General features: G+C 33.3%; 1 protein-coding gene across 6 annotated transcripts; it reads left to right on the top strand.

Moving 5' to 3' along the window:
* Positions 1–20,071: 20,071 nt before the first annotated feature.
* LOC129944400 (uncharacterized) lies at positions 20,072–124,484 on the top strand. Of its 6 annotated transcripts, none has more exons than XM_056053801.1 (9): positions 20,072–23,810; positions 80,527–81,022; positions 98,537–98,587; positions 101,991–102,337; positions 117,679–118,073; positions 118,150–118,501; positions 118,669–119,214; positions 119,276–119,791; positions 119,865–124,484. In XM_056053801.1, exons 1-9 carry the CDS (start codon positions 20,178–20,180, stop codon positions 120,294–120,296), a joined length of 6,768 nt encoding a protein of 2,255 aa, XP_055909776.1. In that variant the 5' UTR covers positions 20,072–20,177; the 3' UTR covers positions 120,297–124,484. The 6 variants fall into 6 exon arrangements, with proteins under 6 accessions (XP_055909776.1, XP_055909774.1, XP_055909773.1 ...); XM_056053799.1 differs by having other exon boundaries at positions 101,919–102,337; XM_056053798.1 differs by having other exon boundaries at positions 98,417–98,587.
* The last annotated feature ends 7,813 nt before the right edge of the window (positions 124,485–132,297 follow it).

Here is a 132,297-nt window from a genome sequence, read left to right as displayed (position 1 = left end):
TCATCTCCAGCATCCCCACACCATCACACCTTCAGTTTTGATATACACAAAATATTGGCTTTATGTTCCGAGCTGATTTTTTACATTTTTTTTTTCACAAAATCACTTCGGTTCGTATTGGACTATTGTCACCAGCCAAATGCAGCACTTATTTATAATAACATCAAATTTTATACAGTGTTTAAATGACATGTTGCTTCCTAGTGCAAAGAAAACCTTTGCGTTCCTAAATTCCAAGAACTGATCTCGAAAAGGGTAATAAAATGTTTGACCAATATTTTTTGAATAGAACTGTATTTTCTTCAGTCCCTCAAAAATGTAATGCAAAGTGTGCTCACATGGTTTTTTCTTTCAAACAGTCACTAAAGACAAACCATCATGGCCAGTTACAGCGTCGAGCACTAATAAAACTTTATTATCAAAATGGGTTTTGTGTGATTCATGAGTAGTTAAAAATTGATTCCAATTTTGGTCGAAAAATCATCCACGCAAGATGCACATAGTACCAAGTGACGTGATATAAAGCCAAGTGAAATAAGGCCATATTCCAAGAATTGGTCTTACTTCCTTTTTGCAAAGTGTAATAAAGCCAACGGTTGGTCTTGTTACATTTAAACATAGTAAAAGAAAGCTAGATCGATTTTATTGCACTTTCAGCGGTGTGGTTTGTCATTAATACAAAGAAACTTTGCGTACACTCCACCTCGCACCTACTCCAAATCCTATAGTGTGCTTAAGCTGGGGGTTGCAGTGAAGGCAGCATGCCCCCATTAAGGCCAAGGTATCAATTCTTGCAAATAAAGTTTCTGTTTGAACTGGAAGCTTTATCGGTCCGTACTTCCCCGAAAATCATTTTGGACAAATGATTACCAACTTTTTTTGGACTGAATTGGATGATGCGAAAACTAAAGTTATATGATTTCAATAAGATGGCGCTACTTTCCACATGAGGCTCCAATATCAACGATTTTCTTTATTTATATTTTGCCTGTACGGTGAAGGTGGGGTTTTCTTAAACAAAAATAAGTTTGATTAGAAAAGACAACAATACTAACAAGAACAAATTTACTTTTTTGAAAGTTGTCAGTTGAGTTTTTTTTAAAAAAAATTACTAAAAATTATCAACAATATTTTGCATATGTTGAAATGTGTATTTTAGTCGAAAATCAATTTTTACCAATTTTATTAGCATTTCGTGAAAGTTTTTATTTCATATATTAAACTACAGATTAATTAAATTAAGAAAATGTAGCCAATACCAATTTTGTGTACATATTATTTTTTTGTAGATATTAACTTTTTCTAATCTTTAATTTTAAAAAAGGATATTTAAGTCGAAAATCAATTTTTACCAAGTTTTAGTAATGTATGTTTTATTTTTTGTAAAAAACACTGTAAATTCGATTTTTCTCAAAATTTTACGAACGTACATTTACACGCACACACAGACATCTTTCTAAAAATCATTTATTTAAATGCTAAGGACCTTTAAACGTCGAGAAATTTAAAAAGTTTTCAATTTGAAGAATCGAACCGATTACAATAATTTCCTATGAGAAGTTTAATAGAGACTCAAAGCTACCCAAACTGCTGACTTATAAGTTTGCAACTTATGTTATTTAAAGTGTTAATTAAGTTAATTTTTAATTGTATATGCTTAGAAATACTAGACATAATTATTCTCAGTAATATAATTTGTGTAGATTAATTTTGTGAAAATTTTGTCAATGGATTGTTTGTTTAATTTAACAGATGTTAATAAAACTGAAAATAACACTATCGAACTAAGAATTAGTTTTGCTAACCCATTGCGGTTTTTTCCTGATAAAAAGCAATTGAGTCGAAAAACCTCGATCAACCCGCCCTGCATACACCATAACAAACCAAATAGAAGCCCGTTGAGTTGGTTTAAGGGAAAAGTTCCTTGAATTATCTACGGTCCCGTATGAATAGACAGAGAGTGTAGAGAAGATAGAACGGGGCGGCCGCGGCCGGCGTGTAAAAAGGCTGTACAACAACCTAACCTGTCTAGAAGGATACTAATCCACTTAACAGCTTAGTGTTTTGGAAGGCCACGGTTCAGGAAACGCATACAAGTAGAAAGTGACTGTAAGTAGAAAGTGACTGTAAGTAGACAGTGACCACCAACTCGGAGTGCACAACTAGCTAGTAAGGTCGCTAAATGGAAAAGTTTATGGGTGAGGCCTTCGCTACGAATGTATACTTTATCGTTGTAAGGTGTTTTTAAAGTTATAGCAAATAAAATGAAATTATTAATTGAATTATTATTTCTTGTAGATTCTTGCAGTTTTATATTTTCTTATCGAAACAAAATTTTACATCATTGGTCAAAAAACAACTGTTGGTGTATGACCGGAAACTAAGCCAGCCTTATTTGAAGCAAAGTGTTGCCATAAAATTTCAAAATTACAGTTACACAGAGAAAAAGTTGTCTTAATTGTCAATTTTATCTAATTCTACATTTGAAATCATCTGTATTTTTCCAGCTCTTCGTACCGTTATGTAAAACACCCTTAAACATAAGATATTTGAATAGACTAGTTTGAATTTCTTTTAATACAACATATTGAATATATATATAACTAGCGGCCCGTCCCGGTTTCGCACGGGTAGACATAAATAGGTACAGATATTAAAGTTATAAGCTTGCTAATTAAAACGACCATGAATCACTAAATTAGAAAACAATTTTATGCTTATTTTAAGCTTCCCTGTGAACTACGTTGGCTGTGGTATTTTTAGCTAGCAAAAAACGTATTGATTTTCAGGAGATCCTACTCGGCAAGGTGCCACATATAATGCGCCGTGGGAAAATCACTCTTTCCTTAAGTCTTACTATGGAAAAAGTTTGTCCCTGGGATTTATTTGTTGTTAGGGCAAAGGATATTTTTAAAGGGAACTGCAACCTTTTAAAAGATACGGGCAAAACAGTTGGTATGATCGGGATCCGCGAAACATATGCTACCTGGCCGCGGGAACCCTAGTGATAGTTGCTGCAATCATATTGCAATCATATTTGATCAATAGTCTTGTACCATTACACATATTGGGAGGGCTTAAATTTCTTAAAAGCATAACAGGCGTACCTATTTTTAATTTTAGTTCATGAGGTGGCAAGCCAATAGGATTGATAGAATTTAAAAATTCCTGTGGGTAGTGCACTGTATCTTCGATATTGCACACGGTGTCAACAGATTTGTAACATTTAAATCACCAAGTACTTTTTCAATAATAATTTTGTTTATCTCATTTACTGAGAAGTTTCTGGGTGACAATGTGGCTCTCAAACAGAGCCAATGGACATTTCTTACTGTAAGATTGTTGATGTCGGGATAGATTGTGCCCATACGAATTTCTAGACTGTGAACAGTTTGAGTCAATATCCAACAGTACTTGGGAGCGGCTTGCAATTGGAGTAGTACATTTTCCGTCTCCTAATTTAAGTATATTTTCTGAGAAATTACCACCGCGGTTATTGCATAAATGTGCTCTCATATTCATGCGCAAATTGAGAGTTTTAATTGACAACCACAAAGGTGAAAATTTGAGTCACGCTTTAATAAAGTCGGCACGTATAACTTTTGTTACAACTGGTAGAGTTTGGTGAAAGTCTCCAGCGAAAACAAAAGTTACGCCACCCATCATATTGCATGAGTTTTTTTATATCTTTTAATGGCTCATGGTGCACTCATCCCAAATAATCAGCAACATGTCCTATAAGAGTTTTCCCAGGGGACCATTTTACGGGTTGAACATACACCCTGTTGATCTAAAGAAAGGCCGACGGTAATTTAAACGTAGAGTGAGACGTTTTCCCATCATTTAATAGGGTTGCAGCAATTCCTGACGATGCCACTGCCAGTGCTAGTGACTTAACTACAATCGTTAGACATATGGTCTCGCGAAGTTTTTTGTAGATATTGATATATTCTATGATATTGGCGAACATTTTTTGTCCTATCATTAACATTTTTCGCAGCGTATGCGATGAAAGACATTTTATGGCTAACTTTTGTACACCTTCGGTTGGTTTTAATAATAATTTCTAAAGATTTCTACAGTTATCTAGTACTAAATATAGCCTAAGCCATACGAATTTCTAGACTGTGAACAGTTTGAGTCAATATCCAACAGTACTTGGGAGCGGCTTGCAATTGGAGTAGTACATTTTCCGTCTCCTAATTTAAGTATATTTTCTGAGAAATTACCACCGCGGTTATTGCATAAATGTGCTCTCATATTCATGCGCAAATTGAGAGTTTTAATTGACAACCACAAAGGTGAAAATTTGAGTCACGCTTTAATAAAGTCGGCACGTATAACTTTTGTTACAACTGGTAGAGTTTGGTGAAAGTCTCCAGCGAAAACAAAAGTTACGCCACCCATCATATTGCATGAGTTTTTTTATATCTTTTAATGGCTCATGGTGCACTCATCCCAAATAATCAGCAACATGTCCTATAAGAGTTTTCCCAGGGGACCATTTTACGGGTTGAACATACACCCTGTTGATCTAAAGAAAGGCCGACGGTAATTTAAACGTAGAGTGAGACGTTTTCCCATCATTTAATAGGGTTGCAGCAATTCCTGACGATGCCACTGCCAGTGCTAGTGACTTAACTACAATCGTTAGACATATGGTCTCGCGAAGTTTTTTGTAGATATTGATATATTCTATGATATTGGCGAACATTTTTTGTCCTATCATTAACATTTTTCGCAGCGTATGCGATGAAAGACATTTTATGGCTAACTTTTGTACACCTTCGGTTGGTTTTAATAATAATTTCTAAAGATTTCTACAGTTATCTAGTACTAAATATAGCCTAAGCTACTCAGTGATAATGTAGCTTTATAATGAAAAAAGAATCATTAAAATCGGTCCAGTACTTTTTGAGTTTATTCGTTACATACAAAAATACAAATCTTTCCTCTTTATAATATTAGTGTAGATATAAACTAAACATCATGTTGAATGGTTTCTCGGTGGTATTTTAAAGTGTTAAACTATCTAAAAAATAATATGCAAAAAGATTTAAGTTTTCTTAATATAATACAATATTTGTCCACCGTTTTGATTTTCATTTCATTAATACAAATTTCTTGAATTAAATATCAAAAGTCGAAGTATTTAACAAATATTAATGATCTAAATGTTATGAATAGCTTCAAAGCCATTTCAACACAATTTTGAAAACGTTTAATTAAGGAAGAAATGTGTTTCGTCCTTAGTGGTTTCCACTTTGTACGTATCACATTTTCTTGAGCACTTCAAACTTATCGTTTCACACTTCAAATTTCCCACTTTAGCAAACCGCTATTTTAATACTTGGCATCTTAAAAATATATCTATTCTGATCGGTGCAGTGTCAAAATTACATAATGGACTTTGGATACATTGGGGATAGGTGTGAGGTTGGTTGAATGCAGAGTTCCGAAGTTCGGAACAAGATGTTTCAATTATTATTAAGCAATTTAAAATATTTTTTGTTTGTATTTATTGATTTTTTTTTGTCAGTAAAATAAATTATTAGTTTAACTAAAATATAAACTTTTGACACAATTTTTTCTCGACTTTTGAAACGCATTGGTATGTTTTAGGTTCATAATTTAAGACTTAGTAAAAAGTCTATTAGCTTAAAGTCCATTATCAACTTTTAACCTATGGACTTCTGATCCTGTCTCTATCTATTCATTTTGGAAAAATCATTAATTTGATTAATTTACTTTCTGATCAATGCAAAAATATGATTAAAATGTGCATCCGAATTTGTAAAGATATATTACAAGCTTAAAATTAATTTCAAGATTGACATAAATAAAGTCGAATTAAATTATTCTTCCGACATTTGCTGATTCATAACAAAGTAAGTACAAAAAGTCCTAGGTTTCCCTGCAACAGTAAAATTCAATGTCTTTAGGAATATTTGATAAATCCTATTTCTGGTTTATTCCTCAGAGAAAAGACTTTCAGTATATCTAAATTGTGTTGTATCTTTGCTTCCTATGTCTTCATGCAAGCACAAGTGAGTTCATTCATCCAATTGGCTATCCATTGTGTGCTAAATAGACAAACTAACAAATTTTCCCATCATATGTTTTGCTATCGTCCAACGTCATCATCATCACCATCATCGTCATCCAACATAATTACTTCTCATAGTATTATTATAGCCGTGGGTATTTTCTGAGATTTAAATCCACCTAATAGTGGTATCTCTTGTCTTTTCTGCCAGACTTACGCAATTGCACTCCTCACCATCACCCACCATCTTCCAGTATAGGTAACTTAAGAATTCTCAAAAAAAAGACTTGTGATACTCCGATTATCTTTAATAATAATACTTGATACTTTATAAAATCACAGTAGTTTACGGATATATGACAAAAGCAATATCACACTAAAATTACACAACTTTGGTAGAATTTGTACGAAGGAAGATCGTACCTAAATTGCGTAATTTGTGATTTTGATGATTAACAAATAAATTCGTACTTAACAATCCTTTAAAAAGAAACTATGGTTAACTAAAAATTTGACAGTTAGCAGCTGGGAATAGTATTTGGCTATAAGTGATTACTAACTTGTAATAAAAGAATGTATTAGACTATTTAAAAAATTAAAATTATATCTTTAGGATTTCATAAAATATGTTAAAATGTCTTAAGTTTTTCATAAAATATTTATCCGATTAAAAGTTCACAAGTTAGTCACTTTGCTCATAGAGTTATTTTTAATTCACGATTATACTGGCTCCCTGAAATTACGCCAAAAAAATAAAATGGAAAAATGCCAAAAATTCTCCATGCAATTTTTTGGATTTTTTTCCTAGGAAAAAGAACCCAAAGAGTTTGGTGTTAATTACGGCTATTTTTTCCGAAAATTTCTTGGCGTTTTTTCCTTTTAAAATAATGAAAAAATGCCAAACAATTTTTGCTTGGAAAAAACGCCAAAAATTTGCTTTTTGGACTTTTTTTCCAAACAAAAAAGGAAAAAACGACCAAAAATAAACTTTTTATGTTTTTTCCAAATCTTAAAGCAAAAAACGCCACAAAACAAACTTTTTGATTTTTCCTCATTTGATTAGGAAAAAAAGCCAGAAAATTAACCGTTCGTTCTTCCAAATCAAAAACAAAAAAGTACATGTTTGTCGAATGTATACATATGGTATACAAAATTATATAACGGCAAATAACAGTATTTTACATGTTTTTCACGAATTTTGAAGAGCATATTTTGTTAAATTTTTTAACGTGATCAATAGTGATTGATAGTTTGTTGTTTCCCTACCGTTAGTAGAAGAGCATTTTGATAAAGCGATGGACAAAATGGAAAGTTTTGATTATGAAATTATAAGTGGTAAACAAAAAAATAGCAAACTTTTGTACGTAACACAACAAAAACAAATACACAAAAAATGTGTGTATAAAAAAGATGTTCTTTACATTTGTTATATTAACAATTGTGGTGCTAAAATGAAAGTAAAAAGTGATGGATTGTGTGTAAAAGCAAAGAACTTCGTTGACCAATGTCCGTGTTGTCGGGAAAATATGGCAGATGTCCTTCAAGTTTACATTTAATACCTATACAAAAATTTACACATTGAAATAAACAAAGTTATAAGAAAATGTGTTCTACAAAACAAATGCACAAGTACCTATGATATAATCAACGGCGGGGGAGGCAGCGCGTACGCGTCGCGTTCGCCGTTGCGTTTAGTATTTTGGCTCTTTTTCCAAAAGTTTGGCGCAATTTCCACACTTTGTGGCGTATTTTCCTTTTTGTTTTTGGGCGCTTTTTCCTATTTTTTTACGCCAAAATTGTTTGGGCTTTTTTTCCAAAACAGTTTTTTGGCGTAATTTCCTATGGCGTAATTTCAGGGAGCCGATTATACTATTATCTCTGATGATCTCATGGTCCATCTCAACGAACAGTATGAAACAAATCTTTACATTCTCTTCAAGAAAGTTATATAATTTTGTATGAAGTAAAAAACATATTCTCTCATAATTAGCCTTCAAAATCTTTAAATTTCCTTCCGATAGTTGACAAGATTTGTCTAATCTGGTCCATTCAATATTAGAATTGTCTCTTGTAGAGTGAGAGAGAATTTTTTTAAATATGAGAATCTCTTGTATTTGAAAATTGGAGATACGCTTATAAAATTAAAAGAAATATATTTGTAGCTTAAAGATTCATTGAAATAGTTATTGTTACTTAAATTAAATTGTAACTGGCTATATAATATTGGACTTTCTGATGTTTTTATAAATTGATTGCGAACCGATTCTTCATTAAGCTGGATAATTTTAAACATTTTTTCCTAAACATTAAGAATGTTACTTGTGTCAATATCTTCACCAAATGAAGTGTCAATTCGTTGCCATTTGTCATACCACCAGTATTTTTTCTTTATTTCGTAAAGCAGCATCATTTTGCTCAGTCGCTCATCTGGAAAACCTAAGACTTTAATAATATAATCCGCTTGTAGTTTCAAAGTGCTAGTAAATAACTTTGGTAAGCCAGTTTCTAAGTTGATCGGAATTAAAAATTTAGTATTTGGTAGCCAAATATACAACGTTGTTCGACAAAATCTTACTCCATGTTAAGTTTTTTAGACTTTGTGATGCTTTGGCTTTAATGTCAAGGTGCTTACTAAAATTCAGTCGTAGGTTGAGGTTCACTCCAAGGTATCTATATTCGTTTGTCACTTCCAAACTTCTTCCGTTGTACTTACAATTACTTACATATAGCTTCAGTCCGATTGGATCGCGAGAGATCATTATTTTTGATTTATCAGTATTGATTTCTAGTACCCATTTATCGCAGTATGCAGACAGTCGGTTTATCATCAATTGAAGATTTTCTTTCGATTCCGATAGTATGACCATTTCGTCAGTTAAAATATTTATCCAGATTATAGATATTCTTGATGACATGTAAAAATCTGGTTGAAACACCCATCTGCGAAGGTTTGTATATTAAAGCATTGCGATTTACCAAATGAAACGCTGCTTTGAAGTCGACAAACATCGAGTAAACCTTTTTATTTCTTGCCTTAAACGCTTTGACTATTGATGACAGAGTAAAGATTTTGTCAACAATTGAATCATTTTTCCTAAATCCAGCCTGAAAGTCTGATAATATCTTATTCTCTTTTACCCACTTTACCAAACTGTCAACAAGAACTCCGCAAAATACCTAAGCTATGGTATTCATTAAAGATAAACCTGTATAGTTTGAGACGTCATTTAAGGAATCTTTTTTATGTATTGGGAAGATAACTGATTTTTTGTGAGAGTAAGGAACTTCCGCTTTCGTAAGAACTTCGTTAAAAAGCACAACAACTTGCAGCTTAAAACTTTGAGATGAATTCTTAAAAAATTCATACGCGTTCCCTTAGATGAATCCCTCCTTCGTAAGTAGTATTGGATGGGTTTAAGTTTCTAAACTACAAAACAGATGTTGGTGTGCCCCAATGATCCGTTCTGTCCCCAAACCTCTTCCTAATGTTTATAAATTATCTTTGCATAACTTCTAGTTCAATTAATTGTTTCGCAGACTAAAGTACTCTCAGGATGATTTTGTTTAATATTGTTCAACTTGCCGGAAAATGCGAATTTCAACAACTCCGGAGTTGGGTTTTAGTCGAAATTTTATCGGAAAGTTGAAAATTGTGAGAATCGTATCAAAGTACAGTTTAATTATATTGGGTCCGCAAAATAACTTTTTTTATTGAAAATGCTATGAGAACATCAAGTGTATCTTCGGCTGTGTGACACGTAGCGCCGTCCTGTTGAAACTAAATGTTTTCCAATATCTTCCTCTTCAATTTTTGTGAACAAACAGGCCCAATAACGAATCGCTGTAAGAAAAAATCTTAGGAGAAGAGCACAAAAACATTGCACTTTTCAATTCTCCTGTCTCCTTAAATTGCAGGTAAAGTAAAAAAAAAAAAAAATAGAGAAATGAAGCGTTTTATTTTTCCAGAGACTCCAAAAAGCCATTACTACAAATCAATAGTCGCAAAATAGCTTATTTTTTTATAAATTATATTTTATATTTTTAACAACTCTTGAATCCCACCTCCAATCGTACTGTGAAGTACAGATATTCGTTCTTTCGCCGTACAACGCGAATTTGGAATACCTTACCTTGTTTTCCCTATGATTGTCATGTTCAAGAGCTCAAAACCAATGCACATCTAACGTTTAAACTATGTCTCTGGTATTCAAAACCCAAGATTAAGAAGACAATGAATGGACGCAAGTTTAACTAATCCGCTGATTTTAGGTGATTAGTTTAAATGAACTAAAGGCAATGAAAATAAAAGAAGAGGTTTACATAACTCTTGACAAACTGACTCAAATTACACTAGCTATCAAGTCATGTTACATAATTTACATTTTACTTACTTTGTATACTTACACTTCCATCTTCCTTCCTCAATTTCCAAAGACTTTTACATATCTGGTTCCTACTGTAGATTCTTCCCAACCGGCGGCGGTCGGTGGCGGCTTGGCCCATTGGTAGCTGGCTTAGAGGAAATTACTTAAGACAACACCAGAAGAGACAAACAAAAACCTTATTAAAAAGTGTAATTTTGAAAAATAAATTGCACCTATGAGTGAGTAAAAGGTACTAGGAGGTGGATAGGTAGTAGGAGTATTTTTCCCTTAAAACACTGATGGATGGATTGTTGTTGCTGTAGTTGTCTTGACGGAAGGGGAAACGTCATTGTCGGTCGCATCGGTCTTAAACGAAGACAGACGACAGCTTACGTACTTCTCTCGTTGCGTCCGTAGTCGCGTCGCTCGTACAACCAGCAGTTAAATTTGAATTAAATTGATATGATGGCGAAAAAAACGGTTCCCCTACCAATTTGTATTTTTAGTTTACTTCCGAATCCCTTCGAGGACAGACAGACAACCACACCACCGACAACAAAGCGACCATTGATCGAGGTCTAAAGAAGAATTGTTTTTCGACGCGCGCATAGGTCAACCGTGACGATAGATCGTTTCTTTTATTTTCCTTTCTTTTTTCTATTTCTTTAATGATTAAAAGAAAACCTTTGTTTATTTATACCTTCTGCCTATAACTCAGGTTCAACAATATTATTAGTTTAATAAATATTTCCTTGGGCACGCAAAGAACCCTCACTAGCAACATTGTATCGCATTGAAAATACCTATGTCGTAGCTAAAGTGTTTGAATAACAATTGGAATTTCTCGTATCGGAATTGGAAACACCTGTTTTACGTGCTCGGCCGATGCCAAGGATCGTGTGTGTTTAGTTTCGAAAGAAAATATTCCGCGGGAAAAAAAAATAAATTTAAATAAAATAATGAAAATAGTTCGAAAAGAAGAAGTGAGTTAAGTTACTTATGTACAACATAACGCAAATAAAAATAATTCAAAAAATTCTGAAGTGTTAATAATAATTCTTTTTTGTTTTTATACAAAATCTTGATGTTGAGTGAATTCGAAAATAATACTAATTAAAGTTGTGTAAATTTTTGTTCTTTCGTCCATTCTTTAGAGTTTAGAAATGTAAATAGAAAGTTATTTTCAACATTAATAATATGTTCGTTTCTGCTAAATGTCGGTATGTATTGTTTTCTTAAAGTTCGTCGTTGTTTTGAGTTTCCAAAAATAAAATACAAATGTTTTTAAGATTCGTGTTTTTCGATAAGTTGTATTGAACATTTATTGTTTTATATTTTATTTTTTAGTCGACAAACTTTATTCTATTAGTCGACAAACTTTTGTTCTTGGTTGGCTTCCGTGCTCCTTGGTTGGATCACAAAACATCCACGGTCGTAAAAGGTAATAACAGAAAATAATGTTCAATTTATACTTACTAAATTTCTTATTAACAAAATATTTATGATGTTTTTATTTTGAATCTTTTATTTGGAATGAATTTATTAAATAATTTTATTCGTCAAAACAAAAATAATTCTTCAGTTTGTTATTTCTAAAAGAAAACACATTTTGGTGATAGTAGTAGATGCTTTTACGAAACTTACAAAATTATTATTGGCTAAGATTTCTGAACCTGTTCAACACTCCGACTGGTCTAAACTTTTAATCAAAGTAGAGTATGCCACTAATAACTCTATTCATTCCACAACAGCTGTGTCTCCATGTCAATTACTATATGGTTTTAATCAACGTGGACGAGAGGTAGATATTCTTTCAGAACATCTAAATAGTAAACGATTTATAAAACCAGACTTAACCATATTACGAAAAACAGCATCCGATAATATAGAACTAAGCTAGCAGAAAAATTCTGAGCATTATTTGAATACACACAAATTACACAAAAAGTTTTCGGTAGGAAAATTTGTCATGAACAGAAATATTGATACAAGTATTAGAACTAATAAAAAAATCATTCCTAAATTTCGTGGTCCGTATAAAATTCATAAAGTATTACCTAATTGTCAGTATGAAATAAGAGATATTGAAAATTGTCAGTTAAGTCAAAATCCGTATGACGGTTTTTGACTTAACTGACAATTGTAATTGTAATAATTAATCTTTGTATTATTGTATTATATAAACTGTTTCATGTTTTGATTAAATTATATAATATTGTTATTGATCGGGTCGATCGAAATGGAAAAGATGAGTTTTAGGAGTACTTTAAACTTATCATAATATAAAAATCCAGTTTTTAATTATTTTTGTTTAGACGAATAAAATTATTTAATAAATTCATTCGAAATAAAAGATTCAAAATAAAAACATCATAAATATTTTGTTAATAAGAAACTTGGTTTTTAATTAAAGAGCCTATAAATTTAAAAGGATTCATATGTTTATAAACATTATGGTTACTTTGAAGTGAAGATGGATTTAATATCTACTCTGTTTCCTTGAATTATTACATTTTTTCAAAAATACATTATTTCATATGGCCATATTTTTATTTATAAATTTGGATCAAATGCTCATTATATCTGTATTTGAAAATTAATACATACATTTTCGTTACAGAAATATTGGACAGTTAAAAACTGTTCTTGTTAGTGTACATATTTGGCATGGAAAACTTTTTAATTTAAAAAGGCATAACGTGCATGGACAAATGTTTAGTGCAGATTTTGTCATTTTATCTTGATTTTAAAAGCTTTAAGCCATTTGCTATTAAATACGCAGCCTAAATGATACCAACATATTTTCTATTATTTTTGTTGTTCTCTAAATCCTATAAACCACAATTCTTTAAGCATAAATTGATTTGGGAGAGGATCGAAATGTTGTATTTCAAACTACTGTAAGTTTAAAATACTATATCTCAAAATACTGTATCGCAAAATTCTCATCTCAAGATGCTGTATGAAAATGAAAAAATAAGAAGAAGATGCCAATTATTTTGTATTTATTTATTCAAAGTTGAAAAATACTTTGTTCGAAACAACTTTATATGATCACTTTCAAAATGATTGTGCGAACATTGAATAATATTTGTATGAAATGTTGTTCAGAATTAGTATAAATAAATGAATCTGTGCTCCCGAAGTTCATTAAAATTTGGACTGTGAAAGGAGTAAGACCGAAGGTTGACACAAAATCGATTGGTCGGAACTTATAATAAATATGTTATTGTTCAAGGGAAGTGTATTAAAATATTGTTTTAATTAAAAATTATTATGATATATTCTGGCGGAACTTTTGGCGATAAAAGAAGTCTTTTCCTGGGGTGGAGTTGGCTAAGGTGATTGTTGATAAATGACAATCAAAATGATCGAATTTGTTCTACATAAGGTTGACTATCACCTATTGATACCTTAAAAGCTATCACAAAAAAATGTGATAGTCGTTTTCAAAAAAAATTTGTTTATTCCGAATAGAGCTACCAGACGCTTACACAAACGACTGGACAATTTTCTTAGTTCACTTTGTTTCTTTTAAAAAACACATTCCTGTGACTGACAAAGCTTACGACACTCGAAAAAAAGCAAGAAAAGTAAGAATTTTATTCAAAGTCAGCCAATTTGAAACTTTTATTTAGATATTTTATAAGAATCAATTTAAAATTTCACCAAGGCAACAACGAATTTTGACAATTTGAATCTGAAATTGTTCAATCAAATTGAATTGAGTTGAATCATCTTACACAGACGGAATGAAAATGATAGTCAATTTGACTATCAAAAAATTGATATTCAACAATCACCTTAGCCGATTCCACCCCTGGCTTAAAGAAAACGTGATATCAACATCTGATATCCGTATTTTCTCAGATAGTCAGGCTGCTATCAAATCTCTGGACTCTGTCTCTACAAACTCTATAACAGTCAATAACTGTCGATCATCTCTAATGGAGATGACACAACAGTTTAATATTCACCTTTGCTGGATGTGCCAGACCATAGAGACATTCCAGGTAACTGTAAGACAGATGAACTCGCCAGGAACGGTACAGTACTGCCCATACTACCACTTTTGGCTAATGCTGACATACCAATCGCTTCTTGTACTCTTGCTAATGGAAGACGCTATGAAGAAGGCAAACACAAGGTGGAACAACAGCACCACGTACATATATAAGCTCGATAATAGGGGACATCACCGGATACTGTCTACTAGGAAAGTACGCCACGCGGCTAGGCGCATTCTCAAATGACTTGCAAAAGCTGTATGGACGAGGAAGAGAAGGAAACAGTTCTTCTCTGTACATTGTCGCTCTAGCTCAAAAACGCAACAATTATCTAGAAGAATCCTTCTTTAACGATCTAAATCATATCAGCATAATTAGCCTCTCACGTTTCGTAAGGGACTCAAACTAGTTCCATTATGAGCTCAGGAGTAAGCCTTAAGATTCATGTGGTATGACAATGGGCCATTAAACTGGCCTAAGTGTGTCCAATTCTATCATGGACAGTCCCTTCAACATAACTTTCAAAAATGATTCTTTTTTCAAAATTTTGTTTTCAAAATGCTGTTAATTAAGTGTGCACATTTTTATATTATCAAAATGATTTTTATTTTTGAAATACTAAATTTTGAGTAACAGTATTTTGATCATACAGTATTTTGTTTTTTTGAGATACATAATTTTCAATAAAGTTGTATTGATTTAAGATATCCAGATTTGGGTACAACGGTCAAACATAAGTTGAATTTTGTATTTTTATTAAAATGTACATAATTCGTCTGTATTATACAAATTTGTGGAGCACACTAATCGTATTTTTGAACAAAGTGAGGGAGTCGAAATGCTGTATTCCAAATACTGTATGGCCAAAATTCTTTATGATACGCTACGATACTGTGAATTATCATAGGTACTTATGTTATTGTTCAAGGAAAGTATATTAAAACATTATTCTAATGAAAAATTATCATGATTTTTTCTTAAAGAAAAGTATTCTGTTTTCAAAATTCTGTATTGCAGAATGATTATTTACAGCATTTTGAAATACAGAATTTTGATGTACAGAATTTCGAAATACAGAATTTTGAGGTGCAGCATTTTGATCATACAGCATTTTGAAATAAATTATTTTGAGATACAGTATTTTAAATACAGTATAAGGACCCTTGAACAAATTCTTGCGGGTTGCGATCAAAATATTGTATGGATCAAAATACTGTATTTAAAATACTGTATCTCAAAATACAGTATTTCAAAATACTGTATGTACAAAATACATATAGTATTTTGCAAAATACTTGATCAAAATACTGTATCTCAAAATTCTGTATTTCAACACTCTGTATATCAAAATTCTGTATTTCAAAATGCTGTAAAAAAAGGCTCAGAAAATAAAAGTTGTTTTGAGCTTTATTTACAGAATTTTGAAATACAGAATTTTGAAAACAAAATACTTTTTTTAAGAAAACACCATTATAACTTTTCATAAGCATAATGTTCTAATATACTCCCTTTTACAATAACATATTTACCTTTGATAATGAATAAGTGTCTGAAATAATAAAAGTCCACAAAATAATATAAATGGTGCCTTCTTTCTTTTCTATTTCTTATTTTATTTGTACATTGTTTCTTTCAAATTCAACTATTTCATAAACAATTGCATAAAACTAATTGATCTGTAAAAACTTCCAGTATTATACAGTATTATGAGATACAGTATTTTGATAATACAGTATTTCGAGACACTGTATTTTAAATGTACAGTATTTTGAAATACAGAATATTAACCATACAGAATTTTGGCCCTACAATATTTTCAAATACAGCATTTCGAACCGCTCCTAATTCTTGCACATCTTCTTTAAGACGTTAGTTTCCATTTTCACATGAAAATTTGTATCAAAACAATTTTTTTTGCATCTATGGTGAATTTCGAAAAGCTAATTTCTTCATAGGTGCCGTTTTACAAAAGTCGTCCATTTAAATAATAAAAGAGTTTAAAACAATTTTTTTTTCAAAAACTATGCATAGTTTTGACTTGATTTAAAAACAAGCTAATAGACACAAGTGTTGGCTTTAAGAAAAATGTATAATACTTAATTGTTAGTAAAGGGTGTCCTTAAATTAACGCAAGATTTGAATTAAATAGAAAACGCCGTTTTTAGTCTTTTGATAGTTATATTTTTATTGACTCGTAAAGTACATAGGATAGGGTTATGTATGGAATAACACATCGGACAAATGGCCTCCACGGCTTTGCATCCACATGCGCACTCTTTTGTTGAAATTTTCCATGACCATTCTGCATAAATGTGGCTGAATTTCGTTGATGCAGCGTTGAATCTCCTCCTTTAATGCACGGGTGGTTGTGATTTCAAATAACCCCATAAAAAGAAGTCTAATGGTGTTAAATCATACGATCTAGGAGGCCAATTTTGATCACCGAAACGAGAGAGTACACGACCTGGAAATGTCTCATGCAGTAATTGAATTGTTTCACGGGCTGTATGACATGTGGCACCGTCTTGTTGAAACCACATATTGGACACATCAATATCATCCAATTTTGGCAGAAAGAACAGTGTAATCATGTCGCGATATCGAGCACCAGTAACAGTCACTGCTTGACCAGCATCATTTTCAAAAAAATATGGCCCAATTATGCCTCCAGCCCAAAATCCACGCCATACAGTCACGGGTTGTGGATGCATTTGTTTTTCGACAATCCCATGTGGGTTCTCCAAACCCCAAAAGCGGCAATTTTGGCGATTGACAAAGCCATCAAGATGAAAATGTGCTTCATCGCTTAGGATGATTTTGCTCGAAAAATCAGGGTCCATTTGTTGATGTTCAATAATCCATTCAACGAACTCTCTTCTCTATAAATGGTCATTAGGCTTCAATTGTTATGTTAATTGAATTTTGTAAGCAAGGAGACACACATCTTTGGTGAGTATACGCTGTAGAGAGGTTCTTGAAATTAGCAATTCTTGTCCACGACGTCGAATTGATGTTCCTGGATTGTCAGCAACACTCTAACGCACTGCTTCGACATTCAAATTTGAACGGCTTGTTTTTTGGACGACCAGTGTGTTTGGCGTCTCCAACGGATCCAGTCTCCATGAATTTTTCAATTAATCTCTTCACAGTTGACGAAGTTAAAACACTATTCCGACCATATTTTGTATGAAATTTTCGAACTGCAGCCGCCAAGCTTTCACTATTTTTGAAATATTCTATAATAATGAAGACACGTTGTTCTATCGTGTAACGCTCCATTTTTAATAACCCTATACTGTTAGCTGTCAAATTGCTTTTTTTCAGGGTTGCCAACACTTCACTGCACAAATGGCGGCAAACTCAAATCTTGCGTTAATTTTGGGACACCCTTTATTACCGTTACTTTTGTAACTATTTGTTCTATTTTAAGTAATAATCTTTTTAACTGCCTCTCCCTAAACGGGGGGAGATAGACCCCCCTCTCATAGTCACAAATGCTTGTTCTTAACTGTTCTTAAAAAATCCTGAGTTATCGTACTCTTGCCGTTTTTTTGAAATAATAATGTGACTTGAATTAAATTTTATGTTTTTCATTATGTCGTTATTGGTATGAAGTTAACCAAAATGAAGTAATAATGTTTTTTTTTAATCAATGAAAGCTGAACAAAATATGTGTCTGCAGAGCATTTTCCAAATAAAGAATTATATGACTTTCAAAAAATGTTATTCTACCATAAATGAAATTTTTGACTTTTGTTTAAAAAAAATAAACTCAACATTTTTTTCGACTTGAATATTTAAATAGAAAAAGAAAACTGGGATGCGTCTCACACTGATAACTTTCCATTCAATTCCGTTTGTCAATTTTAATAACGCTTTAACAAAATATGAATAACAATATTTTGTGTGAGATAACAAAGATTGAATTCAATGTCTTCATTTTTGATCTTATAATAAGTTGGAACCCTTTTCTTATCAATTTTTTATAGTTTCTCGTGTTTTTATAAAAAAAGTTGTCAATTAAATTATTTCTACAAAATTTAACTTAAAGTAAGCAAAAATATTTTGCATATAATAAAATGAAATTGATTTTAATAAAGTGTTTTTATTTCCGAGATTTTAAGTCGAAACCGATTTATTTAAATGGCAGCATTTTGTTTAAGTTTTTTTTTTCTTAGAAAAGTAAATTCCAATTTATAACGTTAACAACAATGTTGCAAAATGAATTAATTTTAAAGTCAATACCTTCATCTTTTCTCGAAATAAATCATTTTTGCGTAATATTTTTTGTAAATTCCTTATTTTTAAAAAAATTGATTGTTGGATTTTTCTAAAATTTAGAATTCCTGTTAAAGATAATATCTTTAATTTTGCCAACATTTTCGAGTCAGTCTTTTTATTAGGCAATCTATTTAAAAAAAAATACCTTCTTTCCTTCTTTTCAGATGTTAAAAACGATTTACCAGATTCGATTTTACGCCATTCTTTTACTTTCCTAGAAAAACTCGAGCAGACAATAGCTTTTTTACAGTTTTTTTTTTTTATAAATTATATCAACAATGGGAAGTTAAAAATATTTGTCAACCCATTTAAAATAACTACCTTTTTTTAAAACTGCACGTAAGTTTTTGATGAAATAGATATTTGTTGGTTCTAATACTTATGATTGAAAGACAAAAATTGTTGGTCTCTTTGGTTTTTCAAAAAATCAATAACGCCCGTGTGCCAAATTGTAATTGTATTAGTTATAATTTTGAAACTTAAACTTTGTCAAATCTCAGCAAGTGCCATCTTCAAGTGCGATTCGTATTAGATTTTTTGTTGAAAATGTAAGTCATATTTAAAGAGCTTAATATTAATATGATCGAGACCACGTGTACATAGTGTACAACACTTTTTGATTTGCTTCGGAAACATTTCTTTCAAGATTAACAAAACAAAGGAAAGCAATAATACCAGAAAAACAGATGGTTCAATATTAAGGTTTAAAAACAAATTGTATACATTTTTTTTCTTGAATATTTGAAAACTGTACATTTTTGAGCTATTCAACTGCTATTGGTTCAGCAATCACTTATAGAAGCAGTTTTTTTAGCTAACTCAAATCAGTTTCTTAAAAATCTACAAAAAGGAAAAGCTGATTTAATTAAGTTTTTTTCTATATTATCCGAATGCTATGTTTGTAATATTCCTCAATTTGCTACTTTCTTGGGTTTAAAAAATATGTATCTATTTAATTTTCAAGAATGTACGCCTTTGTTCGAATCATTGCTCGATCTTGAAATAAAAATACCCTTTTGTTAAACAAATGGTTAAAGTTGTCAGAAGTTGTACAAGGATAAAAGATATCTTAAAACAGTTTAATTTAAGCTGGTTTGACTGTAATGCTTGTTAATATACAAATCATACAACAATTATTTTGCTTGCAAATTTCCTCGTCATGATATGAATGAACTTACTAAAACTACTACTATCAAAGGACTTTAAGTTTTCATAAAAACAGTCCTCTTAGTTTTATGTATAAACGTTACCGTATTTTCAAGTACTCTTAATAAACAAATTTCCGTTTTTTAACCGGAAATGCTTATCTCGATTCCATTTTAAATTTACAAACCAAGTAATTGACTTCTTTTTTGTGTTTTTTTTTTATTTACAGCATTTAATGAAAAGTCGAACAAAAGAATCATCACACCACTAACTAAATAAACAAATAATGAAAACAAAATTAAATTGTATCCGTTGTCGAATAAAAACAAAGAAATGTCTTCTTCACTCCAGTTGAACCGCATTAACATTCTTCAACTTAACCAATGTGACAGTGAAAAACTACGTTTCCTCTCTCCATCACCGTCGTCACCACCATCGCTAGTGGCAGTTACTTCGGCAGCACCCAAACCGCCTACAACAACTCCATCAGCCTCAGTAGAGGACATAGACAATGCAAATCACATTGGGAGCATACAAAATGATAACAAAACGTGGAACAACCACCACCAGCACCATCGTCGTAGTCGTTGTAATGATTGTCACCACACTCGTGGTGAGATTCCATGCAACTTTGAGTGGAGTTGCGATGTAACCGCCACAAAGGGTTCTATTTACACTCCACTGCCACCACCGCCGCCACCGTCGCCTCCCGTTTCAGCCCCCAATAAAAATGGACAACATAACGACAAAGTGGGCATTTGTGAGGGTACGGATGTGTTTGATGGCGAGGGTGTGGGGAATGCAGGAGGCAACAACGGCATCAGTATCAACAGCACTTGCAAAGGTATTTGTTGTGCTGTTGTCGAGTCGGTTCAGTGCGCATCCGCACTTGTGGACGACTCTCACCATTATGATGGCAATGGGACATTGACAACTACAGTGGACTCGAATTTCAAATGTGTATCGACATCAGTGAGCGGTAATGGTCGGGTAACATGCGCAGTTCTGCCTCAACCACGTCCGTTGGAATGCGTTCATAGGCGCTATCGTCGCAACGAACGTCTAGCAACGGAAACAGCTCCAACAGCATCATCGATCCAGGAGCCATCACAAGCAGAAGCAGACAAGCACATTGGTAAACACTTGAGCCAGGCCAGCACCAGTACCAGCACTAGCACCAGCAATAGCAATAGCAGAACTTTAGCCCCCAACACCTATACCACCACCACCAGTGCTGCTGCCGCCACCACCACCACTACCAGTTGGGCATCGACGTCGTCGGTTAGTAGTCCACCATCAGTGCAGGATTTTGCAAAATGTCTAACAGCTGAAGAAAAAGCATCATCTCCTCCAACAAGGACTGAAAATTCCCTGGCTAAAGGTCCACTTTCTGCCAATTCGTGTGATTTTGTGTTAAGTGAACTTTATTTCAGTCCGTTTGGTGATATTTTTTGCTATAATTTAAATCCGTGTCTAGTTTTTGGTGCAGAAACAGAAAAAAATAAAACAGAAGCTCTGCAGGCCCTCCTAATCGATTCTTTGGGCCATTTTTGTCATCCGAAAAGAATTTTTCTTGTCGCCAGCCAGAGCTCACACTCCCAGTGGTTTTCGTATTCTTCGTCGTCGTCGGTGGTGACTGATCCGAATTCGAATTCGAGTGTACCTACTAATCGAGTTAGTGTTGCTCCATCAACGGGGCAAAAGTTTAACTATCTTATTCTAAGTGCTTCTAATCTAAATAATACTCTTTGGTTTATTAACAACGAATTGGTTAATAATTTAAACGAAAATCTCTACTTTCTTCCAATACCACCATCTTCTCCAATACCATCAACACCAACACAAACGCCATCATCATCACCATCACAATCGTCGTCATCGTCATCGAAATCATTACCAGGAGAATCCGAAGCAGGAGCAAGTAATACATGTTGCAAAAGCTTAAGGCTTCCACAATTTCCAGTTAAAGAGGAGCAGCCATCAGAATATCAGAGCGAGAGCAAAGAAAAAGGATACAAATACGGCGACGGCTATAAAAACCGAAAAGCTGGCGACGGATCCCGTCGTCGACAACCATCGCTTATTGCTCTTCCGACAAACAACGACAACAACCAATATTACGACCAAAAAGTCATCACATCTCCTGCGAGGTGTAATGCTTATACACAACAAAAAGCTCCTCATTCATTGTTAAAGGTTAGTGATGTAAAAAGGGAATTATTATTATTCAACAAAGGCAGCTACAATAATGATAACGGCAACAATAATGACAATAAACAACAATGTTATGGTAGTAGTAGTAACTGCACTACAACAACAACTACAACAACAACAACAGTTCCAACAACAACAAAAATAACAATAAGACCTGTCAACTGTGCCAAAAACGTCAGCACCAGCTTTAACAGTATCAGCAGCAGCCATTTTGTTGAAAATGATGATGATGATGCATTCCAAGCAAGTCAACGCTTAAAACGTCTAGAAGAAAACTTCAAAGATTTGACAGTTGTGCGAAAGTCTAATTCGCGGCAGCCATCATCTCTGTTTGCGAAAAACTCAAATAACGGTATTGTTTCATTCGAAAATCGATCGGCCACAAATACATCTACAGACAGAGAATTAACGAGGTCATTAATTGATGAATTGCAGTCATTCTCAATCAAAGACGACCAACATAAAGAAGATACAGAAAACGTCAAGAACTCAACAAAACCATCATCATCTAATTATTCTTCATCGTCGTTGTCGTTGTCGTTGTCGTGTGGTGATTGTGACAGCAACATAAATCTTTCTCTTTCTTTAGAGGATGACAAAAAAGGAAAAAGCTTATCCATCGCCAATACTAACACAACATTGAATAATGATGTAATTATAAATATTGAAAGCAATTCTCCAATAATATCACCATCTTCGTCAATAGTTATAAATAACTATTTAAGTGATAACAATAACAATTTAAATTTAAAACAAAAAAGTGACAGTTGCTGTCATTTCTCCAACAACAACAATAATACCAGCAACAACCATAATAACGAATATCATATAAGTTATAATTCATTTGTAAATAATAAAAAGAACACCAACAACAATAATAATAATAATACTAATTGTCATTTAAAACCTAAAAAGAGTGCTTTAAGATCGTCGTTGTTGGGAAAAAATAAAGATATTTTTTACATAAGTCGACCCGTGCCATCGATATCCGAATTCGATGTTCGAAATTTGAATAATAATAATCGCAATAAAATAAATCATTTCTCGGACGAATCAGTGACATTTGAGTGCTACGACGAATTATTTGACGAAGAAGTCGACGAAGAAGAAGAAGAAATTCGATCGCGTTCATCTCCATTAGTAACTTCTGTCTTAGTCGATGACAGTTGTAATTGTTTGACAAGTGATAATGATGAATGTCATGATGAAAACAACGAAAACGCGTGTGAATGTAATTTCTGTCAAAAGTGTCGTTTGATAAATAATTCCGAAACTTCGGAAACTTCGAACGAAATCAGAATCAAACACGAAAAAGAAAACAAAAATAACAATTCTATTCTCCATAGAAATAATAATAATAATTATTACAACTACTGCTATCCCCCACTTTCCCAGCTGAGTGATTGTTCAATTGAAGTTCGAACATCATCGAGCATAGCAGCAAATCCAGATCGATCGACGTCGACGAATAATAAAAATTTCGATATCGAAATGCGTGAAATAAACGGTCAGTTGCGTGGTTTGCTTAAAAAACCAAATCGACCGCCACCGACTCGTAAAAATCGTGTCGTGTTCGATGAGACGCGTAATGAATTTTTTGAAGCCGATTATATTATTTTGATTCGTGAGGATTGCGCCTACGATGAGGAGGACGAGGAGCCATGCACTTGCGGCGAACATGAATTGGTGCGGCTATGTTGTGAAGAGGGCTGTCAGTGCAATTATACAAACGAGGACACTCGGACACCTCAGGTAAGTTGATTGACCATAAAATTATAAAAGTAGATTTTGGAGTTGTCACGTCATTTATAGAATGTGGAACGTAGGGCACGATTCTTGTAAATTTTATCGTGATTAGACATTTTTTTTAAATAAATAACTACTTTATGGCATGTTGACAGTTTTCAGTTTGATTACTGTTATTTGTGAAGGACTTCGAATCATTATTTTATTATTATTCTCTAATTTTTTCCTATTTCCTTTGATTAATGATGTAACATGCACATTTGTTGAATCAATATACTTGGCATATATTTGGCAAGAGTGAAGTTAACAAAATTGGTGCAATTAAGAGAAATTACGAACGATTGACGGATTATGCAAATTTGGACTATTCGAAGTGAATTAAATTTGGATTGTTTTTAAAATGTTGTTTTTTTTCTGAAAAGGAATCTTTTTTCAACCATTAAAATTTTTATAAAGCACAAACAAAAGGGGTTGTGATTAGCCTGAAAACGTTTAAAGTTTAAACTTAATGCGAACGCTAAGAAAATATCAAGGGAGTTTGTTTTTAACTTATACTAATCAAAATATTCATGAGGGTAAAAACTGTTATTATTGTCTGCAGAAAATTGAGACTTGTTCTAAAATCTTGGTTTTTATAGCTAGATTTCGTGAGGATATTGTCATGATTAAAGCTTTTTCTGTTGCTGTATAGTTGTGTTTCTTCAGTTACACTGTAGTTAGCAGTAATCAAGAAAATAACAAAACAAGATTTTCTCGAGCCCATATTTTTCTAGCCTTAGAGTACTAGTCTTACAGAAAACCTAAGTTTAAAGAATTTTGAGATTTAGTTTTCCAAAATTTTATTATGACGTCGATTAAATCTATGTTAGTCATACTATTTTGATTGAAAAAAAACTGAAACTAATTGGTTTTTACTCAACTATGTTGAAATGGTTGGAGTCCTATCTAAGGGGTCTTGTACAATTCGTTTGTATTGATCAAGTGTTCTTAAGTCCTTTGAGTCTCTAGTTACCTCGGGTGTCCCGCAAGGAAGCGATCTTGGTCCCCTTCTTTTTTAAAATTTACAACGACTCTTCTTAAATTCTAGTGGACTTATATTTGCAGAGTTAAAGTTTTTCAAATGCATACATTCATTAAACGATTGTTTTCCTTTTTAAAATGATCTCCAAAAGTTAACAGAATGGTGTTCAACTAACCAATTTGTCTTGATTGCTAATAAATGTTATTTTTTTTCCTTTTGTCGAAATTTCTCGCAAATTTCCTTTGATTTCAAAGTTAATAACTATGTTCTTGAAAGAGTTTTGGAGAAAAAGGACCTTGGTGTATTGTTTGATTTAAAGCTAAACCTTTGCAAGTTATTCAATGCTAGTATTTAATAAATGTAATTCAAAAGACTTCAAGGACCCGTTTGCCCTTAAATCTATACTTAACATCTATGGTGGATCAAACTTAGAATACTTTTTTTGTGATTTGGAATCCCTGCTACATTATTTATTCAAATAGAATTGAAATGATCCAAAAAATGTACAAGGTTTACAATTCAGAAATTAGGTTGGAACATCGAAATCTCGTCGTACTTGACTAGATGTAAAGCTCCTGGAACTCTTGAACACTTGAAAATAGAAGAAAAAGTTTTCAGTAATGTTTATAAGAGATATTTTGTCGCATCATATCAAATGCCCTTTCCTTTTATCGTTGATAGATTTGTATGCTCCCTCGCGTCAAATAAGAGAACGTTGTTTATTCCGAGAAAAGGAGCTTAGGTAAACTATGCTCGTAATGAACCTTTAACTCGCTGTGTCAGAGAAACTAATCTCAATTCAAATCATATTGATTCTAATTTTCATATAAACAGATACACTTTGAAACAAAATAATATACCAATAGTCGGAAAAAGTATTTTGACAATACTATTTGTAATGCTAGACCACTTGATATGGTAAACTGAGAAATGTAACGAAAATCCTTTGTTCCTCAAAACCAAAAACAAAGTACATAGACAACAGTAAAATCCAGAAATAGTTTATTTTTCTCATACATTCTTTTTGGGACCCTTTTAATGAATACACTGAGCCATAACTAACTGGAAAAAGTATTTTGACATAATAATCTTTGCAGTTTCTTTCGTGTCGAGTGCTATCAGAGTTGATATTTCCTATTTATATTGTTTTAATAAAATTTATTGACTTCGACGACATTTACAAACAATTAGTTGATAATAATGGCTAAAACGTCGGAAGTTAGTCAAGATTTAAGAATTGAGATGGTGACCAAATATTATGCGGGTATTTCGGTGGAAAAGTTAAGCAAACTATATAAAGTTCCAGCAATTGAAATAAAAAAAGAGTATGAAATTGAAATTTCAGAAAAAACGGTAAGAAATCGTTTGAAGGAGGCTGACTTTGCTACTTACATAGCCAGAACAATACCCCAAATATCCCAAAAAATAAGCTTAAACGCCTGCAGTGTGCCAAAGAATTTTTACACAAGTCTTCATCATTTTGGGAAAAAGTATTGTGGACTAATGAAAGCTGTTTTGAATACCACGGATCAAAAAAGAAAACTTTTTGCAGAATCCCTAAGAAAATGCGAAGCAAAATAGCACCTGTGTGTGGCACCATCATGTTTTGGGGATGTGTTTGCTTTAATGGCACCGGAGACTTGGTACCAATCGATGGAATGATGAACAAACAACAATATTTGGATATTTTAAATAACCACGCTTTTAGTTCTGGCGATAAATTGATTGGACAGTCGTTCATTTTGCAGAAAGACAACGCGCCTTGTCACAAAGCCAAGATGATAACTAATTTTCTAAAGGAAGTGGGTCTAGATTGGCCACCTCAAAGCCCCGACTTAAATATAATAAAAAATGTGTGGGCCTATATAAAGCGAAAAAGGAGTCCATGCTTGACAAGAACGCGCGAAGAGACAATCGCTGAGGTCGAAAGCCTTTGGAAGGAAATTTCTCCGCAAACGCTTCAAAATTTGGTAAAATCTATACCAGGCCGATTGCAGAAAGTCATTAATAGCAACGGAAATTTCATTTTCTATTAAATTATGTATTAATTTTTGTTTAATTTTCTTTTCAAACTCATTTTTTCCTCAAAATATATTTTGTCAAAATACTTTTTCCACCACATATTTCTGAAAAATAATTTTCAGTTGCACAACTATAACATTGAATTAAATTAAATAAAGTTATTTTGAAAGCTCATGGCCTTAACATTATTAAGCATTTTTTTTTTTAATTTTTTTCAACTGATCAAATAAGATATTTGAATAAAAATGAACGATACTTTGTTTGTCAAAATACTTTTTCCGACCATTATATTGTAGTGCCTATTTATTTTTTGTTTATAAATGATTATTTTTTCGTCGTTCTTTGAAAACTCCCTAAGTCGCAAAAATGAAATAAATACACCAAGTTCATGCAAATAACAAAATTTATATTTTCATAAAACTCCCTAAGTTCTCCGATGCACCATTTTTAAATTATAAAGAAATAAAGCTCCCAAAATCTATTCATTTGTTATTAATTTCAAATTTTAAATGTAAATATCTCAAAACACAAAAAAATGGACTTAGGGAGTTTTTAATATTTCGGTGACGATTTATTTCTCGACCTTTTGTTGTCTAATTTTTGATGTTAAGATCTGTGATTTGATGTGAACAAATAAATAAATAGTATTTTAATAATAATTCTATTGACATTTTTTTGAAGAAAGTTAATAATATGCGCGTGATATAATTTACTTCTTAAATGCTTAACAGGGCTATTTTTATATTGTTTATTTAAGAGGTTGTTTTAAGTGTATCTATAATAATTGTTTTGTGGCATATACTCACGTTATATGAATTTAATTTCACGTTTAACTGATTTATATGCCAATTGTTCTACTTTTAGTGAAAACAAAAGAGTGGACGTATCATCTGCAAAACGTGTAGCCAAGCAAAGAAATCTTTATATTTATATGTAAATGCAGGATGTATCTGTTTCTTTTATTTTGAAAACTGTGACACCCTTCGAAAAGTTTATCATATGCATAGTTTATTTAAGAATTCCATTATATTAGTGTAGTTTTCAACACAAATTTAATTAGTAATTAGTTTCCAAATAACGAGGCGCTGTTGTGTAAAGACCTTTATTCAAAGAAAAATACTATCAAGACATGAAGGTTTAGGAAATTTTGAGCTCTACAATTTATGACCAAATTTTTGAGTACAGCATTTCATAGTTTGCATGAAAACAGTTTCGCTATAATGTTTTTTTTGTTTTTTACTCAGATTGGTGTTAGAGTTTGATTGACTATTCCGAGTAATATTTTTAAGAATGTTTACTGTTCCTGATTTCTAAAAAGTATATTAAAACTAATGTCTTACACAATTCTTTGATTTTCTGATTTCTCCTTTAAATGTGTCCGATTTTTTTTTTATCCCAGTATCGAAATGATTGTTAAAAATAAATCATCCAAATCTTGAGTTTTGAAAAAATTAACACTTTTTTCTATTTATTACAAAATTCCCAAAAGAAAACCTTTTTTATTTTAATACTAGCGGCTCGTTACGTGCTTCGCTACGTATAAGGCATAGTAATAAAAAAAAGATTATTAAGCTAATCTATTCAAACAAAAAAATATTTTAAATTGCTAGCTATTTAAAAGTAAAATAAAATATAATTTATATTATATTTATCAGCAAAGAGTTAAAACTAAAAAATAAAAAAGATTTGGGTACTCTTACTATGCTGGGTCTATATGGGTTAGTCTTAAACAGTTGGACAAACAATATTTTTAGTTTTTGCATTTAGAGCATGAATGAATAAACAGTTGGGTGTACCGACTCTGGGACAGGCAACATAAAGCCATGTGCAGAACATGATTCCTCCAAATTGACACCACAAACGTGAAGTGTTTGCCCTTGGGCCTTATTTATGAACATCGAAAAAAAATAAACGAACAGGATATTGTCATCTTTTGAATTCAAATGGCATATCAGTTGGAATCATAAGGATAGGTACTCTGTATTAAACACACTTCTCCTTTTGATTTGCTAGTTAAAATTGTTGCTTCAATCAAATTTGGCAATAACTTTTTCACTGCCAATCTAATGCCATTACATAGTTTTGGTGAATTAATGTTTCGCAATAATGTAATCAAAGAACCAATTTTCAGATTCAAGCAATGCATTGGTATATCAGCCGGTTCCCAATAAATTTAAAAATTCAATTGGATAGTTCTTGCTTCATCTTGATTCATAACATTGTCAATTGTCAATTTATGTGTCGTGACTACACCTGATGGCAGTTTCGCTTGAATTCAAAAATTAATGGCATTGATATAAATGTTTTTCGGTGCTAACATGGTGCGTTTTCTCAACCAATCATGATTTCTCTAATTCTGAAGAATATTCCCAAAAACACATTCAATCATCTCATCTATAGATTGCGCAATTGTAAAAAAAATGTTCGGTGAAGTGATCAATCCGTTGGTACTGTCGATTGGTATTTTGCCATCACCAATTCTTAAAAATTGTTTTGATAACTCATTAATGTTCATTGTCAATTTTCGTACATATCTCCAAACTACTGATAACTTCAAATATGCGTTTATTTCATCAGTAGCAGTTGATCGAGGAATGACAGACAATGTTTGACGAAAGTCCCCTGACAGCAATATCAGAGGACCATTAAAACAGCTGTTAACTACCGCGTTAATCTTGAATTGTTCGATTAAATGCTTCTATTGATTTTTTATTCGCCAATTATTTTATGGGATGAGTGCACAATCACTCATCCCATAAAATAATTGACGTTAGCCGCAGAACTTTTTCCATAGCAGAAATGCCCTAAATATTGCAAGTTGGATTTTTAATCACCCGTACATTCAATGCAATTTTAATGCAGAGTGTGCGGCCCGACCACATTCTAATAATGTAGCAGCAATTCCAGAAGATGCAAGTGCCAATGCAATTTTCTGTTCCGATCGAACCGTCGCTAAAATCAATCCTGCTCACGTTGCAATTTACGATCAAAAAATCATGTATCTCACGATTTCAATTATTCGATATTCAATTATTATTATGGCTTCGTTGTACATTTCCAAGGTTATCAACAAATCCGTATTTCGTTGAGTATTAGTACAAATTGTTTGTATAGGGGAGTATAGAAAGATGTTGATTTTACACCTTTTCCAGATTTTGTTTTCTTTATAGTTTATTTACGTACAAACCTTCTCTGGACTTCCACGAATAATTCAAGATCAAAATTAGCCAAATCGGTAAAGGCATTGTTGAGTTATAAGATTACAACGAAAAGTGGCATTGATTTTTATATATATAGATTTGTTCTCAAATGAGTATACTGTAATTAGCTTATCAAATCTCAAAAACAAATGTAATGTTAACCTGCGTTATCCTGAAGCAAAAACAAGCTTATACATTTGTCCTGAAAACAGTGTTCGTTGAGTAGTTGTGCATTTGGAATCATGTGTTTTCCATTGGCGAAAAAAAAACCAATCTGTTACTCTTGATATTATTTAGTTTCGCTAATGAAAATGGACTAACTGGGCTTATTTTGCAAGAATAGAAAAGAAAATTAAGTTTTGCTATGTTTTTACTAAAGGTTTATCTCAGTTTAGATTAAATAAATCTTTTTAGTGCTTCCACCGCACAAGAAGATTTAAAAATGATTAAGTTTGACAGCTATTTCTAAAATGCAAATGGTGTTTCGATCTTTCTTATGAAGTGCAAGTGATTCGTATTAAAAAGTGAAGAACGGAATAGTTCAGTAACATATGACAATACGCTAGGTACTCCATGTGCAATTTTTTTTATTTGATTAAAACAAAACTATATTTTTTGTACACAAACATGCAAATAACAAGGCAATATTGATAAGCGTCTTAAGAGCCTCGAGTTGTTTCCGGTTCTAATATCCAGAATGGGGAACTTATAGTTTACACGAATTTAAAATTGTTTCGTCTGTCAAAGTTCGATCCATTAACTTCAACCTATTGAATTTTTCAATACCTTAATTTAAATGTTAATCTGAAGCAAACTTGAGATATGTTTGCTTTAAAATCGGAATTACTACTGAATTTGTGAAAACAGTTTTCAATACACTTTTTTGGCCTTACGGAATAAAAATTCGTAAATTCCACTACATCCCAAAAACGTATCGTCGATGGAAAAATAAAGAACCCAAATGTTTCTCAATCCAATCCTGATTGCCTGAAAATGTATTATCATAATTCCAGTGAATTTCGTACAAAAATCCCTGCGCTTTACCTTGCTACCAGTAATGATGTTATCATTATTGTTGAATCTTGGCTTTGGAGTGGTATTTCTGATTCTGAAATTTTTGACGTTAACTCTTATATGGTCTTCCGGAGAGATCGCTGTGTTACTGCTGGAGATCGTAGAGGTGGGCTACTTGTTGCCGTTCGCTCAACTGTGTCAGGTGAATCTATTATTCCCTAAGTGAAAATATGCTCTTTAAAAAAAATTCTGAATTAATTTTTACTGTTCATTTATTTGCTTTAAACTTACATAAAATTAATGGTATTGCGTTAATAATTTAGATAAAATTCTTGATTTAGTTTTTACATCATAAGATGAATTGAAAGTGGGAACTGTAGACTAGAATACTGAATTTTTAAACCTTAACTTGAAGAATATGCTTTACCGTTTCACGTCTATCTTAAAAAAGCTTTTAACTTATTTGTACCTTATAAGACTGAAAAGAATATCTCAAAACCTCCGTGGTATAACAAAATGCTGGCTCATTTAAAACTTTAAAAAATAAATCATTTGCTAAGTATAAAATGTCAAACGCGTTGGATGACAAGCATTCATTTTGTAAACTTCATCAAGAATTCATGGTTCTCTGCAAATTCTTGCACAGGAATTATATTTCTAATATGGAGCTTAATTTGAAAAGTGATCCGAAACGATTTTGGAGTTTTATTAATTTTATTAATTCTAAAAGGAAATCAATTGGCATTCCAACTACGATGAATTTAAGAGGGGATAATTCTACTGACATTAATAAAACTCTTGATCTTTTTGCTCAAATTTTTGAATTAGTTTACTCAACTTCACAAGGAAACTTGAATTTTCTTTCAGATATTAACCCTAAAGTAGATATTGACTCAATACATTTAGAATTATCTGAAGTATTAAATGGTTTTCAGAATCTTAAACCCAATCACAACCTGGTGCCGATGGCATTCCTGTCTTGTCTTAAAAAAATGTTCTAGTTCTGTATGCTTTCCATTGCAAATTATATTCAACTTATCTTTATCGTCCGGAATATTTTTAGATGAATGAAAATCTTCTTTTCTGATCCCAATTTATAAGTCTAGTTCGAAACTTAAAGAGGCATTTGTAAGCTTTCCACAATTCCTAAATTGCTCGAAAGTTTAGTAAAGGCCAAACTGGATTTTGTCGTAAAAGAACATGTACTCGTAAGTAATGCCCAGCATGGGTTTATATCGGGTAGATCAACTGTCACTAATCTCGGATGTTTTTCCTCTTCCGTTATTAATTGTATAGAAGGTCAAAATCACTGATTTTAGTAAGGCATTTGATTCTGTATGCCACAACATACTGCTTTGTAAGCTTCATAACTTTGGGATTCACTCTAATCTCCTTCAACGGATTTCATCTTTTTTAACTGATAGGGTACAAAAAGTAAAACTTGACAATCAAACCTCGAGATCTATTAAATGTACCTCAAGAGTTCCCCAGGGCAGTCATCTTGGTCCACTTTTATTTATAATCTTTATCGATGAGATTTGCAAAAACATAAAGTTCAGCCAATGTCTCATAAATGCTAATGATCTTAAATTATTTTTTGAAGTGAATTCCATTTATGATTGCTTTAATTTCCAAAAAGACCTCGATCAATTATTAAACTGGTGTTTGGTTAACTGTCTTAAACTTAATGTCAATTGCTTCGCTATCTCTGTGTCTAGAAAACTTTCAACTTATGAGTTTGCGTATTCTCTTGATCGTATTCCTCTTCAGAGAACTGCTACAGTAAAGAATTTGGGTGTCTCTTTTGATTCCAAGTTTACGTTCCGCACATCGATGCTATTGTCGCTAAAGCCAACTCTATGATTGGTTTCATGAAAAGAAACTCAACTGACTTTTCGGATCCCTATACGCTTACATCTTTATATATCTCACTAGTTAGATCCTTACTTGAGTATTCTGATATCATATGGAATCCTTTCAAAATCGTTTCATAAAATATGTGTTTTGTAAAATGCGCTGGAATTTTTGTCCAGATTCTCAAGCTCGACGTAGTCTTCTGGGTCTGACATCAGTTACATAAATCTCGAAGAACTATTCATGATATAATATTTGTGCGAGATATTTTATGTTACCATAAAAAATGTCCTAACCTTCTATCGTTATTTTGTATTTATGCCCCGCTTAGACCATTGAGAGAGAGATACCTTCTTTTTCAACCTTAGCATAGGACAAATTTTGGAATGAATGAACCAGTTTCAAGGTCAATTAGGGAGTTCAACAAAGTTATTAGTCATATTGACATAGCCTAGAAACAAATTCAAAATTGATTTATATTATATATTTTTTTGAAATTAATCATGAATTGTTAATTATTTATTTATATACGTATGTATTTATTCTTTTTTGCATCGTTGAGCATGTAGCTCGTAGATTAAACAAATAAATAAATAAACAGAGCAAAATGCATTAACTTTAAAACCAACTCAAGCTCGCTTTAATACCACATGTTAATGTAGTAGTCTACGAACAAACCCCCTTCGTGAAGTTTTTATTTTCTTTCAATGCTGCAATTGTTAAATGAACTATTTTTATAGAATCTCAATTTCCAGATGTTTTCTTATCATTTCTTCTTGAAAATAGTCCATTTTATTAGTTTTAGTTAGTTTTTTTCCTGAAGTTAATTTTAACTTTTCATTTTCACAAAACTTGCTTCTATTTGTTTTTTTTTATTATTATTCTGACAGATCTTCTTTCAGTTGTACTAATTTTTAAATACAAAAAAATCTGGCTACTGCCGATGCGTTTTATTGGGAATTTTCTACTATACTGTTTTTAGAATGCCAAAAAGGACACGGGTACTGTTGCCTATAATTTCGTCTGTCAAAAAAATGTTGATTGCCACGTGCAAATTTCTGATTCAACTCAAAAACTAAAAAAAAAAGACACAAATTTTTATAGATTAATTACAAGTTTTGACACACAATCACACAAAATTATTCGACAATTCTATGTTACTAACCTCATGAACTCTGTTTTTGTTTTGATCTAAACTTTTGTTCAGAGTTATTCAAAGTTTGTTAACTCAAATTGAATATAATCTTACTAAAGATAAATAGTGACTTTTAAAATTTAACGTGTCCAAAAAAACCATACATATAAGAATTAAAAAATTCTGAACATATTCTGCAATTTTTACATTGCGATTAGTTTGCAATAAGAGTTTAAAAAAAAGAAAATAGACATTAAACGTCTGCTATTTACGATCAAAGACTGACTATTGTAGAACAGTCTACACTCTTTTGTATTGTTTCCATATAAAATATATGCGGTACAGAATTTTAAATAATTCAGAAATCTGAACACGTCTAATCTATTACATACCTAACTTGAACGTTTAAGGTAATGACATTTAACGAGCGGCTGATTTAAATACCCAGCATTTATTCAAAAAACTAAAAAGGTCAGTGGTCCCATGCAAACTTTTGCATCAACTTTACTAACTTTTTAAAGACCTTTATTAAGAATTCAACCCCGACTAAAAGAGCAATGTACATACGTGCCAAAAAGTCATGAATGTAATTGGATTTTTTTTTGGCTAAATTCGTTAATTCTCAAACATCTTGCCGATTTTAATAAAAAAATTTCAAACATTTTATACATAGGTAGGGAATAATCGTAGAAACAAAACTTTCACCATCTACTTTCGCTCTTTTTGGGTTCCCACCCTACTACGGGTCGATATGATTTTATTATTGGCTAAATGTGAACTTTAGCATGTCCCGAAGGAGACGTAAATTATCCTTGTCTCGTGGGATAACTTTTTTTGTGTATATGTATATACCTATGACTAACGCTCTTCGTTTCTGCCAACTAATTTATTATATTTTACCGATTCATAACAGGAGTGGATTCACTAAGTTATACAAACCTAAAGTTAAATTTGCCACTAATAATTCAGTCGTCTAAAAACATATTTTTCGCTATAAATCGTTAGCCCAAATTTTAGCGGATTGTCGTGTGCATTTAATTCCTGGGTTAGAACTCGTAAGCCAAAATTCCGAAATCCTTATGCAGATTTCTCCTCAGGCTGCTTTGTGAAATTTTGAGCTATTGAGTCTCAATCTTTTGACTAGTGTCACATTAAAGTTTGTGCGCACTATTCGACAACGGAGACCAAAAGTGTTACTCAATAATCTCGATAGTTCTCACGATCTTTTTACACAAATGAGGCCAAAACTTTAAGCTGCTTAGCATTAACATTAAAAAATATTTCCATGAAGTATGTAACTGATTTTCTGTCAAAATCTCGAGCGTATGGCCCATCGTGTATATGAACTTCCTTGGCTATCCGCAACTGTAAAATCACACAATTTTTGGAAAAAAGTTATCGAAAAGTTGACCAGATATTCCACTGAAAATATATATGTATGTATATTTTAATTATCCTGCCAATTAAATGTGCACATTTCAATAAGTTTGGCAAAACTTTTACTTTTCACTTTTCATTCTTTAATTAAAATACATAGACCCTTGTGTGTGAGTTGTAATGCTGTAATGCCAATGCCAATTTTAATCATAAATTGAACCTACAACAAATTTCTAGGTTGTTTTGTTGTCTCTATTTTTATAGTCAGAGTCTATATACAAACAAAAGTTTTTAATTCCCTTTTCAATTATTCAGTTAGTGGCGGCATAAAATACCTACATATACCTTTATATATAGACCTATGACCAAGCGAGGTAGAATCCAATTAAGGCTTATAAAATTCAAGGACGTAGGTAAATATGTATATCGTTAAGGCTTGTGACTGATTTTGAAGTTTATGATTGTTTGGATTTATACTGCGCGACAAGACTGCCCACATTTGCTGTTGTTGTTGTTTTTCTTGTAGTTAAAATTTTCAATTACTTATTCATAAGGATACACTCATACTGTGTGTGTGTATTTTAAAACTTGAATTGGTCACTTGTTTGCACCACACTTCTGTATTTCTAAATCAAAGGACTAAAATTAAAATTCATTGCTGTTTTTACAAAATATATGTATTTAAATAGAAACAACTAAAAAAAAAACGTGTCAATATAAAATAACAGTAAATAAACTTCAAAAAATAAATATTTATCCATAAATTGTCTAAGTTTTCCCACATCACAGATCCCATCAGGGACCAACAAAAAAAAGCTCCCAAATCCGCAAGCAACACACAAAGTTTGTTCAGTCAATTATGCTTGCGTTTGCCTTCCCTTATAAATACTTATATTTCTTTGTTGAGTCATGAATATTCATTCCGGGGCTTATTAAAGTTCCTCTTTCTTTACCTCCTATATATCTAGATACCTTCGAGTGAGAGACTACATACATATATAAGGCATAAAACTCAAAACTACTGTATTGGCCTTGAATGCCGCCACATTTCTCATTTTCCTGAACATGTTTTTAGATACTTTAGACTTTGGTCGTTTGTTCCTGATATCTATATGCATGTATGGTACGTACATATTTATAAGTATGTGTGTGGATATACCTTTTTATATCAATTTACTTCTTCCATGATGGTAACAAAAAAAAACTTATATTTTATTTTGTTCTGGGAGCAAGGCCATTTGGTGCTTGTACTAGAAACATCGTCTTACATCCCTGTGGGGCATGTAGGTAAGTTACCTACATTATAACCTTCGTCTAAAGTGATTTTTCAACAATGATAGTAAGGCAAAATTTACCGTACGTACATAGATCCTTTTTTTGGCAGAAAATTAATCTTTTTTTTGAACATCGCATCAGATATCGGTGGTGCCTTCATATGTATTTTTTGTTAAATTTGTCGGGCTTAAACACGAAAACTATTGACCTTAGATTTGGTTTTGTAATGTTATTTTAGAATGTATGTTGGCGAATCAGCGATGAGCTTAAAGTTAACACTTATTTTATATAATTTCTCTTACAGTAGCGGGTGAAAATATTTGAAGGCTGGGTTAAAAGTATTGAAGGTTGTCTTATTTACAAAAAAAAACACTTTTAGTGTACACGCTTGGGGTGAAACTTTAACTTTAAAACTGAAAACCAGAAAGAATCTTGAGTGAAGCTAGTCTGTTATTTTTTTTTTTTAATCTCAGAACTCTTACAGTCCAAGGCAGCTATGTATTTATAGTTTATACATATGTTGTAAATAAACATTTTAAAAAGTGAACAAGGCAATCGTTTTTTTTTTTTTTCATCAACAAAATATGTGAAGAATATACTGGTCTTGACTTTTCATTCACAATTTTACTAAGACGCAATATACGTACGTTTTAGGTATTCCAGTTATTCTAAGCTTAGAATTAAACCAAATTCCAGAAAGTCCAAAACCTAAACTACCAAAATGTCAAATTCCTAAAAGTCCAGAAATAGAGCAAAATTGTCTTGAAATTAATGAAATTTAAAAGTTAAGTAATTTAAGTATTTATTGGTTTTTTATTTCTATGGACGATTTCTAGATTTTAATTTAAATTGGGAAGCTTTGTATTATTAGTAAAATAACGGAACAAGTACAATTCCTTAACGAAAATATTAAAATATTGTACGATGCTCATGTTCCTTTAAAAACAGTAAGAACTGACGTTTATAGGCCTCCTTGGTTCACTTCCAAAATACGATTGCTTATACAGAAACGTGATGAAGCTTATAAATGGTGGAAACGATATAGACTACAGGAACTAAGACAAGTTTACTGCTCCCTAAGGAATAAAGTAGTACAAGAGATAAAAGCTGCTAAGGCCATGGTTTTTTTCTGCACGTTTATGTTTATCTTTGAACAAGCGTCAGTTGTGGAAGAATTTAAGAGAATTAGGCATTGGTAAACTTAAAGGTGACGCGGTTTACAATATCGATGGCAACGTCTTAAATCGTAAAATTGTTTCGTTACCATCCATACCCGTTTCCATCAAGAGCGAGAGGGCCATAACCTTAACATTAAGTTTTGGTTTCACCACCATAAACGACACAAATAAACGGTGAGAAAAAAAAACGCATAAAATTTGCAAAATCTCATCGATTCTTTATTTGAAACGTTAGATTGGTCCATGACATTTACTTTTTGAAGATAATTTCATTTAAATGTTGACCGCGGCTGCGTCTTAGGTGGTCCATTCGGAAAGTCCAATTTTGGGTAACTTTTTCGAGCATTTCGGCCGGAATAGCCCGAATTTCTTCGGAAATGTTGTCTTCCAAAGCTGGAATAGTTGCTGGCTTATTTGTGTAGACTTTAGACTTGACGTAGCCCCACAAAAAATAGTCTAAAGGCGTCAAATCGCATGATCTTGGTGGCCAACTTACCGGTCCATTCCTTGAGATGAATTGTTCTCCGAAGTTTTCCCTCAAAATGGCCATAGAATTGCGAGCTGTGTGGCATGTAGTGCCATCTTGTTGAAACCACATGTCAACCAAGTTCAGTTCCTCCATTTTTGGCAACAAAAAGTTTGTTAGCATTGAACGATAGCGATCGCCATTCACCGTAACGTTGCGTCCAACAGCATCTTTGAAAAAATACGGTCCAATGATTCCACCAGCGTACAAACCACACCAAGCAGTGCATTTGTCGGGATGCATGGGCAGTTCTTGAACGGCTTCTGGTTGCTCTTCACTCCAAATGCGGCAATTTTGCTTATTTACGTAGCCATTCAACCAGAAATGAGCCTCATCGCTGAACAAAATTTGTCGATAAAAAAGCGGATTTTCTGCCAACTTTTCTAGGGCCCATTCACTCAAAATTCGACGTTGTGGCAGATCGTTCGGCTTCAGTTCTTGCACGAGCTGTATTTTATACGGTTTTACACCAAGATCTTTGCGTAAAATCTTCCATGTGGTCGAATAACACAAACCCAATTGCTGCGAACGGCGACGAATCGACATTTCACGGTCTTCAGCAACACTCTCAGAAACAGACGCAATATTCTCTTCTGTACGCACTGTACGCATTCGTGTGGTTGGTTTAATGTCCAATAAAGTAAACTGAGTGCGAAACTTGGTCACAATCGCATTAATTGTTTGCTCACTTGGTCGATTATGTAGACCATAAATCGGACGTAAAGCGCGAAACACATTTCGAACCGAACACTGATTTTGGTAATAAAATTCAATGATTTGCAAGCGTTGCTCGTTAGTAAGTCTATTCATGATGAAATGTCAAAGCATACTGAGCATCTTTCTCTTTGACACCATGTCTGAAATCCCGCGTGATCTGTCAAATACTAATGCATGAAAATCCTAACCTCAAAAAAATCACCCTTTAGTAGAGAGCCTTTTATCTTTAAAATCTAATGCTTCTGGCGTTGATGAGATTCATCCCATATTTTTAAAAGTTATTTTGCCGATTCTCTTACCATACATAACTCATATTTTTAATTACATTCTTACAACAAGTGAATGTCCTCCTCAATGGAAACTTGAAAAAGTCATCCCTATCCCAAAAAATTCAAAAATGGATGATTTTAGGCCCATAGCCATTTTGCCTTACATCTTAAAAGTTTTTGAATGATTGGTACAAAGACAAATGAATGTGTATTTAAGTCGTACGAATCTATTAACGCCAAACCAATCTGGGTTCCGTAAGAGGCAAAGCTGTATTACCTCGCTTATAAATGTGACAGAAGATTTGCGACAATCGCTGGATGAAGACAAAATCTCGTTTCTAGTTTTACTAGACTTTTCCAAGGCATTCGATTCCGTAGACTTCTCTGTTCTGTGCAACAAACTTCATAATGAGTAAAGTTTCTCATCCAATGCTGTAGATATAATCAAATCTTACTTGAGTGGAAGAAAACAGCAGTTGACTACTTGGGGAGTTCCACAAGGGTCAATTTTGGGTCCACTCTTGTTTTCATTGTATATTAACGCATTTCCTAGTATTGTAAACTACTGTAAAATCTGTATGTTCGCTGACGATGTGCAGTTGTACCTAAGTTGCAGAGTCGGTCTCATTGAACATCATGTAGCTTGTAAAAACGAAGATTTGGAGAGCATTTCACGTTGGTCTCAATCTCATGGACTCTTATTAAACCCTTTGAAATCAAACTGTCTCGTTATTTCCCGGAAACCATTAGACTTATCCTACTTGCCATTGGTATTCCTTAACAATACTCCAATTATGTACTCTGAGACAGCTAGAAATCTGGATATTCTTTTTAATCGCAGCTTGACGTGGGATAATCATATAAATGCAGTCATAGGAAAAACGTATGGTGCTTTACCTTCCCTTAAAGCCTCTCAATCTTTTACCCCTATCAAAACTCGAATTATGCTGGTGAAAGCATTAATAGTACCAATTCTTATTTAGGGGTGTGAAATATATAGTTCGTGCAGTTTTGAAAGCAAGCGTAAATTAAATGTAGCTTTCAACAGCGCAGTTCGTTATATCTATGATTTACGAATCTATGAGCATGTTTCAGCGTTTTCAGATAAGTTTTTCAACATGACATTTAACAGTTTCCTGGAGCTTCGTACTCTACTTTTGTTTTCTGACATTTTACTAACGCATGTACCCCGCTATTTGTTCGAAAGAATACGAACGCCTACTTCGAGTAGATCCGGACAACTCATTCATCCGCGGTACTCATCCTTAACATCGGATCGCCAATTTTGTATAAATAGTATTCGTCTCTGGAATAGTCTCCCACGCGATATTAGGAGAGTTGAAGATCCGCGAAGGATGAAGATAGAAATTAGAAATCATCTATCGTCTTTAAATATTTGAACATTAATTATGATTAGAATTAATTTAATTAGTTTTCTTCTGATTTTTTTTTGTTTTTCTCTGATATAGAATAAATTGTAAAGTAGTTACCTTACAGTGTTAAGCAAACGATATTTAATTGTTAATTTAGGGATTTTGTCGAATGTCTCAATATTTGTCCTTTTTTAATCTTAACGTCGCTGCTTCATGATGTAGATGCAAGCTTTTTCATTCATGTTATTATTTGCTTCCAACAATATCTTCAGTCTTCTAACTGTGACTGGACACTTGTTTTTTATCTATCCAGCATTCGACTTATTATGTCTTACTTCGTGATGGTTAATCTTGTTTTTGTTGCGTGAGGTAAAAAGGCTTGGTCCACCGCAGATTTAATACAATGGAAAATTTAAAAATGGATTAGTTGGATAATCCATGTTCTTTCACTTTCATCAATTGTGTTCAGCGATAGTGTTGACATTAGAATTTTGAAAAATAAAAAAAAAATAAGCTATAGCTTAAGTACATAACCCCAAAAAAGCAACTACCCTTCAACCTATCTAACTTAAAGTAACTCAACACAACCAATAACGAACCAAAGAAATTAAATGTTTTTATGTCTTTATGCAGTGTTATCCCAGGCGAGTTCTTGAACTTGAAAGAAAATCATTTTTTTTTTCAATTTGATCTAAGAATTTACCAAATCAGAGCTCGTTAAAAGAACCAGAACGTATTGAATATTTAATTAAAATAAATAGTATTAAACTTTGTTCTTGTTGATTCTCAGTAATTCGTGTCACCATCATTTAAAACTAATAAAACTAATAATATTAGGATGATATAATGTTTTTAAAAAATGCACTTTAAAACTTAACTAAATACCTAAGGAGAGCCCCTTCTGTGCTCGCGAATTCTTATCAATGTCATAGCAAAATACTTGGCTCTCATTTTGCATAAGAAATGAAGTTGGAAATCTAATATTCAAGAGAGAATAAACAAGGCCACAGTAGCCCTGTTCTCCTGTAAAAAGGCCATTGGTAATAAATGGGGCCTACAGCACCGCATTACACACTGGCTATATATCTCGGTCATAAGGCCGATCCTTACTTATGAAGTAACAGTATGGTGGACGGAGCTAGATATAGTGTCTAATCGCGATAAACACAGCAAATTCCAACAAAAAAAAGCCTGCCTCACATGATGTTCTGTTCCTTCTAATACTGCTGGACATTTTCAGCAAGCAAACGGCCGCTTATACAGCCATACGGCTTCAAGCCTCCTCTCTGTGGATCAATAATAGAATTGGCCACACCACTATTTTGAACTCGTTCAGAACTATAAACAGTAATATTGACTACACCATAACCCATCCTCAGTTTAATAACTATAGCTTCAAAGTGATTATACCTTCCAGGCGGAACAACTTTACCTCTGCTGGCTCACAATGCTAGCATAGGTATCCTCTTAGCTACATGTAAACTCATGCTATGTGGAATAACACCACCACAGGAGGAGACAATCTCTCATCTTCTGTGCACATGCCCTGCCTTATCACAAAGACGTAGAATCCACCTTGGAGACTACTACTTCAACGATAACAGCGATCTAAAAAACTCTAACATTATTTGTCTCCTACGCTTTATTCGGAGTTCCAATTGGTTCGACGAGTTGAGCTGATCAACTGATCCAAGTGGTATCACAACGGACCATACTTTGGTTTAAGTGCGTTGGACTTCCCAACCAACAGCCGCTTTCACCTAACCTAACCATAGCTCGTTTCTCCAAATCGTACAAAATAAACATAATTATCTTTGACCTTATAATAAACACCACTAGCTGGTGATTTGGGTGATGTGGGACTTTGTATACCCATCCCGTCAATAGGTGATAATATCTCTTGTTGGAAAATTAGCCAAAAATATATTTTTTTAACACGTCTTTGCTTAACATTATCCAACCTAATATTGAAACTATGACACCATACATTGAAACTCAAACTATAAATGTTTTCAAGCTCTGGAGGATACGTATAAAAGCATATAGACGAATTCAAAAAAAAAAAATTAAAAAATATGTATGTATTTCTCACATTCCTTAGATGACCTTGTTTCAAAAGTTGAAGTTTAAGGCATACAAAATATAATAGTTCTTTACCATGTCGAAAATTCTTATTAAATTCCTTACACTGAGTGGGGTTTTAAAGATTTTAAGTTGTCTCTCCATCAAACTTCAATACACTTGTTGTCCCTGAATTAACAACTAAATGCTTAGCTAATATAGCACCTATTTATGTACATACATATAGAAATATATGATTACCCTGGAAAAGTTAGAAACAAAGTTTCTTAAATGTTTTTCTTACATAGAAAAATACTTTAAGTGAAAGGGTTGTTTTGAAACAACCCCCGCATTTCTTTGTAAATTCTTAATTAATCTTCATACTCGTACATTCACACCTACATACATATATGTATGTATAAGAAATCTCAAATGTCAAATGAAATATAATATACAAACATTTTCCACAAACCAAAAATAGAAATAAAAAGTTTGTATGTACCTATAGCATATCCAGAGGCTATATAGAGAAAAGCTCACACAAGAACCCACGCATAAAATGTTTTATTTATACTCGTAGGTATATGTTATTATTTTCTGCTTTTCAAAATGGTTTAAGTTGGACAAACTACCAGACACCAGACCTAGACTCAAAAGTAAATTTATGAGAGTGCGTTTTACCTACGCTTATTTTTGTAACACTCGTGTATGAATTGAAACAAAAATTCAATCTAGGCCACCTTGAGGTAGTACGGGTTGGGTTGTAGTTAAGGGGACTAAAAGTCAAGTGTTTGTGCGGTGTTTATCAATTATTCCACTTCTGACTTATTGTAGCTTTGTCCCTTATTGTATTTTATTATTTAGAAGATACAGATATATAGGTATTCGTATATATATTCAAAATAGTTATAATGCGATATAACGAGTATTATTCCATATACCACATCCATATATATGTACATATGTTTGGGTGTGTGTTGAAATTTTGACCTGGTTGTATTCGTATAAATATGTATCATAAACATATAAGTAAAGTGTTTTATTTTTTTTTTGCACCCAGTGTGCTACGAATCGACCGACTTGACGCGACGACGATATGGGGGTTAGAGTTGTTGATGGGTAAGCTTTGAGAGATATAGAGGGCGTGATATAATGTCCTCACATTTTCAATTCATAAAAATGTGTCTTTGGAGCGACATTTGTTTCAAAACTCAGTTCAAATAAGTATTAGATATGCATAGATATTGTTATTTGTATAATGGTTGTGTTTGTGTATTTGTGTATTGTAAATGGTCTACTTGGCGGCATCAAAATCGACGTCGTCGACATCGACATCAGTTTAATGCTGGAATCATAGTCATTCAAAAACCGTTTAAGCTTTATACGAAATGCTTTAAACGTGGCCATTATTTTTTTTTATTTTTTTTTTTTGTCTTAAGAAAGAAAATTATTTTTTAAAACTTTTGTTATGAGTTGTAATATTATAAATTTATCACTATTTTAAGCGTCAATTTACTTTAATGTGGTGTCAAAGTTTGAACTGTAAATATTTAGGGCGGTATTGAATGCTTATTTTTTCTTTCTTTTTTTAAAACCGCGATAAAATCAAATACGCATACGTATTAAGAACATTTAAGTGGGTACAAATTATAATCATGATTATTTTTGAAAGTATTGTCAAACTTCCTTATTCAAAGTCCATAAGACTGCATTTTAGACTTTTCAAAGACGAAAGTTGAAAACGGTCTTATGTATTCAAAACGAAATTAGTATACAACAATTTTAAAGCTCCAAAAGAAGCTGTTTATGCCTTAAAAAACCATGTTTAAAAGGTTTTTAAGTGGGGTGGATATGTTTCGATCTTCGACAAGATATTTTGTTTTCAATCTTAGCCCAGAAATTAAAAGAATAAACTTCGTAGATACCTATAGGTCCTTGCATAGTCACACTGTATCCAGACTTGCAGCTGTAGACTTGTGACCAAGAGCACGTGTCGTGTTTAAAACTTCGATATTAAGTGTTTAATATTGGTCTACAATAATTGTCAAGGCTAATTTTTAGTTTTAGTTTTTGACTTTATTGTAAATAATTTCTGTAAATTTTTAACTGCAATTTGGTCATATTTTCAGAAATAAGTCTCAAAGCAGTTCATGCACTTTTACCTATATCTTTTTATGTGTTAAAACGACTTTAGATAAAGGGTTATCAGTTTTGCGGATTCAAAATTAAACTTAAATAAAACACATACAATATTTTTTTCATGACATTTCTTTTTAATTATAAAATTTGAACATTGACCTTATGTTTAAAACACTTTTTCACACATATTAAGAAGCTCAGCCATTACTTGACGATTGTAAGGTTTTAAGTGCTCAAGAGTTAAAGGTTTATTTGCATAAACACTGTGGTTCGCATATCCCCACAAAAAAAGTCCAGCGATGTCAAATCGCATGATCTTGGTGGCCTGTTGATTTCGAAACGACGAGAAATTACGCAGATAAGTAATGTTTCTTGCAATAAAGCCATATTAACTAGAGTTCTGTGGCATGTGGCACCGTCTTGTTGAAACCACATATTATCCAAGTCGTATTCTTCAATAGCAGGCAAAAAAAAGTCGGTTATCATGTAACCATAACGCTCCGAATTGACGTTGACAGTCTTTCAATAGTCGTTTTCGAAGAAGTAAAGACAAAAGAGCTCACCAACTGAATTTTTGTGGATGTAATGGCCTCTCTTCAATTAATGAACAAGTGAAAAATGTGCTTCGTCGCCGAAGAAAATAATGTCCGAAAAAACGCCATACACCGCTGTTTTCGAAAGTTTGACTTTTTAGATGATTTAGATGGTTATACGTAGATTTATGCACCGAGGATTTATGTAGCTTCATTAATAGCGTCGGCTCTCTGTTTTTCATCTAAATTTGCAATGAGATTCCGGAGGTCGTCATCGCAGTAATTACCATTTTCATCAACTATTGAAAAGTCTGTTCTACAGTAAGCAGCATACCTGTGCTGCATACATCATAATAGATGCTGCCACTGCAACAAAGACCTTATAAAGGGTGATTTTTTTGAGGTTAGGATTTTCATGCATTAGTATTTGACAGATCACTCGAGATTTCAGACATGGTGTCAAAGAGAAAGATGCTCAGTATGCTTTGACATTTCATCATGAATAGACTTACTAACGAGCAACGCTTGCAAATCATTGAATTTTATTACCAAAATCAGTGTTCGGTTCGAAATGGGTTTCGCGCTTTACGTCCGATTTATGGTCTACATAATCGACCAAGTGAGCAAACAATTAATGCGATTGTGACCAAGTTTCGCACTCAGTTTACTTTATTGGACATTAAACCAACCACACGAATGCGTACAGTGCGTACAGAAGAGAATATTGCGTCTGTTTCTGAGAGTGTTGCTGAAGACCGTGAAATGTCGATTCGTCGCCGTTCGCAGCAATTGGGTTTGTGTTATTCGACCACAAGGAAGATTTTACGCAAAGATCTTGGTGTAAAACCGTATAAAATACAGCTCGTGCAAGAACTGAAGCCGAACGATCTGCCACAACGTCAAATTTTCAGTGAATGGGCCCTAGAAAAGTTGGCAGAAAATCCGCTTTTTTATCGACAAATTTTGTTCAGCGATGAGGCTCATTTCTGGTTGAATGGCTACGTAAATTAGCAAAATTGCCGCATTTGGAGTGAAGAGCAACCGGAAGCCGTTCAAGAACTGCCCATGCATCCCGAAAAATGCACTGTTTGGTGTGGTTTGTACGCTGGTGGAATTATTGGACCGTATTTTTTCAAAGATGCTGTTGGACGCAACGTTACGGTGAATGGCGATCGCTATCGTTCAATGCTAACAAATGCCAAAAATGGAAGAACTGAACTTGGTTGACATGTGGTTTCAACAAGATGGCGCTACATGCCACACAGCTCGCGATTCTATGGCCATTTTGAGGGAAAACTTCGGAGAACAATTCATCTCAAGGAATGGACCGGTAAGTTGGCCACCAAGATCATGCGATTTGACCCCTTTAGACTATTTTTTGTGGGGCTACGTCAAGTCTAAAGTCTACACAAATAAGCCAGCAACTATTCCAGCTTTGGAAGACAACATTTCTGAAGAAATTCGGGCTTTTCCGGCCGAAATGCTCGAAAAAGTTACCCAAAATTGAACTTTCCGAATGGACCACCTAAGACGCAACCGCGGTCAACATTTAAATGAAATTATCTTCAAAAAGTAAATGTCATGGACCAATCTAACGTTTCAAATAAAGAATCGATGAGATTTTGCAAATTGTATGCGTTTTTTTTTTTTTTAAAGTTCTCAAGCTCTTAAAAAATCACCGTTTATTTAACACTATATGACATTGACTGGTTTGAGAAGCGTTTCTTCCATGTTGCAGAAATTGCACTTTAAGATGTGTTTCCATATTAAGATTGCTGGTTATGGTAAATCCTAGATATTTGTATAGGCTTTAACAATATCGATTGGTTCTCTGTCAGGAAGAAAATCAATCAGGTCCTTTATGAAAAAGGCAAAAAGATTTGGGCTTAAATTGCAACCTTGCTTGCCTTCCATCTTTGATTCGAAACACTCCGACTTTTCGGTCCCATCCAATACCGCTGCCTTATATTCGTCATAGATGCTTTTTAGTACCCGCTCAAATTTGTCTGACATCCCATGATTGTAAAGCTTGAAGAATAGTGATCGGCGTTCAACGGTATCAAAAGCAGCCTTGAACTCGACAAAAAATAAGTAGAGCTTTTTTTTGTTCAATAGAGGTTGCTTTGCAGTACAAAAATATTGTCGATAGTCGAGTAGCCACTTCTAAAACCTTAAATTCTCAAAGCAACTTATTATCATGAATTCAACGGGTCAATGGGTTATTAAATAATGTTGCGAATATCTTGTAGGCGGCGTTGAGAAAGGATATCCCACGGTAGTTGGATGGATAACCAATGTTGTCTTTCTTGTGTATGTGAAAAACTAAGGATTTTTTTAACAGTTCTGGAATACTTCCAGCATCCAAAATTGTATTGAAAGCCGATGTTAAATTTATAGTTAGCCTTTCTGTTCCATATTTAAAGAATTCCAGTATTATACCATTAGGTCCTAAAGCTTTTCCGTCCTTCAATTTCACTAATACGGTTTTAACTTCATCATGAGTTATGACACTATCCAAAATATCATTCGAGTACGTAGGTTTAGCGTATTGGAAGGGAAGCGTAAGACTCTCTGGGATCAAAAGTAACATAAAGTGATTATGCAATACATCGATATTTAGTTTCAAACTGATTTTTGGCTCTGCTTCTGTGTTTACAATAAGCTCAAAACTTATCAATTATACCAAACGTTTCAGGGATAATGAGGAGAGCAGAAAACGTTTGCCGTTAACTAGTACTCATTAACAACTGATTGCATATATGAAATTTTCATAGGATATTTGAAATCAATAAAAAGTATTTTTTTTTTTCAAAGCAGAAACTTTGTCGAAGTCAAGGTATTTAATTTAAAAAAATCCATCAGATAAAGTATGTTATTCAAACATTTGGTTATGAACAAAAACCTGGCATTAAATATTGTAATCTCTTCAAAACCAAATTCTCTTTTAGATAAAAAGAAACTGCACTCTTTCTGTATAATATCATTGAAAAATAATAAATCCCCATGCATTCTTATATAAAAGGTTACATTTATATTGTATCTAAAAGTAAGCAAGTCTGTTGCCAAAATCCACCTCTTTATTGGAACAGCAACCATAACATTGCTTCAAAATCATCAGTGTCTCCAATATTTTGGATGGTGCAAGAGACAAGAATAAAATAAAAACAAAACAACGTCAAAAAAAGGAAAACATAGCGAAACGGAAATTTATAAAGAATCGGCATCCAAAAATACATTTTTTTAATAATCCTTAAGGATTCCTATGATGGTATCACAAATACATACACATCACACACATAAATACTTACATATAAAAACGGTACCTACACAACATGTTCAATATACCATGTTACATATAAAATAGATAAATACCATAAATATGTATATCTAAACAGAGTTATTATGTATACTTCGACTTGTATGGATTCTCAGTAATTCTCGTTATCTTCTATAAAGGAGTTAAAGGATATTTTATACATATGTACTCGTATATTCCGGATTGAATGTACGAGTATATAACATCGCTGGCAAAGCAAAAGCAGTTATTTTACTTTCAAGTGTCACTATAGGGGTTATAGTAGGAAGAATACCGGCACGATATAGTCGTGTGGTGGTTGATGTTTAATATATATACTATATATATATACTATATATATTAAACATCAACCACCACACGACTATATCGTGCCGGTATTCTTCCTACTATAACCCCTATAGTGACACTTGAAAGTAAAATAACTGCTTTTGCTTTGCCAGCGATGTTATATACTCGTACATTCAATCCGGAATATACGAGTACGAGTACCTATAGTTTATTCACATTGTTATTTTGCTTTTGTCATGCTAGATTTACTATGTGCCCTTGTGTATTGAATTTGAATAATCTTCTTAGAAATAAGGAATAACAAGTTAAAATAATCATTTATGATAATTTGGGATTGGATTTTGGGAGTACACATTCGTTAAAAAACACGTCAATCGGAATGGTACTGATGGCTTTTTAGGTTGAGATTTAAGGGATGTATGTTTTCCATAGGTAAATGAAAGTTTCATAGAAAAATGTTTGTGTTTTTTTTTGTAATTATTGTTCTTTTTTGATTAAAACTACCTGCAGATATTGTTTTTTTTTTTACTAGAAATGTCCGATTAATAGAGTATAGCATTTAACTACATTAAAGTTCGTGTAAGATAAAATGGCTAAAAATAATGGGCACTTTTTTTTAGAGATCTGAACTTTGAGTTGTCAGCACTATTTTAACTGGCGGCCATTTTGTCTAGTGATTTAGGCGCCAGTTATAGCCATCATTGGTTTTTGAAAACAAACATTGGAATTTTGTTAGATTGATTGAAATCCACCGAAAAGTTTTTGCTGACGGAAGTCTGTCATTGGAATTGTGTGAAATGGGAACAAAAATCAGTGGGACGATTCGTTTCAAGTATCAGCTGTTCAGGAAAATGAATTCCCGTCCGGAAAATGAAAAAATACATTTTTGGAGAAAAATAAATACGGAATTAAACTTTTTCTTTCTCTTGCGTGGTTTTCGATCGATCAGTATATAATTTTAATTTCTAATCAAAGGGAAACACCGTCAAATATCGATTCAAAAATTTTTCCGGATCGATTTCAATGATAGCTATAACTGGCCCCTTATTGTTAGTTGGATTTGACATTTCAGTATTTCAACTAAAATATTCTTTCTCCATTTCTATTGTCTCTCTGGGTGAGTTGCAACATTATTAGTGTATGTTCTGCCAATGAAGCAAATTTGATGCTACACAACCTGTATCGGTTTCTTTTCATGCCGCAACAAGTTGCAATCTACACCTCCTGGACTCACTTCTCCTAAAGCTTTATTTAAATATAATTTCGATCAGTTGGTTCATGTATATGATATTGCTCATACTTTACGAATCACAGACACCAACCATAATTTTGAAGTACACTTATAACGAAATTTTCTTCTACGAATATTATTTTATTTTCTGACTAAAACATCAAAATGTCTGAATGTGGAAAATGTTTAAAAATATGCGACTTTATGATTGATTCGATCATGTGCTATGGTAACTGTCATAGAACCTTCCATGTGGAGTGTATTAATGCTAACTATAGCTCTATAAAAACGTTGAGCAAGAACAAAGGCTTTTATTACTTTTGTAATGAATGTGATCCCTTTGTTCAGAAAAATATTACACGGGACCTTCTCTTTATAACGACAATGATTGAAAATCTTCAAAAACAATATAATCAGCTAAATATTAAAGTAGATGAAATATCGAATCATTCACATATTCAGCGAAAACAAACCAGGAGCGTAACAGCGATCTCAAAGTCTAACAATACCGCATCTAATAACCAGACAAATAAACGAAAATGCGATGAATTAGACACAACTTTACCTCAACCTCCAAATAAGAAATCATCTGAGGTGCCGAACTCATCGATCTCAAATGATACAAATAAATTTCATATTACCCCATCGATAATACCAGTTACCACTGTTGCAATGGCCTCATTATCAACTCCTGCAATAATTTCATCACCATCAGCATCAACATCTTTAGCATCGCCATCATCATCATCATCATCATCGTCATCATCATCATCATCGTCATCGTCATCATCATCATCATCATCATCATCATCATCGTTATCATCATCATCACCAACCTTTTCGATACCACTTCAAACGGACTTTGTAAACAACAACAACAAAAACAACAACAACAACAACAACAACAACAACAACAACAACAACAATAACATCAACAACAACAACAACAACAACATCAACAACAACAACGAAATCATATCGCCAATTATATCCGGGCTTAAGGTTGTAGAGGGGCAAAAAGTGTTGTTTCTTTCTAAACTATCACCGTCAACTAATGCCCTTGATATCAAAAATTATCTTAAAGAAAAAGTGGGATCATTGTTCTTTAATGTTGAAAAAATTATTCACAGAAACTACACTAAATATTCGTCTTTTAAAATACGTGTTCCGGATTCAGTTTTCCATGTACTAAACTCGCCTTCGTTCTGGCCAATTGGTGTAATAATACACGAATTTGTTCATAAACAGAATAATCAAGGAATACCCCAGAACCCTTTTCGTCAAATTCGGACAAAGTTGAATCAACATCTGAGCAGCTTAAACAAATATTAGTCTACTACCAAAATGTAAATGGACTTCGGACAAAAACTAATATGGTCTATAAAAATGTAAACAACCTTCCCCACGATGTCATTATACTAACAGAAACTTGGCTGAACTTTTCTATTCTTGACTCGGAGCTTTTTGATGCATCTTATCAAATTTTCAGACGTGATCGACATGATGAAGAAGACTCTAATGTTGTCGGAGGAGGAATTCTTTTTGCGATCAAGACCTCACTTACGTGTTACCTGATAGATGACTTTCGAGCCACAGGTGTCGAAGCTCTATGTATCAAAATCAAGTTGAAATCTGGCCATTTATTTATTATCTCTGTGTATATTCCTCCAAGTTCAAACAATGAGGCTTATGAAAAGATTAATGACTGCATAGAAAATATTTATGTACTTATGGAACCCGAAGATGAAATTTTGATCGTAGGTGACTTTAATCTACCAAACCTTAACTGGACAAAAATTGATGACGACAACTTCCATGTTCCAATAAATGCGTCCAGCCTTAATGAACTAACATGTATAGATGGTATGTCATCGTGTGGTTTAAGTCAATTCAATGGAATGAGAAATCGTTTTGGAAAAATTCTTGACTTAGTGTTTTTCGTCGATACAATTAACAACGAAATTGCTGTTTTACCTGCTACTGTAAAACTAATAGACGAAGATCGACATCATCCTGCATTAGATATTTCACTAGGTTTAAACATGTCTTCTCCTTACAATAACAATAATAACAACAAACTTGAATTTGACTTTTCTAAATGTAATTTTGTAGATCTTTTTGATATGTTAATAACTGTAAATTGGAATCAATTATTTTGTAATTGTAATATTGAGGATATGTGTAATAATTTTTATAGAACTCTTTTTAACTGCTTTTACGAAACTATTCCTTTAAAAAGATCACGTTTTGCTTCAAATGCACCACCATGGTTTGATACGCGTATTAAAAACTTAAAAAATAAAAGGAACAAAGCTTGGGTAAAATATAACATAACTAGAACTGACGATGATTACAGAACTTTCTTAATTCTAAAACAACTCTTTTCTGATTATTCTAACATTCTATATGACGATTACATTTGTAAAATAGAACATGGTATTAAATCTAATCCAGATAGTTTCTGGAATTTCGTTAATAATAAAAGGAAAACATGTGGCTATCCGAATTCGATGTCAAATAATTCGTCAACTAGTCATGATCCAAAGATTATTGCAAACATGTTTGCTAATCAATTCAAAGTAGCATTTGAAGAATCAGACTTTAATAATTCCTCTTCTTTTTCTTCTTCTTCTGACAGCTTTACTCATTTAAACGCAATTAATTTTGAAATAAGTGAAGACACAGTTGCTCAACATATTTTAAAACTCGATGAGTGCTTTACTCCAGGCCCCGATGGTGTTCCATCTTATATATTAAAAAAATGTGCTTCTTATTTGTCATATCCGTTATGTGTTCTCTTCAATGCATCCTTAAAAAGTTCAATTTTTCCTGTTATCTGGAAAAGTTCATTTATTATTCCCATACACAAAAAAGGCCCAAAGAATGAAATAATGAACTATAGGCCCATTGCGAAACTATCTGTGATACCTAAACTGTTTGAGTCAATTGTGAGTAATGTTCTTTCTTTTCATTGTAGTTCTCTTATTTGTGATAGCCAGCATGGCTTTGTCAAAAAGAGATCCACTGTAACTAATTTATTTAACTTCGTGTCCTTTTGTCTAGATGTATTTGAAAAACGCGGGCAAGTTGATTGCGTATTTACTGACTTTAGTAAAGCCTTTGACAAGTTATGTCACAATACACTAATTCAAAAATTATACCATCTAGGATTTAACAACAATTTTATAAATTGGATTTCTTCATACTTAAAAAATCGTCGTTATTCTGTTTTGTTCCGTAATGAAAGTTCAATTCAATTTGTTGTCAATTCTGGCGTCCCTCAGGGCAGCCACCTAGGTCCTATTTTATTTGTTTTATTTATTAACGACTTGGTTTCAAACTTAAAAAACTCGTCTGTCCTTATTTATGCTGATGACATTAAGCTTTTCAAAAGTATAAAATCCTCCTCTGACTGTTTATTATTACAAGAAGACTTAACAATATTTAGGGAATGGTGCAATAAAAACCGACTTGTTTTAAATGTTGACAAATGTAAAACTATGAGTTTTACACGTAAAAAAATTCCGTTTTTGTACGACTATATGTTTGATTCTTGTCCGGTATGTAAAGTTTCTATGTTTTCTGACTTAGGTATTATTCTAGATCCCAAATTATCATTTAATGATCATTTAAGTTATATAATTAAGAAAGCCAATAGGGTTCTTGGATTCATTAAAAGATTCGGTCGTGATTTTCGGGATCCTTATGTTCTTAAACTTCTATTTATTTCGTTTGTTAGACCAATTTTAGAATACGGATGTGTGGTATGGTCACCTTATTACTCAATACATGTTTCAAGAATTGAAGCGATCCAAAAAAGGTTTCTGCGTTTCTGTCTTCGGTCTCTTCCATGGGCAAGGGAAAATCTATTTCCTCCTTATTCTCAAAGACTAGCTTTGATCAGCCTCCCTTCTTTGACTAACCACAGAAAGTATTTACAATTTTGTTTTATTGTTGGGATTATTAATGGTTCGATATCATTACCATCAGTTCTAAGTAAATTAAATTTCAGTTTCAGTCGTGCAAGTTTAAGGCGACAGCAACCTATTATTCAAATATTTAGCAGATCAAACTATGGTGTATGTAGCCCTCTCAATCAGTTAATAACAATTTATAACGAATTTCATTTTTGTTTAGAATCTGTAAATGATAATATAAAATGTAAACAATTTAAACTTATGTTTTTCAACAATATTGTATAATAAATATAAATTATGATATTAGATATTATTAGATTATAAGAATTTTTTTAAATATTGTTAACGTTAGATTTTAACGAATTAAATAAATAAATAAATAAATAAACTAACATGAATGGTCTGAGCAAATTGACCACGTTTATTTTGTTAATCATGGTTCTGTTCGAAAAACGCACAGCACACTATTGACTTTTTTAGGGAAGAAGTTTACGTTTAGTTGAATGGATACGTCAATAAAAATATTTGCCGTATTTGGAATGATGATTGTCCTCTAGTGTATGTTAACACATTACAACATCCACAAAAACTGACTGTTTGGTGTACTTTATAGGTTGTTGAAATAATTGGTCTGTAAACCTCTTTCAAAACGATGCTGGCCAGAACGTTACAATCAATAAGGACCAGTATGATTACTGATTTTATCATTCATCAATTGAACAATCATGATGCGCAGGAGCTGTGGTTTCAGCAAGATGGGACAACATGTCACAAAGCTCGTGCCACAGTTGATTTATTGAAGAAAAAGTGGGTTTCACGTTACAAACCCGTGAATTGTCTTTCAAGGTCTTTTAATTAAACGACACCTTTTGACAATTTTCTGTGTTGATATATACATATATGTATTAAGTCAAATTTGCCAATATACGGCCACAAATAGACCTCCAGATTATAGTACGTCCGAGCCAGCCGTGGCGGTCATATACCAAATTCCATATTTAGATTCCAATGTCAGAATATTATCTTTCAAATAAAGGAAATTGTATGTCAATTAAAAAAAGTAATGTTTGTTTTATTCCTTTTCAAAGTTCTGTGTATAAAAATCTTGAAAAAATCACCTATTTAAATGAACATTTTGTGTTTCTTAAAGGTTTTTTAAAATCGATTTTTTGTTTGGATATTAAAGAAACAGTATTTTTTAAGAGAAAATTTTTGTTTTTTTAAATACAAATCGGTTAAAAAAGATTTTATCGATTGTGAAGCTTTGGCCTATATTTTATCTTTTACTTGACAAAAAAAAAAGACTCACAAGCACAACTGTGAAATCCTTTAAGAAAATTTGTCTTTAAAACTGCGAACTGTAACTGAATAATTTTTACCATTTTTGTAGTAAATTTATCAATATTTTTGTAATGCGTTGTTGAATTGGGTATCCTTTCGAAATGTCAAACAAACTACAGCTGCACAAATTTAATGCTATTTATAATGACACCTTATATTAGAAAACTCATTCATTTCGAAATTCCGCTTTGATAAGTGAGGCAAGGTACACATAAGTTTCATATTTAATCAAGGCAATTAAATGTATACGAAGTATGATTATTTAAATCAAAATAATCGTACCTGAGTCCCAAAATGGAAGCACAACGTCTGTAGAATTAGCTTATCTATTATAATATTATAAAACAGAAGTGTTTGCTTGTTTGTTTGTTTGAATGCGTTAATCTCAGAAACTGCTTGCCCGATCTAAAAAAATCTTACAGTATTATACTAACTGTAACATAAGCGCTAAGACTTATACGAGCAGATCGAATATGTTTACCCCTTTTGAGAGCTTTTACTGTGTGCGCTGAAGAAACGGTTAAGGTTTGGTTAAAATATAATGTGACAGAATTGTTCCCTTCTAAAAGTTCTTAAAAAAAAGTCCAAGGTAGCAGACTATAAACATTTTTATGCAGACAAAAATTGTTCTAAAATAAAGCATACGAGCACGCTACGAGGTGCAGCTAGTTCGAAATAAAATACACATAAATAGATCTAGACACAAATCAACTTAATTCTGAACATAAGCAGTTATTCATGAAATCGAAGCATGGATTGCATAGATTGACACATGCCGATTGAAGTTAAGAAAATCAGGGAACATAATAATCTAAGTAATAATAATAAGTCTTGTTTGAAATTTTATATTTTTTAAACTAAAATTAGTTCCATATTTGTAGCAAAATTTGTTTCATTTAACTTAATTTGTTACTTGATTTATGTATTAGAACGTTCTTTTTCAATGTGATGAAATATAAATTATCATGTCAACACTGTACTAATTAATCAGTGATGCAACTATTTTGTTCTTACAAATTAAACGGAATGTACTCCATGGTGTATGTGAAACCTTTTATTATTACGAATATAATATAATAATACATTCATTTAATTTATGTATAAGCATAGCTTCTGAGTTATTTAGAGTTAATTATAAATTGTATTTTTTCGTTCGTAAATTGAAGTTTTATTTATTTTAAAACCCTTATTGACCAAGATTAACATATTAACGTGTCTTAAGTTGCCATATTTATCATCATGGGACACCCTGTATATCTCTTTTCTTTTTATTTATAACTTTAAAATTAAGTTAACTAAATTTACTTCGAGTATAAAATTTAAAACCACAATTATACTTTTGAACGTTGCGAGTATTAGAAACTTTAAAAATCTATTTTTTTTAAACTCTATGAAATTGTTTTATTTATCGTAGGCCTTTAAAAACTAAACTAACAAAAAAAAGATTGATGTCCTTACAACACTCAATTAAACAAATTTACTAGATTAACTTACGAATGTTTATTTCCTACTACTTGAAAGAATCTATTTAGAATGTTATAGATTTTAAACTTTGAGTTTTATAAAAATGCCTAAAATCTGCGGCATTTAATTAAGTCTATAAAAAAATTATAATTCCAAAAATTAAGCAGCTTTTTTAGATTTTTGAAAAGAGAATGAGGGTTTTTCAACAATGCGCAGTTGAAAATAATCATACGAAATTTTTCCTAAATTCAACCAAAATAAAAATGTGCTTCTGAAGAAGAGTCTCCAAGTTGTTTCGTTGTTTTATAGAAATTGCCTTTCACGATTTTTCGCCCACGCCACGGCTCAAAGGTCACCCACAGGTTATCTATGGGACTTAGGTCGGGAAACTGAAGCCATTCAATGTTCAATGAAATGTTTGCTTTGCATTTCTATTCGTTGTGTCTTGGTTCATAATCTAGTTGGAAAATCCATATTGAAGTGGCATTTCGACTTCCATGTTTTGTAGTAGGCCAACGCCATAGAAACTAAATTCGGATTAAGATACTGTATGCGCCTAAGAGAAGTCGAAAACTTGAAATGTAGTTGTAGGCAGATTTTTCTAAGATCATAAATAACAGCAGTTCCCACACAAGTTAGTTCTTCAAAAATCAGAATCAAACAGAATTAAAAAACGGCAGTTAACTTTTTATACATTTTTCTCTGGAATTATTTTCTTGGCTTTCAATTTATAAATAAATGTTAGTATTTTTTTACTTCCTCAGGAACTTATTAACCGGGTTAAATACTTTTTTCTAAACAAACTCATGTATTGTAAAAGTAATATTTGATGATCAAATATGGGTTTTAAAAATTATTAATTTTTTCACTATGCGGTATCTCAATAGCGGGTCTATATTTTAGAAAATCAAATGTAAAATGCATGCCAAAAATATTTCTAAACGAAATTCAAAATTTGTATATATAAAATTAATTTAAAAAATAGCTCTAAATGTTTTTTTTTTTTAATTTCATAATTAGGAGAAATAAAATGATATACACATTTGTGAAGATAATAGTAATATACGTAATGTCTTTTGTATGAAATGACATTTCTTTTACAAACAAGTTAAATGCTTTAGAAATTCTCTTTGAAATAATGATATTTAAAATTAGCTGATGTGAAAGGCAGCTTTTTTTGTAAAGGTTGGAAAGGTTTCATTTTGAATAGACCGCTATTTCGGCAGCTGTCACTTTTGCAACTGCCTTTTTTTGACATTTGACAAGTAGAAAAATTTCTAAAATTAAATCGATAAATCGTGATAAAAAACACATCGTTTTTGGTAATACTTAATAAAAACATAGTAAAAGAGTAAAAGCAGACGAAGTTCAGACAAAGACGAAGGTTTTTGGACTATGTTGCTTCTCGAAGATCTAACAATTTCTACCCCACAATCCATTCAAAATTTTTAGGAATTTGTCTGGTTTTCACCAGTATGGTGGCACCCTTATTTTTCAACAACAGCTTCCACTAATCACCCCATCGAATTCATCAATTTGGAGCATGTCTCCACGGGTACATGGAGAACCATTCCCTTTGAATTTTTGGATTTACAATCTCCGATCCTTCGCTTTAGAATACCCCATAAGTGCTCAATTGGGTTAAGGTCAGGGTATTGTGATGGCTATTCCATAACATTGGTTTTGTTTTGTTGTAAGTATTTTTTAGCCAATTTGGAGGAGTTTCGAGTCATTATTCTGCCACTTAATTGCCATCTCCTTTTCAGTTAATGGTAGCATGACTGAATTTAAAATATGGACATGATCCATAGCGCACAATATTGGACATGTGATCCAGAATATTGGACCTGAAAAGTAGCCTCAAATAATTATATTTCCATTACCGTGTTTCACTGTCGTCTTTGTGTATTTTGAGTTCAATTCCTTGGTCTTTCGGCTTCTCACACACCCTTTTCTATCGGAATTAAACAAATTGATCTTCGTTCCATCCGATCACAAAACGCATTCCGGTTCAAGTATTTGTTTGCAAAGTCAAGTCTTTGTATAATGTTTTTCTTGCTCAAAAACTGCACTTTTCGTAGACGACTTTTCAACAAGGAAGACTTGGGGTGTATTCATAAACGTATTCAATCGCATTTTGTTTTCTAATACATTTGTGAACGCGCTCTTAATGTAGAATGTCTGCAGTAAACAAAAAGGTCTGACTTATAGTCAGATTTGTATGTAAACAGAGTTCATAAACCTCAGAGAAAATTGGCTGCCAAACAAATTTTGTTGAACTTGATTTTTGATTTACTTACTAAAAAAGAAAAGAAAATTATAATTGGCACAAATATCTTCAAAAGTAAAAATAGAAAGAAAATATAACGAAACATTTTTTAAGCTTCCATTTCTATGCTTATTCACTTTGTAATTACAATTATAATGTGGTTAGTTGTCCACACAGTACCTACAGTACTTTCATCATCCTTTTTAATACAATATTATTTTTTTTTTCAAAAAATTAACCAAATACTTACCATTACTTACATTCTTTACGAATCAGTGCAGCTTCGTCCTTCTTGTTGTTGTAAGAATTATTTTAATGATTCCCGCTCTTGCTGCAGGCAAACAAATTCAACTGCACAATCTGCCCGAAGCTTACGACAGTCTGACGTTTATGAACGGTAGGTACTGTAGTTCGATTAGGTTAGTTCGATCGAAAATCTGACTTTATGAATGCAGATAACGCAGTAAGGCTAACGTTTATGAATACACCCTTGCTTCTATCAATCGGTTTCTTATTGTTCTATGCTGTCAATAGTCCTTTTAATTCATTTTTAAGAAAGAAATTGTCTTTTTGTACATATTTCAAACGCGAAGAATCTTTTTCTTCATCTTGATTTTTCTTTTGGACTTGAATGTAGAACTTCAAATACTTTTTTCTTCGAATAGTTTAAGTTTGTTTTTGCAATTTCAACCATCGTTTTTGTGTATTGAAAATGTAGAAAACACTTGTTTTTATTATTTTGTCCAACACTATATCTTGTATACCAAATCCTTTTATTGAAAAATGTTGTATTATCAAACTTTAATCTAATTATTATTTAAAAAATTAAATTGATCCATTTTGTTTAACTTGCTTTTACTTACTCCCAAAAGTTTTCCTGTTTATAGGTTATTGCTTCCATTGAATTTGATTGATTTAAAATCTGTGAACGACATTTGTTTTTACTTTCAAAACAATTTATTTAATATCATGTCATGTACTATAAAAATACTTTTTCAAATATATTACAAAAGCAAGAGCAAAATATTTTCAATTGTGTTACGCCCATATCTATTTCATTTCGATCTCGATTTCGCCTGGCTCTTAAAACATTCTCAACATAAAAACAAGGACCAACCCAATGCTCGAAGAACAAGGAGTTAAATCTTCTATATAAACTGTAAATTAGTTATCATATTAAAGACATTATGTATTCACATCAATTTTAATCGATGTGGGCTACAACAAAAAAAAGTAGTCTAAAGCCGCAAAGAGGGTTAGATAAATTAATTTCAAACCTTTTTTCGCTTTATGCCTCTTACCTATCTAAAAATCATAAATATTATAGCCCCAAGGCAACAGCAGGATACGTGGGTAATTTTTGTTGTATACACGTCAGACTTCGTAAGGAGTTCAAGGTAAAGACAGCTATTGTCGTACATTTTCTTAACTATGTAGGTATATCGATAAAAATCCTCTTGTTTGTATTTTTCTTTCTTATTTTACATAAAATCATCTTTTTCTTTTAGCGCTTGAAATTTAAGAATTTAATGATATGAAAAAATCAGAAAAAATAAACAAAAAAAAAGTAAAAGAGGACGAGTGAGTATAGGTTGATTGGATGTGGCCCGAAAGCACCCCCGCAGGTTTTAGCTGTACACTTAAGATATACACACTTATTTAGGTATACCTTCCAATGTCTGTGTTCATGTATAGGTTAATATAAATAAACTTGAAGTTTTTCTCGCCCTTTGTTGGCTTTTTCCATTTGAAATGGTAGGCTGGGAAGGATGGTGACGGGGGTTGATGGGTGGGTAGAAAATTGTGGTGTGTACATATATTGGCGCTGATGTGTACCTAGGTCCTTCAGAACATATGTTAGTCTGGAGGACGATGGGGAGTCTGAAATACAAAATCAAAAAAAAGAATTGAGCTTTTCTGCCGTTTCGAGCAACGACGCATAGAAACGCGTAAGAACGCATATCTCAATTCTTTTGTGTTAGACATGCCATCAAAAAAAAGAGCGAGCTTTATAAAACATGACACGCATACACTAACATCAACACACAAACACATACACATTATTGACTGAATATACATGTCTTATACAAACGTAGGCGGAAAGTGTTGAATCAAGCCCAATCGATTTTTTATTTGCCAACACTCCACAACAAAAACAGCCCTTTGTCTTGATTTCTTTATTGGTATACCTTACCTTTGGTTATACACATACGACTAGATATAGATACCTGGCTAGAAAAGAAGGAAAAAACTTGACAAATTATGTGCGATATAGGAGGCTTGTTTGGACGGTCGTTGTGGTTTAATGTTTTTGTAATCAAAATAATGTGCTCATCATCAATTAAAGCAAACTGGGCTACCTGATCCTGATATCAGATAATCGTCATCAATTGTTAAGGACTATGTTCTCCCTATCTTTCTCTCTCTCTCTATTTTCTATGAAAAACGACAAAGGACAACAATTTGGCCAACAGTTTTTTCTATATATGTATGTTCATTGATAACCTTGCCGACGGCCTTTAGACACATGTAACATTTTTTTGAACTTTTTTCTGACCTCTTTCTGTCAGATTGAATGCAGATAAAAGGGTTGTATGTAGGTAAAGCGAATATACTGTCGGGTTTCTAAGATTATTGAAGTCCGATTGTTTTCTTTAACACTTTTTTTTATAAATGGTTTGAAAATGTCCAAACAGCCCTCAAAGTGTTTTAGATCGTAATAAATACTAAACAAAATAAAATGAAGTTGTTTCGAAAATAAAGTGGTACATTTAGGTGTTTCTTTTTGTCTGGTGGTCTTTTTTTCCACAAACACTACTTGTCAAAAGAGTTTAACTTTGTTGTCGGTTTGACCTTAATTGTAGAACTTAAGAGTTAGCCTAAATATATATTTGCACATTAACGTTATTATTGGGTTGGTCTTTATTTAATCTATGTATAGAGTACTATTTACAAAGATATAGCCGAGGTAAACAAAACTTTTTTGTGATTTAAACTACTTTGGATTCGTAGAGACTTTTCAGCAACAAATGGAAATTTATTTGTATCAGAGGGTCTTAAAGTTTGTCATGAACGCCAAGTTTTGTTTGGTTAATTGTTAAAGGGTGCATTTAAGTGAACTACTTGACGGAACAAATAATGTAAACAATAGCTTGGCCTGTATTCCAATACTTCTTGCATATTTTTTTGCAAATTAAACAAATTGTCGAATTAAAAATTTTGACATTTCTCGACGTTGCAAGATTCCTACAGTCTAAACAAAAGATTTTTGAAGACATCTGTGGGTGCGTGAGTAGGTACGTTCGGGAAGCTTTATTTCTACTTTAAAAATATTTTGTAATACAGATAATGAAAGGACTGTCAAAAAAATTGAGTGGGTGGATTTTTTTACCCTATGAATTAAAAAAGTGAACATTTTAAACAACCCAAAATATCTCACGAGCCAGTAACGAAAGCGACTTGAATTATATACTGTGACCAAACTAATAAAATTTTGAAAAAAAATGTTATTTTTGTATTCATACAAAATAAATATCACCACGAATATTTTACGAACAAAAAACGATTTTATCTCCAAAATCATTGTATGCAACGTTTTTTACAATTGATAAAAAACAAACTTTACTAACAGTTAGTAGAAATTGATTTTCGACTTTAGACGTATTATGAAGACAAAGAATTTTGAGTTCAAATTATTTATTTCACACAAAATATTGTTATGAAGGTTAAAGTTTTGAGCAAGCCATATCTACAAATGGGATGCGAAGTTATCAGTGGGGGTCGCATTCAGACCCTTCTTTGGAATAACAATTTGAGCTTGGTTTTAATTGGCTTTAAGCTGGTAAATATTGCAAAATAAGAATGCATTTTTGAGTTCAATTACTCTCAAGTGTTATTTACAAAAATCTGGTAAAAAAAACTATAGGGCTGTCTACTTACAGTCCGTCACATTTGAATAGTCTTATAGTTAAACTTTGATACAATCTACTATTTTTGATATCATGTGCAAGGGCTTTCTAATCGCTTTGTAGCTCAAAAATTAACTATAACCAGGGCCGGATTTAGTGGTCCAGAGGCTTCGGGGTACTAAAGGAGTGGAGCCCCCCTGGGTTAACGAACGGAACCTTTCGAGCTTTTTTCACCGGCAAATCGTTGATGGTTTCGTTGAAATCCAGTTTTCGGAGTAAATCGCTTTCAATGCTCAGGAGAGAGTGCTTCGATAGACGCATTTACATTTTTGAAAATGAGCGCACTCCAGTGCAATTTGTTACCATCAAAACCAAATACATTCTCAATGCAATTTCGAGGTTTGGGAATGTAGCTCCGAAATTTTTATTTTCGTGAATTTGTTAGTAAAAAGTTCCGGCGATTCGTCTGTTCCATATTCATTTTCCTTTTTGTATGAGTCAATCAAAGACACAAATGGAACCAACTCAATACCAACACTAGGCTCTAAATCATCCGGATACACTTTCACAGATTTGCGTCTTGTGCTTTCCCGTAATCGAGCGGATTCAACCTTAAATTTCTCGTTCTGGTGCGGGTGCGTGATTGTACATATTCATCAGTATGGGATATTTTTTTGGCTGCTTCCTCGTATTTGTCAAAATCATTTCGTTTAGATTCCACAAATGATTTAAATGATTGTAGTGCACGCATTGCCGATTCAGGAATCATTTTCGGGTCGGTCTTGAAATACCTGGTTTGTAGCTTTGAATCGCTCCAGGATATCGTTCCAAAATGTTGTAAACAAACTGGTTCTAAGACCACTCATCTTCTGTAGAAGCTGCGTTGCTTCATTCCTCACAATGTCTTTTTGCTCTTTATTGGAAGATATGCTGGTTAGAGCTTCTTTGATTTCGGAATCCGTTGACTAAGGCTTTTGTGCTTCAGCTTGACAAGACCAACGAGTGTCGTTGAGCTTTTTCAAGAGTAAAAACTGGCCGCTTTTCTCCTCCGATAATTTCTCAATCAGAATTCGGTGCTGCTCTGTGGTTGCTGTGAAAAACTTGTAAGAATTTTGCATGAAATCAAAGAATTGAACAGCCGATGGACAAGAGTCAGTAGCTGACTTTCCCACTAGATTTAGAGAATGACCCCAACAAGGTACGAACGCCGATAAATGATTTTTCTCCAAAATAAGAGCCTGCATCCCCTTATATTTGGCACTCATGTTTGCAGCATTTTCATGTGATTTTGATATTCACTGATTGCCTGATTGGAGTGAACAAATATAGATGAATGATTTCTGTTATTTAAGATTAATATAAATGTAGGCTGGTAAAGATAAAAGACAAAAAAATATATATCAAAGGAAAAGATGTTTACTAGTTGAATTTTGAAACAACAATTTTCCGAAGTCTCTATTGTGGGCTTCCGCCCGGTTGCCCTCCTCTCAATCCGGCCCTGGCTATAACAATGGTTGGCTGCAAGGCCAAAATATACAGTAGTTAAAGTGGCAACCATACTTAACCAAATTGAATATCATCAAATATGTATAGGGTTGGCTGACATGCAAGGTTTATGAAATTTAAAACAGTACAGAAGTAAGGAGGAGCTAATTTCCAAAGATCGGCGCTCCTATTTCCTTAGATCTATTATTTTTTTTAACGATTCCCTAAAGAGTATCATTTTGAAGGCTGTGTAAAGTATTAAAATAATTGGATTAAGTTTTTGTAAAAAACAAAACTGTCAATTTAATTTTTCTCAAAATTTTATCTGAAATTTCTTTGAAGATTAAATAATTTTTCGTTAAATGTTTGTAAAATATTCGAGGTACAATTATTTTTTTCCAGTTTTTTGATTTACAAAAAAACTGTTAAAAATTGTATTAGTTTGGTATCACGTCATAATATATAATATAAAATTTAATTCAAGTCGCTAGCGCTATCGGTTCGTCAGATATTTTGGGTTAACCAAAAACCCACCCACTCAATTTTCTTGAGAGTCCTTTCAGTATCTTTTTTTCATTATTATCTGTATACTGGTTCTTGAGATATGACAGACGTACAAATGAACATATAAACGCACACACAGGCATCTCTTTAAATATCTTTTATTTAGATTCTAGGGACCTTGACACGTCGAGAAATATGAACATTTTCAAGGCTATTTTAATGTAACGAATTGTAGGGTCTGTCATTTAACTTATTTTTTCAAATAGTGTTTATTTCGTGAATGGTAATACTTAGCTCCTGTCTGATTCGACAGATAACTAGTTTTATGCTTCCGCTAAAAAGCCGATACACCCAAAACGAGTCACAGTTTGTTACGGGTTGTGGTCCACAGGCATAATTGGGCCATTTTTATTCGAAAATGAGCAAGGAGGGGATGTTACAGTCAATGGCGATCTTTATCCTTTTGTTCAAAAAAGGAGGAGGAGGATGTTGGAAACATTTGGTTTCAACAAGACGGCTCTACGTGCCACACAGCCAAAGCTACCCTCCATGTTTTTAAATCATTTTCAAAAACAAAAAAGTTATTTGGCGGATCCTATATATCCTGGTTTATTGGAATGTTGCCGGGCTTAAGGAAGTGGATCTGCGGAGTAAATATACCCTTATAAGTTATTTGATTAATTTTGGCTAAAAACAATAAAGGGTTGCATAACCAAAACTTAACATAACCCATGGTTGTCTGCATTTAAAATGTATAGTTTTTGGTAAGTGTAGAAAATTGATCCCTTATGTTATTAAGTCGGTTTATGATTTTAATTAAAGCTTATTAAATTATTATTCTCACGGCATAGGGTTGGCTTAACAAAATGTTCTGTGAACAACCCAATCCAAAATAAGTCGTGCTCAAATACCTAAACAAAATACTAACAAACTTGTGTTTACCAAGTCAGCAAAAAATCAGGAATGCTAGATTTGACACAAAACTTAAATATATGTTTTGAAACAAACACAAACTTCGATTCAGAATACAAAACTTAAATTTTAATTTGAACATTTTCTCTTCACATGTGTCTGCTCTGAAATTGAGTATAAAATTGCAAATAGAATGTGCACATTTTTCATTCCAGTAACAAAATGAAAAGAGCAATTTTCATTTGTTGAAAATGGAAAATTCCTTAAAAATTCTATTTTTCGTGAATGACTGCACACTTCTATTATTAAACAGTTTTAAAAATAAAAAAATGACAACTCATTCGGTCAGAACAGTGAATACGAATACGAGTAGGTATATAAATTCTAAAATTAAAACAAAGACAATATATCACATTTACTTGGATACCTAACCTATACACGAAGTGATGATGTGCAATTTATACATAAGTAATTTGCATTTCCATTTGAAGAATATACCAAACCTATACAACTACGAGAATAGAGTACAGAATCGTTTCAAACATACAATAGGTCTATATTTTTGTACGCCTTAAAATAACCCTCGAAGCGAAACCGAATTAAATTTCGAATGTATGCCACTGAACAATGTGTATAAATATTTTTAATTTACGACTAAGTGCATCCCCATAGATGGATGTATACGATTTTGCAAGTTTAAACTTTTAGCCCCCATTTGTCTCAAAACGGAAATTAATATTTTTTTTTATTTTGAATACATATTTCCATCAATGATTTACTCTTGTTCAAATAATATTATTGTGTGTTGATATCGATACGCAGATGATTTACATCGAATCACATGTGGCACGTTGAGAGACTCGATAAATCTATAGAAGCATATCGATGAAAAACAATTCCTCTTTGTTTTCGTAATCAATAACTTCAACTTGGTGTACTATGTAAGTATGTTTGTAGGTACAAGGGGATGGGTATCAATTTATTTAAAACCTATGCTATGTGACCTTGAACTAGTTGAGCAAACAAGGGTAGTTTTTTTTGGGGGTTATTTTTATATCTTTAAAGTGAATTGGATAATACCTATGAGCTATGCTATTTCGTTCTGCTGCAAGGACTTCGAAGAAGGATTTCACCTTCAATTGGATTTTTATGGAATTTGTGCTGTCATAACAATGTGGTGTTTTATTTTGTAATTGTTTTTGTTTTTTTTTTTTTTTTTTTTTTTTTTTGAAGTTAGCAGCTGTATTATGATTGATTTTTTTAATTTTAAAAATGTAAAAGAATATAGTCATGGAAATCAAATAGTCTCCATAGTGTTTGAATTTTATTATTGACATCAACTTACTGATAATTCAAAAAAATTAAGTACATTATGTACATATGTATTTACTTCGGGGAAACTCCGAAAAAGTTTAGGGGAAGGCTTCATTTACCTACATGTCCTTAAAAGTACATATTTTAAATTTGTAGTTTGTATCGAATTTTTCTTAAGGGAGTGATGAGTTTTATATAAACTATGAAATTTGTTGGTTTAAACAGGGTTTTCCAATACGACTTTTGATTTTGACTTTTAAAACTCCTATTTTTTAAATGAGTTAAAAAAAAGTTTCTTAACCTACCATTGTAATCAGTTCGATCACAAAACTAAATATTTGTCACCTCAAATATTGTACTGAAAAAAATGATATTACCTCGAAAATAATAAATGCAACGAATAATAACATTTTTGATATCTGGTAAAATTTTGATCTTTTTTTTAATATTTTGGACTCGAATATCTTTTTTATTTGAATCTTTCCAGAATATATGATTTCACTGTATGCAAATTTTTGTGGCCAACGCAAGATAATTTAATTGATATTTTTTTCGAAGAATTAAAAACTTTAAAAAATGCTGTTCAAATTAATTAAAATTGGTTTTCAACTAAAAATGTAGGAAACAAAACAAAAAAAACCTATAGAAACAACAAAAAACTGAATGTGAATAGTTTTTGAAACAAGTTTTATGAGAACAAATACAAATATTGATTAATATTTAGCTCAAGTCATAGAAAAATCGACAGACGGATGAGAAGTTATCAGTATGCGTCGGATTCCACCGTAGAACTTATCTTTCACGAGACTTTAGAAAAAAAAGTCTCAAGAAACTAAACCACAAGGTCTTGATGGAAAATTGCGATCACTTCTTTTAAAAAACAACACCGTCAGCAAACTTGAAAGATTGCTGTCATTTCGTTGTGCAACGCCGTTTTGTTGAAAAAAGGCGTTTACATGCTTTGTAAAAGCAGGCTATTCACAAATCTAACGGGAAATCCATAGTTCTTGATTTCTTCACTCTTACTAAACTTTTGTTGCAGTTCAGTGATTTTTAAGAATTGATCAATATTTTCTTGTAGTACCATGCGTCTGGATGCGGAGGGTTTCAGAGTGATAGCCTATGCGGACGACGTTGCTATAGCAGTTTCAGGAAAGCATCTTAATATCCTAAAAGAACTCTTACAAAATGCCTTGGACAGACTAATGCTTTGGGCTGATCGGTGTGGACTGGGTGTTAACCAACACAAAACCGATCTGGTCTTATTTTCGAGGAGATACAAAATTCCATTTGTCAACCCTCCCTATATTAAAGGAATCCAATTAAAATTCTCAGACGAGGTTAAATACCTGGGCCTTTCCTTAGATAAAAAACTAAATTGAAAACGCAACGTACAGGAAAGAGTAAAAAAAGCTACTGTAGCTCTCATTTCTTGCAAAAAAGCTTTTGGTAATAAATGGGGTTTACAACCCAGAATCACGCATTGGCTATAGACATCGGTAATCAGACCGATATTAACGTACAGTATGGTGGACTGCTTTAGGGAAAGGTATAAACAGGGATAAGTTAAATAAAGTCCAACGTTCAGCCTGCCTATGTATAAGCGGATCGCTTCGCACGACCCCGTCTGCCATATTTAGCAAACAAATAGCTGCAAGCTCGGCTATTCGCCTCAATGCTTCGTCGCAGTGGACTAACAACAACATTGGCCACTCCGTAATTCTAAGGTTCTTAGAATCAATTCCAAAGCACACAGACTACACCATCCTCCTACTACAATTCGACAGGAATTTCCAGATTTCTATACCTCCCAGATCTTTTTGGAAGGATAGGACATTCTTAGAGGATGAGTCAATCCACTTTTACACAGATGGCTCAAAAACCAAAGAAGGGATTGGTGGAGGTGTGTACTCTGAACGACTGAAATTAAGTCTCTCATTCCGCCTTCCCAATCATTGTAGCGTGTTGTAGGCGGAACTTTTGGCGATTAAGGAAGTCTTGTCTTGGCTCAAAGAAAACGTGATATCAACATCTGATATCCGTATTTTCTCCGACAGCCAGGCCGCTATCAAATCTCTCGACACTGTCTCTACAAACACTATAACAGGCCATAACTGTCGATCATCTCTAATGGAGATGGAGCAACAGTTTAATAATAACCTTTGCTGGGTGCCGGGCCATAGAGACATTCCAGGTAACTGTAAGGTAGATGAACTCGCCAGGAACGGTACAGTACAGCCCATTCTACCACGTTTGGCAAGTACTGGCATACCAATCGCTACTTGTAAGCTGCTACTAATGCAAGACGCTGCGAGGAGGGCAGGCACCAGGTGGACCAACATCACCACGTGTCAAGCCACAAAAAACATCTGGCCAACATTGTATTTAAAACGTTCAAGGTACTTGCTCTCTCTAAGCAGATCGCATATAAGCTCGCAAGAATTACCTAGGAGAATTCTTCTTTAACAATCTAAACGATCTAAATCATATTGGTATAATCAGCCTCTCACGTTTCGTAAGGGACTCAAGCTGGTTCCATTGAGCTTAGGAGGAAGCCTCAAGATTCATGTGGTATCACAGTGGGCCATTAAACTGGCCTAAGTGTGTCCGTTTCCATTTTTGACAGCCACTATAACCTAACCTAACCTAACCCATGCGTAGGCTTGCCCTCTAGACGATTTGTGTTCAATCCCTGTCTTTGTCACCTAAAGTTATTTTCACGGGTGCTGCCTCTTGCGAGGAATTGACAAATCCTGCAAGAGTAATTCTTGTCAGGATATACTGTTTTCTCAAATTGCAGTTCGGAATCGGCAAATGTAAATGGTGTAGGTCCCATCCATTCCTGAATTGTCTCACAGGAATGGTTGAGAATTGTAAGTCAGTAGGCCTAAGGACTGTTTGCTACCTAATTGATTTATTTTATCTGATGTTCAAAAACTCATTTAAAAGGTTATTTGAGATAAATAAATAAAATCAATAAAAACAACCTTACTCGGCATAAAATAAAAGGAAACAAAGACTTCAATTCCGGGTTTTGTTGACAAATTGTTATAGCCTAAGAATAAATCGACTAAATGGAATTTAAAAAAAAACTACTTTTTAAAATTGACATGAAATTCTTTTTAAAATATGATTTCTTACATATAACCCCTACGGTTGCATAGGACGTAATCTTATCTAGAGGTTGAATTTTCCATGAGTTTTTCGACCATATTGGTAATTACTTGGTGAATGTTGTCCAACAAGTGTTTAATCGTTTCGGGCTTATCGGCGTAGGTAAGCGACTTCACATATCCTTATAGAAAAAGTCTAGTGGAGTTAATTCGCACAACCTGGCAGACCAAACCACGGTTCCGTAAAGTGAAATTATGCGGTTATTAAACGTTTATTTCAATAAATCAATCAATTGAAGCCAAAACTTCTGCGCATTATGGTTGTCTAATTGATAAATGAAAAAACTAGCAACCATGGCTCTAGAACAATCACCATTTACTTTAGCGTTTAGACATCATAGTTTTTAAAGAAATACGGACCGATTCCGTATAGCCTTCTATGGGTTAAAATCTGATATTTGTTTCTTTTTTGTTAATGTCTTTGAAAAGGAGAACGGGTTGAAAACATTACCAACATTTGAAAAATGGGAAAATATGCAGCTCTGTCCCTCGTACTTGATTTCGTAAAAAAGCTCAACAAAATAAATTGCATACATTTTTGTTTTTTTTTAGGGAAAAAAATATGTTTTTTTTCAAATGATTTTTTTAGTATTTCTTTAGACATATTATATAAAATCCAAAACCATAGAGTAATTAATTAATTAATTCTTTTAGTTGAAAAACAATAACACTGAAGTTTATAACTATTACACTTAATACAAAAAGTTACATTTATTTAACGGTTCACCAACCATTAACCCACAAAAACTCCATCATCGACTTACGAAATTGAATAGTTTATTGTTTCCAAAATGCATAACTCATCTATCGTATCGTCTAGATTCATCACAAAATACTGCTTCCGCTTTAATATATCTGGCATCAGTATAAAGTATAAATGCTATAAACCGTTCTATAAATGTAGCTTTGGTATATACTCGTTTGTGTATTTGCATTTTGTTCCTGTTTCCTTACACAAAATGAAAATCAAACTTAATAAATGGGTGGCGATTGTTTCCGAGTAACTTTACTGCACACATATCGTTTATAAAATATGGAGCTACCTGATCTGGGTATCATAAATTTCAATATCTACATAGAGAAAGATTGAAACGCTTACTTCAAAACCGTATAATAAATTATATGACATGATATCATTTTAACTATATATTACGAGCTATGCATAAGCTTTAAAGCTACGTTGGGAGTTTTCAAAAGAAGATGAACAAATTTAACATAAAATATATTTCTCTGGCAAAATCTTAATTTTGTAAGATACATTTTAAATATTTTTTAAAGGGGTAATTTAAAGGGTTTTTCTAATTAGAAAGGATATGTTGGTTGAAAGAGAGTTTAAAACAATGTATTTGTATTTATTTATTAAATTTACTAATTGCAACAAGATAATGAATCTTTTAGATGCATGAAAATTTACAGTTACCAGGTGTACATGTTTCACGAATACTTAAAATGTAAATTGTACACAAAAATTTAATTTTAATACATACTTACATAAAGTTAGAGTAAAACTAATATATAGAATTAATTTCAAAAAGCTTGGTAAAACAAAGATATCCTTTCCCTGAACAAAATTGATGAGATTATTCTCTGCAATTCGATTGGTAGAATATTCCACAAACGAACTACAGACACGAAGAATGATCTTTCCGCAATATTATGTGAGAAGCGCGGTAATATTATTCGAAAGCCTCTCTATGGGTGGGCAAACCGAAGTAGCTCTTCCAAGTAGCTCGGACATTTTGTATGTATTATGTTGTGAAGTAGTTTCACATTTTTCTGTTTAAGATAGTTTTACAAGAGAATTTTGAAAATGAGAAACACTGACAAATCGTGGTATGTCAAAGGTGAATGCAATCATTGAAAGCAAAATTTAATTTTCGCTTTCATTCTGAATCTAAATCTTGATAAACAGACGAGTTATAAGTAAAGAATGGCAGTATTAAACTCATAACAAGATGTTTTTTATATCTGAATCAAGGAAGTGAGATGATGGTCTCAAGGATCTAAGTGTACCATATATTTTTTGTATGGCATAAGAGATTTCATCACAACATTTTAAATAATTACGTATTTGATAAACTTTACTTTAGTCACATACTCAACACTTTGTCCATTTAAAATTGTCATAGGAAGGTTTTCATTATTAATTTGTCTCCGAGAAAAATGCATGCTTACTAATTTTGAAAGATTAGGAAGCAATTTATTTGAAACCTCTCATTTCTGAATAATAACTAAGTCCATTATTTATTTGGTTAACACAGCAACCCAAGTTACTCTGATCACAAAATTTGTAGATAATAACATCATCTACTTACATATCTTCATTCTTCCTTCTTAAAACCTTGGAAAGATTGATTGAAATTTATATCAGACATAATTTAAAACCATGTCTCATTTCCACAGCTCAACATGCTTACTCTAGGGGAAAATCAGTAGAATCAGCACTTCACTCGCTGGTACGTACTATTGAACATTCCCTCGAATACAAAGAATATAACCTGGTAGCGTTCCTAGATATTGAAGGAGCTTTCAACAACGTCAGTTACCAGGCGATCACAACAGCAATGGATAAGCTGAAATTAGAGAAGTCACTCATAGATCTTATAAGTCTCATGCTCAAAAGCAGGACAATAATTTCTAACATGAGAAGTTTTACTACCACCAGATCGGTGAATCGAGGCACTCCCCAAGGTGGAGTCCTTTCGCCTCTTTTATGGAACATGGTAGTAAACGACCTACTTACAGCATTGGAAGCAGAGGGTTTTAAGGTGATTGCCTATGCTGACGACGTTGCGATATCCGTATCTGGGAAGCACCCCCAAGTTCTCTCGGAACTCCTACAAAATGCCCTAAACAGGCTAACTAAGTGGGCTAAGCAATGTGGATTGGACGTCAACCCACACAAACCAGCATTAATACTCTTTTCGAGAAGATATAAAGTTCCTCAGATTAGCCCACCCAAGATTAGAATAATACCATTAAGCTTTTCCGATCAAGCTAAATATTTGGGCCTCATTTTAGCCAAAAACTAAATTGGAAGGCAAATATTGATGAAAGAGTCAAAAAGGCTGCTTTAGCGCTTTTTACTTGTAAAAAAGCCATCATAGGATCAAAATGAGGCTTCTCCCCAAAAATAACCCACTGGCTATACACTTCGGTAATCAGGCCGATACTCATTTATGGAGCCGTCGTATGGTGGACCGCACTGGACAAGATGGTAAATCTAAATAAGCTCATTAAAGTCCAGCGGTCAGCAGGTATGTGCATCACAGGAGCACTTCGCACAACACCAACCGCAGCACTGGAAGTTGGAAGTGGTATCTTTTCAGAACAACTGAATCTCAGTCTATCCTATAGACTTCCCAATCAATGTAGTGTATTCCAGACAGAAGTAATGGCGATTAAAGAAGCACTATCCTGGCTCAAAGAAAACGTTATATCTTGTAAGGATATACGAATCTTCTCAGACAGCCAAGCCGCTCTTAAATCTCTCGCGTCTGTCTCCACACACCGTCCACGATTGTCAATCATATCTGAATGAGATGACGGAACAGTTTAACATTCACCTCATTTGGGTGCCGGGCCACAGAGACATTCCGGGAAATTGCAAAGCCGATGAGCTCGCCAAAAAAAGGAACACTTCTGCCTTATGTTAGACAAAAACATAAAATAGGAACACCACTTGCTATTGCTACATGCAAATATCTTCTCAAGCAATATGCTCTAGAAACAACAAATGCTAGATGGTCACAAAGTACCACCTGCCTAGCAACCAAGCAAATATGGCCAAGTATTGACTTAAAACGGTCAAAAAGCTTGATATCACTGAGCAGACAAAGTATAAGCTCTACAATTGGAGTAATAACGGGACACTGCCTCATAGGAAGACATGCTCTGAGGCTAGGGGTTTACACAAATGACTTCTGTAGAAGCTGCATGGACGAGGAGGAAGAGGAAACAGTCCAACACCTTCTATGTACATGTCCAGCACTCTCCATTAGAAGGAATTACTTTCTCGGTAATCCCTTCTTCGATAACACCAGTGAACTGGCAACGATTGACACAAAACGTCTCTCTAACTTTATTAAAAGTACAAAATGGTTTGTTTAAATTCATTACTCTCCCATGAGTAACCTCATTAGTGGTATCACAATGGACCCTTGAGGTCTACGTGGTTCAATGACATCTGGACAGCCACTCCAACCTAACCTACATATCTACAAAAGAATGTTGAACAACACTATAAGTAAGTTATTGATGAATATAGAGAACAACAGAGTTCTAAGAACTGAACCCTGAGGAACTCTGCTGTTCATATTATAGGGACTCGATTTTCTGAGTTCAATTTTTATTGTTTGACTTCTAATTAATAAATATCTCTGAAAAAATTTAATGGCCGTCCTTGAAAAATTGAGTTTATTGCTTAACTTGGACAAAAGGATATAGTGGTCTTTGCTGTCAAACGCCTTTGAAAAGTCAAGCAAAGGCCCTATACCGATTTGTCCACGATCCAGAATTTCACTAAAATCTGTTGTGACCTTCAAAACAGCAGATTCACAGCCTGATTGCCATTTAGTTAAGGGGTTATGAAGTTACAAAAAAGTTATTATTTGGTCAGCCAAAAAAATTTCTGCAACTTTGCTGAAAAATAGAAGTAAACTTATTGGCCTAAAGTCAGATGGTTCAATTGCATTCCTCTTTTTTGGAATAGGTAGAACTATTGCACTTTTCCATTGCTCCGGATCTCAGTATTGATGAATTAATTATGTGTAGTAGTGGTGACGGGTTAAATTAATTTAATAAACTTTGGAGGGATGTAATCCGAACCTGCAGCATTAGAGTGAATCGACTAGATAGCAGTAATTAATTCATAAAACTAAACACAATTAAATTCGAAAGCATTATCAGTTTCACTAACATGCAAATTACGTGTGGAGCTAGGCATAGGTTGAACAAATACCGACTTCAGCACTTGTGAGTCTAAGGAGCATTTAGATGAGTTTTTGTCCCTAGCTACACCAATTTCCTTTAGGTTTCTCCAAAGTTTAAAGAGAGATTGAGCTTTAAAAGCTGTAAAACTGAACCCTTTAAGAATAAGCATTTTAAGTTATACCAAGGGCAATTTTTACATTTAATAATTTTTTGTACTAGTGGAATATATTCGAAACTTAAGTTGAAACATCTGTTATATAAAGTACCTATATTATTCCATTATTATGAACATTATTTTGTATAACAGTCAGGTTTACTGATCTATCTGACCGATAACTAAAGGTTCGAGGCTTTCTCGAGTGTTTAACATCAAATTTAAATGAACAAAATAAAAAGTCAGGAATAAAGTCAGAAGTAGGCCTTATTTGTTAAAATCAAATAACTTTATCATTTGAGGATGTTAAGAACATATCAATAAACGACGGATTATTTTGAGATTGAAAACAAGTTGGCCAAACATTATTGATGACTGAAAGACCAAATTTATCACAAAAATAACCAAATAATCGAGACATGGCACTGTTTTTGAGTTGATTAACATTAATATCACCACCAATCAGGGTATGGTTGTATCTGTTACTTAAATTTAAAAGCGTTTATTCTAATTCAAATAAAAATTGTTTTTATTTGAATTAATAAAAACCATTCTAGCTTGCTCGGCAACCAGTTTCTTTAAAACATTTTTTTTAAATAAAAATGTATAAAAAACGACCATTAACAAAAAAGAATCACAGAATCAAATCAAAAAGCAATCCTTAATATGGATAACCATGGAAAATCATGTGTGTCCTGCTTTGAAAATGCTTGGCGTAAAGTTCGTCCTTAGAACTGAGATGCTAATAAAAGTTATGAGATAAGTTGATAAGTTGGTTTTTATTGACGACATTATGACAAACTTATAAAAGGAATTTTAAAAGAGACCATACAAAAACGTGTCATAAAGCTAAATCATTCGCGATCGTTCAAATCCAGTACAATAATGATACCGAAATACCGGGCCAAGACATATAAATATGGTTAACATCACACACTGAATTCACGAACAAATTGGTATAATCTATGCTAAATAATAATACGCAGAAAAAATTGTTGAACTAGAAAACGCGCTTAATAGGATGCACTGGGGTATAATCGGTTTATCAGAAGTAAGACGACAAGGCGAAAGCATACAAGAACTCAACAACGGAAATATATTTGCTTACTTCGGAACTAAACAAGGTCTTTATGGCGTCGGTTTCCTTATAAACAAAGAGTTAAAAAAGAATATTCAAGAAATTAGAGGATTTAACAATAGGATAATAGGAATGAAAGTTAAAGTAGAGAATTGTAACTATCCATCATACTGAGAAAGCAACTGATGAGGAGATGAATCACTTTTACAAGACACTGAAAAAAGCGACAGCGCACTTTAAAACAGAGATTTTACTGATAATCGGTGATTTCAATGCTAAATTAGGTTTCATGAAAAATGGCGAAGAAACCATTATGGGAGAATATGGCTACGGTATTCGAAATGAAAGAGGTAGTCGTCTTATTCAATATATTTGGCAACAAAAACTTATGTTTGGAAACTCGTTATTTAAAAAGAAACCGCAAAATCAATGGATCTGGAATTCACCAGGCCAAAAATACAAAAACCAAATAGATTTTATTCTTTGCAATAAAAGATCAATCCTTAAAGATGTGTCCGTACTTAATAACTTTCAATTCGAATCAGACCATCGGATAGTACGCGCGGAGTTGTTAATCAACCATAAAACTAGACAACTTCATAAAACTACAGGAAAAAACTATAAAAGAATATGCAGACAGGTATATTCTTACTGCTATATCTCAAAAACCGCAAAAACTATCGAGTGAAACTCTAAATATGATAGCATTTCGTGATAGTATTCCAAAAAAGACCAATCTGAATGCCCAAGAAAAACAGGATCTGAAAAATATAAGGAAGAACATCAAGAAACGTTGTCAAGAAGACATCCAAAAATTCAATGACAACCTCTTAAAGACAGTAATCGAAGAAACGAGATCAATAAAAAAGGAAAAGAATGCAATCCAAGATTAAAAAGAGTGGATAACAGCAATGGCGGATAATGGTAAGAATTCACGAAAGGAAGAATATTAACCAAAAAGCTACAAACTTCTACATTGATCTATACAAAACACGCAAAGTAGACACTGATGATATATTTCTAGAGCGACAAAATCAGGAAGAAGATTTTCCGCCATTTCTCAAAAGTGAAATAGAACGGGCAATAAATAGTTTAAAGAATGAAAAAAGCAAAGGAAACAATGGGATATTAGCTAAATACCTAAAGTTCGGTTGACTACTATTTTCAATCAGGTTTTGGTCACCGAGGAAGTCCCAGACCAATGGACGAAATCGGAAATAATTCTCATACATAAAAAAGGGAACAGGGACGATATCAACAATTATAGCCCGATAAGCATAATATCATCGATATACAAGGTTTTTGCGAAGTGTTTATTTGAGAGAATGAAAACCACTCTTAATTTAAGTCAACCTTTTGAACAAGCCGGTTTTAGAGCAAGTTTTTCAACAATAGATCATCTGCAAACCGTTAATCAAATAATAGAAAAATGCAAAGAGTATAACATCACAATATACTTTGCCTTCATCGATTTTGCAAAAGCGTTTGACACAGTAGAGCAGAGATTTATTTGGAAGGCGCTTCTCAATCAAGGTGTAGACGAAAAAATAGTTCGAATCCTAAAGAAAATGTATGACAGGAGCACATCCCACATAAAAACGGAATGCATCGGATCAGATTTTAAAATATCGCGAAGTGTTAGGCAAGGAGATCCAATTTTACCAGCACTCTTTTCCGCAGCCTTAGAAGGAGTATTTAGAAAGCTAGACTGGGAAGACAAAGGATTGAAGATAAATGGTAAATGTCTCTCAAACCTCCGATTTTCCGATGGCATTATAATTATCGCAAACAGCAGTGAAGAACTTCAAACGATGCTGAACGAACTGTGCTCGGAATGCGGAAACAGAAAACTAAAATTATGACATTTAGATCAGTGCTTCTGATCCAGTTAGTGTTAATAACAATATATTAGAATACGTTGAAGACTACACATACCTTGGTCAGATTATCTCATTCAAAGACAAAGACAAAAAAAAGGATAAAGAGCAGTGAATGACGAACGCTTGGAGGCAGTTCTGGAACGTTAAGCATCTTCTTACATTGAATATTTCGAATAAAACAAGGAAATATGTGTTTGACTCAACAGTTCTTCCAGTCCTCACCTATTGGTGCCAAACTTGGAAAGTCACGAAAAACACTGAAATGACCATCAGAATATAAGTAGTCAAACTAATTTTGAAGACGTTAGACACAGGCTTAAGAAACTCAAATGGGAATGGGCAGGACATGTAATACGTACACCTGATAATCGATAGACAAAATTAGTAACCGAATGGATACTTTTAGAAAGCAAAAGAAGCCTAGGTGGACAACATAAACGCTGGAAGGATGACATCCGAAAAATATGCCCACTTTAATGGAAAGAAGCACTAGATAGAAGAAGATGGAGAAGTCTGGGGGAGGCTTATTCTCAGATAACCTAAAATTATACCTCTCTTTTCAAATAATGTATATATTTAAATTAGTTTTAAACCTTGATTGAATTATTTGTTTCTTGTAATTTAATTAATTTTACGTACACAAACATGTTTAAATGTAATGTAAATATATTCAATCAAATGGTAATTATAAAATTATTGTAAATTTTAAAGTATCAATGAGTGAATAAAGCTTGGAATAATAATAATAATGCCAAATAAATTATCCCCTGTTGTTAAACAGAAGAGCATGCCTAAGATTATAATTTGGCGATCGTTTTTAACTTAAATAAAAATGTGCCAATAATTTTGTTAGAAAATATTAGTACTTTTTTGTTAATTAAATTTTTAACTTGAATCCATTACTAAAAACATGCAAGCACACCTGAACAAAAAGTAAACAACAAAACATGTTTTTAGAGGCTTAAAAAAGACTTTATGTTTAGAAATGCTTGTGTGTCAATAATTAAATACTTTAAAAGATACGTACGTTTGGGATACCATTTTAGGGACGTTGGCTTCAACGACATTTTATTTTATTATATGCAAAATATTGTTGTTAACTTTTAAGTTGATTTTTGTATATAATCCAATTGACCTAATAAATAAAACCTACAAACACAACTAAAAAAGGAAATATATTGAGTTCCAACTTTGTTTATCTTATCAGTTAGGTAAGCATCCCAGCATCTTTTTTAATTGCTAAATTGAAAATTAACTAATGCGAAAAGATAGACTGAACTGCTGTTCAAGGCTTACAGCTTGACTACATATTTTTCTACCAATAGAAAATATTACCAATTAGCATAAAACAACGATGCGCTTAGGTACTAAATTCTTCCCAAAAATAAGTATCTAATTAATTCTAATTTATGTATGTACTTCATAGATCCTGCAATTCTGACGTACGTATATATAGTTTGTTTTTTCTTTTTTTAAATATGTATGTATGTATATTTATACAGTAAAACCAATCAATATCAAGCTTTGCCAATATAGTTTATCCACTTTCTCTTGGTAAACGAGTATCGATATCCAATTATCCATTAATGTTCCTGATTTAATCGTAATTTATTATAAAGTATCAGCGCCACGCATACAAGGCAGAAACGCGCTGTGTGCATTGCATATCAGGGTTAAGCAAGTAATGCTTTATACGCTATTCATATCATTTAATTACAATCGAATTATTTAATTCTGTTTGCGCCAAAATTACTACCAACAAAACCAACTATGGTGACGGATGAATTACCGCATTAAAGACATTAAAGTGTGTGCGTTTGTTTCATTGAAATTTATTTTTTATTTTTTTGTATCTTTTGCAGAGTCCGAAATTTGCACCGCCAATTGATTTTGTGGACGAAGCCGCACTAAGCCCACCCGACGGCTACAAAGACAATGGGCTGAAAAACTCACTTGGCGGTGCCCTTAGTGGGCACATTTTCGGTGCACAGCATATTCAGCAATTGCAAGTTATTCAACGCTTACAACAGCAACGTGCCGCAATGCTGGCGGCTAGAAATAGCAATCCAACACAATCGCAGTCACCACTCCCACCCTTGGCACCAACAGCAGCGGCACCAGGACAAGTAGCCGTCACTGCCGCAGCCGCCGGCCAACAACAACCCTCAGGACCAGTAGTTGCTCATGCTACTGCACAGCCACTACCACCCCATGCACCATCAGGAGTTGCCATACAGCCCCAACAGTCACCGCAGCCAAACCAACTACAGCCACATTCACCAGATGACGATTCACAGCCCGTATGCACCGAATGTGCCGAATGTGTAGAATGTGCAGCTAAACAATTGCAGGACTCAGGTAATTGACGCATGCATTATATCTATTGTAGGTGAACCATGAAACCATAATTATTTCTGTCCCTATATTTTCTTGTCTCGCACCAAAACAACATTCCTATACCTCACAATAAAAACAACAACTGTTGAATTTGTACGCTCCCACATAAAGACACTCGAGAATAATACTCTCCTATAATAGTCATGTTTTGTCAAGCTTCATTAATCCTGACATCACCCGGTCCAAGTATAGGTTTACCTTCCTATTCCGTTCAAGCGGAGCGAACTTCAAATAGCTCACCCCTCCCAGAAACCCACCATGCATACATCCGTAAACGATTTTCCATCAAGCACAAACTCTCCGAATCAGTCGCACCTTCTAAATCCCAGTTTCAGTTCCAGTTCCAGTCCCATCAAACCCCTGTCCCAGAGGAGCCATCGGGTTAACTTTGTTTAAATTATTGTATCTTTCTCTAAGCATTTCTCTATCTTAAACCCACCTACCGAAATGAAGAACCCTTTCAATCAAAATAATTTTAGGGAACGATGATCCCGATTCCGCTCCTGCAACCGCTTCCCCCCACACTCACAATTCTTGGTATAAGAACTTCCATCGAATTCATTCATATTATATTCTTCATATCGAGGTGGATTCAAAATGGGACTTCACTTCGATATGGTCTACTGCATTGCTTAAATCGATGCAGATATAGGTATAGTGTAGATAGGTAGGTAGGTACAGATAGAGAGGTATAGAGGTGAGCAAACGAGGGTTGTGCACCCTCCGCTCCGGTGCGGTTTCATCATATATAATCTATTAAATATGCAAATGGGATTTTATTCGGTAACTCTGACTCCATCGCCACAAATTTCGTTCCCAGGAAAATCTTTCAAGTGAAACATTGTCGCCATTGTTGCACAGTGGGATGATTTGTATACGAAAATTGGAAAATTTTCCATAAAACACATTCCTTGAGAATTTTAAGGATATTAGATACATCCTCCTTTCGTAATGGAACGAATATTTAAACCACTTTGAATTTATTAACATGTTTTGTTCCAAGAAAATAAAGTTGCCGACAAAATAACGAAATTCCTGATATGCATTTTCATAATACTACTGAATAACTTTAACGCTTTGCTTAATAGTTTATCTTTTTCCATGGTTCCAATTGTATTACTCTGAAATTGAGAAAAGTCAAATGAAATACAGAAAAAAAAACTTGACGTTTAGGTGTGCTCCACATTTAACATCAGCCCTTAAAATGTAACCACCCACTATAAAAATATTGAACTATGATGTCCAAGATCTACAAAATAATTAGATTAATTTTCATAAAATTGAGCGATTTGCAATTATGTGCAAAATTGTGAGTAAAATAGGCGTGGCAGTAACCACAAGAATGCTAGGACAAATTATTGTAAATATTATGACAAAGCAAAGGGTTGGTGTTTAAAAGTTTATTTCATACTACGTTATTAGCTTGTGGTATAAGTTGTCGTTTTAAAAAGACTTCGGTCTTCTGTTTTTTCCAATTTGGTTGTTACGTTGTCCCACTGTGAATTCAGCCGTGAAATAGGACAAATACATTTATGTAGATGGGAAATAAAATTGCAAAGATACACGTGTATGTACATTGTACATATACTCACTTCTGTTTACCTTTAAGACCTATTTTTTTACGTTTTAATACATGCAAATTGTGTGCGTGTGTTTTTTTTTTCTTAACTAGATTTTGTTGTTGTATTTTTGAATTAACAGTCCGCGACAGGGTTTTAAGGGTAGGTACATGGACCGTATAGCAGCTCAGCGATTACCAAATATATCGGATATTGTGGTCAATGAACAAATTCAAATTACTTTTATGTAAATATTGTTTAGAATCATGTAAAACGCAATCTAATTGTTTCTTTGTATATATAAATAAATTAGAATTTAAATTAGATTAGGTAATCTATAATTTCATAGCCATTAAATGAGCAATAAATTGGATATGAGATGAAGAAGTCGATCATTAAAATCGCTTAGGGTCTCAGTTATTGTTATTGCTATTATCGAATTTTATCATAATTAAAATAATATTGATTTTGATACGAGCAACTGGTCATAGCCAAAGAAACATCAGTATTTCTGGCCATTAACGAAATTAGGCCTTGAGGTATTGTATGTCAAAGAAATCCTCTGTCTGTAAATCATAAGATGACATCCAAACGTCCAACTACTTTCAAAAGTGTCAACTCAACCATTCAATTTTCATACAATTCAACAACTTTTTAAACTTCGATTACATTTAAGCGTTGAATAGTTGAAAAATTAAAAAAAATGTTGGTTAAAGTTTGCATTTTGCTTTAAAGAAATGGTTGGTCAAATACCAATGAGTATCACTTCAAACATTCAAGGTTTCATATTCTTAACCATGTTTGAAAATCGAACTGTTAAAAGTTTAAGAAGTTGAAAGTTTAAAATGTTCTAAGGTTGAATACTTGAAAGTTTGGGTAATTGAGAGTAGAAAGTTTGAATAGTTGAGTTTTTTCGATGGTTTGAACAATCAAAGGTTTTGTCACATCGATTTTTTTTGAAAAATTAGATATTTTGGCAAATTATTCAAAGTTTCAGTCATTAACCTTTTAGGAGTTGTAAGATTGAATAAATACAAATAGTTGAGAGAGAGATTTCAATGGTTTCAATAATTCAAGGGTTTGCCAATTCGACTCTTGAGAGAATTTAAACGATTCTATCAACTATTTCAACCAAACCTGCTTTCAACTTTTGAATGTAGACGAATTTTCAAAAGTTGATCGGTTAAGAAGTTAAACGGCCTAAAGTTCATTTTTTTTTTATTTTGACTTTATTTTAGATGAAGACTTAAAGCTAACAATATTTACAGTTTGTAGGCAATAATAAAATAAGAAAAAATTAAATAAACAATGGTTAAATAAGCAAAAATTAAATAAACAATAGCATTATACTTCAAATAAAATAGTTAGGAACATCCTGTTGCCAGAGGCAAGATTCGGATGTACCCTTAAGTTACAAAATATATGTTAAAAACAATTGATGGGGATCATTTATAATCATTTATAATTAAAGAAAATAAATAAAATTTAAAAAATTAGTGAAAAATTCAAGCAAGCAACTCAAAAAAATGAAAAAATTCAAGCAAGGAGACTAAAGTATATACATTTTTTTTTTCTCAAATAATTACATGCAATAATGTATCTATTTCACTCCAGTTCAGAGAAAATTGAAAAAGCTTAATATTTTTTTAAAAATGGTGGTTCGACTCTTTCGCATCTAATATTATCAGGCAGCTTATTAAATAAACGAGGTGCAGTAACTAAATAAAAGTGACAAAAGTGTGCTTTTTTAATGTAAGGTACAGTTACCAAATTCATGCCGTTGACACGCAAACTATGAGATCCATACAATCTAGCAGCCGTATATCTAGAATTTTCGAAAAATATTTTTAATACTTTATAACAATAGTGGCTTTAGTGGTAGAATATTAAGATTCTATCAATCAATATAAATCAAAACTTGGGGTTCTACGATTTACCCTAGCAATAATTCTGATAGCATGTTTTTGCTTAATAAGTAAAGGCTCAATTTTGTTGAAATGCTTACCGCCCCGACAAGAAAGTTCATATTGGAGTTTAGATTTAAATAAACCATTGTAGACCAATTTTAGAATAGGTAGACTACAATATAGACTAAGATGGTAGATTTGCCTAACAACTTTAAGATACATTTTTAAGTTAGAAGTGTGGTTTTTCCAACTCATCTGTAAATCTATCAGAATACCTATGTATTTGAAACTTTCAACTCTCTCAATTATAAAACAACCGTCCGAGCATAGCAGATTTTCATTATAGGAAGTAGTGGAATCATGCAGGCAATCATTATTTAGCCGATATCGAAGACAGAAAGGTGAATGATAACTTATTGAAAATCTTCACAAATATTACCCCTTATGTTAAAAATCATAAATTTTGTTTTGTCACTTATAATAAGTCGATAAATATAGAACCATTTACGCAGAATCTCGAGGTCAAAATTTACATCAATAAATAATTGGAAATAATTCTTCGAAAAATATGACAAAGCAGTATCATCAGCAAAAGCTGTGATACTGCCTTTAAAAGGTTGAACAAAAATCGAATTCTTACTTACTTACTTACTTAAGGTGGCGCTACAGTCCGGGGCGGACCTGGGCCTCAACCAACAAGCGTCTCCAGCCAGCTCGGTCCCTAGCTAGCTGTCTCCAGTTTCGCACGGCAAGTTGGTTGAGGTCCTCTCCCACCTGGGTGCGCCACCTGAGTCGCGGTCTTCCTCTACTGCGCCGTCCCTCGGGATTGGATTCGAAGACCTTCCGGGCTGGAGCGTTGATGTCCATCCGCTCTACATGACCTAGACATCTAAGCCGTTGGACTTTGATTCTGCTAACTAGGTCAGTGTCGCTGTACAGCCCGTACAGCTCGTCGTTATATCTTCTCCTCCATTCTCCATCTATGCGTACGGGACCAAAAATCGCCCGAAGAATTTTTCTCTCGAAGCATCCTAAGACGCTCTCATCTTTCTTTGACAGGGTCCAGGCCTCAGCGCCATAAATGAGAACCGGGATGATGAGTTTCTTATAGATGGTGATTTTACATGCTCGAGAGAGGACTTTACTTCTCAATTGCCTTCTAAGTCCAAAGAAGCAGCGATTTGCAAGAGTTATTCTTCGTTTGATTTCAGCGCTGGTGTCGTTGTCTGCATTAATAGCGGTGCCTAGGTAGACAAAGTCCTTAACTACCTCAAAGTTATAGCTCTCCATGGTGACGTTTTGTCCAAGACGTCGTCGTTCAGTGTCCTTTTTTGATGAAAGAATATACTTGGTCTTGCCCTCATTGACCACTAAACCCATCTTCTTTGCTTCCGTCGCAATGCTCAAAAACGCTCCACTGACATCACGCTTTGATCTTCCAATTATGTCAATATCATCTGCGTATCCGAGTAATTGGATGGACCTTTGGAAGATTGTGCCTCTAGTGTTGACGGTTGAGTTTTGCACAATTCTTTCCAGAACGATGTTGAAGAAGTCGCATGACAGTGCATCGCCTTGTCTAAAACCTTTTTTGACATCAAATGAATCGGTAAGATCTTTTCCGACCTTGATAGAGCAGCGTGCATTCTCCATCGTCATTCTGCACAAACGGATAAGTTTGACAGGGATGCCAAAACTAGACATTGCTCGGTAGAGCTCTTCCCTATAGACAGCATCATACGCGGCTTAATAATCGATAAAGAGATGGTGGGTATCGATTTGAAGCTCCTGGGTTTTTTCCAAGATCTGCCGTAGTGTGAATATTTCGTCGATAGTGGACTTTCCTGGTCTGAAGCCACACTGATAAGGACCAATCAGGTTGTTGACGAATGGCTTCAGACGTTCACATAATACGGCAGAGAGCATCTTATACGCAATGTTAAGGAGATTGATGCCTCTGTAGTTGGCACAGTTGAGAGTGTCTCCTTTCTTATATATCGGGCACACTATGCTGAGATTCCAATCATCGGGCATGCTTTCTTCCGACCATATTTTGCAGATGAGTTGGTGCATGCTCCGTACCAAGTCATCGCCTGCTGTTTTGAATAGTTCGGCAGCGATGCCGTCAGCTCCAGCAGCTTTGTTTGACTTAAGTTTAGATATAGCTATCTTCACTTCGTCAAGGTCGGGTAGGCGGAATTGTTGATCTGCGTCGCCGAGGTTGAGTGGTTCTATCTCCCTTACAGCGGAATTCGGTTCGTCATCGCCGTTATATAATTTGGAGAAGTGATCTTTCCATATTCTCAGCATCGAATGTGGTTCTACTACGATGTTCCCTTGATCGTCTTTACAGGCTTCGGTTCGTGGCTGGTAACCTTGGGAGGTTTTTTATACCTTTTGGTAAAATTTACGAACCTCATTCCTGTTGTGACATCCCTCTATCTCCTCGATCACGCGCTTCTCATGCTCTATTTTTTTCCGTCTAAGAAGCCGGTGTTCCTCTCTCCTCTTCTGCTCGTAGAGCTCGCGAGCAGCTCTCGTCCTTTTGTGCAGCGCCGTTTTGTATGCCTCTTGTTTCGCTGCGTGAGCTTGCCGGCATTCGTCGTCAAACCAGGGGTTTCGCTGTGGTGGCCGTGTGAAACCTAGCACTTCAGAGGCAGCATCTCTGATGGCTGCAAGGCAATGTTGCCACTGGTTTTCAATGCTTAATGCAGGAAGCATAGGACTCCTTAGGTGGTTATTAGAGACTCGATCGGAAAAGGACATGGCAGTCTCTTGCGATTGTAGCCGTCTAACGTCGAATCTTCTCACAGTACTTCCTTGTTTTGGCTTGGATCTGGATATCCGTAGCCGTACCTTGGCTACAACGAGGTAGTGGTCCGAGTCAATGTTGGCCTCTGGGAATGTTCGGATATCCTGGATACTGGAGAAGTGTCGTGCGTCGATCGCAATGTGGTCAATCTGGTTGACGGTTGATTGATCAGGAGATTTCCATGTCCCCTTTTGGATATTAAGATGCGTGAACTGCGTACTAGCTACTAGAACGTCTCGCCCCGCAGCGAAATCGACCAGCCTGATTCCGTTGTCGGAGGTAGTGTCGTGCAGGCTGTATCTCCCGATTATGCCACCAAAGATGTCTTCTCTTCCTAGCTTGGCATTAAAATCTCCTAAGACAATTTTAATGTCATAGCCAGGGCACTGCTCATATGTCTTGTCCAAGAGCTCGAAGAACATATCTTTGGTGTCTTCATCTTTCTCCTCTGTTGGGGCATGCGCGCATATTAGGCTTATGTTGGCGAATTTAGCCTTGATGCGGATTGTCGTGATGCGCTCGCTCACACTGTTGAAACTCAAGACTTTTTGCCTGAGCCTAGTTCCAACAACAAATCCACACCCAAATAGACGCTGTCTTTGTTCTCGTTAGCAGTCGCCGTAGTAGATATCGCAGTCTTTTAGTTTGCGTTTGCCCGGTCCATCCCATCGCACTTCTTGGATGGCTGTAATATCTGCTTTGCAGCAGTTTAGGGCTTCCGCTAATTGTTCGGCTGCACGTGGTCTGTTAAGGGACCTAACATTCCACGTACATATCCGAAGTTCGTTGTCCTTATTTCGTTTGCGTGGGTTGTCAACAGTGAATCCGTCCGTATCCGAGGCTTGTTGTTGCTTCGAAACTATGATGTTTTTACGTGGCCAGGAAGTCACCCCGACGGCACAACCCCCAACCTGGAGGGCCAGATCCTTAGTATAACTCCAAGGAAGGGGAGCCGGATGAACCGCTCCTTATAGGCCTGGGCTCCGAATATATCGAAGAAGCCCTATAAGGTGTTCACTAAGTAGTTCGACCTTACTGGAACTGTAGACGCCACCGTTGATTCTATCTCGAGAATTCGTCCGCTGCCACCTGGATAAGGAGAGGTGCCTTAGTGGAAACACCTCTCCCCCCTCTCTCGTTTGCTGCCCCCAACAACTTTCCACTGGGGTTCTCCAGTTGAGGTACTAGGCACCCGATGTTCACCGCGGGGAGGTGAGAGTAGGAGTTGATAGACAGAGGTGGGTTTTGAGAAAAAACCTGTGGACGCTTGTGTCTTCTTGAATGCACATGTCTACCATTTGCACATCGAATCGAAGCGAATTCACAAAGATTAAAAAAAGAATAGGGCCCAGGACAGGTCCTTGAGGAAGACCCATATTAATAAACTTCTCTAAGCTAAGAATATCCTGAATTTTTGCCCTCTGTTTTCTATTCATTAAATACGATTCTAACCAATCATACATGGTACCTCTAAACCCGGCTCTATACAATTTATCAAGTACCAAAACATGATCCACCGTATCAAAAGCCTTAGTTATATCTGTGAACAGAGATGAAGGTATCTCAGAATTGTTCAAGCTGCTATAAATTTCACCACATAATTTTAAAACGGCATCCTCCGTAGATCTTCCAGTCATAAAGCCGTATTGGTGGTCACTAAAAAAGTTTGTTTTTTTTTTTTTTAAAAAAGATAGCATTCTGCACTTCATCCCTTTTCAAAAATTTTAGAAAAAACTGATAGGAGGGATATGGAACGGTAATTATTTAGGCTTGAAGTAACACCTTTTTTATGAAGTGGTATAACTAAGGCTTTTTTTAGGGCATCAGAAAAAACTCCTTTTTGTAAGCTGAAATTAAAAATGAAGCTTAAAATATCAGAGACGTAAAATGAAATTTTTTTCAGAGTTATACTGGAAATCAAATCATCAGAAGAAGAGTTTGAATTATTTAATGACATTATGATTTTATGTATTTCCTCCGAACAAAAATTTACAAAGAAAAAACTTCTTGGTTGAAAAATATCATCAATGATAGTGTTATTACAACACCACACATTTTCGAAAGTTGGAAAATTTGAAATTCTCACTTATGCTTGAGAAAAAATCATTAAATAGGTTACCAACTTTTTCAGGATCTGTCTCAGTAGAGTTTTCAGTTTCTATTATGTCTCGGTTTTATTTCTGTTGAGAATACCATTTACTATTTCCCATTCTTTTTTAGAGTTCCCTAAATTTTCAGCAAGTTTATTACCATAAAAAGTGTCTCTACAAAGGGGAATTTCAGTTTTAAGCTCAAGACACAGTTTTTCATAGAGAAATTTAAGCCTGGTGTTATTCGGATGTTTTTTAACACAGCTAAATAGTTTTTTCTTTTTATTTATCTTTTTTAATAGTGTGAAATTCATCCAAGGCTTACGGCATGTAAGCTTCAAATCTCTCCTTTCCTGAACAAGACTATTATTTGAAATATGAAATTTAAGTTTGACCAGAAAAAGGTCAAAGGCAACTGACGGATTCTCAGCTGCATAAACTTCATCCCAAAATTTATACGTCAAAGCAGATTTAAGGGAAACAAAATTAATTCTTTGGAATTTTTTCGAGGAAGACTGTTTGGTCCTAGAAACAAAATTATCAAACTGGAGACTAACTAGACTATGATCAGGTTTTTTAAAGTCAAATACATCGGCTTTATAATACAATTTAGTATTTCTATGTAATCGTAAGAAAATGTGATCCAAACATGAAGTACCTCTAGTAGGTTTATTTACCAAGGACCCAAAACCAAAAGAAGATAAAACAGCTAGAAAATTGTCAGCATCAAGCGATTCAGACAAAATATCAATATTGGAGTATTGAATGTTTTGCTTTTCCTTTGTTGTTGTAATGGTCACCAAAGATATTAGCTGACAATTTGATTTTGTGTGTCCGCAAATTGATCATTATTTTTAATTTCTGAGAGAGCTTTGAAAACTTAACGCAAACAATACTAGACACAGCATTATTTGAGTCTCCTCCTCCTCTCTTCAAAGTTTTTTACGTAGCATGATTCGATGTCATCTCTTTCAATTTGCTCCCCTACACCAGTATTAATAAGATGAAGAACCTTATCGGTGACGTTGGTTGCAGTAACATCAGGAAAATTTAAAAAGTTGAATCGTTTAGAGTTTAAAATGTCATAAGATTGAGAAATTAAAAGTTTAAATAGTGGAGTGTGGAAAGTTGGTCAATGGTTTGACCAATTCAAAAATTTTCAAAATTTTAAACATTTAGTCAACTTTTTAACCATTAATATTTGTAAACTCTCAACTATTCTTTATATAATCAGTGGTTTGAAAAGTTGAAGTGTGAAAATTGGAAGCTTTAGTTGGTTGAGTGCATATAAGGTTGATAATTGGCTCAAAAGTTAAATAATCTAGTTGTGAAATGGTTTAAAGTTTAAATACTTAGCTTTGTTGCTGACAATTTTCATTCTTAGATGAAATTTAAATATTTAAAATTTTTAAAAGGGAAACATTAACTTTCAATAGTCGAATTGTTGGCTGGATGTTTGCCTGTTACTGCAGTTGAACTAACGTCTGTTTGGTTGAATGGTCTTAAAAGCACATTCGAACTTTGTAATTTGGTTACGTCAGTTTCAAATATGCTAAGTTACCTTTCCTTCCACAAATGTTTGTTTTTGATATTATTAAATGTAATCGAATTCCAAATAAAAGAGTAAATGTGACCAATTCTTAAAACATCTTCACTTTTCCGGTCACACATCACAAATCGCTTTTATGTCAAAAAAAGATATTTTAACCAACCACAAGTCATTCCTATCAATTATTGGTTTTTCTTAAATACATTATATTCTTGACTTTTCATAAACAAAGACATTTAAATGCGTTCAAAAGAGCATTAATTACATAATTACGAGATTATTTACTGAAGAATGAAATTTTTGGTCAAGCAGGATTCAATCTTCCTGTACATTATTTTGGTTCATTCAAAAAATACCTAACTTCTTGACCTACTTAGCAATTTGATCATCCTTTCTTTTAATAACCTTTCAAGGATGTGGAACAAGAGTTAATTTTGTGTTTTATTAAAATTTTGAATAGTTCTTCTATTTTTCTATTTTTCGTTTTTTTTTACATCAATTTTTCTACACTAGGTTGAAATATTAAACTTCTTACTTTCTTAAGCGTTTTATATTTTCTCTCCGCGCACTTTAACTCATCATGGCGACTTTATTCTTAATTTGACGAAAACATTTAAGTACATTTTTTTCTTATCTTTATTCTAACAAACTCTCAAGCCGTCCATCGTTCGTCTTCGTCTTCTACCACCACAGCATCATCATCATTTCCATAAGGAAGCATATTTTCAAAAAAAAAAAAAAACAAAAACAAAAGGCAATTCTTCAAATACACTTTGATGTTATTGTTTTTGAGAGACCTACTTTTATTTTAAAAATTCATCTCTATGATTTTGCCTTTCATTTAAATTTAAATATGTACATACATATACCTTAACGCCATCATCAGAAGAAGAAACTTGACAGGTGATTTAGAAAACTTCATCTTCAAGCTCTAGGTGTATAGGATATCATCGTAGGTAGACAGGTAGGTAGGAAAGTGGGTAAAGTAAGAAAATCCCAAGACCGCACAAATTATTTTCTTCCTGACTTCATTGTTAAGTTTCAAAAAAAAAACAAGAAAAACAAAAATGAAAATATAAGATATTCTCTTTGAAATAATTTTGTGTGGTGTAAAAAAGTTGTCAAGCAAATATAATGACTGTCGTAGATTTTCTGTTCTTACTTTTTAAGAGGTTTTTGAACAAAGACAGACAGGCGACAGACAGCTAGTATTTAAATCAAAATTATAAATAATTATAAAAGGATATAATAACGGCGATAATGTTTTCTAAGTATAACTTTATTTTATGTAGCCTGAGAGGTACTTTTAAAAAATAAATTGGTTTTCAAACCGATGGCGATGATGGGTTTTAAAAGTTCAAGAGACGTATCGGTCAGTACATCCATCTAAATTACTTATTGCTTTATCAAAAACAGGATTCATAATAATTTAATGGTTTTTTTTTTAAATTTTGTATTCATAATTTAGAAAAATGTTAAATAATATTGATTTATCAATAAAATCAGGAATAACAATGATTAAATTTTGCATGGTCTTTATTTAACTTTTTTTGGACCAAGTTGGGCGAGATAACTTTTTGTCTTTCACGACCAAACTCATATTGCTTTTAAGCCTGAATGTTGATGCTATCACCCCTATTGCCAGTGTCAAATAGAAATTGATGGTTGAGAAATATCATTTAACCAGTCAACTGATATCAGAGCTTTTATAAATGCGATTGTTTTGATAACAATAATTTCTTAGTTTCATAATTATTGATAATTGAAAAATATCAATTGATAGTGTAGAGTTCCAATAAGGGTGTATTTTTAAATATTTCCACACCTTCGAAATGAGAGATCGGGAGTACGGAATGAGTCCGTGATGAAATGTACTCGTATATAAATATTTTTACAACTCAAATATAACAATAGGGTTAAAAAAAAATGAATCTTCGTCTGTTTCTTTTCCATTTCAACTATAAATTGAACTTATCTGTGTTAAATTAATAGTAATAGATGAAGATTATTCTCATTCTTAACGTTTACATTCCTCCAAAAAGTTTAGAAGCTGCTTATAGCGAACTATCCTTGGCATAAGAATTTGTTATTAATTTGTCCTGCTTTGATACTAATAATTAACTTTTAGATGATTCCATCCGACAATGTATTCTGATTTGATGAATTCTCTTTCTTCTTTTCAATCGGAACTATCTTTTCCTGATAAAATATTTCTTATAGAATTACAGCTAACAAGCTACAAAAATCGATTTTTCGAATTAGTATTTTCTTTTGACATTGCTAGTACGCTTGATTTAGAATATAGATCAGGAATCATTAATATTGATAACAAACTTATTCTGATACAGTCTGTTACATAAGAGCGTGTTCACTGTTAAGCCTAGTACATACTTATGAACCATCTCGTGAACCCATACAAATTTCAGTTTTTGGTTCACCCGTGAACTTGCTTGTGAAGCTGAGTGGAGAACAAAGTGGAGAGTTTTCGTTCACGGGCAATTCACGTGCAAAATGTACGGGAACCGTTGGTGAAGCTGAAGTCAAATGTTCACAACGTGTACTCACAAGTGTGTACCAGTGAGCAATGTCAAAAGTTCACTTTCTCCACTGGCGAACGTTCACTTCACGAGGAAGTATGTACTAGGCTTTACACGTAGATACAAAATCAGAGAGTCCCGTTTGTTTCTCTATGACATAGAGGGTCCTTTATGCTTTTTGTAAAAAGTCAGCTATCTGTCAATTAAGTCTTCAATTAAGTGGTTTTTCGAAATGAGTGATGTTTACGCCTCTCGCTTTGAGGCAATTTTTCTATGTTTGCATGAAAAAGGACCCAAATTAACGCTGCTGCGAATTATTTGGGAATGTCGAGGCAGTTCGTTAGCAAATGGATAAATCGCTTTAAAAATGTCAGTAACGTTGATGAATTTACTGATCGCGGAAGTGCAAGCAAAGTCTCAAAAAAAGACGAAAAAAGATCCTCGCATTGTTCTCGAAAGATCCAACTTTGACTTTACGTGAAGCTTCTGTGAAATTGAAAGCAAAAGGTGTTGAAATATCTTACGGAACGATTCGCAGGAACTTGCTTGACAATAAACTGAAATATCGCAGTAATTTAGAAAAAAATAATGTTGAGTGAAAGTGAAAGCACGTTGAAAAACGAGTGGAATGGGCGAAGGAAAACTTGGACCGCGATTGGAGCAAGGTAATTTTTTTCTGACTAATCCTCCTTCTGGGTATTGCCGAACATCAAACACGCCTGGACAGCCTCAACCAGTAGGATACTTCAACGGATTGTTAAACACCCCGTCAAGGTCCATGTTTGAGGGTGCTTCTCAAACAAAGGTTTCGGTACTTTGTTCTTATTTACCGAGAATTTAAATGCCGAAAAAAATGAAGAAATTAGATCAAAAGGCTTTGTTACCATCGGCTAAGCAATGGTATATCAAGAAAAATGAAAGCTGGATCCTTTAAGAGGACGATCAAAGATATCGGAGTCAAGTGGTAGCGAGTGGAAGGCGCAAAACGAAATTCTCACTTTAGATTGGCCATTTCAGTCACCGGATGCAAATCCCATAGAAAATGTGTAGGCTCTGATGAAAATGCAGACTCGCAGATGCAAGCCATGTAATTAGAATATGCAGAAAAACTAGTGGAAAGTATGCCCCGAACGGTGCCAGTCCATAATTGACAATGCAGGAGATTGGACTTTTTTTTTCGAAAAATCAATTGTTGTTATTATTTAACAGTGACCACGCTCTTATGAAACAGACTGTAGATGTCGGATTCCAGCCCTATACTTTTGAAACCGCAAAATGGTTAACCCGTTATAGTTTTTGAGTTCAGAGGAGCTAATTTCAAGTTGTTGTCTGGAGATTTAACTACTTATGAAATTGCTGATACCTTAGCATCAACTAATATTTATTGACGAAGCAGTTTTAATGTTTTATAAAATCCTTAAGTCATATCGCTGTGCTATAGAGTCCGGTCCTAGGTCTTATTTCTCTGTTGAATTCCTCACTATCATATAAAATTTTCCCCAAGAACAGACAAATTTCCCGCTACATGGAAAAAGTCATTTCTTATACTAATGTTCAACAACAGTGACAAGGCTGTGAAATAAGAAACTACTGACAAATTGCATAACTTTCTTAGGTTTATACACTTTTTGAACAAGGCATTTTTAATAGTGTAGTGAAAAGGTCCACCTCTACCATTGTTTTCACATTTGAAATAAATGTTTAAACGCTTAAGAACAAGGTAATGAAGTTGGCTGCGTATACACAAACTTTTCTAAAGCTTTTGGCCAACTTAGCCAAGTAAATATTTCATTCAAACTTAAATCTCTCTGTTGTCTTGAAAATAGATCCTACCAAGCATAATTTGAAAATTGATTTTTAGATTTTTCTTTGCCCAATCTTGGCCCTTTTATTATATTATTATATTATATTTGAAATCAAGTGGGATTTTCATTTTAGAAGAAGACATGAAGATTTACAAAATAATAAAGTCTACTCATGGTAATTTTTTTATAAGGCTGATATTTATGGTTCTACATTTTGGTGTTTAAAAATAGTATTTTCCTTAATCCTTCAAAATGGCACACCATAACTTTTGCTTAAGATTGAAAATTTATAGCAAGTCTATATGCTTGGTTTTCGTATTGAATCAATGCAACGTAATTTTATTCGCTTTGCCCTTAAGGGTCAGCCTTTGGAGGATGCTTATGAATTGCCTCCCTATGAAAACATCGTATTCAGCTTCTTCAAAAGCAATCTCTTCGCCAAAGGCGTGTTGAGACTTAATATTTCTTTATCAACTCATTAATGGTGAAATTGATGCACCTTATTTAAAAATTTCGTTACTGACTTTCTTAGATGGCGCTACAGTCCTGCGTGAACTAGGGCCTCACCAACAAACTTCTTCATCTAGATCGGTCCCTGCTCTACGTGACTAAGTCATCTTAGTCGTTGGACTTTTACCCTAAGCTAAGTCTACTACGTAGCTGTACAGCCCTTACAGCTTGTCATTCCATCTTCTCCATTCCCCTTTATGCATACGGGACCGTAGATCACACGAAGGGTCAATAGTCCATGCCTCTGCACCGTATAGCAGGAGGGGGATGAAGACGGACTTATATAGCTCCACTTAGGATGTTAGAGAGAGGGCTTTACTACTCAATTGCTTTCTTAGTCCAAAGAAACGGCAGTTGGCAAAAGTAATTCTTCGTTTGATCTCAGAGCTTTTGTTGTTTTCTGCATTTGAAGCAGAAAAAATTAAAATTACTTGTGTCTATGGTGACTTTTTGACCGCGACGCACGTGCGTCGTCGGTGTTATAGGTCCTTTCTTAATGACATCATAAACCTTGCTTTGCCCTCAATAACAGTTCATCACATTTATGGCACATCTGCCTCGGAATTTACAAAATCCCCAGTGACATGACACTTCGATTGTCCCGATTATGTCAATGTCATCAGCATATGCTAGTATTGGATAGACTTTTGAAAGATAGTGCCTCTAGTGTTGACGTGAAAGCTCTGCAATATTCATTCAAGTACGATGTTAAAAAAATCGCATGACAGCGCATCACCTTGTCTAAAGCCTTTTTTGACTTCGAAAGGTTCTGTTAAGTTTTTTATAAGCTTTATAGAGCAGCGTGAATTCTTTATGGTCATCCTGCACAAACGAGTTTGGCAGGGATGCAGCTACAGCTCGTCCCCGTAGATGTTGTCATATGTGGCCTTGATGTTCTTGGGTGTTTTTCCAGGGTCTGCCGTAATTTGATCGACTGTGGACTTTCCTGGTCTAAAACCACACTTATAAGGACCTATCAGGTTGTTGACGAATGGCCTTAGACGTTCACAGAGAAGATTTTGTGAGCGATGTATAGTAGACTGATGCCTCTATAGTTGGTGCAGCTTAGAGGGTCTATTTTTTTAGAAATTTAATATCTTCTATTCATTTGAATTATTGACTCGGAGCTTATATCTGCGTTCATGTGAATTTCTATTAATCGTAGATTGCCGTTTGCTGTAAGAGAACTACTTTCTAGAATTCTCAATTGCAAAAAATATCTTGACATTCTGCACAAAATGTATAAACAGAATTTCCTCTAGAAACTTTTGTTTGTAAAAACTTAACATAACGACAAATTTTAAAGATTTTGAAAAGTAAGAATAAACCACTGAATTATAATGCGAATTTTTACATATTCACATAAGTCTTTGTCGGAAAGCAGTTTTGAAGTCTTGTTTGAACGAATGTTTTGTTAAAAGAACCATTAAAATTTTGCAGAATTTTGATAATTAAATTTTAGGACTGAAACATATTGTAAAGAGGGAAATAAGTGAATGATTTATATATTCGAATTTGCAAAACTAAAAACTCTTTAAAACAACTTAGCTCAATTTTCTGACACTTACAAAAAAAAGTATTTTAAATAAATAAAAAAAAATGATATTCTTAAAGTTAACACCAACACATTTTTTTAGAAGAAACAATTTTTGATAATCGCTAACTTTAATTTGAGAAATATTTCGCAGTTTTGCGAATATGTTTCATATTTTAAGTTCTTTATGAAGATATTTCAAAAATTTTGTGAAATGCTATAAATATTTCAATTGAATATTGAAGAAAAAGATAATGAAATTTTATTTACAAAAAAATGATGTATGTGTTTTTACGAGTTTTCATAAAGTAATATCTCATAAACCAGACGTGATAGAGTAATACTGAAGTAGGATTCTTATTAAGGCCATCAACCCATTGAGAAAGTTGAATTTGATTGCCAGAAATAAAATCTTGTGGACCAGAGGTACCTGAAAACGTGTGTAGAAGAGTCACTCCTTCATGTTTCTAAATGTTTGCTGTATGTAATATGCAATGTTAAAAATATTACATATTGTATCGAATCTTGCTAACTGCAAACAAGCCAGTTTGTTTTAAGTCCTCAAAAACACAAAATGTATAGATTGAAAATAGTCTGTAATTCGCAAATTTTGTGGAATAACTTTTAATATATTATAAATATTCACCAGCAGATTGTTTTTTTTAACCAAAAATGGGAATTATTTACATAAATTCAAATGCAATAAAAAAAATTACAAAGAAGCAATAAATCTATGTATTTGTTTTTCCCATTTATATCGATTTCATTTCACTCCATATTTTTTTGGATATCAATGTTTTCATTGAATTAATTGAATTAAACAATTTTATCTACCCCCAACACACCATACACCAAAAGTATTGCTTTATGACACTATCAATAAAATGTTATATCCCTCTTTTAACGTACTTTTATTCGCTTTAAAGGCTTTTAACTCAAATTAAAGAGCACTTCATATAGCACTTACATTACTTATCCCTTATAGAATCATAGGTACCTCTACCTATTAATTTTTTCATCTCATACCATTTATTTTGTTTCATATTATATAGAATGCACCTCGCCACAATGCCAAGAAGAAGTCGCACAGCTTAGTGTTCCAACGGTGGCGTTAGTGCCATTGCACAGTAACTCACCTGAAAGACGAATTACACAAAAAGAAATTATTGCAGGTGAAGAACGTCCCAAATATGTACTGCAAGCTCAATATAAGCCCGTATCCGGTAAGTTACTTATAAAAATTACCAATGAATTCCATAAAAAAAAAAAATAATACAACAAATTTTGAATTTATTTTTAATCCAACTTATTTATCACTTTTCATCAGCTCCGTATATTATAATTAATGTTGTGTTTATTTGGTTTATGTTTTAAATGGTTTATCAATATTGAGTCGCATAAATTTGTTAATTAAATGCCTTGTGTGATAAGTTTTTTTTATAATTGTAATTTGTGTTTAGCTTTCAATTTGTTTTGCTTAAAATACAAATATTCATTTGTAACTTTCTAAATTCAATAGTTTTTTTCAATAAAATTATATTTTGCTGAAAGATCACATAACTCATATCATTTTTTAAAAGGGAGCAATGTAATAGTTTGAGAACAGTTCAAATTAACAAAAACAGATTTTTGGAAAACCACCAGTCAAAAAATACCTGAGATGAAATTGGCCAATTGATAACCAATTTCTTGATAGTCGTTTTGACTCCCCATTTTCCTTTAAACTCTATGATTTTTGACTTTATCAAACTTTATGTTGATGCTTTTCTACTGCATTTTGTTTCTTATATCGTTTTGAGCATCATAAAATAGTTAAACCATTTATTTCAAATAAATGTCCACAAACGTTCGATTTATATTTGTCACTTTTTGTCCATGTGCTCTAGCCATTTTCAATCACATGCAAAGAGGCTATGCGTTTTTCACATTCAACTTTTTAAAGTCAATCTTAACTTTAAGGTGAAAAGATTACCCGTTAAAAAGTTAAAAAATTATTCACAGTTCCGATTTTTAACTTAAGCTTTGAGCTTAAAAACAACCTTATGTCATTTGAAAGCAAATCACTGTTATTTGTTTGCATGAAGTAAACATTAAGTTATAATGAGTTATAAGAAGAAGAACTTATCACAGTTTTGTTAAATGTCAATATACCTCCCCTTCAAAAGTTCAACCGTAAGCTTACCTTTGGACCCAACTACGGGCTTATTGTGACGTACAAAGATTCATTCTTTCGCCGTGCTATACGAATGTTGAACTATGACTATCAATTTTGGCACCTCAAAAACATAAACAACTTTTGTTTACGACTTGCGCCTTGCAAGGAGGCATACAATATAAATTCCCGGATCTTTGGATGGGTGATGTGTGAACGGCAACCGGGTGCAACGGTATTTTTAGTAAAAATCTATGTACCTTCAAAATAAGCAGTTGAAGAACTTTAATTTGATATAGAAAGTCCAAATCCATGACATTAGTTTAAAAAAATAATGTTCCAATTATTTCTGCACTCTACCATCCGCGTTAAATTGTTACTCTGGGAAGACGCATGGCTTCTTGAAAACAAAGTGTGGGTTTTCCCGATCCTCAGATGTATATGGAAAATTTTCTTATTACCGTAGCCACCGAAATACAAATTTATTGCGTCAGAAATGTCGATTTTCACCCAAAATCGTTGGCCAATTTAAGCTGCTCAAAAGTCCAAACTGCTAAGTGGCAGTGTGCTCAGGCTGCTGTGTGAAATACGGGGCTGTCGATTTCTAGTTGCTGTCCGTGAGTTGAGTCTCATGAACTTTTTGGACAAAATTGATTACAGCATGTGTGGTTTATTTCGTCTAAAACTTAATTTAAAAAATGTACTGTTTGGGCTTCGCATTTGAAAATAAGTTTTCAATATTTCAGAACCCTCAAAATAGACTTGCTTCATCAGTTGACGAAAAGATGTAATTTACATATCGTCCACGAAAACCAATATTATTCTAACTCTATAGGATTTGTTAACGACTTAAAAAATTTAGCTTTCCGCCAAAGATGTAAAGGGTGATTTTATTTTAAGGGCCGATGTTGAACAAAATGTTGACCAAATGGCCACCGCGAACTCAGCGGCACACCTCGCTACGATGGTCCAAATTTGTATCTTTTTTGAATTGTAGCTGGCTTAATGAAGTACACCTTCTCTTTCAAATTAGCCCAAAAAAAGAAGTCTTGCAGTTCCAAATCACATAATCTTCGCGGTAAATTGACTTTGCCACCAAGTGAGACAACACCGCCATTGAATTTGGCGGGCAAATCATTGTATCGTTAGAAGTGTGACTTGTGGCACCGTAGAAACGGTTGAAACCACATATCGTCCACTTCCAAATCTTCATCTCACTGTTGCCATTTCTTGCCATCCATTCTGACCATTGACGACGCTTAAAATAGTCAAAAGGCTTTAGTTCAGTTTTAGGAGTGAATTGCGCCTTGTAAGCGTGTAAATGCAAGTTTTTATGCATAATGTTCATCAACGACGAGCGTGAGAAGTGCAATTATTGGGCACTACGACGAGTTGAGGTGGACGGCTCTTCAGCCATACTATCGCAAAAGGCAGCAATATTTTCTGCAGTAAAAGCATGAACTGGTGTTTTCTCATCTTCTACAGACCCGGTTTGCTCATAAATTTAAGCACGAATTTCCGACTGCACGCACATTTGGACGATGAAATTTACCGAAAAAATCATAAATTGCATGATATGCATTTTGATTTGAACGTTCATTTTCATTATAAGCCTGCATAACTTAAAAGCCTTGGTCGATTGTGTTTCTTTCAATGGTACAAATTGAACATCTCTGAAATTAAGCAATAGCAAAATAATGCTGAAAAAAACTTGACGTTTACGTATGGTTAACATTCAACATCAGGCCTTAAAATTTAACCACTCTTTTTATACGATACATCTTCAATCTTTTCAATGACACTTTAATAACTCAGTTTCTATAGGTTTTCACAAACTTACGAGTAACTTAACTCTTTAATCTTTGTCTTCTGAAATAAAAACTTGACTTATCCACCGAAACAACCCTGAACTACGAGTAATTTCAAAAATTCATTGGAAACCGATTTTTTAAAATAAAAAATGGCACCTTTTTTGAAAAATTAATCTCATCGATAGTAATTCATTTATTATGCCATTCCTTATATTGAATTTTTGCTATGTTTTAAATATTTTTTCACACTTTCAATTAACCATTTTCAATTTATGTAAATTGCTCCTGGTTCCAATTTAAAAATTGTTTATCATTTGAATTACCTCAATCCCATCGAAAATAGCAATAATTTGGTTCCTTCCTCTGTGTATTAATTTGTATAATCTATGAATATACATTATATTTATATATATATATCTGCATGAGTAAATGATTGTAATTTTCATTGCTGCGTGTGATGTCTTCGTTAACGTTGTGGATCTAAATAATATCATAAACTATATTAAACTTAATAATGTAATGTAAAACAAATTGCTATGCTAAATACACACAAAACAAAAACAAAAAAAAATTCTCGTAAACTTTAAAAAGATGAAAAGGATAAAATTATATCTGTTCATAAGAATCAAAGATTTGTTGTTGAAACTATAACAATGACTACAGTCACAGAAAGACGAATCGTCCGGGAAGCCACCGAGGACATAACGACCACATCGACAGCGCCCGTTAGTCTCCAGACGGCTGAAGTTACAGCGCCATCTATCATCACCTCCGCCGTCGCCGCTGCTACCACCGGTATCATTGCCGCACCAGTTGCAGCGCCAGCTCTACCAACAGCACATCCACATCCTCATCCACATCAAGCCATCAACAGTGTGAGTGTGAGTGAATCTACCGAACTAATCCCTGAGCCAAAGCCACCGATTCCACCAAAGGAGTCGTCCCCAACAACACAGATAAGTGGCATTCTGAAGGGTGGCAAACTATGGAAGCAGGAATCTATAAGTCAGGTGAGTGGTTATTGTGCAATCAGTAGTTTAGTTAGTATAAAGTATACGTACCGTATATATAGGAAAGTGGGCTACAAATCTATACCTTCGACCATCCTCTTCGCTTGTCCTACCTAATGGTTCTGGTCCTGCTCCTGGCTCGTTCTGACGACGACGATGCCAGTTTTTTGGTTTGAGGTAGAGAAGCAAGGAATTAATGGGGTTGACTGCACAATTTAGATTGAGGATTTTATTAGAGATCTCTGTTGTTGAAGGTGTGGGGAGCAGGATTTCGAGGAAAAACACATCTCTGGCAAGAAAGAAGAAGAAGAAGACTAAAGTATTTTATTCGAGTTGATTGGATTATACTGAACAGTTTTCTTCTACAATATTTTGTTTAAATTTTATCAGGATGAAATTTATTACACAGAAGCATGTTGTTATTTGCCACATAGATCCGATTCCGAATTAATAAGAGCTTATTGCTAAATATGTGTAGGTAGTATCTTCTACTAGGTTAGGTCTTCTACTACCTGTCTAACTCATAAAAATCACAATCGATAAATAATATTTTAATCTGGCGATTTCTATGGCAAATTAGTTCTGTTTTATTTTTATAATTTTTAATAGAAAATGTATTCTTTTTATTTATAAAGTATCTCATCCCACTTCTGAGTTCTTGTAGATTTGCAGACCGTCAGACTTTTGATGCACTTCACTTCAATTTTAGTAATTTAAACATCAATTGCAATAAAGTTGTACTTCAACTGCGATGTACCATTCATTGTGCAATTTTGTTCCGTGAGTAATTAAGGATGTAATGACTTTGAAGTGCAATATTTTTTTTGTGGATTGTTGTCTGAGAACAATGCAGTGTTTTAATTACAGCTGAACAAAATGTAAAAAAGTCATATTCTAGGAAAATTCCCAAAATTTCGAAAGTTTAAGGGGTCATTGAGGGTTAGATTAGATTTTTATTTTACCATATTTCAAAACTTTAACAATAATAGTTGTGTTACAGTTACAACATATTTGAATTGATTGGATTTTAATATTAAACAGTTTTGTATTAATTAGAAAAAAAATATTATGTACGAATATTTAAGTCACAAATATTTTTAAGATTTGTAGAAAGTTGGTTCATAATTGATGGTATCGTATACTTAAGTTGTTGTTTTGCGTAGTTGTTGTATATCGCCGATATTTCGAGTAAAATAGGTCGCTAGAATCTTAAATCGTCGTAGTATTCAAGAACTGCTGTCATCCTAAATATATTTTTCACATTCAAGCACTTCAAAAGTATATGGTTTTAATTAATCATTTTTGCAATTATTCTCCTCTGTTGATTAAAAAGTTTACCTGTATGCGTTTTCGAGGCATTTTCCTAAGCTGAAACTCCATATCTTAATAGAGATTCAACGAGTTAATACTAAACCTTTTTTTTAAACATCTTTTGTTGAATATCTTTCCTTCATACTTTGCCTCACGATATTAATATGCTCGTACCACAGAAAGTGTTTATTCAATTCACTCGAAGGTATTTGATTGATTGAACTAATTCAATGTCATCACTTTTTCTTGAGGACGGACATTCAGGATTCTGAAAGAAAATGTTGACTTTCTCTTTTTGTTTGTTTGGTGCACGAATGTGCATAATTTTCGTTTTAGTTGCGTTGATGACCAATCTAAAGTCGTGGCACCATCGAGTGACTCCATCATACTCCTGTTGCATCGTAGAAATAGCGGTTTCAAGACACATGTGCCTGACAACAATAGCTTTATCGTCTGCATATGCAAAAGCTATGCTTTTCTTTAAAATCCGTAGGAGTGCATCCGTAAAAATTATAAAAAGGGCTGGACTTAGTTTTTACCCTTGTGGTACACCGTGTGTGCAGCTTTTTTCTTTACTCCATTAATTTCCAACTTTAACTCTAAATGTTTTTCCTATGAGATAGCTCTCCATCCATTTCCATAGAGTTCCCCTAATGCCAATTCTGTAAAGGACATCGAAAAGTTTATTGTGATTCAACGTGCCAAATGCCATGCTGAAGTCCACGAACATCACCAATACGTGATGGTTACAGAATTCGCCAAGAAGTCTTCCCGTACTTTTACCTTTTTGAAAACCATATTGATTGCATTGCAGCAAGCAGTGTTTTTCAATAAACTTGTTTTGTTTTGATGCAGTTCAATAATATGACCATTACTGCAGAAGCTTATAAAAGAAGGGGGTTTCACTTAAATTATTCACTTTGTGGCTTTACAAGCTGTCTATTAAGTCACTCAGAAGCTTAATAGTGGATTTAATAATTTTTGTATTTTGTTTAAAAGCTTAACTCTACAATTCTCTTGAGAACAAAAATTACTTAACAACTTTCAATTAAGACCTTTAGTTTTTAAAATACGTAAAAAGATTCGTTTAATGGTATTACGGTACTCTTGTACCTTTTTGGTGGAAACTTTTGGTGAAAAATTCCGCAGCAAAACGTGAATTTAAGTGCTCATCAAAATAATATCTTGACAAGTCCATTGCTTCACGCGCTCTTTGGTTCGTAGTGCCTTTTTGTTGAAAACAAAACTCACCGAGACCAAATGGACCAATAATTCCACAAGCTCATAAATGACACCTCACCATTTGGTCTGTAATTGATGCAATTATAGCTTTTGGTACTCTTTGGGTTGGAAAATAGCCTGAATACGGAAATTTTTTTTTAGTAACGTACATACAGCTTAGGCCTTAAATGAACTTCATCACTCAACAAAACTTCACTATTAAACACCGGATTTTCATTGTCTTCCCAATCTCATTCTCGTCATCATTCGAGATATCAGCATTTAAAAATTTACTTAATTATTTATTTTCCAGCAAAGTCTGACCCATTTATATGAAGCACACACACATTCTCAGCTTCGGCTTTGCTTGACGTTTAGTAGTTCAGTCATAGGAATTCAATGCATGCTATCACGATGACGCTTTGACCTCATGTTTCGTTTGACAATCGTAGAGAAAAGAACGTAATGTGACTCCAAACGGAAGCTCTAGTTCAAATTTGCTGAACATTTGCTTTGTCTGACAGCTCAACAGCTGTATACAAAATTCAACAAACAGAATTCTATGAGAATTAGGACCTAGCAAGTTGCGTCTAATTTTCGCTCTGACCGTGTTGCTGTTGCAATAAAACTCATATGATTTATTTCAATTTTCAGCATTTCTCGACTTAGCTTTTTTTATGCGAGAGTTACAGAATGTAAACACGGATCTTGAAAATATAACAACGCAGGAACATTGAACATTCATTTGTATATACCCATCTCTTGTGTTGCTTTTAAAGGCTTAACTACGTAAGCCAATCAGTTTTTTTGAGTGGCTTTGTGAAAAAGAATATACAAATTTTTTCGTAAACCAAAATTTACGCTTTATGCATCATTTTTATAAGTTTTCCAGTCAGGAACATTGTTCGAGCAATATCTTATCTCTCAGTTCTATAGCGAAAAGGAAAAGTCGGTTTGGGAAAATTTTAATTACAGTTTTTCTAAAATTTCGTTGGGGCTTATCCATGCATGTTTGCTTCAATCTTTAGACAGAAATGAGAAATTTCGCAATCCCAGAACTGAAGTTTTTTGTGTACTCTTCTCTGAGGTGAAAACAAGAAAATACCGATAGCAATTCAACACGTTATAAAAAGTGTAAGCAAAAGGTTTTGAGGCGAATGACCGAGACGAGAAAATTTGACTCTCTCGATTAGTTTTTTCTCTCTGCCACGGGTACGAAACATATCTAGAAGACATTTTTCTGATCTTCTTGGTGCAAATATCGTTTTAATGCAGATTATTAGTCGAAAGTTATAAGCTGATAAGGATCAAAAATGTAAGTTTCCGGAATTACAAAGCCAACCCAAAAAATACTACAATGTCCCAATGGTAGTAAACATTTCTGGTCATTTGTAAAAAATGTGAGCAACACTACGTCATCGTCAGTTCCTACGCTCGTTTCCAATGACCCTCTCTACGTAAGCTAGATTGATAAAGGCAATATGCTTGCAGCACAGTTTGCTGTTAATTCGATGCTGCCAATGAGAGACATGACTCCGCCTGTACTTGAAAGGGTAAACGATTTTATGGAACGAATCCTTTTTCACACTAGTTCAGTTACTAGAGTACTTAAAAATCCTGACATTCACAAATCCGCTGGCCCGAATAGTATTCCCCCTATTGTTCTGAAGAGGTGTTCTTCAACGCTGACAAAACCACTGCGTAAGCTTTTCCATCTATCCTATTCTAAAGGTCTCTTTCCGATTGGATAGAAAACTGCATTTGTCCAGCCTGTCCCTAAAAAGAGCGAATCCTCCTCACCATCTAACTATCGTCCAATTGCAATTACGTCCCTTCTTTCCAAGGTCATGTAAACGCTGATAAATTTTCAGCTTAAGAAATATCTTGAAGAACGGAAGCTTCTTAATGACCGGCAGTATGGCTTTCATTGCAATAGATCCACTGGTGATCTCATGGTTTATCTCACCGAACAGAGGAACAAATCTTTACATCGTTTTGGAGAAAGTAAGATTATTGCACTTAATATTTCAAAGGCATTTGATAGAGTTTGGCACAAAGCTCTCTTATCGAAAATGCGTGCATTTGGTATTGATGAATCCCTTCTTCGTTGGGTTAGAAATTACCTTTCGGACCGTTCAATACAAGTAGTCTTGGATAGGTTCAAATCTGATATCCACAAAATAAACGCTGGTGTGCCCCAGGGCTCCGTTTTGTCTCCGACACTTTTCCTTATTTGTATAAATGATCTTTTGTCTGAAACTTCTAAGCCACTTAATTGTTTCGCCGATAACAGTACCCTCAGCTTTTCATATTCGTTTCTAGATTCTCATCCTTGTTCTTCGGATGTGGACTACCAACGGCAGCGTATGATGATATCATTAAATTCTGATCTTGACAGCATTGTGCAATGGGGAATCAAAAACCGTGTAGAATTTAATGCTTCCAAAACTCAATGCTTCCCTTATGCCACTTTCCATGAGGGGTACTTGCATCGAGGAGACCGAACAGCTATCAGTCTTAGGTATGTGCATTACAAACCACTTGCTGTGGAGTGACCACATATTTGACATCGCCAAAAATGCTGCTAAGTGTTTACTTTTTCTCCGAAGATGCAAGAAGTTTTTTACCCCTACTGATCTGGCTATAATCTATAAAGCCTATATTCGTCCGAAACTCGAGTACATTTTCCCATATCTGGGCAGGTGCTCCTATAACCTACTTGAGTCTCCTAGACAGTATTCAAAAGAGAGATCTAAAGATGGTAGGTGACCTTTCTCTAACTGAAACTTTTGTATCTCTCGAGCACCGTCGCTCGTAAGGTTTCATACCTGTCATTATTTTATCGCTAATTTCATAAACAATTCTCTAGTGATACCCGTTCTTCTAGGAATGCTCATTAGTTTACCCTAGAGTCAATTTCGGACGTACTGTAAAGTACAAAGATTCTTTCTTCAGTTGCACCACACGAATGTGGAATGCTTTACCAGGCTCAATGTTTCCCACTCATTACAATGTTCATCTCCTTTCAAATCCTATCCTCCTTTCTTAATCGCTCACACTGTGATTAATCATGATGAGAGTATTCATAACCCCTTGAGTGCGCGTATAATATAAAAAAAAAGCTGATACGATTAAAAAAAATTTCCTTGATTTGTACTACTCCAACTTCAAACTCAAATATCTCGATTCCTCACAAATCAATTTGATTACCAATCCCATAGTTTTGCGCACTTGGCCCGCACACATATGGAAAGTGGCCATTCTCCTCTAAGTTATCTGTCATGAATTCTTCTACGAGCTGAACTTTGCACGCTTCTCCGACCGACATCCATATTCCATACGACGAGTCGTGCCGGTCTTCGCGTATACTTTTTGCTACAGCTGATGTAGTCTATTCACTAAGTGCTAAAGTACCATTCAAAATGTAAACCGAAAAAATGTAAAATTCCGAGTGGTTTTAGTTTGTCAACTATGCACACTGTAAGTTCTTCTAATTACACCAATAGTATTTATCGCAAAGCTTTTCAAAAAACAGCTTCAGAATTTAGAGACAGAACTGTGTGAACTATCACACAGAAAAATATACATATATTTTCTTACATTTTTTTTCAATTAAAAAACATATATTTTTGCTATATTTTTAATGTTGTAAAGACTTTTAATCTCAAGTATAAATCTGGTCTTAAGATTCTAGAATTTAAGCAAGAAAAACTTTAAATATAAATGTGATTTGACAAATGACAAGTAAAATCTTATAGGTACTATTCCTAAATTATTTATATTTTGAAGAGATTACAATAAAGCCTTAAAGGATTTTATCCAAAATGTATAATATACATTGTATATATATAAATACATTTTATTAAAAGGTACATAGATAAAATCAAAGAAGTTCGCCTGGTGGGCTTTATGATAAACTCTTATTCTTGAAGTCTTTTGTGAAAATCTAATTGTCATTAGGTTGAGAGAAAAGGTATAAGAAAAAGCAATTTCCAAACTAAATATCGCATCTATACGAGTATAGGTATATATTGAAAGGAGCCCATCATCAGCAACCAACCGTAAGCCTTTTGAGTTTTGAAATGAAAACCCAATGGCTTTTTTCAAATTTAATATATACACATTCACTACACATATATCAAACTATATTTAAGTCAATTTTGAAAATACACAACTTTGTATCAAAAGTCGAAATATAGTGAAGCCGCATCAATATAGGCATAGGTACAACAGAGAAAGAAAACTGTATGTGGGCTATAATATGGCCTTTATCAATATCTGGGTCATTATTTACACAAACCCAGCTCTGAGGACATCCGATGTGGCTATAAGGCGGTATGGGCAATGTGGATTCGAGTGTATTCTATTTAAAAATTAAAATATTATCCAAAAGCACTTAGCCCACACACATACAAACATTCAACCAAAAGTGCCTTGTACATCTATACGAATGAAAATGCACCAATATATGTCGTTCGTTGTGTGGCCTGGCCTGTCCCAGCCCGGCTCGGCCCGTTCGTTTATTCACAACACATTTGCTGACGGATAAAAACCAAGACCTGACATCAAAACCATTTCCACTTGACATATGATTTTCGTGTTAAACGGGCAGAAAAAAGACCCAAACCAAACTATACCGTCTACGGCACTCACATCACATCAGCTGTAGTTGAAAGAGCCGTGATGTTCCGAAGAAAAGGACCAAAAAGGAGCATCATTACGATGAAATTACTCGATTGATAAAACAGATACGCCATATTACCATTAAGGCCCACCACTCACTCCACCCCCTACCCCTCCCGTTAGCATTGATTGTTTGCAAAGAAGAAAGTGTTAAACATGATGTGATGTAAGAAAGATTTATGTAACCCAAAAAGATAACATCTTATATCTTTTCGTATAGAATAGGTACTCGTACATATTATACAGAAAGAACAAGGATCAAGTCCGAGAAAAGAGAGATTTTCTGTTTGACAAATATTCGTCCGCAAATAAATTGGAACAACAGCGCAGCAATTCCAATCTAGCTTGATTTTGAGATTTTGAAATATAAAACAAAATCTTTTCTTTTTGGGATTGGAACTTATGCATTACATAATACACTACACTAACACAATTCTATAGGAAATTTCCACTTGTCCTTCAGAAAGTATACTCAGCAGCGTGGAGTGGCACGGTGCGGCACGGCGTTTTTCGATAGAACAATCAGTCTGTGTTATGAGTTTTAAACGTTAAAACTTTCTATTTATTTACGTAATCATGAGCGGACTTTGAAATTAGCAAACGTATACATAACCTATGTCGAGATCTAACTAGGATAATCACAAAGTTACGAAAAGGGTGAACAGTTTTTGAATAGCTTAATATTAATTTTAAAAACTGGGCATTCTAATTTACGAAATTGGAGAATGGTTTTTGAAAAGCATTAAATATCTTGAAAGAGGGAGATGTAATAATGATTGCTGTATTATTATTATATCCGGATCCTAATGGTTGAAACACAAACACGATTCAGCTTCGGCTTCGTCTGCGTTACGTTGGGTCTGGTTCGAGGTTGCTTTGAATGACAATTCCAATATGACATTTCTAAAATGGCACTTCTGTCATTAGCAGCTGTTTTTTTTTTTCAAAATAAAATATGAGTTTATAATCGAAACAAAATTAAATTTATCACGGAAGTAGCTTACACAGCCTATAATAACCAATGGGAATCCCTCCAAAAGCAAATATATTTTGTTTGCTGAATTTTTTTCAGCTGTTGGGATGTCAAACAAAGCAAATGTTCAGCACGTTATTTCCTTACGAATGTCAAATGAAACGTGAGGTCGAGGCTTCATTGTGAAAGCATGCATTGAATTCGTATGACTGAACTCTTAAACGTCAGGCGAAGCCGAAGCTGAAGCGAACTAGAACTTTCGTTTGGAGTCACATTACGTAACATTACGTTATTTCCTTACGACTGTTAAATGAAACGTGAGGTCGAAGCTTCATTGTGATACCATGCATTAAATTCCTATGTCTGAACTCGCGAACGTCAGGCGAAGCCGAAGCTGAAGTTTGTTTGTCTTTCAGCCATAAAGCAGTTAAAGTATATTTTAAGTAAGTTTAGGTGTAAGAGTTCTATTATTGGACTTAATTTAACAGCAAACTGTAGTGAAACTTATATTATGTAAACATTATGTTGAAATATTGCATCCCTCTATTTATTTTAATCAATATTTCTTAGCTCAGTTATGGTTTAATCAATCTAGTAAAAAATATTTGAAAAATGTAAGTAAGTTTCAACAAGGATTAAAAAAAATCACTTTGTAATATTCTAATTCCTGTTTGAAGTTCTGTAAACTATTACTACTTTGAAATTGATAATGCTTAACCTTTCAATTTTGTTTGGGCCTAAGACTGTCGATCGATTGTCGATCGTCTCTTGTAGAGATGGTGCAGCAATTTAACATTCACCTGCTCTTTCACTAAGGCGCAGACTTCATCTGGGAGACTACCTTTTTGATAATCCCAATGAACTAGCTTATAAGGGTATCAAATATCTTCTTTGCTTTATAAAAATCTTAAAATCATTCTAGACTAGTAGGAAGTAATTCTCTAGATTAATGTGGTACCTATCACAATAACGTGTAAAACTTTTTTCATATCTATTTAGAAACATAGCAAATAAATATTTGCACTTAATTGACACTTCAATTATGGTTGATCTTCTGCTAATTTGTAGATGAATATGGTTCCTAAAATGACCAAGAGCCATTCCCTTACTAGTTTCATTACAATCAAGAAAAGACAGAAGCAAACATATATTCTTCCCGGAACTCATGTATTCGTTTGTTTTTGAGAGTATCAATTCACATTTGATTTGATCCGCTTAATAAAACCTTAAACACCTGTTTTAACCGCTTTTCATAAGATAATACTGGGCCCGACAGACGTTGTCCTTTCTTAACTATAAATGTTGACTTCGATTTGGTATAATTACCTAACAATAAGAGACTGTCCTTGAGATTAATTCGGTGACATTGGAAATGCCAGCCGCAACGTCTTGGCCTTTGTACTTCGGTTGTGAATAAAGCAACCAATTCCTTATTTTGATGGAAAAACTTTTCAAGTTGTTTAAGAATTGGCTTTTTCGCTGAATTATTATGTTCACAACGCTGATCGACTTGTCTTGATAAATCGCCCGTAAAATAATTCCAAGGAAGTATTGTTACATTGAGTTCAAAATCTATTTTACATTCCAAAATTGATTCCATTTGTTCGTTGTACGTCCGTGCGTCGGTAGAAAGTTCTTTCGACGTTTGTTCCATATTTTCTGGTGTTTCGGAAAGAAAAACAATGTCATCTGCAAATCTCAGGTTGCTCAGACCTTCTCCACATAATGTTTATTCCTAAAAAAATAAATAAAGAAATAAATAGAAATAATTAAATATGGTGGATAAGTATTTTTAAGTTTTCTAATTTTCACGAAGTAAAATAGGAATTAATTTTAATATCTATAGATTGATTTTGGTAGATAAACTAAAAGTAAAATATTTATAAGGCTCAAATACATAACCCGTACTAAATAGAGGACTTTACAATTAGAACTCGTTTAAAAGAAGCTTTTAATGATTTACCCATAGTTAAACTATGGTAGAATGAATATTGGACATTTTAAAATCCCTATTACATCGCATCATGTAAATTCGCTCCTGTCTTAATTTACCACCGCCAAATATATAATAAAAAGTTATAAGAGAGGGTAAACGGGTAGAGAAGTGTTGGGAAAAATTCTTTTAACGCGACATCAGCGCCAACCAGAAGAAGAAATAAAATATGACTAGAAGTTTGCCGGAGGCTCTCAGCAGGATTTTCGCAATTTTCCACAAGAACGGATAATCAGGAAAGGTTGTTCTTTTGGGGGATGAGAAAGCAAAAAGGGGTGGGGTCTTTGGTGAGTGTAGGAAAGAAGAAAAGTTTGAGATTGAAATGGTGGGTTCGTTTGGTTTCGTTTCGTTTAGTGTTGTCGTTCGCCGTCGTCGTTTTAGTTTTGATGTGTTTCTGTGTGTTTTTTTGTGTTTATGCAGCAAAGTGGAAGCCATGAAATGTTCAACTTAGAAATTTTCAGTTATTTAAAATTCACCATCAAGGATATACACGAAAAAATACATAGAAGAAGAATGAGTTTTGATTCTGACACCGTTTAATTAGTTAGACAAATTTTAGCAGAAGCAAAGCAAAACACAGAAATGCTATAAGTAATTAACACCCGGAACAATATTTTATTAAAAAATTTTAACTTTGTATATATGCATTTCAACTAGAAACATTAGATCCATTTGTCAATCATTTATTTTTACTATTCAATAAATTTGATTTGGCTTTTATTGATGAATGAATATGTACCTACATTAACTTTGCTGAACTATTTCTATAACAATCGATAAATTGACTTGCTTTTCAATTTCAATTTCAATTTGGCACCAACTGGTAATGTAGGTAATGTAGGGTATAACAAAATTATTAATTAGTAAATTGATTGAGCCTTGAAATCCTTGAACTTGTCGATTTCCCGTTTGTTTATTTTTAGAAAGTGATTTGGATTTGATTAAAATTTTACACAGTGATTTTTTGTTTGAATAATTAAAAGGAAACTCAAGGGATTATGAGTACCCTATTAAATGTTAGTTTAAGCTTTAAGGAAGCAATTAGAAAAATTGAGTAGGAGGTAATGATGCAAATTTGTGCTAAGTGAGAAGTTTATTGAGCTAGGAAAATAAATTCACCAGCTATCACAGTAGAATGCGCAGTAAAAAAAGAGTAAAAGGAGACTTGTAATTTATTTTTTGAGAATATATCACGTAGAAAATGTGAAAACTAAAAATACAGCCCTAAGTAATGCAACAAAATAAATTTTGAAAATTTCACAAATTCTTTAAGGTCTCAAAAATGATGTGACTGAAAAGTTGAAAGTTTAAAAATATGCGGAAATATGGGAAAAAGGAAAAAAAAACAACTATATTAGAAAGTTTATTGTTTTTATTTTGATGCATTACTTTTTCCGCCTACATGCAAATTTTCAATACTTTTTGCAGAACTTTAAAACTTAGCAAATATAAATTGATAAAACTCTTAAAATTTGCCACTGTGAAACTATCAATTTCAAATGTTTAAGTTGTTCTAGTTGTGTGCAAAAACTCACTTTTGCTATGAATCACTGGAAAACAATACAAAATTAGAAACATAAAGGGCTGTTAACAAAATTTAGGAAATAAGAAAACTACAATTTTGCAGGAGCCGTTTCCTTGTACATTTCTCTACGGATGTAAAGTAGTTTGAAAATTCAAGAAATTTATTTAATATACCCAAGATTTCCTTTTTTAAGGCACCACATTCAAACTTTTTTGTTAGGTCATTTATAGCTATCATTAAAATTTCTGCCATTGAAAAAAATTTCCTGATTGAAAGCCACCGATAAATTTTTACTGACAGAAATCTGTCATTGAAATTGTGTGAAATTGGAACTCAAATCAGTGGAACAATTCGTTCCACTTTTAAAAATAAAATTATCAGCTGTTCAGGAAAACGAATTTTCGTCCGGAAAATAGAAAAATAAATATGCAATTACACTTTTTTTCCTCAAAACAATTTATATATATAATTTGTATTTTTAATCAAGGAGAAACACCGTCAAATATCGATTCAAAAATGTTTCCGGATCGATTTCAATAATAGCTATAACTGGCTCCTAAAACTTCGGAAATATGAAAGTACTGATTTGATTTTTTTCTTTAAATTCAGCTTCAATAAAATAATGTATTTTTCATAATGACTACTATAAAATAAATAAATTGGGTGGCGCAACAGTCCGTTGAGAACTAGGGCCTAGTGACTTACAACTCTCAACCATTCCTGTGTGCGAGTACTGTTGTCATTAATGGAGGGACCTACTGTTTTAAGCTGAATCGGAATTGCTTATTTGGGAAAGCACTTTTCATGACAAGAATTCTCTTGTCAATTCCTCGCGCAAGAGTAATTACCCATGAAAAACACTTTAGATGGCACAAGCAGGGTTCGAACGCAAGACCTCTTGCATGAATTGCAATCAAAAACGACATTGCATTTCGAAATCAGTCGCACATCGATGACACTGAGAATATCAATTTAAAAAAGTGTCAAAAATTCCCCGAAATTCCCACGTATGCATAAAGCGTTATTAAGGTTTCTTTTCTGTGACTTTTGAATGGTAAATGCTGCAAAAAAGATTTCAGCTAGAATTTATAGATCATGACATGTACTTCAAAATAATTTAAGTAACTATTTATTCTACAAGCAAGCGTCAAAAACGCCAAGTGTCGAAAATAAGGATTTTTCGGATATTATTTCTAAACGGTACTTTCTATACTTTCTATCTAAAAGCACTTCAAGTAATAACTGTAGTTGTATTGTTTTATTTGTATTCTAAGATTTTTGTTTTGAGTTTTATATTTTCTTCGTAAAATGGGTCGAGTTAAAAAATAAAATTCTTCATCTTGACTCTCATAAAATGCCTACAAACGAGGGTTAGACTTTTTTCTAAACAAGAAGCACGTAACAAAATATTGCTATAAAAACTAAACCACAATCATGCGTTCGGTCGTGACGACTTTGGCATATTGAATAGAAACAATATACTCTTATGAGGAAATTTGAAATGTTACTTTGTGCTTGCTTTAGATCGATTTGACAGCTATATTGCAATTTGGATTGTTTTATTTCTCATTCTGTGTAGAGCAGCAGTGGCTTCCCTTTTGTTAGTTAATTTATAAAAAATAAAAGAAACAAATAAATTAAAAAAATATATAAGTGATCTTATGTAAACTATTTACTATTAACTGGGTTTGAATCCATATTAAGTTTTGCATTATGATAAATGATATTGTTAAGTCTGTAAAAAGACTGTGAAAAGTCTCGCCGAATTAACGCTTTGTTGGACTTAAACCAGTATAAATTGTCGAACTTTTGAAAATCTCGTTTTCGTCATTAAACTTCCTAACTAATCCCTTCGTTTAAGTTTCTTCTGGGAAACTGTTTCAGACCATATTTATTTCTACAAATATAGGTTCATTGCTTTTAGTTAGCGGTACAAGTTTGAAAATTAAACTTCGTCAAAACCCCAAAAATAAGGAATTTTCGACATCAAATTCATCTGCGTTTTTAGAAATGAATAATTTCTATTTCATACAATCAACATACTTAAAACTATGACCATTTAAAAAAATTAGTTTTTTTTGTAACTATTTCCACTACGGACCTTTAGTTAAAGCACCGAATTTCGATGTTCAAAGGTTGTATTTTTTGATTTGTAAGTTTTTCATGGTTGTAAGTAATCTTAGCGTTAAACTAGGATTCAGAATCACTATAAAGGGCTCAATATAAAACACATACGCTTTGTGCAACCTTTAACAAAAAGGGAGAGAAATTCTGAAATTTGTCGACTTTAAACTTTAATATTTATAATTTATATAAATACAAAAAATGTCTAGAGTTCAAAATTAATCAAATAAATTTTTAGTTCTACTAAAAAAAAACTTGAATACCTGTATGTGCTCATTTGGAATTTTTAAGAACTTTCTGTACTAGTCTGTACTTATTTTGACCAATATTAGAATTTTTCGAAATTTTACATTCTTGAAAATACTAACTTGTAAATCTCATTATCAAAACAGTCCGATTGAAAAATGTATTTGTAGTATTTACCGGTTTGAATTTTAAATCTCAAAACGGAATTTTTCGACATAAAAAACTAAATAACTTTTTACGTGGGGCACTTTTTGCTATTTGTTAATAACGATGTCTTCAGTATCTGTATTTATTTCCATCGATATTCGAATCATGCCTAGGTTTGACAAATTTTACGTCCATTTTCCAATTTTAAACCATGAATCATGGACTGTCATGCCAGAGGTCATGGGTTCAGTCCCTGCTTGTTCCATCTTAAGTTTTTTCAGGGGTACTGCCTCTTCCAAGGAATTGACAAATTCTTAAAGGTAATTCTTGACATGAAAAGTGCTTTCTCAAATTAGCTATTCCGACTCGGCTTGAAATGTAAGGTCCCCTTTATTCCTGACAACAGTACTCGTATACAGGAATGTTTTGCGAGTTGAAAGTCACTAATCACTTGTTCTCAACACAGTGTTGCGCCACCTAATTTATTATAATGATAATTTCCCTAGGACAGTACAATAAGAATGAGTTTACTTTTATTTATAAGAACATACCTTATATAAAAATTGAGTTTGTAGACAGATATAAATGAAGAACTTATTTTGTTTGTTTCAGAAACCTTATTAAAAAATGTTAAGTTGAAAAATATATAAATATGTTAGCTTATTCGGGCCTTAGTTTGATTGTTTATTATAATGTGGATGCCACTTTAAAAGGAAATATTTTGTTCCTTTAAATCTTCCACCGCTTCTCGAATGTTGTGAATTGTTAACTTCTAAGAGTCTCAGTAATTCGTCTCAAAAAATTCCTCTAAGCTTTAAGTTGATTCACTGATTTCCATTTCATCACTTTTTTTAGCATTTTAACTATTACATTAATATGATTTAAATTTTATTCTTATCACCACCTAAGCTTTAATAATAATAATTTTTTTAAAAAAATTGGTCTGAAATAGAGTTTTAATGAAGTAGTTTTACCCTAAATTACTTTGAACTTCAATTGTTCATCTTGTCTTTGCCAATATACGAATCTTAAATTAAATGGGGAACTTTTATGAATTTAATTTAACATTCAACAACTACTTAACATGTTTAATTAAAATTTAATTTTTATTTTCTTAGTCCGATGATATGAACACCTCCTCCGAAGATGACGCAAATGCCAAAAGATCTGTTCGTTTTGTAACAGAAGATGCTTTAGCTATTTCCCGTGATGGTGATGGCCAAGCCGCTCCTGATAGTCCCGAACACGATAGCCAAATTAACGAATTAATTCCTATAAAGAAACATTCGACTTTGTTCACAAATGCTCTGCGACCAAATTCAGCTGTACGTCAGCTCTTCCCGAGTTCTGTGCACCAAACATCGTCCATGTTAACACATGAGGCTCTGCGAGCTTTTGATGAATCGAAACGTGCTGGTAATTTACTGCCAAATATGGTTGGTGGTAATCCAGGAGATACGGATTCGGTGCGTAGAAGTATAGAAAGGAATATCCTAAGAAGGTCGTTGATAAAGTAAGAAAAACTAAATAGAAATAAATTTCCTCAGCCAATTCTATTAATTATTTATACTTTTTCTTTCTCATTTTAGAAAAAAAGCAATCAAATCAGATATTTCTCTTGAAGAACGTATCAAGCAATTGACATGTGACATTGATGAATCGAACGAAGATCCAGGTCAAGACTCTAACGATGAAAATGGCAAAATGAATTTATATAATGGCGAACCAGCTGCTCATCGGGATAGTCCAACTGGGGAAGAAAATCCAAATCAAAAATATTCCAACGATAAAAGTTTCTCACCAAGTTCTTCGGTTTCCAGCTCTTCCAGTGGTTCATCATCTGCGTATAAGAAAATTTCCGACATATTCAATAGGGATAAGAAGCAGGAGAAGATTATGGAAATGGAGGAGAATCCAATTGTCATTATACCTCAGGTAAAGGTTTGTCCTATTTTGTATATTAAAACAAATTTGTTATTATTGTGGATTTGCATGGTGTTTAAGGCATTCAAGAGTTCAAGAGTGTCATTTATTTACTCGTGTTTTTGAAAAATAAAAATGATCATTTGCTAAAAATGTGTGCAAATTTGTTCTGCATTATTTTTCAGGAATGTCGTTGCCCAGCAGCTCCCGACTTGGGTATGGGTATTCAAGTTCCTGTCGTTCATACACAAATTCATCGAACTCCCCCACGCCAAACAGAACCAAAGAGACAATTCCTGTCTACACTTGCTCCTCTTACCGCCTGCGTTGCTGGTCAAAAAGATGACCTCTCTTCCTATTACACCTTGGCGGCCGGCGAAGGACATTCTCCAGCTAATACACATTTTGCTCAGTACAACATGAGTGACATGGAGCCGATATTATGCAACGACGAGATGAGAAAAGTGGCTCCCGACGTTATTGCCGGTACACCAGGTCAGGAACAAGATGAGCTAGCTGCTTTCGCTCAGCAAGAATCCAATCGCACTGATAAAATCAAAAAACGCTACACCAACGAAACCTCCAATGCAAGCTCAGACGATGACGAGCAAAATGACTATGGCTTTAATAAGAGACCTTCTGTGCGTGGCATCAAACCAAAGTTCAGTTCGACCAATGAGATTCTGCAACAAATGCAAGATCAGCTAAGTAAAACAATGCCAAGTTTACAGGTACGTTGAAATAGGCCAACGATCTTTTCAAATGTTAACATTGTTTTTTTTGTAACTGCAGAGTAATACATCTATTAAATCCTACACATTGCCAAAACAAGCTTCTAGCAGCTCCATAAATAAACAAATTCAAAATGTCCAACCACAGAACCAACAACAACAGCAGCAACAACAACAGCAACAACAACAGCAGCAACAGATTCCAGCTGGCACAGCTATATCACAACAACAAACCGAACGAACCTGGAGTTTCTATGGTGATCCGGAGCAACAACGCATTCCCATGGATGGCAATATTCATCCAAGCTATTACCACACCATGCCAACGGTATTCCAACAGACATTCCAGGGTCAAGAAGAGACTCTTATGTATCAGAATTGTGTCACAATGGAACAATATGGACGTTATGCTCGAAGTCCTACTCGCCGACCAGAGTCACCGCCACCGCTTAGAAACTATCATCAGACAATGGTGCTTATACCGTGCAATGCTGAAACTTACTCGCAGTTTGCTGCAACAACCGTTGACCCAAAAGTAGCTCAAATTCAGAGGCAAAATATTCTCGAATATCAACAGGTAAGTTCTCAGAGTTTCTGATATTTTTATGAACAAGTAAAAAATTGTATTGTCCGTTTTTCAATTACTTCAGGTAACTCAACAAACTATCCGAGTTCCCATTAGTTATGCTCTACCTGCTATGCAATTGCATGTAGTTGCTGGACGTGGCCATAGTACTCAACAATATGTGCAGCATCAACAACAACAGCACCTACCATCACAACAACAACCTCAGCAGCGTGTACTAGCTCCCCGATATAGTATACCGCAAGATGGCAGTATGGGCTTCAGTGAACGTGGTGTTCCAGAAGGTGCTGCAGCTGTTTCGCACACTGACTGCAAGGGTATTATATCTCCAACATCGCAAGCCAACCAACAACCAACTCAACAACAGCAGCAACAACAACAGCAACAACTACAACAGCAACAACAGCAGCAGCAGCAACAAATGCCCAACTGCAATCAGACAACGGTTACCTCCACAGGTCCTCCAGGATCGGTATTCTATGCAATGAATGTATGACCCGGAGGGGACTAGTCGTCCCAATAGCGATCTAGCTAACCCAACCAAAAGTGAGAAAACCAAATAAATTTATTTAAACAAAAAAACTAAAATTTATTAAAACAATAACAGCGTTTAAGGAATTTATTAAGAATTTTAAATAAGTTGTTATAAATAAAAATGTAAAACCCTTAAACTGTGACAAAATGCAAAAGAAAAACAAAAGGGTATGATTATTGTAAACAAATAAATATCCTGACAGAAAAACAACTCCACTAAATAGCGGCAACATTTTTGATGCAATCGTTAAAGAGCCATGTCCAGTCCACGTCAACAAAAGCTTGCAACAAGGATTCTAGTAGTTCTGGTTCCTTCAAAAATGAACATACCTAATATGAACACCGCCCGAGGAATCATAAAAAACAAAATGAATAACAAGAAAGGGCCTCAAGCCATGTAAAATATAGAATCCACTTTTGGGAGATAGTTTAAAGGGTCAAAACCAGTGATTAAGTTTTATTTGTTTGTAAATTTTAAAAATTAATACAACAAAACAACGGGTTTGATTTTGACAACGCAATGTTGGTGCATTAAAAATATGAGATTCCATTGATACAATTTTATTGCTAAACAATTCATATACATACTTATATATTTTTTTTCAATGCTTAAGTACTTAATACTAAGTAGATTTTGTAAAAAAAATAAAACAAAAAAATTGAAACCAAACAACCAATTATATAAGAATTGATGAATATTTTTTATTCAAATTATTAGTGCAAAAGTATTAAATATATATGTATTTTATTTGTAAAGAAAAAAAAAAACAAAATAAACGCTTAATTTAATCGCTAGTTTTAATCATTGATGAGTGAATTGTAGATGTCTTATGTTATATTGCAAATATTTAACAATGCAAAAATTAAACAAAAAAATAAATACTATATATTATATATATTTACTTAGTATTATTATTGTATTAAATTTAATTGAAGAAGTGGTCTTAAATTTAAAAAGAAAAAAGAAGATGGCATCAGAAAGTAATCAAAATTAGTTTTTGTTTGCAATTATTTATGTTATATTTTTCAAAATAATTTATTAATTTAATTATTAAGTTAAATTTGATTGCGTGGTTATTAATATTTTTGACTGAAATTAGTAATTATTTAATAATTGATATTTAAAAAATATAAATATATATATATAATATATTAGAAAAATACAAAACATAAATGTTATTTGCTAGCTTAAGATTTAAATGAAAATATTATTTATTTATTTCTATTCGCTTTGATTTTATAAAAAGACAAACATTAGGGACGATTTAAGTAAAACATTACTTCCATAATTTAAAAAATATGAAGAACAAATCTCAATAATTCTTAATATGAAACATGAATCAATGTGTTATTGTTAAATTTGCTATACAAGAGGAATTAATCATTCTTTTTCAAAAAAAGTATGTTATCATTTAATTATGGTATGAAAAGAAATTGGGAAAGTGAGAAGAAGTTCCAACTGCAATTATTATCTTCTTAGTTTACTCATTGATTGACGAAAGACTTTTTTCCTTTACGATTGTTGGACTGTATTTCCAAATTAAGATTTAAACAGAGCTTGACGAACAAGATCTAAGCAAGCTATTCAAATTCATTTGACTTTTCGAATAATATTTAAAGAAAAGCGATGTGGGACTGTGTTGTCAAAAGTTTTAAGGCCCCTATAGTTCTCTAATATCTTTCATATTTTCTTTTTTCACATCCATACCATATTTTCCTTGGACCAGAAAACACATCTTGATTTTTTGTTTTATGTTTTAAATAAATCTAAAACAGATTGTAAGACATCTTAATTAATAGTGTTATTTATTGTGTTTTAATTGTATTTTTATTAGTTTCAACTTTTATTAAACTTTATATTGCTACCGAATTATGCTGTCCAAAAAAGTCAATACAAAAATCTAGACCAAAGGTTTATTTAATTAATTGAAGTCACACCCGATGCGTGAAATATTTGTATCTCGCTTGTGCAAAGTCTGTTGGTTTATCTTATTGGAAATGAAGATTTTCCTCAAACAATCCAGAATTATACACTTTGACGTATACGTGCTTTTTTAAATTTGTTTAAAGAGTTTCCTAATTGAAAAACTTAGGTGTGTTGTTATTTTACTTTGTTAAAAAGAGAATCATTTTGAATTTTAAGAAACTTTGTACGAAGAGTTGAGGTCGATAGCTTATATGATGTGGTTTACTTGTCTCCAAGTTGTAGCTTAGTTTTACGAAAATAAAAAAATGACTATAAGTTATTTAGTTTTTATTTTAATTTTTTAATTTTTAATGTTACAACTTATGTTTTGATTTTTATATTCTAAATCTACGACGAGTTTCGGGGATGTTTCTCCATCATCGGGTGTAATACATTTAAAATTGAAAAATAAAAACAAAAAACATATTTATTTGTTTATTCTCGTAAATCGATAGCTTAATTCTGCCACCAAGTTCATGTTATTCCGAGTAATCGTTTGTCTTTGTTTATATGTTAGCTTATAATTGTGGTTTTAAACAATCGTAGTCAAAAAAATGGCTGCCATGCCCTCTAAAAATCTACAATATTTATTTTGAACGTTTTATGTAGATTTGTTTTACTGTTTTCTTCTAAAGATCTTGCTTTTAAATGTTAATTTATTCTTTCCCCATCAACTTGACAGTAATCGTTCGTTAAAATAAAAGTTCACTAAGTTCACTACATACGCAAATCACTGACTTTTTGCCTCTTTGCACACAAAAATTATAAAATGTGCCAAAAAATAAATAATTTATTTAAAATGTAATAAGAAGTCAGAAACTGAAGAATAAGAATTCAATTTTGTTACAAGATATTACAAGATAAGACTTCGATTAGCAGTGTTAAACTTGTTTATGGATAGGTTGCAGTTTTTGTGTCGCTTCCTTTTGTTTCAATAAAACACCTGTTCACAAACCGTTTACTGTATACTAAAAGCTCAAATCACCTAGCGGGCAAGATGCCCTACAAATTCCATTAAATACAAATTTTGTTTCCAAATTTGAATACTTTTATGTGCAGGAAGTTTAAGGAAGTTTTTTTTTCAATTTTTGTTTGTCAAACTTTTTTTATCCAGCTACATTCAAATGAATATCAGAAGTGTTTTCTGAATTATTTACAACAAGCAAACATTTTGATCGGACTTTACTGGTTTTGCTTTTCTTTTAGACAGGATTTAATACTCTTATAAAAAAAAACAGATAATTAAACACAATTTCGTTACCAAAACATCAACTTTGTCAAAAAAAAAACAAATAGCTGTCACTATCAGATTTTCAACATAAATGAAAAATGGAAATCTATAATATCGAAACAAACTTAATTAAAAAAAAATCACATAATACAAAAATAACAATATTTTTACTATACTTAGTAATTTCACTACAGTGTAGTCATTATTTAAATAAAACTTTTTAACTTAATCACATTGAGTATTATTATGGAAAAATAATGAAAAGAAAATTTGAAACAAATGTAAACTTAAAATTACTCTGAAAGAAAATTGAAATAAATTACAAAATTGTTCTGAAAATAAAGAAAAAAAAATAAAACTCAAAATAAGAAAAAAAAAAAAACTTTAAATATTCTTTTTCTTTCTTAATCACATAAGAAACACAAAAATAATAATAAATAAATAACAAAGAAATAAACCAAAAAACTCATTTAATGTTAGCTCCGTTGTAGATCGTAATAATGTAATTTATTATCAGCATACGTATACATATAACAAACAAAAAAATTAAAAATAATAACTATTATATTATATACAGACCATAGTATATAAAAATATATATATATATATGTAGAAAGTATATTTCACATACATAAGTATATATAAAAAATACAAACAAAAAATTCAAGTCAACCAAAAATGTAACCGAATTTTGAGATATCGAATATGCAAATAATATACAAAACAAAAATTATAATGAATTATAAATATTTAAAACTAAAATTAAAAAAATAACTAAGTTATTATATACATACATACTTATTATTAAAAAAAAGAAGACAGGAGGAAAGAAATTGCTAGAATATTTTAGAAATGATATGTTGAATTCTTTTTTTTTAATTATTTTGTTAAGTACGTAAACGAAATTAAATAAAATTTTGACTGAGCAAATGACTCGTAAAACATAAAAATAATATTTTCTTTATTTATTTTCTCAGAATATTTAGGTGCATAATAACGGGTTATCCATTTTGCGGTTTAAAAAGTACAGAGCTGGAATTCGAAATATCTCAAAATAAGATAATATATATTCGAAAGTTTTGCATTTACGAAAATGGATAACGTAATTATTGTACAACGCATATATGTAAATTCTTAAAACGCACTACAAAAATAGTGATTCTGCCACAGACACATATCGTGCTCTAAGAGAAGATTGTGGTATAGGTAATCATCCAACTGGGTCTACCACGATATCTAGAAATTATTTATCTAGAAAGTAAAAATCTCGTAAACAAAAATCTAGAATGGAAAAAAACTCGAAAACAAAAATCTAGAAAATAAAATCTCGAAATGCCAAAATCTAGAAAAAAAAAAAATCTCGAATGCAAACATCCAGAATATATGTTTGAATTTTTGAGGCAATGTTCAAAATTCCCGCGAATTTTAAACATTGCCGCAAAAATTCCAACATACATTCAGGATAACTTACTTCTCCTTAACAAACTTAAAGTTGACAAGTAAAGTTATCAATCATACAATTGCACATTGCTACACAAATGCACCTTTCTTATTGTTTGCAAAAATTTTGAATGACGAAATCTAGAATGCCAAAAATCTCGAATGTCGAAAATCTCGAAAATAAAAAAAAATTATCTAGAACGCAAAAATCTCGAATCCACAAAAATCCAGAATTAACAAAAATCTCGAAAGACTCTATCTAGAAAAAAATCTCGAAAAAAAAAATAAATTCGAGATTTTTTTTTTTGTATTTTTAACAGTTAAAAGTCAATAAAACACAAATACAGCAGTTTTCTGAGCAAGAAACAAAATTTTTGCAAACAATAAGAAAGGTGCATTTGTGTAGCAATGTGCAATTGTATGATTGATAACTTTACTTGTCAACTTTAAGTTTGTTAAGAAGCAGTAAGTTATCCAGAATGTATGTTTGAATTTTTGAGGCAACGTTAAAAATTCGCTCGACATACATTCTGGATTTTTCCATTCGAGATTTTTTTTCTAGATTTTGGCATTTCGAGATTTTATTTTCTAGATTTTTGTTTTCGAGATTTTTTCCATTCAAGATTTTTGTTTTCGAGATTTTCATATTCGAGATTTTTACTTTCTAGATAATTAATTTCTAGATATCGTGGTAGACCCCACTTTATGGCTTATTTTGCATTTCAATCTACACCTCTATCCAGTTCATACGGTGGACGCCGATTTTTCGAACAAAATTTTCTTCAGCGACGAGGCCATTACATCCACAAAAAGTCGCTGGTTGGTGTGCTCTTTGGTCCGGAATTTTGATTGGACCTTACTTCTTTGAAAACGACGATTGAACGACTGTCAACGTGAATTCGGAGCGTTAGGGTCACATGATAACCGACTTTTTTTTCCTGAATACGACTCGGAAAATATGTGGTTTCAACAAGACGGTGCCACATGCCACACAACTCGAGTGAAGATGGTTTTATTGCAAGAGACATTTCCTGGCCGCGTAATTTCTCGTTGTTTCGAAATCAACTGACCACCAAAATCATGCGATTTGACATCGCCGAACTTTTTTTTGTGGGGATATGCGAACGACAATTTTTATGCAGATTAACCTTTATCTCTTGAGCACTTCAAAACTAATATTCGTCAAATTTTGGGTGAGATACCCTCCAATATGTGTGAAAAATTAGTCAAAAATTATCTCAAAATAAACAATGGTTGAAACAATTCGCGTGGTGGTCATTTAAATGATGTGGTATTTCACATATAATATCAACATTTAAGCTTTATAATAATTATGAAATAACGTGGAAACAAATATTTAATTGTATTCTATTTACATTAGTTTGTGAAACCGCAAAATTGATAACCCTAGCAAGCTATCAAAAACAAGCATTTTTAATAGATGACTTTTCTTCTAAGTTATCTAGTGCCAAAATGTACTTTATTTATTCCTGGGTTCATCTTAGTCATTGAAAACCATTCATCAAGTTAACCTTAAAATCCCAAGAACAATTGGTTTTAAGCTCACAGCATAACATAAGACTCTGCTATGTACCAGGTCACAGTGATATGCCTGGGAATGAGAGAGCTCACGAACTTGCTAGGAAAGATGCAGCACTGGATCAATCATCTTGCGAACGCAATACTCCAGGAAACCAACAAACGATAAAAAAAGCCTTGAAACTTGCGCCAAAGCCATCAAATTCTGTGGCCCTAATTTGAGAAAACAGGATCCGGTTCATCTATGCACATCGACAAAAATTCTCTACGATTACTTGTGAGCATAATAACCGTCAACAATCTGTTGGGCTACCACAGGAAGAAAATGCAGCTTGTTTACGACGACATATGTAAAAGTAACAATAAGAGCACTAGGGCAGTACTCAATTCCTATGCCACTGATACACATTTTTAGGAAAATACTCCTTAAGGAATCTTGAAGAGCTCAAAGACTTTGCAGGAAACAGACTCTTAGTTGCTATCAAAGCCTCTAAGTGACTGAAAATGACAACTAGATAGAATCATAGGCTATACACCCTCAATTTTAATTTAAGTTATAAAACTTTCAGGAAATCATAAGGGACTTATATTGATCTAACAATAAGGTGAATCCTGACTTTTAATAAGGGAGTGGGGAGTGGTTTGTTCACACACTTAACAAAAAGATGAGTTTATTAGGTATGTCAGGTGGCTGACAAACTAAAATAAAATATTTTAAGGGCTAAAGTCAAGACACTTTAATTATTAGATTATTTTAGAACACTGTTGTCCAGTAGATTTAGTCCAACTTTTTAATTTGGACGACTCCCTACACATAAAGGCATTCCAAGAATTAGGATTACATGCAAAATTACCCATATTAAAAAGCTAAAATACAATTGTGTATAGGGTGTACGAAAATAAGAAAGCTTACCAGAAAAATGTGATCTTTTTTCGTAGGAAAATAAAACAGAATCTGATATGAAGAATTTTCTTACTTTTTTTGACGCATTTATTTCGGACTCAATATTCGGAAGTCTATTAATACTACCGTTATCAGTTTACTTACTCATAGAAAACAAATTCCGAAAAAAAAAAACACTTTTCCTGGAACCTTTTGAAAATATTTTGATCTTAAAATAGTCAACAAAACTTAAGATTTATTTAATCTAAACTGAGATAAACCTTTGTTGGAAACATAGCAAAACATAAATATCTTTTCTATTGTTTTCTCTTGCAAAATAAGCTCAGTTTGTCAATTTTCACTAACAAAACTAAATAATATCGACAGTAATAGATTGATTTTGTTCCTCAATGGAAAACACACATGTTTCCAAATGCACAACTACTCAACGAACACAGCCATTGAGATACAAATGCAATATCAGTTGTTTCAACATTTGAGAACGAAGTCACATAAGATTCATTTGAGACTCGTATTCTTGAAATTTGATTTCTTTAAATTTTTAAGATCCTAAAAGTTCTAGTATTAGTAAATTAATTTTGAAAAAAAAAACACTTAGGGTCCGGCCACGCAATGAGCGACGAGCGACGATAAACCCTAAAGGCCCAACGATAATAGACTTAACCGAGCTTAAGCCAGCTTAAGAGAACGAACCAATACGCAGTCTTATATGTCACTAACCATAATATACGTTCTGCTCAGTTTTGTTAAATTTCGATAACTTTCACGCAATTACGCAAGAGCCATTTAAATGGCTCGAGCTTAAGCAAATATCAAATTTGAAATGCATGTCAACCCAACATGCGCTAAGGTTACTTGAATCCATTATGGTTACTTTTTGTTTTGACGATAACTTCTGATAACTTTTCGTTTGGTTTTGACATTAGCTTACTTCGGTTAAGTCTATTATAGTTGGGCAGTAAGCGACTGAGCGATTTTTTTCACTTATATTATAGAATTGAATTCAAGAAGTTTCAGGAATTTGAGGATAAATTAACATCTAATTGACGATATCTTATTCAAGGTTTCTTCTAAAGGAACTGAATATTTCTCTCAGAAGATATGTTATGAAAATAATTTAAACCATTAGGTACTTAAGTTTTGTGTTTTTTTATTGAAAATCGGTAAATTACTAACAAATCTTTAGATGAAATCTTTACTTATACAACTTAACTGTATAAGCTTTATGGCTCATATGACGCCCTTCCCCTGAATCATCCATTGGTAAAAAGTTGATGAACTTGTGCTGCTCGATTAGAATAAGGTTGGATTTCCGAGTTCTTGGTCCAATCTTTAGTTACAAGTATTTCTTTTAGCAACGAAGTTCAAAGTTCATATCCCTTAACGCAATGCGATAAGTTTTTAATTCATGGGATTTTCTAAATAAATCCAAAAAATAAACTCCTAGCGTGGTCATGACCCTACCGCAATTGTAATAAGTGTGGCGATAACTAAATCAATCGCACGCCAATTTATCTAACCTAACCTATCAATTAAACATCTCTTAGAAATGATCTTTTATCAGGTTCGTTTTACACTATATTTAGAAAATTATGTTCAAGCGTAATACAATGCATAATTTATAAATGATTTTTCTTGTAACTATGACAAGTTGACATTTCCCATTATTTTGCGCTAAAAATCCTGACCTTTCTTTTTGCACCACTCATCGACATCATCTGCTCCGATGGCAATACCCTTATATTCTGTTCAATTCAATAGAAGTCTATAAATGAATAACAACAAATTTCGTTATTAACAGAAATATCACCAACTTTATACTCGTATACTACTTTAATAAAAACAACATTAAGCTTTTGGGAAAACTTCAGCTGCAGCTTTAGATGACGCGTAGATCTTACTTACCGAACAACTTAAAACCCATTTCTTAATTACTTTAGTTGCAAGCAAATCAAATCTTGAAGCTGAGTTCAGTATTGCTCGTGTTGTGCTTCGTGCAAAGTGTTACAAGTGTAAACTAGAATTAAAACCCAACTAAACAAAATGTTAACCTTTTCGTTTGAAAATTTTAAATTTTACGCTCTGATTTTGATACTTAAGATGAACATCCACGTTGTCCTTTCACAGTTCTTGAACGATACTCAAGTACTCGCTATTGCCGAAGACATACGAAACCGTCGGTTTAATTCAGCTAAACTTATTTTGAGTAATCAGTTAAATAGTGCAAAAGTTGCAGCAATTGTTCACCATGTCTATTCGAACGCTGAAAATAATAATATCATTCTTGTAGATTTTGTGCATGACATTGATGAAGCTGAACTAAGCTCGTCAATACTCAGAGCACTGTACAACGAAATGACAGCAAATAATCACAGTGACCCATTGCATTTAATAAATCTCTATCGCGGCTTTAAGAACGACATATTTGTCAAACATAGGCCTAACGATGTTTATCATCAGCTTTGGCCGGAAGTTAGAATAGTCTTAGACGATATCAAGGCTAAAATCAGGACAAGAGCCAAGCAGGTCATAAAAGATGCTTTGATCTCAAATGATCTTACATCGAATGTGTATGCTGGAAATGTCACTAGCGAATTGTTTGACATTGATTACAGACTTGACGCCGAAGTTATGCGGGAATTGGCGCACGAAACATACGCAGAGGGTGTACCTGCAGCCCAATTAGCGGACAACATAATGATCGGCAGTGTGTACATTTCTCAAAGAATCAACTTCTTCCTGGCTTTGTATAAAGAACTCGAACTGAATAACGATTTGAATGACGTGGCTGTTCAGAAGATCGCGTATTATTTCAGGACTCTTATGAAATATGATAATTACAAACAAATCATTCCACCGATGAGGCATGAAATTAACGATATCATCAGAAGAATGCCGACATGCGTGCGAAATCTTTACTTTGGGAACGATTTATGCATTTGGAATAGAGGCCGTTCGGAATACTTGTATGCAGCTAGATCACAACACAACTTATCGCGACGCGCCATTTTCACATACGGTTCAAATGACATAAGCAAGGAAGGTCTTTGGATTGCTGGCAGTTTTGCAGGGCATCTATCCAGTTACTATCTTAAGAGCGTTGTCTATGAAAAGGAGTATTTGTACGCGTCGACAATTGATATGTACGATTCGAAGACGCGCCACGTTTTGACTTGGGTTGATGATGGATTCGTGGGGGACACATCTAACTGGTCAATCGAGCTGAATGGAGACTATTGTTATATTAAAAATATTAATTTTAACGAGTACCTATTTGTGTCGGATAAGATGCATTCAGAGAAGAAACGTTATGTGTTCACTGCCATTGGTCATCCAAAACTTGAAGATCCAGACTTTCAATGGCAAATACGAAATTGTGAATAGTTTTTAAGAGCAAACAAAAAATACTCAACAAAATCAAAGAATTATACTAATTAAATTTATTTCTTATAAGTACTCATATATATTTAAATGTGACCAGTTCATTAAATTAATTATTAATTTATGTTAGATATTTAAGTTATATTAATTTATTTAAAATTGCCATATAATTTATTAAATAAATACAAAAAGCATACATTGCATGCAACACAAGAAAGTTTTTGTTTTAATGGTAATGTAAAACAAGTTGTTGAAAGAAATAAGGCAAGGTTTGTATTCACTTTGGCGCACAAGATCGCAATACTTACTCGAAATCACTCAAAATTCCCAACATCTTTTTCGAAAACTGCCTTTAACAGCCACCAGCGGCACCAGCTGGATTCTTTTGAAAATGTATTGATCTGAAATAAAAGTGTGCTTTTTTAGAAAGTTCAGAAATTTTTTTTAACAAATAACAAAAAACAACCCACTTTAAAAATTCGGATAATAGTAATTTGGTTCCAACATAAATACCACTAATACACAAAAGTGACCAATACTGTTATTTCTATGGAACACTGCTGCAATCAAAGGGTCCAACACATGTGATAGGCTCAAAACATCAAAATAGATGCTAAACCATAGAAAAGATATTGTAGCAATAAAAAATAATGTGTGCGCCACATGGAAAATAGAATGGTAATACGACTCCGACTTTTGCTAAAAAGAATAAAACAAATAAAAGAAATCGATGGAAAAGGACCGGTAAACTTACTGATATTTAAAGTTATTCAAGAAATAAACAAATTTCTATGGATTAGACGTAGCGTCATCCAGATTCGCTTGAAGATATGAAAAAGGAAGTTCCGACAAGTTATTATCACACATATTCTTTAGATGAAAACCTTCAACAGTTGTAAATGGCGTAAGGCAGAAGCTTTTCGAAGATTTATCGAAAGACGAATAAATGATTCGTTATTTAGAAGCAGAGACACATAACATTAACAAATTTTTGAATGTGTTTGCTCCTAAGAATCTACATTCTGGGCCCAAAATACAGGAAATTTCCCAATTTTCGTAGATAGTGAAAATTTTGAAGGCGAGTTTCACGTTCTGAAAAGTGCGGTGCGTAAGTGATGCGTCATTAAACAAGCCAGCATTGAATCAAGAGCTGAACAATCTGCTTTATAAAAATTTCATTTTATAGTAGGGAAAGAATGTTCTAAAAACTGTGTTTTCAGACTTTTATCTATCGTATCTCAAAAACAGTTAAAACCAAGGACTTGAAATGTTTAGGGTACATTAAGCACAATTTATTATCAATCGAAAATATTCAAAATTTTGAATAGCAATAAGTTGCAAAATACACAGTTTTTATTTGTCGTATAGCCAAAAAATATTCTTTGAAAAAAAGTGGCCATCAAATAGAATGATCCACTTAATTATTGCTCTAAATGCAATCTTTGCTGCAATACACTGTCAAAGCCCCATTGTTTAACAGCATTGCATCCATACAAACAAAA

This window comes from Eupeodes corollae, chromosome 2 (genome assembly GCF_945859685.1).
Source record: "Eupeodes corollae chromosome 2, idEupCoro1.1, whole genome shotgun sequence".
NCBI lineage: Eukaryota > Metazoa > Arthropoda > Insecta > Diptera > Syrphidae > Eupeodes > Eupeodes corollae.
Note: the sequence above shows the minus strand (reverse complement) of the source record. Positions and strands in the feature narration are given on the sequence as shown.

Bases quoted from the DNA above. Each gene is read 5' to 3' on its own strand.
- LOC129944400 (XM_056053796.1), top strand. From the start codon at position 20,178: ATGTCTTCTTCACTCCAGTTGAACCGCATTAACATTCTTCAACTTAAC. The intron at 118,074-118,149 runs GTAAGAAAAACT...TTCTCATTTTAG, and splicing joins CTAAGAAGGTCGTTGATAAA to AAAAAAAGCAATCAAATCAG. The intron at 119,792-119,864 runs GTAAGTTCTCAG...CAATTACTTCAG, and splicing joins ATATTCTCGAATATCAACAG to GTAACTCAACAAACTATCCG.